Source organism: Mus caroli, unplaced genomic scaffold (genome assembly GCF_978045245.1).
Source record: "Mus caroli unplaced genomic scaffold, Mus_caroli_1 scaffold_2, whole genome shotgun sequence".
NCBI classification, from domain to species: domain Eukaryota; kingdom Metazoa; phylum Chordata; class Mammalia; order Rodentia; family Muridae; genus Mus; species Mus caroli.
The window spans coordinates 4,094,122-4,216,017 of NW_028227257.1; the positions used below are offsets into that span (position 1 = coordinate 4,094,122).

Sequence of the window (121,896 nt, forward strand, 5' to 3'; positions counted from 1 at the left end):
GGAGGGGCACTTCATACTCATCAAAGTTAAAATCTCCCAAGAGGATCTCTTAATTCTGAATATCTATGCTCCAAATACAAGGGCAGCCACATTCATTAAAGAAACTTTAGTAAAGCTCAAAGCACACATTGCACCTCACACAATAATAGTAGGAGACTTCAACACACCACTTTCACCAATGGACAGATCATGGAAACAGAAACTAAACAGGGACACAGTGAAACTAACAGAAGTGATGAAACAAATGCGTTTAACAGATATCTACAGAATATTTTATCCTAAAACAAAAGGATATACCTTCTTCTCAGCACCTCATGGTACTTTCTAATTGGTCACAAAAAAAGCCTCAACATATACAAAAATATTGAAATAGTCCCCTGCATCCTATCAGATCACCATGGACTAAGGCTGATCTTCAATAACAAAATAAATAATAGAAAGACAACATTCACGTGGAACCTGAACAACACTCTTCTCAATGATACCTCGGTCAAGGAAGGAATAAAGAAAGAAATTAAGGACTTTTTGGAGTTTGATGAAAATGAAGCCACAACATACCCAAACTTATGGGACACAATGAAAGCATTTCTAAGAGGAAAACTCATAGCTCTGAGTGCCTCCAAAAAGAAACTAGACAGAGTACACATTAGCAGCTTGACAACACACCTAAAAGATCTAGAACAAAAGGAAGCAAATTCACCCAAGAGGAGTAGAAGGCAGGAAATAATCAAACTCAGGGGTGAAATCAACCACGTGGAAACAAGAAGAACTATTCAAAGAATCAACCAAACGAGGAGCTGGTTCTTTGAGAAAATCAACAAGATAGATAAACCCTTAGCCAGACTCACTAGAGAACACAGAAAAAGCATCCAAATTAACTAAATCAGAAATGAAAAGGGAAGCATAACAACAGATCCTGAATTAATCCATAACACCATCAGATCCTTCTACAAAAGGCTATACTCGACAAAACTGGAAAATCTGAATGAAATGGACAAGTTTCTAGACAGACACCAGGTACCGAAGTTAAATCAAGATCAGGTTAATAATCTAAACAGTCCTATATCCCCTAAAGAAATAGAAGCAGTCATTAATAGTCTCCCAACCAAAAAAAGCCCAGGACCAGATGGGTTTAGTGCAGAGTTCTATAAGACCTTCAAAGAAGATCTAATCCCAGTTCTTCACAAACTACTCCACAAAATAGAAACAGAAGGTACTCTACCCAACTCATTCTATGAATCCACAATTACTCTGATACCTAAACCACAAAAAGACTCAACAAAGATAGAGAACTTCAGACCAATTTCCCTTATGAATATCGATGCAAAAATCCTCAATAAAGTTCTCACTAACCGAATCCAAGAACACATCAAAACAATCATCCATCCTGACCAAGTAGGTTTCATCCCAGGGATGCAGGGATGGTTCAATATACGGAAATCCATCAACGTAATTCAGTATATAAACAAACTCAAAGACAAAAACCACATGATCATCTCGTTAGATGCAGAAAAAGCATTTGACAAAATCCAACACCCATTCATGATAAAAGTCTTGGAAAGAGCAGGAATTCAAGGCCAATACCTAAACATGATAAAAGCAATCTACAGCAAACCAGTATCCAACATCAAAGTAAATGGTGAGAAGCTGGAAGCAATCCCACTAAAATCAGGGACTAGACAAGGCTGTCCACTCTCTCCCTACCTATTCAACATTGTACTTGAAGTCCTAGCCAGAGCAATTCGACAACAAAAGGAGATCAAGGGGATACAAATTGGAAAGGAAGAAGTCAAAATATCACTTTTTGCAGATGATATGATAGTATATATAAGTGACCCTAAAAATTCCACCAGAGAACTCCTAAGCCTGATAAACAGCTTCAATCAAGTAGCTGGATATAAAATTAACTCAAACAAGTCAATGGCCTTTCTGTACACAAAGGATAAACAGGCTGAGAAAGAAATTAGGGAAACAACACCCTTCTCAATAGTCAGAAATAATATAAAATACCTTGGCGTGACTCTAACTAAGGAAGTGAAAGATCTGTATGATAAGAACTTCAAGTCTCTGAAGAAAGAAATTAAAGAAGATCTCAGAAGATGGAAAGATCTCCCATGCTCATGGATTGGGAGGATCAATATAGTAAAAATGGCTATCTTGCCAAAAGCAATCTCCAGATTCAATGCAATCCCCATCAAAATTCCAACTCAATTCTTCAACGAATTAGAAAGGGCAATCGGCAGATTCATCTGGAATAACAAAAAACCTAGGATAGCAAAAACTCTTCTCAAGGATAAAAGAACCTCTGGTGGAATCACCATGCCTGACCTAAAGCTCTACTACAGAGCAATTGTGATAAAAGCTGCATGGTACTGGTATAGCGACAGACAAGTAGACCAATGGAACAGAATTGAAGACCCAGAGATGAACCCACACACCTATGGTCACATGATCATTGACAAGGGAGCTAAAATCATCCAGTGGAAAAAAGACAGCATTTTCAACAAATGGTGCTGGCACAACTGGCAGTTATCATGTAGAAGAATGAGAATTGATCCATTCCTATCTCCTTGTACTAAGGTCAAATCTAAGTGGATTAAGGAACTCCACATAAAACCAGAGACATTGAAACTTATAGAGGAGAAAGTAGGGAACAGCCTCGAAGATATGGGTACAGGGGAAAAAATGCTGAATAGAACAGCAATGGCTTGTGCTGTAAGATCGAGAATAAATGGGACCTCATAAAATTGCAAAGCTTCTGCAAGGCAAAAGACACCGTCAATAAGACAAAAAGACCACCAACAGATTGGGAAAGGATCTTTACCTATCCTAAATCAGATAGGGGACTAATATCCAATATATATAAAGAACTCAAGAAGGTGGGCTCCAGAAAATCAAATAACCCCATTAAAAAATGGGGCTCAGAGCTGAACAAAGAATTCTCACCTGAGGAATACTGAATGGCAGAGAAGCACCTGAAAAAATGTTCAACATCCTTAATCATCAGGGAAATGCAAATCAAATAACCCTGAGATTCCAGACCTCACACCAGTCAGAATGGCTAAGATCAAAAATTCAGGTGACAGCAGATGCTGGCAAGGATGTGGAGAAAGAGGAACACTCCTCCATTGTTGGTGGGATTGCAAGCTTGTACAACCACTCTGGAAATCAGTCTGGCAGTTCCTCAGAAAATTGGACAGAGTACTACCGGAGGATCCCGCAATACCTCTCCTGGGCATATATCCAGAAGATGTTCCAACTGGTAAGAAGGACACATGCTCCACTATGTTCATAGCAGCCCTATTTATAATAGCCAGAAGCTGGAAAGAACCCAGATGCCTCTCAACAGAGGAATGGATACAGAAAATGTGGTACATTTACACAATGGAGTACTACTCAGCTATTAAAAAGAATGAATTTATGAAATTCCTAGGCAAATGGATGGACCTGGAGGGCATCATCCTGAGTGAGGTAACCCAATCACAAAGGAACTCGCACAATATGTACTCACTGATAAGTGGATATTAGCCCAGAAACTTAGAATACACAAGATATAAGATACAATTTGCTAAACGCATGAAACTCAAGAAGAATGAAGACCAAAGTGTGGACACTTTGCCCCTTCCTAGAAATGGGAACAAAATACCCATGGAAGGAGTTACAGAGACAAAATTTGGAGCTGTGACGAAAGGATGGACCATCTAGTGATTGCCATATCCAGGATCCATCCCATAATCAGCTTCCAAACGCTGACACCATTGCATACACTAGCAAGATTTTGCTGTAAGGACCCAGATATAGCTGTCTCTTGTGAGACTATGCCGGGGGCCTAGCAAACACAGAAGTGGATGCTCACAGTCAGCTATTGGATGGGTCACACAGCCCCCAATGGAGGAGCTAGAAAAAGTACCCAAGGAGCTAAAGGGAACTGCAACCCTATAGGTGGAACAACAATATGAACTAACCAGTACCCCGGAGCTCTTGTCTCTAGCTGCATATGTATCAAAAGATGGCCTAGTCAGCCATCACTGGAAAGAGAGGCCCTTTGGACTTGCAAACTTTATATGCCCCAGTAGAGGGGAACACCAGGGCCAAAAAGGGGGAGTGGGTGGGTAGGGGATTGGGGGGGTGGTTGGGTATGGGGGACTTTTGTGATAGCATTGGAAATGTAAACTAGGAAAATACCTAATAAAAAATAAGTATATGAAAAAAAAATGTCACTGTACTGATTATGAAAAGATCAGGCCTTTCTTTGTAGAAGGAATGGCATTAATAAGATAGTGTTTGACCTTGCCCCTAAGTGCTTTGTTGACTACTGAGATCTATAATGTGACACACACAGAGACAGCTAATGGCGTTTGTTTTACATTTCTGAGCTAAATGAAATATGTCAACAAGGATTGCACAAATCTACATAATAGAGATACTAAAATGGGAATTCATTACCCACTGGCTCAAGCTAACCTGCCCAAATAAAACACCCAATAACCTAGCTTTACTAAATTATATCCATAAATGAATGCAGTCTGTGAAGTTACAAAATCATTCTCACTCCCTGAATCAGGTCCTTCTCCATAACCGTGACCCCTGCAGCACACTCCCTTTTCCTTTGGTCTGTGACCTAGCTCTTGTCAGCACTGTTTTACCTGACAGTGTACACAGTTAGCTGTTCCTCTGGTTCTCATCCTGCCACGTGTATTTCCACACACAAGCCCCTGACACAAAGGTTTTGTCCAGATGCTGCCAGTTAATAAATTTATTCAGAGGCTACAGCCTGGTCCAAGGAGAGACTAGGTCCACAAAGGAGCACACAGGTGGCCCCGTATGCCTGGCTGATGCTTACCATCCATGTGCTGGAAAGACCTACTACACAGGCATCCTTCGCTAAGAAGCTTGCTCCCCCGTCCTTATGGGAGATGACTTTGTACTTACCATGTCTGAAGTTCTGAGCTTGCCTGAGTTACCCTCGCAGCACTCACTGAAGACAGTAAGAACGCAACACATAGAAACACTCAGGTGACCTGAGATACAGAGAGGAACTCGAGGGCTTAGTACCAGGAAGAGCCACCTCCTGTTCTGACTGGCAGCTCCGTGTGGAGTTTTTGATTGGCTACTGAGTCTTGAATGACATGAGCACCACCCTTAGGGTTAGAGTGGGTTGAAGGGACACAGCTTAGTGGTTCCAGCCTCGGCCAATCCTTTTCTAGATCTGCAGCTTTGTTCTACAGTAGCTAGTGTGTCTCCTCCAATAGCCGACCTGTCTTTCCTCCCGCCAATTCCTTGGGAGGAGCTAAGATTCCAGAGCAATGCTGTTTACCTGCCTGCTTCTCCACTTTGTGGGCAGTGCCCCTTTATTCACTGCTGTGCAAATTTAGAACTTGCCTGATGTCAAAGCACTGCACTCAGGAGGCACTTCTTCTTCCTCCTAGAATCAAGCTGATTAGCTTGCATAGCCCATCAGTCAGCTTACATTGGAGTTAACAATTTGTCTCACAAGTGGACGGTTGGCCAGGATATTAGCAATTAAAGAAATTAAAGAGCGATTTTAGGAAACAAGATTTTGTTCTGTGGCTTTCGACTTGGTTCAGGTCCACTGCATGTATGGTCCACGTGAAGGTTATGAGCAAGCTTCAGAACAGAGCAGGAAGCACATAACAGACACGGTGGCTTTGCTGGCTTTCCTTGTCTTCGTGTGTATAAGGCATGGATGGAGAACCAAAATACAGAGGCAGAATAACCATACAAATTAAATTATTTGAGAGACAGAGAGGGGGGGAAGGGGAGGAAAGGAAGAAGGAGAATAAAGAGAGAGTAGAGATAAGAGAGAAGATAGAGAGGAAAAGAAAAACAAAATGAATAACTAAGATAATGAAAGCACTGAAGAATTGGGACAATGCAATAATTCTTACAGTCATTTCAGGTGTTTAGAATCAGTACCTTACAATCATGTTCAAAATAAATATTGCCAAGCATGGTAGTATGTGCTATCAATCCCAGAAGTTTGGAGGCAAATTCATATTCCTGAATTTCAGCCACACTGGTCTCCATAGTCACTTCCATAATATAACCCATTTCAAAAAGACCTAGTTTTTAAAAGGGTAGATATGTTTACACTGTCAAGAAGCAGGAAGAAATGACCAAAATGATGTGATGTTAAAATGTGTTTTATTTCAAGGTCAATCTTGCATTCTCCTCTGAATTAGGAGAGATATTCAGGCCAGAGTACAAACAGAGAAACTTTTTGTAGTCAAATTCAAGGGTAAGATGCATACTAATTATCACAAACTGGAATTGCTTTGCAGTTAGTAATACAATTAAAATCTGCAGTTTTAAAAACATACCATGAACAGTCAAAGCAATTTATACTGTGTAATTCTCAAGATTATAGAGGAAAAACAAGTCAAAATGACAATTTGGCCTTTAACTTGGGACATGATTAGAGAAAACACCATTATTAACAATATAGAATTAATCAAACTTTATCTTTAGGATTAATTTGGAACAGAAAATAAAAAATAGTTCTTCACAGGCCCTTAAAAATATAATTGTGATGTTTATCATTGTTGCTGTTTTTGAGAGAGGGCCTTATTTAGAATGCCATCCAAACTTGATTCACTAAATATACCATAATTTACAATATTTATTGAATGTGTAATAAAGAGTAGTATAATGCCCAAGTGTAAGTGAGTGCCAGGGCAGGGAGGCAGGAGTGAGTGGTTGGAGGAACACCCTCAAAGAAGCAGGGGTAAGGGTAAGGAATAGTGAATTCAGGGGAGAGAACTGAGAGAGGGGATAACATTTGAAATGTAAATAAAGAAAATATTCAATAAAAAAATAAGGAGCTGTCAAAAAAAGAAGTAGTAGTATGTATGTAATCCTATGCTTTTGGGCCTCAATTCTTTACATGAATCTTCAACACAAGATGGAGTTGAAATGTTATTTGGTATTGGTTGGGTTATAAGTAAAGGAGAATGTTCTTAAAATGATTGCTTTTTCAGAGAAATATATAATTGCCAATCTTGGAATCGCTGATAATTTCAACGGCATGGAACAGATCATAGTGCCCTAGAGATAGTTGGAATAGTGTTCCTCCCTGTTTTCTGAAGTTAGAAGTGATGGTTTCCTGTGTTCTGATTTTCCATGCAACTCTTTTGTATATTTATTTTCTATTGATATCATAAAACACACCATAGACAAAAGAAATTATAATTGAAGGGATCATTTTGGGCTTAGTTCCAAAGCATTAGAGTCAATAGTGGCAGCGTAAACACATGACATCCGGTAGAGCTGAGAGCTCATATTTTGAACCTAAGACAAGAGGTAGCTAGCAAAGTGAGCATGGTCAGAAGATATTAAAACCTGAATATGCACCCATATGACACATCTTTCCAAAAGGCCACACCTGTGCTCCTTTGAAAACAGTCCGACCAACTAAAAAAATAAGTATTGAAACATATAAGTCGATGGCAGCCATTCTCATTTAACTGTCACATGTTTTTTCAAAAGTCAAAACTACTTTTTATCTGTCCACACGGTACCATATGCTTAAGAGAGATTGTTATCTTTCATAAATCCAATGTCACAAAAGAAATGATCCTTAGCAGAAATAATCAGAACATAGGAAAAAATGAACTGACCAAATGAGACCAAAATTTAACAGTCAAAACAACAGAACATATAACTTCCAGTTCAGCATCTTGGGATTATGGTGAAATTGCCTTAACCACAAGGTTTTAGGTACTCCCACTTCTCCAGCTCTGTCACTTGCAGCACACATACCATCTTTTCAGCAAGCTCCATTAACTGTTTGTAGCTTTCCTTAAAGCTGGCCCTTGAAGATCTAATATCTCTTGTACAGACAGTACTATTTTATTTTATTTTATATTTTATTTTACTTTATTGAATGTGGGTTAGTTGGCATGCAGGGATCATTCAGTGGTTAAGAGCACTGTTCAAACCCATTACTTTTCCTAGGTCTCACATCGCTGATCAACATGGTCTTTAATTACACTTCCATAAGAACCATAAATCAAAATAGTTGGGTAGAAGCTAGTATTGGCATTGCTTTGGATGTTAACATAAATGAGACCTTTCCTATAAGTCCTGATATAGATTAAAAACTTAGTGGCATAAAAACATTCCTCTATTGCCAAGTTCCAATCCTGGGCTAGAAGGAGTGTTCTGAGAGAAGGGCTATCTGGGAGCATCGAAAATAAAGGGAAGGCAGTTGATTCATCAGTACAAGGTAACAACCTATGCTCTGCTGGAAACAGTTTACCACCCTTCGTTCATTCTGTTCTGTGCTCATTTTTATCTGATTTGCCTCTCTGGAGATCTTCAAGCAGCTCTCCATGAGAATATTCTACAAGAAATTCTCTCTTGCTATTCTAAAAAATTCTCTGGGTAGGTCATCTCTTGGAGATCAGAGTCCAGTCTTTTATTTTACATACCAATCCAGTCATTTACTCCAACTTTCCTTGTGATTATCTTAAAAATGTGAATACCTAACCACACACCTGATTCTTGGCAGAAAGCAAGTACACATTTTCTTTTAATATTGCAGAAGAATTTAGAGATCTGCCTGCCTCTGTTAAGCACAGATGCTAAACTAGCAGGGTGCGACCCAATCCTGAAATTACCATTTCCAAAACACCTGGGCTTAACCTTGATCTGTTCCAGGCTGATATTGAACTCAGGAATCTGTTTGGCTTTGAAAATATAAAAAACAGCTATAACAACAAAAAGTTATCTGGGTTGAATCTCTTGTGAGCACCACTCTCTAAGTCTCATTATCTTCTATATCCTTCCGTAGTATCTGTCTGATAAGTTGGCTCACAGCACACCTACTTTCTTTCCTTTAGATTTGTGAAGCCCCTCATAGTTCAATTTGCATCATTTTTTTTGAGGAATTACATATTTGGAACCTAAGATTTTAGAGGTCTTTTCCAGAGCCTTAAGGGCTGTCCTGAAGTTTGCAGCATTTACCATTTTACTGAGACTTTAGCCACCCCTTTGCCTCCTGGTCTTGTAGTCATAATGGAATCATCAATATTAACGGGGAAGACATTCTTTAAAGCAATATTGTAATGGTCTGTATATTCTTGGACCACAGAGTGGCACCATTTGGAGGTGTGGCCTTGTTGGAATAGGTATGACCTGTTTGGAATATGTGTGTCACGTTGGGTGTGGGCTTAATACTCTCTCGCTATGTGCCTGCAAGGCAGTCTTCCACTAGCAGCTGTTGGATGAAGACATAGAACTCTCAGCTCTGCCTGCACCATGACTGTCTGGATGCCACCATGCTCCCACCTTGATGATAATGGACTAAAGCTATGAACCCATAAGCCAGCCCCAATTAAATGTTTTTTTTTTTTTTAAATAAGACTTCCTTGGTCATGTTGTCTGTTCATAGCATTAAAACCCTGACTAAGACATCTTGTGTTCTCCTGAAGGGAAGTATTTACAGAGACAAAGTTTGGAGCAGAGGCTGAAAGGATGACCATCCAAGACTGCCCAATCTAGGGATCCATCCCATAAACAACCACCAAAACCAGACACTGCTGTACATGCCAACAAGAGTTTGCTGACAGGATCCTTCAGTCTCTGCTCCAAACTTTGTCTCTGTAAATCCTTCCACGGTTCTCCCTTCTAACAATTGAAGTATCCACACTTTGGTCTTCCTTCTTCTTGAGTTTTATGTGTTTTGCAAATAGTATCTTAGGTACTCTGAGATTCTGGGCTAATATCCACTTATCAGTGAGTGCATATCATGTGTGTTCTTTTGTGATTGGGTTACCTCACTCAGGATGATATCCTCCAGATCCATCCATTTGCCTAAGAATTTCATAAAGTCACTGTTTTTAATAGTTGAGTAGTACTCAGTTGTGTAAATGTACCACATTTTCTGTATCCATTCCTCTGTTGAGGAACATCTGGGTTCTTTCCAGCTCTGGCTATCATAAATAAGGCTGCTATGAACATAGTGGAGTATGTGTCCTTATTATGGATTGGAACATCTTCTGGGTATATGCCCAGGAGTAGTATTATTGGATCTTCTGGTAGTACTATGTCCACTTTTATGGGGAACCACCAAACTGATTTCCAGAGTGGTTGTAAAAGCTTGATACCCACCAGCAGTGGAGGAGTGTTCCTCTTTCTCAACATCCTCACCAACATATGCTATCTCCTGAATTTTTTATCTTAGCCATTTTGACCAGTGTGAGGTGGAATCTCAGGGTTGTTTTGATTTGCATTTCCCTGATGATTAAGGATGCTGAACATTTTTTCAGGTGCTTATCAGATATTCTGTATTCCTCAGTTGAGAATTCTTTGTTTAGCTTTGTACCCCATTTTTAATAGGGTTATTTAGTTTTCTGGAGTCCACCTTCTTGAGTTCTTTCAATATATTGGATATTAGTCCCCTATCTGATATAATATTGGTAAATATCTTTTCCCAATCTGTTGTTAGCCTTTCTGTCTTATTGACAGTGTCCTTTGCCTTACAGAAGCTTTGCAATTTTATGAGGTCCCATTTGTTGATTCTCAATCTTACAGCACAAGCCATTGATGATCTGTTCAGGAATTTTTCCCCTATGCCCATATCATTGAGGCTCTTGCACATGTTCCTTTCTATAAGTGTCAGTGTCTCTGGTTTATGTGGAGTTCCTTGATCCACTTCACTTACACCTGAGTTTTGTACAAGGAGATGAGAATGGATAATTTTGCATTCTTCTACATTCTACCCACCACTTGAGGTAGCACCATTTGTTAAAAATGTTTTCCTTTTTCCACTGGATGGTTTTTGCTCCTTTGTCAAAGATCAAGTGACTTCCTCCTTTCCAGTATGAATCCCCTTAATTTCCTTTTGTTACCTAATTGCTCTAGCTAGGATTTCACATACTATGTTGAATAGATTGGGAGAGAGTGGGCAGCCTTGTCTAGTCCCTGATTTCAGTGAGATTGCTTCAAGTTTCTCTCCATTTAGTTTGATGTTGGCTACTGGTTTGCTGTATATTGCTTTTATTATGTTTAGGTGTAGGCCTTGAATTCCTGATCTTTCCAACACTTTTCTCATGAATGGATGTTGGATTTTGTCAAATGCTTTTTCAGCATCTAATGAGATGATCATGTGGTTTTTGTCTTTGAGTTTGTTTATATAGTGTATTTTTTTATGGATTTCCATATATTAAACCATCCCTGCATCTCTGGTACGAAGCCTAATTGATTGTGAAGGATGATCATTTTGATGTTCTTGGATTCTGGCTAAGGGTTTGTCTATATTGATAATTTCCTCAAAGAACCAGCTCCTGGTTTGGTTGATTCTTTGTATAGTTCTCTTCATTTCCACTTGGTTGATTTCAGCCCTGAGTTTGATTATTTCCTGCCATCTACTCCTCTTGGGTGAATTTGTTTCCTTTTGTTCTAGAGCTTTTAGATGTGCCATCAAGCTGCTAGTGTGTGCTCTCTCTAGTTTCTTTTTGTTGGCACTCAGAACTATGAGTTTTCCTCTTAGGACTGCTTTCATTGTGCCTCATAAGTTTGGGTATGTGTTTCATTAAACTCTAAAATGTCTTTAATTTCTTTAATTCTTCCTTGACCAAGTTATTGAGTAAAGTGTTGTTCAGGTTCCACATGAATGTTGGCTTTCTATTATTTATGTTGTTACTGAAGATCAGCCTTCATCTGTGGTGTTCTGATAGGATGCATGGAATTATTTCAATATTTTTGTTCTCTTGAGGCCTGTTTTGTGACCAGGCCAGTCAGTTTTGTTCAGTTTATGGACAGTTTTGTAGACGGTACCATGAGGTGCTGAGAAGAAGATAAATCCTTTTGTTTTATGATGAAATGTTCTACAGACAATTTTTAAAATTGGTTCATAGCTTCTGTTAGTTTCACTGTTTCTCTGTTTAGTTTCCATTTCCAGGATCTGTTCATTGATGAGTGTAGGGTATTAAAGCCCCCCACTATTATTGTGTGAGGTGTGATGTGTACTTTGAGTTTTAGCAAAGTTTCTTTAATGAATGTGGATGCTCCTGCATTTGGAGCATAGATGTTCATAATTGAGAGTTCATCTTGGTAAATTTTACCTTTGATGAGTAAGAAGTGTCCCTCCTTATCATTTTTGAGAACTATAAGTTAAAAGTCAATTTTATTCAAATGGTCCCAGCTTGTTTCTTGGGACCATTTGCTTGGAAAATTGTTTTCCAGCCTTTTACTCTAAGGTAGTGTCTGTCTTTGTCCTGGAGGTGGGTTTCCTGTATGCAGCAATACGTTGGGTCCTGCTTATGTAACCTGTCTGTTAGATATTAAGAGATATTAAAGAAAAGTAATTGTTGTTTCCTGTTATTTTTGTTGTTAGAATTGGTATTCTGTCCTTGTGGCTATGTTCTTTTAGGTTTGTTGAAGGACTACTTTCTTACTTTTTCTAGGGTGTAGTTTCCGTCCTTGTGTTGGAGTTTTCTCTTTATTATCCTTTGAAGGGCTGAATTTGTGGAGAGATATTGTGTGAATTTGGTTTTGTCATGGAATACTTTGATTTCTCTATCTATGGTAATTGAGAGTTTTGCTGGGTATAGTAGCCTGGGCTGGCACATGTTCTCTTATGGTCTGTACAACATCTGTCCAGGATCTTGTTGCTTTCATAGTTTCTGGTGAGAACTCTGGTGTAATTCTAATAGGTCTGTCTTTATGTTACTTGACACTTTTCCGTTACTGCTTTTAATATTCTATCTTTATTTAGTGCATTTGTTGTTCTGATTATTACGTGTAGGGAGGAATTTCTTTTCCGTTCCAGTGTATTATGAGTTCTGTAGGCTTCTTGTATGTTCATGGGCATCTCTTTCTTTAGGTTAGGGATGTTTTCTTCTATAATTTTGTTGAAGATATTTACTGGCCCTTTAAGTTGAAAATCTTCATTTGCATCTATACCTATTATCCTTAGGTTTGGTCTTCTCATTGTGTCCTGGATTTCCTGGATGTTTTGGGTTAGGATCTTTTTGCATTTTACACATCCTTTTATTTTTGTGTCCATGTTTTCTAAGGAATCTTCTACACCTGAGATTCTCTCTTCCATCACTTGTTTTCTGTTGGTGATGCTCAAATCTATGACTCATGATTTCTTCCCTAGGATTTCTATCTCCAGAGCTGTCTCCCTTTGGGTTTTCTTTATTGTTTCTACTTCCATTTTTAGGTCTTGAATGTTTTTCTTCAATTCCTTTACCTGTTTATTTGCGTTTTCCTATATTTCCTTAAGGGATTTTTGTGTTTCCTATTTAAGGACTTCTAGCGGTTTAACTGTGTTGTCCTGTTTTTCTTTAAGGGAATTATTAATGTCCTTCTTAAAATCCTTTACCAGCATCACGAGATATGGTTGGTTGGGTTATCCAGGGTTTGCTGTGGTGGGATTACAGGTTTCTGATGATGCCAAGTGTTTTTGGTTTCTGTTGGTAAGATTCTTATGTTTGCCTTTTGCCATCTGATAATCTCTGGTGTTAGATGTTCTAGCTGTCTCTGACTGGAGCTTGTTCCTTCTGTGTGTCTGTTAGCCTCTGTCAGTACTCCTGGGAAACCAGTTCTCTCCTGAGTTCCTGGGTCAGAGCACTCCCTGTAGGCCAACTCTCCTCTGTCAGGAAAGGTGCACAGAGGACTGAGGATCAGCTCCACCTCTTTGCTGAGGATGAAGGACTGAAGGGATCCTGTCCAAGAACTTCTGTTCCTTCTCCAAACCATGTGCTCTCCTGTGTGGACCCGCCTCAAAGACACCCTGGATAGAAAATCAGCAATAGCATTTCTACAAACCAGGAGAAGCCTGGTAAAAAGAGAGCCCAAAAATCAATCCAGGCATATATAGTGAACAAAATTTTGTCCCCAAAGTACTCTTTGAGTCATCTCTTTAACCACTCTGGGCCCGTTTTTTTTTTTTCCATTTATTTTTAAAGGTTCTTAATGGTTAGACTTTCTTTTTAGTTCTTTGTATATTCTATCTATGATTCTCTTTCAGATGAGCATCTGGCAGAGATGCCTCTCCTGTCTTGTGAGCCTCTCCTCTTCACTCATCTGACACTTCAGTGTTCAGCTGCATAGGGTCCCCTTTGTCAGTAATTGCTCTCATCCTCTGTAGCACCAGGGTCCTGTTTACAAATTCCTCTCCTGTACTTCTATGTTGATGCAGATTTGTTGATGTTTCTGGTGCAGCCTTGGAGTACAAAGTCCTGTGTTGATGTCCTTGATCCAATTGGAATTAAGTTCTGTTGCAGGATGAAAAGATTGGCTTCTTTTTCCTGAATATTGATTGTCAGATGTAGGGGTGCATGTAGGAATGTGTATACTGTGGGGATGTGTCTTTGCATGTGTGTGTAGATGTATGTGATCCTGTTTGTGTTTGAGCATGTAGGTAGGGTCCATGTGTATGTGTGAGCACAGGGTTTGCACGTGCATATGCGTGTGTGTGTGTGTGTGTGTGTGTGTGTGCATGTGTGCATGTATGTGTGTCATCCGGTGTTTGTGCATGTGATTGTGAGCAAATGTGCTTGGGTTACATGTGTGAATGTGTATATCAGAATATGGGGCAGTGCATGTCTGAATGTCTGTCTGTGAAGTTGTTTTGGGGGTGCATTTGTGTTTGTGTGAGCATGTGGGGGAAAGAGTTTCTTGTGTGTATGTGTTTGTATGTGTGTGGAAGGGAGCATGTGTGCAAGTGAGGGTCAGGTATGTGGTTTGCATTTGTGTGTTAGCACGTTTATGTGTAAGTATGTGTGCATATGTGGGTGTGAGCTTGTGACCGAGAATGGGAGATGCATGTGTGTATGTTTCTGCATGTGACAGGTGCATAAGCATGTGCATGTATGTGTGTGTGAGAGCATGTGAGTGGGGTTCATGTATGAATGTGTGTGTGTATATGTGTATGTGTGTGTGGGGGTGTGGGTGTGTGTGTGTGTCTTTGTCAGAGATAATGTGACCTTATGCAGTTATATCTGGATCTTCTATTCCAGTAGTTCAATCTGTGTCTGGTTATGTGTCAGTACCATTATGACTTTTATTACTTCAGCTTTGTAGCATAATTTGAAATCAAGTATGGTGATGACCTGAAATACGTCCCGAACACAGGGGTATTTCAAACAAATGAAATCACTGGTAGATTTTCTTATTAATAAGTTAAATGAATTATTTGAAAACACAGAAACCTTTAAAATAGTTTTATTTCACACCTTGTTTCTAGCTGGTATCACCTGCATGACTCAACGAAAAAACATTGAGCAATATTTGAGGTCGCCACAAGAGGGCAACCAAAACCTTCCTTACTTGTGGGATTTTCAGGGAATGGGAGTGGGGGGGGGGTGAGGGGGGAATGGCAAGCTAGCTTTTTGAGAAGCCCCTGCCTTGTTTTTCTTTTTCTTTCTTTTTTTTTTTTTTTTTTTTTTTTGGTTTTTCGAGACAGGGTTTTTCTGTATAGCCCTGGCTGTCCTGGAACTCACTTTGTAGACCAGGCTGGCCTCGAACTCAGAAATCCGCCTGCCTCTGCCTCCCTAGTGCTGGGATTAAAGGCGTGTGCCACCATGCCCGGCTGCCTTGTTTTTCCTTGGACAAACTCTGTCACTTTTGCCCTTGTCCTTCCTGCATCCACTTTTCATCTTAGACAGGCACATCCTTGAAGTCTGTACATTAGCACCAGCTCTGATGTCCCAACACTGAGGTGGGATCCTGGCTCCATGGCAGTGACAGTTCACAAAATGTCACAGGAGCTTCTCATGTGTCAACTACCCAAGGCACTGACCCTGAACAATGATACCAGCAAGTTTTTAATGGGGTGTTTGTTGTTAAATGTATCCTGGGGAGATGGGAAGGAACTTCTTTTCCTTCCAGATAGAGCATGTTGAGAGATAGGAGATGGCTCCACCCAAATATTGCTTTGGAGCATCAGTGGGTTTTCTTGTTGCTGCGAATAAATACCCAACAAAAATATTTTAGGATTATGGGAAAGAAAGGTTTATCTTGGCCCATGTTTTGTTGGAAGTCCATCATGGTGAGAAAGGCAGTGTTGGAAGTGGGAGACAGGATGGGGAGGACAGTGAGATAGCTGGAGGGGGGGGCGACAAGTGATTAAGAAGGGAACTAGTGGGAAGAGGTTCAGCTGCATGAGTAAATTTACAGGAAATTCAAAAGTATGAATAGAGGCAAATTCTAACAACTTGCCTTTTGGATAACAATTATCAAATTTGCCTAAAATGTTTGCACATTCAATAGACTAAATATAAGCATTCTTCAGTAACCAATTTAATTGCTGTTTGAAATACGGAATAAATATTTCATCAGGTTCTTTTCCAAAATACTTTTGGGATTCTATCCTTCAATTCTGTATCAACATAGCAACAGTTTCATAGTAGGGTGTGCAAACTTTACTTGGAGATGAAGAAAGATGAATACATATTAATGGTCCCTTTTGCTAAAGTACTGCTGTGGAATAGTCAACAATTGATCTTAGTCTTTATATCTGTTGTTGGCTAATAGCTTCCTCTACTTTCAGCAAAGCTTTTCATTCCTCATCAGTTATTTTTCCAGGGGAATTAGGATTTGCACTTCCCTTGAGAAATAACAAACAGACATTTAAGTTCTTCTGTGGAAAGCTTAAGGTGAGGTCTTAGCCAACTATCATTTCTTAACAGCTTTTGAAAATCATTTAAAGTAAGTAAACTATCTTTTCTTATTTGAATTTTCTTTCTTTTTTTTTTAAAGATTTATTTATTTATTATTATATGTAAGTACATTGTAGATGTCTTCAGACACTCCAGAAGAGGGCGCCAGATTTTGTTACAGATGGTTGTGAGCCACCATGTGGTTGCTGGGATTTGAACTCTGGACCTTTGGAAGAGCAGTCGGGTGCTCTTACCCACTGAGCCATCTCACCAGCCCTTATTGAATTTTCTGGGCAACAATTTCTTTAGTGTATAACTGATGCCCCAAATCTTGAAAAGAATATTGTCTTTGAATCTTTTCTTCTCCAACATTTTAAAGCTTTTTGTACCATACCAAAGGCCTGTAGTAAAACTCTTTCAGAGGAATCATCTAATAAAATATCCATATCATGATAAATACACACAGTAGGATTCAAAGTCCTAAACTCTTGTATTGAAGGAGAAACATATTTTTGACAAAATGGAGGGCTACTGACCCATCCTTGAGCAATTCCATTGACGGGAGTCCAATGATATCGCTTCGTGGCTTATTTAAAATTTCAAGCAGATACATCAAATGCAAACCTTTTACAACCCTCAAGATGCAAAGGAATACTATAAAAATGATGATTTAAGTCTATAATAATCTTACACCTATTTTTTGAAGCAGCAGCTGGAGTAGGTAAGCCAGTTTTGAATGTCCTCTTAAGTCCCAGGTTCATTATCCTTTCATACATTTTAGGTTTTGAACTTTCTTTTGGGTCATTGGAATAACCAGTCCTTTGGAGGTGAGGGAGTACATCAGCTCCAGTGCCTACTAATCCTTCCAAACAGTTTCCTTCTATTAGTAATTTAAGGTTAGGTCTCTAAATAGCAACAGATTGGACGCAGTACACATTAGTGAAACCAAAGCCACCTTGTCCTCTCACACATTTAGCAGATGCAAGGGAACTAAATTAAGTTGAACAATTCTTTTGTTAGCAGGTACAGTTATAATGGGGCAGCAATAATTCTAATCTCTCCTGCATAATCATTGTTTATAATGTGTGAATAGATCTGCAGTATTTTTATAATACTGCTGCTTCAGTCCAGAAGTTATCTCTGGTCCCTAGAGGCAATGGGCCAAAAACTCCTGTAGGCAGTGTTTGGATCCCCATTTCTGAGGTCAGTACTGGCGATCCTAAAACTCAGTAATCTCCCTGCCTCTGTGCTCTGATTTGGTTCTCTGTCCATACCTGATGGCCACAAAGGCCAGGAAAGCCAGCAAGGCCACAATATCTGTCTTGTGTTTCCTGCTCTGTGCTGTAGTTTGCTCATAACCATACGTGGAACATACTTGTAGTTGACCTGAACACAGTCAGAAGCCACAGAACAAAATCTTGTTTCCTAAAATCTCTCTTTAATTTCTTTAACTGCTAATATCCTGGCCAACCGCCCACTTGCAGGACAAATTGGTGACTCCAATGTAAGCTGATTGATGGGCTATGCAAGCTTTTCAGCTTGATTCTAGGAGGAAGAAGTGCCTCCTGAGTGCAGTGCTTAGACATCAGGCAAGTTCTAAATTTGCACAGCAGTGAACAAAGGGCACCGCCCACAAAGGGGAGAAGCAGGCAGATAAGCAGCATTGATCTGGAATCTTAGCCCCTCCCAAGGGCCTGGCGGGAGAACAGACAGATCAGCTATTGGAGGAGACTCACTACTGCTACTGTCCTACAAAGCCACAGATCTGGAAAAGGAGTGGCCCAGGCTTGAACCATTAAGCTGTGTCCTTTCAACACACTCTAACCCTAAGGGTGGTGCTCATGTCACTCAAGACTCAGTAGCCAATCAGAACCCCCACACGGAGCTGCCAGTCAGAAGAGGAGGTGGCTCTTCCGGGAACTAAGCCCTCGAGTTCCTCTCTGTAACTCAGGTCACCTGAGTGTTTCTATGTGTTGTGTTCTTACTGTCTTCAGTGAGTGCTGCGACGGTAGCTCAGGCAAGCTCAGGACTTCAGACATGGTAAGTACAAAGTCATCTCCCATAAAGACGGGGGAGCAAGCTTCTTAGCGAAGGATGCCTGTGTAGTAGGTCTTTCCAGCGCATGGATGGTAAGCTCAGCCAGGAATATGGGGCCATATGTGCCCTCCTTTGTGGACCTAGTCTCTCCTTGGACCTGGCTGTAGCCTCTGAATAAATTTATTGTCTGGCAGCATCTGGACAAAACCTTTGTGTCAGGGGCTTGTGTGTGGAAATACACTTGGCAGGATGAGAACCAGAGGAACAGCTTACTGTGTACACTGTCAGGTAAAACAGTGCTGACAAGAGCTAGGTCACAGACCAAAGGAAAAGGGAGTGTGCTGCAGGGATCACTGTTATGGAGAAGGACCTGATTCAGGGAGTGAGAATGATTTTGTAATTTTACAGACTGTATTCATTTATGCATGTAATTTAGTAAAACTAGATTGGTGATTGTTTTATTTGGATAGGGTAGCTTGAGCCAGTGGGTAATGAATTCCCATTTTAGGATCTGTATTATGTAGATTTGTGCAATCCTTGTTGACATATTTAATTGAGCTCAGAAATGTAAAACACATGCCATTAGCTGTCTCTGTGTGTGTCAGATTATAGATCTCAGTAGTTAACAAAGCACTTAGGGGCAAGGTCAAACACTATCTCATTAATGCCATTCCGTCTACCAAGTAAGTCCTGATCATTTTCTAATCAGTACAGTGATATAATTTAAATTTTTTTTCTTTTTTAAAGATTTATTTATTTTTTATGTGTAAATACACTGTAGCTGTCTTCAGACACTCCAGAAGAGGGCATCAGATTTCGTTATGGGTGGTTGTGAGCCACCATGTGGTTGCTGGGATTTGAACTCTGGACCCTTTGGAAGAGGAGTCGTTGCTCTTAACATCTGAGCCATCTTGCCAGCCCCATATTTATCTTTTAAAAAGCCAGGTTTTGGTATTACTTTTTTTTTTTTTTAAGATTTGCTTATTATTATATCTAAGTACACTGTAGCTGTCTTCAGACACTCCAGAAGAGGGCATCAGATTTCATTATGAATGGTTGTGAGCCACCATGTGGTTGCTGGGATTTGACTCAGGACGTTTGCACGAGCAGTCGGTGCTCTTAACCACTGAGCCACCTCTCCAGCCCTTGGTATTACTTTTTAAATTTCATTTTCTTTATGCATAGGTGCCCTGATCTCTTACTTGTTTCTATTCTCCAATGTTTCCTAGAAATCAATAGTTTCATTCCTATTTGTAAAGAGATTACATATCTGTCTGTTTACAGCAATATCTGTAGTTCAGGCTTTCCTTATGCCATGTAGTTAATACTTGCTTTGAGCATCTGAGTCTAAATCCTTTCTTGCTCTTTCTGAGGGTGGAAGACTGATGGCTTCTGTGATTATCACCTGTAACCTAACAGCTGAGGATTAAGCAGTGTGGCCTTTGCTCTATCTCAGAAGGAACTGCTGGGCTCTAACTTTTAGCCTGCAAGTCAGAAGTCACAGGAAGAAAATGGGACACACAAAGGAGTGGTTATGGAGTTTATTACTAAGTTGTCACAGTTACCTATGAAGGCTATCTAAGAGGAAAAGCGAAAAGATCCTAAGTGGGGAAGGGCAAAAAACATCTCCTTTCTCTTTTCCTTATCTCTTTGTCCTCACTACTCATACATCTTTCAGTGTACATGATCACACGTCATTAGTTTCCTTTTTATGACCTTTGTTAAATGGTTTTACAACCTCTTGGAATGTGCTCTGAGTAGGAGAAAGCCTGATTATTATCTAAGAGCAATTAATTATGACGCTTGGGAGACTGGTGGAGTTTTCTTTGCAGTTTTGAGTATCAGAAATTTACCTAATAGCCATCCGACTATAAACAGTTTAATAATCACTGAAACAATTTTAGGAATTCTTATCGGATTGTCATTAAGACTTAAGTCATCTATTTGTCTATATAACATCACTAGAAAACAGTACATCTTTGTAGATCTGTAGATTTCTTCTCTAAAGGGGTGAGCTTCTACATAGTGATTGTTATATATCTTTAATAATAACAGGAAAAGCATATTCATAGCAGGAATATTTCATAAAAGGAATCCATTACAGGCATGCTTAATAAGGGCACAGATGTTGCAGATTATATAATAATTGTTCGAACATATGGAGGATGGAAAGGTGGCTCAGTGGTTAAGATCACTGACTGTTCTCCTGAAGGTCCTGAGTTCAATTCCTAGAAACCATATGGTGGCTCACAACCACCTGTATTGAGATTTAACTCCCTCTTATGATGTGTCTGAAGACAGCTACAGTGTACTTACATATAATAATTAAATAAATCTTTTAAAAAAAAGTATTTGAAATTTCTGGGTGATCACCTGCTAGATATTAGCTTGTTCCATTATGGCTCTGGACAACCCATTTCAATAAAATAAGAGAATACTGTACAGAAGGTATTAGAGTTGCAAGGGCCAGCTTTGAGGAAAGCCACAAGCAAAAAATGGAATTTACTGAAAAGAAGCTATGTGTGCTGCAGGTGACAGAGCTGGAGAAGTGAGAGTATGGAAAACCATGTGGCTAAGGCAATGCCATCATAATCTCACGATGCTGAACAAGAAGCTATAAGTTTTGTTGTTTTCACTGATAAATTTTGGTGTCTTTGGTCAGTTCCTTTTTCCAGATGATTTGATTATTTCTGCTAAGGATTGTTTCTTTTGTGACATTGGAGGTGCAAAAGATAACAATCTCTCTTAAGCATATGGTACAGTGTGGACAGATAAAAAGTAGTTTTCACTTTTGAAAAAAACATGTGGTAGTTAAATGATAATGGCTCCCATAGACTTATATGTTTGAATACTTTTTTTTAAAAAAAGATTTATTTAATTATTATATGTAAGTACACTAGCTGTCTTCAGACACTCCATAAGGGAGAGTCAAATCTCAGCACAGATGGTTGTAAGCCACCATATGTTTGCTAGGATTTGAACTCAGGACCTTCAGAAGAGCAGTCAGTGCTCTTAACCACTGAGCCACCTTTCCATCCTCCATATGTTCCAATACTTATTTTTTTACTTTATCGGACTGATTATGAAGGATTTAACATCTTCTGACCATGCCCTCTTTGCTAGCTACCTCTTGTCTAGGTTCAAAATATGAGCTCTCAGCTCTACCTGATGCCATGTGTTTATCCTGCCAGTATTGACTCTAAGGCTTTGGAACAGTAAGCCCAAAATGAGCCTTCAATTATAATTTCCTTTGTCTATGGTGTTCGTCATGAGATCAACAGAAAAGAAATATACAGAAGAGTTCCATGGAAAATCATAAATCATAATATCATCCCTTCCAACTATTGAAACCAAGGAGGAATATTTTCCAAACTATCTCTAGGTCAGTATGGTCTGTCTCATGCCTTTGAAATTAGGAGTGATCCCAAGATTGACAATTATCTACTTCCTTTAAAGCAATCCTTTTAAGAACAATCTCCTCTACTTATAACCCAACCAATTCCAAATAACATTCCTGCTCCATCTTGTTTTGAAGACTCGTGTAATGAATGGAGGCCCAAAAGCATGGGATTACCTAAAGGTAACATATGAGTAATTCTATATTATTATCTATGGATGTTTTTTCTAATGTCCCAAGTTAAAGGACAACTTGTCATTTTCACTTGTTTTTCGTCTATAGTCTTGAGATTTACATAGTATAACTTGTTTCCACTGTTCCACTGTTCATGGTATGTTTTATTTATTTATTTTGTTATTTTCGAAACAGGGTTTCTCTGTGTAGCCCTGGCTATCCTGGACTCACTTGGTAGACCAGGCTGGCCTTCAATTGGGAAATCTGCCTTCCTCTGCCTCCCGAGTGCTGGGACTAAAAGCATGCACCATCATTGCCCGGCATGGTAGGTTTTATGAACTGCAGATGTTAATTGTATTACCAACTGCAAGGCAAATCCAGTTTTGTAATGGTTACTATTCATCTTAGCTTTGAGTTTGCCTCCAAAGAGTTTGTCTGTTTTTACTCACAGCTCATTATCACTCTGAATTCAGAGGAGACTGCGAGATTGGCCTGGAATTAGAACAAATTTTTACTTCATATCATTTAGGTCATTGCTTCCTAGTTCTTGACAGTGTAACTGTATCTACCCTTTAAAAAACTAAGCCTATTTGATATAGTTTATATTATGGAAGAAACTATGTAGAGGAGTGTGGCCTCAAATTCAGGAATAAGAATTTGCCTACACACTTCTGGGATTGATAGCACATATTATCATGCTTGGCAATATCATTTTGAAAATGATTGTAAGGCACTGATTCTAAACACCTGAAATGACTGTAAGAGTTATTGTATTTTCCCAATTCTTCAGTGCTCTCTTTAAATGTTATTCTCTCTCTCTCTCTCAGAAATTAACCTGTTATTTTATTTGTATGGTTGGTTTGCCTCTGTATGTTTTGTTTCTGTCCGTGCCTGATCGCCACAAAGGCCAGGAAAGCCAGGAAGGCCACCATGTCTGTCATGTGTTTCCTGCTCTGTTCTGAAGCTTGTCTCATAACCATCATGTGGACTTGCAGGTGACCTAAACCCAGCCTGATCACAGAACAAAATCTTGTTCCCTAAAATGTCTCTTTAATTGCTAACATTCTTGTCACCTGTCCACTTGTGGGCACATTGGTAACTCCAATGTAAGCTGATTCATGGGCTATGTAAGATATTCAGCTTGATTCTAGGAGGAAGAAGGAGGCATGCATAGGGAGTGCTGTGGTTGGAGTTCAGATTGAGCTCCAAATTTGCAAAACAGTGAACACAGAGACACTGCCCACAAAGGGAAGAACAGACAATTGAGCAGCATGGATCTGGAATCTTAGTTACTGAGGATGCACAGGTACTCTATTGGAGCAAAGGCATGAGTGCTACTGAACCTTGGCCCAGGTTGGAACTGTGTCCATTCAGCACACCCTAACCCTAAGGGTAGTTAACATGTCACTCAAGACTCTTGAGCCAACCAGAATCTCCACACAGCTGCCAGTCAGAAAAGCTCTTCCTGGTTCCAATCCAGCAACTTCCTCCCTATAATTCATCTGATCTTTGCATTTCTGTTGAATGTGTTTTGAGCGCCTCTACTGAGTGATATGAGGGGATCTCACAAGCTCAGAACTCCAGACATGGTAAGTGCAAAGTCATCTCCCACAGAGAGGAGGAGCAAGCAGCTTAACAAAAATGCAGTTGTAGTACCACTTCCCAGTGCCTGGATGGTAAGAAAGAGGCATCTAGATGAGGCCACCTGTGAGGTCCTTTGTGGGCCTAGTGTCCTCTTGGACCCAGCTGTGGCCTCTGAATAACTTTATTATTGGGCTGCATCTGCACAAAACATTTCCAGGACAGGCTATGCTGGAGAAATGTACTTGGCAGGCTGACAAACTTAACAGCCCCTGTTTCTATATTATCTTCTCTACATTCTGCCCTTAGCATTTATCATGTAGGTGCAAGATCCATTTGGAGTTGTTTTAGTGGAGGTTGTAGAAGACATTTTATGTGCTGGGTAGCACTCCACTATTAAGCTCTGATGTACAAGAGTAGAGTTGATGATGTTATGGATTCATCAATGCTTATGTAATATTAAGTGACACTAAGTAGAATGTAGCTGAGGTAGGACTGCCTGTCAAACACCTGACAGGTATGTAGCATGCTAAGCAGTCCGGTTAAAGGTTATAGACATATGCATGTTTATTTACCACGGTTATCAGAAATTTGTCTCCAAACCATACCAAAAGGGACAAATCTGCTATACAGTCAGGCATTAGACCTATGCTGTTATCAAAGAACAGGCCCCTAACAAGCTACTCACAATGGCATTATCGGGTCACAACCAACCTTAAGGCCTGGTGTGCCATAAAAACCTGTTTTCCTTCATGGAAAAAGCATAGTTTTTCCTCCAGGGCAGGACTACAGCTGGTGACAGCTCTTTGAAAGGAAAAATACTATTGTGTTGAGGGCTGGTCCACTCAAATAAGGCTTGATCCTAATGTGTGGAGAATTGCAAATCTCAATCCTAAATTCCAGACCTTTAAGAGTCTGGAGCCTTAAGGCCTAGGAGCTTGACCTAAGGCCCTTGTGTATTGAGTACAAAATAGTGCACTTTACCTTAAGCCAGGATTAGCATTAGGAGAGGTGGCAATGGTCTGTGGCTAGGGCTTCTGGGGAGGAGAATGTTCAGATCCTGGATTCCAACTTTTTCCACAATGTGGCAATATGGTTCTCAATCCCAAGTCCATTGGGGGCTTGGTCAGTCATAGTTTTTTGATACTTGGCAGTTCCGTTTTACAGTGCTGTTTTATTAGACTTCTGAGATTGTCCCAGTGTATGCTAGTTTCTGTAGACTTCATAGAGGTCTCCATTTCTTTCCACTTATCCCTGTAAGTAGGATACAAGATGCTACTCTTAAAAAGTTTACTTGGCATAAGACATAGTTTTTGTAAGCTGTCCCCACTGCAGCTGTTGTAAATTCTACCTTCTCCTTTTGCTATTTTTCTCATCTCCTGGGACCTCTAACTCAGGAACCCATCACTGAGAAATGGCTTGCTATTTCAGGGCTCTGAGGCACTTAATAAATGATTCTGGGGGTCTTTGCTTTGTATATCTCCTAGCTGTCTTAATTAGGACTTGTAATCTCTAGTCTATATTTAAATTGTTCAAAATAACCTGGGGACTGAACTAGAAAGGAACTCATGGATGAGAGCATATGTGGAATCCAAAAAACCTGTTTTGGGCTGGCTGGTCTTTGAGCATTAGCCACAAGCTGAATCCATGCTGCCATTAAGAAATTTTACTAATTAATATTTTAGTTGTATATGCAGTGATTCCTTTCTGGGATGACATGTTAGTTCTGGGAGAGCTGTCTCTTCTTCCCCTTATAGAGATGTTTCTAAGACAAGCTGTGCTGACTCAGGAAGCCTTGATCCTGGTCTGCTGCTCCCCAGGACAATGACCTTGCTTTCCTCTTGATATAAATTCCTAAATTCTTGAGTTAAAGAATGTAGCAAAGTAGTGTTTTATAATTACTCATTTGAGTCATATAATGAACTGTTCATTTCTTCCACCTTCAGTAGAGAACAGGAGCAATGGTTTACTGTTATCTCTGTCAGGTGAAGTAGGGCAGGAGATAGCTAGATTATAGATGAAAGCTTAAGGGAATCTCTCTAGGTGGCACCATTCTAGAGAAGGATAAGAGTCGGGCAGGTGATTAATACATTTCACAAAATGTATTAAATAATACATGTGATTAAATAAAACTAGATTGGTGGGTGCTTAATTTGTGCAAGTTAGCTTGAGCCAGTGATAATGAATTTCTGGTTTAGGATCTGTACTATATAGATATTATGTATCAGAAATGTAAAACACATGCCATTAGCTGTAGCTGTGTGTGTCACATTATAGATCTCAGTAGTTAACAAAGCACATAGGGGCAAGGTCAAACACTATCTTATTAATATCATCCTTCAACCAAGAAAGGCCTGATCTTTTTCAAATCAGTACAGTGATATATTTTACCAATATAGGTGTGGGTTTGTTGTTGTTATGTTTGTTTTACCAAACCACTGAGGACAATGTGCTGATTAACAAGAGTGCTCCAACGTGTCTAACATGTGTCCTGCTTTGCTCTGAGCCTTCGCTCATAGCCATTAGGTGGAAAGTGCTTGCACTTTACCTGAACCCAGCCTGAAGCCACAACACAAAATCTTATGTCCTAAAATCTCTCTTCAGTTACTAATATTCTGGCACTGACCACCTGTGGACAGTTTGGTAACTCCAGTGTAAGCTGATTGATGGGGTATGCAAGCTATCCAGCTTGATTCCAGGAGGAAGAAGGGGAAATGCCTCTTGAGTGCTGGATTTGGAGCTCAAGCAAGCTCCAAACTTTCAAAGCAGTGAACCCAGGGGCACTGCCCAGAAAGGGGATAGGCAGGCACTTAGGCAGCAAGGATCAGGAATCTTAGCCTCTCCCAAGGGCTTGGTGAAGGAACAGACTGTTGGAGGAGACACACTGGTGCTACTGAACTGCAAATCTGCAGATCTGGAAAAGGATTGGCCCAGGCTGGAACCACTCTGCTGTGTCCCTTCAGCACACTCTAACCCTAAGGGTGGTGCTCATGTCAATAAGACTCAATAGCCATCAGAGCCTCCACCAGGAGTTGCCAGTCAGAAGAGGCAGTGACTCTTCCAGGGACTAAGCCTGCATGGTCCTCTGTTTTAACTCAGCTGATCTCAGTGTTTCTGTGTGACCTGTTCATAGTGTCTTGGCTGGATGCTGTGAGGTTAGCTCAAGCAAGCTCACAACTTCTGAGGTGCTAAGTGCAATGCCATCTCCCACAAAGAGGAGAAGCAAGCATCTTAGAAAAGGATGCTTGTGTAATAGGTCTTCCCAGAGGCAGGATGGTAAGCATCAGCCAGACAAATGGGGCCACGTGTGAGGTATTTTGTGGACCTAATCTCCTTTTGGACGAGACTGTGGCCTCTGAGTAACTTTATTATAAGCCTGCATCTGGACAAACATTTGTAGCTGGGGCTTGTGTGTGGAAATATACTTGGCAGGATGAGAACAAGAGAAAGAGTTTCCTGTTTACACTGTCAGGTAATGCAGTGCAGACAAGAGCTAGGTCACAGACTAAAGGAAAGGGGAGTATGCTGCATGGGTCATTGTTATGGAGAAGGACATGATACAGGCAGTGAGAATGATTTTGTAATTTCACAGATTGTATTAATTTATGGATATAATTTAGTAATATTAGATTGGTGGGAGTTTAATTTGGGCAGGTTAGCTTGAGCCAGTGGGGAATGAATTCCCATTTTGGATCTGTATTATGATGAGATGTGTCCAATTCTTGGTGACATATTTAAGTGAGCTCAGAAATATAAAACACATGCCATTAGCTGTAGCTGTGTGCGTCACATTATAGATCTCAGTAGTTAACAAAGCTCATAGGGGCAAGGCCAAACACTATCTTATTAAAGCCATTAGTTCTACCAGAAAGGGTATGATCTTTTTCAAATCAGTACGGTAATATATTTTTTCAATTATTTTTATCTTCTTAAAAAGTTATTTTTTGGTATTACTTTTTAAGTTTCATTTTCATTATGCATAGGTGACCTCTTATGTGTTTCCATTCTCCAATATTGCCCCCAAATTAAGAATTTCATTCCTATTTTTAAAGAGATTTCATATATGTCTGTTTAGAGAAACATCTCCTGTAGCTCTTACTTTATGTCATGTAGTTAAGATTTGCTTTGAACTCCTAATCCTCCCTCTGCTGCCCAGTGCTTAGAAAACAGTCCCACAACTCCTTTCAAACTGGGTTCTGACTGATCAGTAAGACAAAAGACACCAGGGAATGAGTGTTGTCTAACCTCCCTGGGTTACAGGGTTACAAATTAGGGGATTACAAATAAAGACGGACAGGTATAAGGTCGAGTTCACTGACCAACTTTGAAGCTGGTATACTTGCAGCACAGAAAAGGAGGAGGAATAAGGTAGGTGAGGCCTTTCTGCTTTGGCAGTAGTTGACATTCACCGTGAGGAGTCAAGTAATCAATTTTACACAATCAGTAGAATTCCATACTGGTCATCTTTGGGCATTTTCCAGATTAGGGCAATGAGAAATGAGATCACAGGCCCTCCCTGTGACAGCATATTACTGGCATACCTCACCATCTACCCCAGTAGTAGGGCTGCCAATCTCCCAGCTGCCATTCCTTATGAAATCCAATTATTTGGGAACTAGCCTTTTCATCTATCGTTAATCATCCTGATCTGGCTCTTGCTTCTCCCCTCCTTCCTCTCTCCACAAGGTCTCAGGTCATGTCTACTCTATATTATCCCAGGTATAACTGGGTCTGGCTATGTTCACTCTTTTGTGTATAATATACTTTCTCCTCCACCATACCTAGGATCAGTGATGTCGTTACATTTTATTTCTACTTTTTCTTCCTTTTTCTCGTCCAATAACTGCTTCTAGTTTTAAAAATCATAGTCACTTTCACTTTTAAATTATTGTTAATGTATGAATTTGATTGCAGATTGGCTGCAGGACTTCCCCAGTAAGAAGTAGAGATGGCTATAGTGGGTATTTCATGCATAATTTAATAAACAAAGAAAGAACCCTGGACTTTTAAAATGGAAAATACTTGGTCTGCAGGAATAGAACATTCTTTTAAATGTAAATTTTCCAGACTAGGGCTTTGTCTGCTTGTAGGGTGTAACAGCAGAGCTTGGAAGGTTTCAGCTGTCTGAGTCATTTGCTCTGTGATCCCACAGTGGAGGAGCTGCTGTTGCCCTGAGGCCCAGCTGGATTTTCCATGCTAATGAAGGACTATAGACAGGCCTAACAATCAGGAACACTAGTGGAAGGTAGCTTACAGGTTCTTTACAGGATCCTCCTCAGATGCATGTGTTACAAGCTGCCTGGAAGACCACAAGCCATCCCCTGGTTATTATAGTAATCTCCATTGACAGTACAGGAGGAGCAAGTCTGCAGAGCTATTTGAGTCTGATCTGCTGGTTCTAAATGGACTGTGGGTCAGAGTGTGGTTCTGTTGGTCCATGTGGTGATCATAACAGAGGCCCTTGTCCTTTGACTCTTCCTGAGTGTGGATTTACAGGGTTGGGGGTGTCTTGGTAGCCCTGTGAGTGTCAAGATATGGAAATTAAATGTCCCTATGCAGTGTGTATATACAGGCATTGCCTTTGGTGTGCAGTAGGACAACATTGGAAAAGTAATGGTTTGATTTCTAGAATTCCTGACCCTTCTGTATTCAGTTTTGTGTGACTAATTTTATAAATAGTTTGGAAGGTAGTAGTAAAGAGCTGATAGCGATCATCCTTCAGAAATATTTGATTAGATTCCTTTTACCTTTCTATTCCCTATTGTCAAAATGGCATGATTCACAGAGATTCAATTCTTGGTTACAAAAGGAGTTTCTCACATGCAGAAGTTTCTCATGTGTTGATGGTGCTGGGAGTGTGGATAGGATAGATTGGAACATAATGCATATGGCAGGAAGCAGACATTAAATTATCATTCAGCATTGTTTTGTATATGGTCTCTTGTGGGGCTGGTTTAGCCTGAAATCGCTAAGGGTCATGAACAGCTATAGAACAATAGCCCAACTTTCTGATCATCTACAATGACAGAGAGAGCTCTGGAGCATGGGGCCTCTCTGTTTGGAAGACAGATCAGTACTAACTGTAGGGTCAGATTTATAACAGTTTAGGGGTCACTTTGAGTTATTTTTATTGGAGTCAGGAAATATGATTTTATTTTATTACTATACATACACTAGAGGAGGTAACATTGATCAAGGTCACATTGTTCCTGGTGTAGTTGCCTTAGTTATTGAAGAAAAGTTGAAAATTGCTCACATGGAAATGGGCAGAGGAAGCTTTCCCTGATATTGTGTTGCAGTTCTGTGGGCTACTCTGAGAATCCTGTCTAGGATAACAGATAGAGGGCTTGTTCTTTAGACAGACTGCTTGGTCTTGAGGAGAAATGTCTATGGTTGAGAAGGGGATGTCTGTCCATACTTGGGGGCTAAGAAGGGAAGGGAACATGTGGCAAGAAGTGAAGGGGAGATGGAAATGGTCTTTTGTATCTACAGGTGACATGGGCAGGTGAGAGGAAACTGCAGTCTTAAGCACACTCTTGCATATTTGGTCTCAAGGAATAAAAATGTGGAAGGTCTAACAGCATTCTACATGGTTCCATACACAACATCTTAATACTGAGGCATCAGGTTCCCAGAAATAATTTATTTACTTAAGTTTTTGTTGTCCAACTGTGAAAGACTGGATAAAAAGTACTATGTGGGTAGGCAGGGCAGTCAGCAAATATTCATTTTGAAGTACACCTCTACACTGTTGTCTGCATCATATTTTTTTTTTTTTATGTACGCACATTTGGGATCTTGTAGGATTTAGTCACCTATGATGACGTGCATGTGAACTTCACTCAGGAAGAGTGGGCTTTGCTGGATCCTTCTCAGAAGAGTCTCTACAAAGGTGTGATGCTAGAGACCTATAGGAATCTCTCAGCTATAGGTAATATTGTTATATTTTTTATTTGCTTTGTAAAATATCTTTGCTATTGTTATTTGTTTTTATAATGTCAATTGAGAGTGAGGAAGAATATGGTGAATAAATCACTCATGGTTTTAAAGTTCAATGGAGTTAGTAACTTAAATACTGTTTAATTGCCAATAATGTAACATACTTTCTCTGGTACTGGGTTTAGGTTACATTTGGGAAGAACATACAATTGAAGACCATTTCCAAACTTCTAGAAGTCATGGAAGGTAATTTTCCTCTGCAAGCTGATGAGAAAATGCCTATGAAGAAAGTTTGACGTGTGCTACAAGTTGTAAAGAAAACCACTAGGGTACAATAAGCACTGCTTTCAGTGATGGATGTTTACTGAATTTCATAAAATCATATATGTCTGTGGCAGATATGTAATTGTTGTTTGCAAGACATTCCATTAGTTCAAAGACAGAGAAATAATGGCTTAACAGGTATGTTACTGTTTAAATCAAGCCTAGTAGAGCCATGCTGTACAAGTGTGAGTGTCTTCAGTCTCATATCGCTTAGCTATTGCAAAAGGAACACACAGTGATTAGGTGACAAGTATATGTCTAAAACCTAGTAATGAGCAAATAATCCATAGTATATCTGAGCTCAATGATATACTTGTAATAACATTGCTAAATTTAGTGAGATGAACAGTTCATAAGATTCAAAAATGGTTTTGTGGAAAAACCTTAATCTCTGTACCACATCTCTGTGACAAAAAAACGTCAGCTGTGAATGTAACGTGGAATTTCACTTGTTATTCTTCTTCTGGTGTGGATGTCATAGATTAGGATGGATACAAGCCTTGTGAGCATTGGGGCATTGAAAAGCCATATACCTTTCCCTTTTCCATAACAATTAGAGGATATGCAGGTTAATATACTTTGAGCAACGTTCTAAATGTGTTGTATAAGTATATAAATAATTTGTTTCTGCACATTGCTGGGGACATTTACCAACTCAAACTGCTGAAAATAATATTGAGAATTAAAGCAGTAGAATTTTTTCTTTTGCATTTGTTCATATTCCAAATGTAGTATTACTCTCCTGATAACAAAATTTGTGAATGCAATCATTGTGCAAACACTGAGTTCTTCCTGTTTTTTTTCAAATATGTGAGTAACCTTTTATAGAAAAAGTATGTTATAAATGTGAGTCAGATAATCAGTACTGTTCCCATTTCATGTACCCTCGAAGATGTAAAACAATCCATAAATTAGTAGAACTCCTTTGAATGTAAACAAAGTAATATTATGTTAAGATTAGATTGCCTTTTTCAATGAAACCAAATTTTAAAAGAATTCATACAGATAAAAAGACTCATCAGTATAATCAATGTGAGAAAGATTTCACATGTGCCAATTGTATTTGCAGGCATGAAAGAAGTTGTTCTGCAGATCAACCCTCTGAGTTTATTCAGTGTGGTAAAGTCTATGCATATGAGAGTCATAGTCAAAGGCATGAAATAAAACATACTGGAGAGAAACCCTATAACTGTAACCAATGTGGTAAAGCCTTTGCAAGAAGCAGTCATCTCCGAATACATAAGCGAACACATACAGGAGAGAAACCCTATGAATGTAAACAGTGTGGCAAAGCCTTTGCACATAGCAGTACTCTCCAAGACCATAAGCGAACACATACAGGAGAGAAACCCTATGAATGTAACCAATGTGGTAAAGCCTTTGCAAGAATTAGTGACCTCCAAAAACATAAAATAACACATACAGGAGAGAAACCCTATGAATGTAAACAATGTGGTAAAGCCTTTGCAGTAATCTATAATCTCCAAATCCATCAGCAAACACATACAGGAGAGAAACCCTACAAATGTAACCAATGTGGTAAAGCCTTTGCAAGAAGCAGTACTCTCCAAATCCATAAGCGAACACATACAGGAGAGAAACCCTATGAATGTAAACAGTGTGGCAAAGCCTTTGCAAGAAGCAGTACTCTCCAAATCCATAAGCGAACACATACAGGAGAGAAACCCTATGAATGTAAACAGTGTGGCAAAGCCTTTGCCGTAAGCAGTAATCTCCAAATCCATAAGCGAACACATACAGGAGAGAAACCCTATGAATGTAAACAGTGTGGCAAAGCCTTTGCCGTAAGCAGTAATCTCCAAATCCATAAGCGAACACATACAGGAGAGAAACCATATGAATGTAACCAATGTGGTAAAGCCTTTGCACAAAGCAGTCATCACCGAAAACATAACCGAACACATGTAGGAAAGAAACCCTATGAATGTAACTAGTGTGGTAAAGCCTTTGCAGGAAGCAGTGGTCTCCAATGCCATAAAAGATCACATACAGAAGAGACACCATATGAATGTAACCAAGGTGGTAAACGCTTTGAAGGAAGCAGTGGTCTTGAATATCATAATGGAGCAGAGAAACCTGAAAAACCCTATGGATGTAACCAATGTGGTAAAGCCTTTGCAGGAAGGAGTGACCTTTAAAGAAAAAAGACCATACAGGAGAGAAACTCTATGAAGTTATCTAATCTTATAAAGCCTTTGCAGGAAGCATTGATCTCCAAGTATGTAAATGAACATATACCAGAGAGGAACCTTTTAAAGGTAACCAATGTTGTAAAGGCTTTTTGAAAACCAATAGTCTTTAGACACATAAAAGCACATATAGTTGAGAGAAATGCTTTGATTTTAACCAATGTGGTTAAACTTTTTCAAAACGCAGTCATCAACAAAATCATAAAAGAACTCATATGGGAGAGAGATTTTTGAATGTTAGCAATGATGCTTTTACACCTTTTTCACAAAGCAGTGGCCTCCAAATATATAAAGGAACAAGTACAGGAGAGAAACCCTATGAATATCGGCAACGTTTTAAAGCCCTTCACATCACAATCATCTTGAAATCCATAAAGAACATGAGGTGGAGAGAAATCCTCTGAATAACACTAATTAGGTAAAACAATTGTACAAAAGAGTCATCTCCCAACACAAAAGTATACACACTGGATAGAAACCCTATGAATATAAGCAGGGTGGTAAACATTTTATAAGTCACAGTAGTCCCTAAGTAAATAAAAGGAGACACAGTTGAGAGAAACCCTATGAAAGTTATCAAATAAACAAAGCCTTGAAGATTAAAATCTTCAAATACATAAAAGAAGACATAGAGGTGAGAAACCCTATGTCTGCAACCGGTGTGGTATTGCCTTCACTTGTCAGTCATATTCAAAGATACAAAAGAAAATATAATGTAGACAAAATGCTGAGTGTATTTAATATGGTGAAGATTTTTGAATATCTCTAGAGTCTTCACAATGAAACAATCCATACTGCAAAGAAATTTAGGAATATAATATGGTGAAGCCTTTTCAGATTTCCCAAATCTTCATCATTATGAAAGAGAAACCCCATGAATGCATTCAATATGGGGAAGCCTTTAAACATTTCTAATTCTTCATCATCATGAAAATAATCATACAAAGGAGATCAAGGGGATACAAGGCATGTTTCTTATTGTCTTGCTTGAGTTACAGTCCTGACATCCTTTGGAGATAAATATCAATGTGGAAATTGTGAGCTGGATTAAACTCTTTCCTCCACAACTGTTTCTTCGTTATGATGTTTATGCAGGAATAGAAACCCTGACTAAGACATATTGGTATGGGGAGTGGGGTATTCCTGTGAGAACCTGACCATGTTTTAGGAGGACTGTGGAAGGACTTTGTAACTTTGGGCCAGAAGATCCATTCTGTGTTAAGAACTCTGTGGGATGTTGTGTAGGAGCTTGGAAGATAATGTTGAGAACAGTGCAGAAGATGAAGGCCTCGCTTGTGAAATTTCACAGGAAAAATTAAAGACTCTTTTGAGGTCCATTGCTATTTTGGATTGTGAAGATTCTGTGGTTCTGCTTAGCTAGGGCTGAAGAATCAGCTGTGATGAACAAGATACCAGAATTTCTAGAGTGAAAACTTTGCATTACTGGGACTATTGATGCTGGTTAGCTGGAGCTAAGAAATTAGCAGTGATTAAGAAGAAACCAGTATCATTGAGGTGGCATCATCTGGGAAGTGTTTTCTGAGAGCACAGAGACAGTGTTCTAGAGATAGTCAAGGTTGTACCTTGTGCTGTGCCTGGACTTGGTAATGTGTTAGAGTTACCCACATGGTACTGGTTTTGAAGGCATGAAGGGATAATGCAGAGCACCTGATTCCCTGCCCTGTTAGAGGCCATGGAAGGCCATTGGTGAAGGTGCAAACTCAGGTGAAATTGATGTCCCAGTACTGAGGAGATCATGCAGTGTTTTGGAGTTGCTAGTTCCATGAGTGACCAAGAACATCAGCAACAGTAAAGTACAGTCATCTGGAGCCTAGAGGACAAGCTGTGTGCTACAAAGGACAGGGCTGGAGAATTGACCCAAGCCCTTGGAGGAGCCCAAAAGATGGTGAGTTGGATCCCAGACATTGGACAGTTGGAGTTTAATTTTTGCTTTTGATTGTGACTGTGCGCTAATATTTTTCCCTCTTGAAGGGAGAAAATATTTTAGTGGATTCCATAGTTAATAGACTTTTAATTGTAAAAGGCTTTGGATTTTAAAGGATATTGGATATTTTAAAAGGATTGAACTTTTACTATCTAAAGACTGTGGGACTTTCAAAGTTGCTTAGATCTTAGGGATGAATAAGAAACTAAGGGTTGAGGCTTAGTTGTGATGTGTTTGTGTGTCAAGTTGACAAGGGGGTCAATTGTACTGGCTAGTTTTGTGTCAACCTGACACAAGCTGGAGTTACCACAGAGAAAGGAGCTTCAGTTGGGGAAATTTCTCCATGAGATCCAGCTGTAAGACATTCTCTCAATTTGTGATCAAGGGGAAAGGCCCCTTGTGGGTGGGACCATCTCTCTGGGCTGGTAGTCTTCGGTTCTATGAGAGAGCAATCTGAGCAAGACAGGGGAAGCAAGCCAGTAAAGAAACATCCTTCCATGGCCTCTGCATCAGCTCTTGCTTCTTGACCTGCTTGAGTTCCAGTCCTGACTTCCTTGGTGATGAACAGCAAGCAGTATGAAAGTATAAGCCGAATAAACCCTTTCCTCCCCAACTTGCCACTTGGTCATGATGTTTGTGCAGGAATAGAAACCCTGAATAAGACAAGGGGTATAAAGTGTGGATTGTAAAAAAAGAGATTAAACAGTAAAGAAATGAAGAAATAAAAATATTTTAGAAAAATGAGGGACAGACAGAAACATTCCTTCCAAATTATAGCTTCATTTTCACACCAATCAGGATTTAGGGATAGGGGCTTATGTAGTTTACAGTGTCAACTGTTATATAATATGGGTGTTATAGTTTAACCAATCATATGGATTTGTTCTTTGGTGGTAAAGTACAGGTCTTATGTTTTGAGGAGCACAATGAAAAGCAGAAAGCATTGTTACAGACAGTCATTATGATTTCAAGAAGAATATATGAGTAAAGTGAGGTTGGATCTCCACAAGACCGCATGCCTGGAAACTTGAACTTAGTTTCACCATATGGGTAAATGCAGGGTAATAACAAAAAGGCAATACTTAGGGCCTGGTGTTTGGGTTTGTTTGTTTTTTCTGCTTATTCCCAATTGTGTATTGGTTCTCATGCTACTCCTGTTAAATTGTTCCCAAATTGCATGATAATCCCGTATTGGGACACTGAGATTCCCTGCCCCAAGCTGATTGTAAATGGGAAACAGAAGTGCCAGTAGACAATGGCTAGGAAGGAGACAAAGGCAGGACTTTTGGATTCATGGCAAGGGGATCAAACACGATCTCCATACCAGTAAAGGAATTGGATGCCAGCTTGAGAGCAGGGAAAGACAGAATACCAGCCACATAATAGATGGGGAAGAGTAACCCCAGGGTTCCCTCCTGTGATTGATTCTGGGGTATCAAAGATGGGCTACAGATTTAGGAAATTAGGTGTATCACAGGAGAGCCAATAGCAACGTGGATGTTTGGGAGTGTCCCAGCCAATGAGCTAATTTGGCATATTAAATAATGCTGTTTGTCTTTCATTTCAGTCTGCAAAGCACTTGCAAGCTGAGCTAGGAACTTGCACAGGTGACATCCTATAGTAGAGCAGAGTAACCAACTGAGTCTACAGAAGGCATCACACCTATAGGCTGGAATGCAGTATTACAAACTAATTGGACATTCTCAAATGAAAAACAACTGCTAAGATTTGAAATTAAGTGATGGGGAAAATTGGATTCTTAGCAGAGTCACTGGTTTTGCTGAGCCATTTGATTCCTCACCAAGCTGGGCAGGTGAACAACTAAAACAAAAGTTGAGTTGAATGGGTATGCTTAATTCTAGGGTTTCTGGAATGACCTGAGTCTCAGCAAAATCCCCCAAGCTGATCCAGACATCCTTGTTAGTCTGGATTTACCAGGAACTCTTCTTAAAGATTTCTGTCTGTCTCAGATAGTTTGAGCTTGGAGGTGCAGTACAAAGAGACAGGCTGCCCAGAAAGCAGAGACAGAGGTAGATAATAGAGGCTGCCCAGAGCTATAATCAGAAAAAAGAATAGAGAGAAATCGATGAGATTTGTTTAATTTCTTTTAAGGATAAATGAGCAGGCAGTGATTGTTTACGAGTGTTTGAGGCGACTCTGCTGAGGGTTCTAATGTTTCCAGAGGACTCTCCACATGGCTGGCACACTAGCACACCCAGGTCCTTGAGATCACTGGTGAGTGGAGCACAACATAAGTTCCAAAAAATCCAGAGGGTCTTGTGCTAGGAGGAACAGGGACAAAGGACAGCAGCCCAACCAACAGCTGGGTTTAACTTCTGGTCAGCGCCTTCCTCCCCCAACCCCATGCTATATTCAGCATGATCTCGGCAGAGGGCCCAAAGGTCCTCAGAGGACTCTCCATGCTGCAGGCCCACTAGCATACCGGGTCCTTGAAAACAATGGTGAGTGGAATGCAACATCACTTCCAAAAACTCCAGAGGGTCTTGTGCTACCAGCAACAGGGTCAAAGGACAAAGGCAGGCCCTAGCACATTCAGAATCTTGGGATCACTGAGACCAGTTTATGCAGGAGAGTAAGTGGGCAGCAGAAGCAACCAAGCTTCTTGCACAGGGTCCCTTCAGGTCTTCATCCTCATCCAGAAGACAGACCTAACATCAAGACCCCTGGACACCTTCTCTGCCAGAGGGGAGTTGGCCACCAGGGAGGGCTCTGACCCCAGGAATCAGGAAGTGGATATGAGCTCCAGACTTCTGTGTACATACTCTGCAACAGGAAAGCTTGCCTGCAGAGAATGTTCTGTCCACTGGGACATAGGAGAGAGTTGGTCTCCCAAGAGTCCTGACAGAGGCTAAAGAATCACAGGAGAAATAAGCTCCAACCAGAGACAGCTAGAATATCTAACACAAGAGACTACCAAATGGCGAAAGGCAAAGGAAAGAATCTTACTAACAGAAACCAGGACCACTGGGAATCATCAGAACCCAGTATGCCCACCACAGCGAGTCCTGAATATGCCAACACACCTGAAAAGCAAGATTGAGATTTAAAAATCATATCTCTTGTTGCTGGTAAAGGATTTTCAGAAGTGCATTAATAACTCACTTAAAGAAATTCAGGAAAACACTGCTAAACAGGTCGAAGCCCTTAAATAGGAAGCACAAAAATCCCTCAAGGAATTACAGGAAATCACTTCTAAACAGGTAGCAGTCCTTAAAAAGGAAACATAAATATCCCTTATAGAACTACAGGAAAACAAAACCAAAGGGGTGATGAAATTGAACAAAACCATGCAAGATCTAAAAATGGAAGTAGAAACAATTTTAAAAACCCAGAGGTAGACAACTCTGTAGATAGAAACCTAGGAAAGAAATCAGGAACCTTAGCTGCAAGCATCAGCAACAGAATACAAGAGATGGAAGGGAGAATCTCAGGTACAGAAGATTCCATAGAGAACATGGTCACAACAATCAAAGAAAATGCAAGGAAATCCTAACTCAAAACATGCAGGAAATCCAGCATGCAATGAGAAGACCAAACTTACAAATTATAGATAGATGACAATGGAAAATTTCAAATCAAAGGTCCAGTAAATATCTTCAACAAAATTATAGAAGAAAACTTCCCTAACCTAAAGAAAGAGATGGCCATGAACATACAAAGAAACTACAGAACTACAAATAGACTGGACCAGAAAAGAAATTCCTCCCGACACATAATAATCAGAGCAACAAATGCACTAAATAAAGATAGAATATTGAAAGCAGTTAGGGAAATAGGTCAAGTAACATATAGAGGCAGGCCTATTAGAATTATATCAGACTTCTCACCAGAGACTTTGAAAGCCAGAAGATCCTGGACAGATGTTATACAGACCCTAAGAGAACACAAATGCCAGCCCAGGGTACTGTACCCAGCAAAACTCTCCATTACCACAGATGGAGAACCGTAAGTATTCCACAAGAAAACCAAGTTCACACAATACCTTTCCATGAACCCAGCCCTTCAGAGGATAATAATTGGAAAACACCAACACAAGGACAGAAACTAAGCCCTAGAAAAAGCAAGAAAGTAAGCCTTCAACAAACCTAAAGGAAGACAGCCACAAGAACAGAATCTGAACTCTAACAACAAAAATAACAGGAAGCAACAAGTACTTTTTCTCATTATATCTTAATATCAATGGCTCAATTCCCTAATAAAAAGACATAGACTAACAGACTGGCTACATAAACAGGACCCAACTTTTTGCTGCTAACAGGAAACCCATCTCAGGGTAAAAGGCTGGAAAACAATTTTCCAAGAAAATAGTCTGAAGGAACAAACTGGAGTAGCCATTCTAATATGGAATAAAATCAACTTCCAACCTAAAGTTATCAAAAAAGACAAGGAGGTGCATACATGCCCCAAAGCTGAGGACAGGTAGAGAAGATAAATAGAATCATTAAAGAGACCCTTAACAAATTGACAGCAGAGACTAGCACTAATGATTAGGTAGCTCTCCTACCCTTTGTGCTCTTCAGGGTTAGAAACACCCCTGGACAGTTTGGACTGACCCTGAAAGACTCTGAGAGGAGCCCCTCACTCAGGCGTCGGGATAATAGCAGACCCCCAAGAACTCACGAGAGACCAAGCTTAATGCAAATCACATGAGGCTTTTTCGGGGAAAGCCACAGCTATGGGGACGACTCGTATCCCACGTAGGGTTAGAGGAGTTGACCCTGAGGTAAAAGGGGTTTCAGTTTTTATAGGTCCTTAAGGGGGAAAGAAGAAGGGGGTAGTAGGGGATTTTCAGATCTAAACAATGTCTATTCTAAAATGATTGATTCCTCTTGAAATGGGTATGGGAGGGAAACATGGAAGGATTCTAATGAAGGTGTAACAAACAACTCCAGATTGGCCCCTACTGTGGTTGCTGGGGAGTTTTTCCGACTCTTTCCCAGCAAAATAATATCACAGACGCCTGGCAGTGAGGTGCAGCAATGGGCACACACCTTGTCAGAACTTTGACAGATACACAGGTTTGAGGAGCAGCCAGAACATTGTGCACCCCTATTTTCTTAATCAGTGAAGCTAGTTCTACTAACAATGAAATCTACTTTGCCAATTTCAGGGCTTCTGTGGCCTTTTACATTCTGTCAGGATCTTTCAACCCCCTCTAAATCACTCTTTGGGGGGTGGGGTGGGGCTCCACTGGTAGAAATAGCCTCTATACATAGTGCTGACATGCTGCTTTCCCAGCCTTTGTTCTCTAGGCTCAAGGAGCTCAAGTGGGTGAGACAGGGAGCAAAGAAGCAGCTCCAGAAGGCCTACTCAAGAGAAGGAGACTTGCAAGCCCCACATCGCTTCCAAGTTAGAGATTTGGTCTACATTAGACACCACCATGCAGAAAACCTTATCTTGTAGTCTTGACCACCCTACTTTCTACCCTTATGGGACCACTTTAGATTTTGCTTCTGCTTTTAATTATAGGTCCATGTGTGTTATCGACTTTATTAGAACAAGAATTAGTGCAGTGCAGCTTTTAGTTTTGAGACAACAGTACCATGCCCTAAAGGATCAAGTGTGTCAGACAGAAGATAGTGTCTAGTTCTAAGATTAAAACTATTAACAAGTAGAAGTCGGGAATGAAAAAGTGAAACCCACCCTTTGATTTACCCCATTCTCCCCTTCCTTTCCCCAGTTCAGCCTTTCTTTTTCTAATTAAAAATTATTTTATTATTCTATGTGTTTGAGTGTTTTACCTGTTTGTATGTGTACTGCATGCATGCCTGGTTCCCTCATAGGTCAGTAGTGGGCAGTGAATCATTTGTACTGGGGTTTTAGACAGTTCTGTGCCACTGTGTTGGCACTGAGAATTGAATCCAGGTCCTCTGCAAAAGTATTCTTTGAGCCATCTCTTTAGCCTCTCTCTCTCTCTCTCTCTCCCTCCCTCCCTCCCTCCCTCCCTCCCTCCCTCCCCCCCCCTTCTCTCTTTTTGTTTTTCGAGACAAGGTTTCTCTGTGTAGCCCTGGTTGTCCTGGAACTCACTCTGTAGTCAAGGCTGGCCTCAAAATCAGAAATGTGCCTGCCTCTGCCTTCCAAGTGCTGAGATTAAAGTTGTGTGCCACCACTGCCCGGCGTTCCTTAGCTTCGCAATGCCTGTTTTTTTTTTTTTTCCTTTGTTTTTCTAAGTTTTTAATGGTTAGACTTCCTTTAAGTTCTTTGTATATTCTATCCACTGATCTTCCAGATGAGCATCTGGCAGAGATACCTCTCCTGTTTTTTTAGGCCTCTCCTCTTCACTCACCTGACAGGTCACTCTACAGAAGTTCTAGCTGCATGTGGTTCCCTTTGAAAGTAATTGCTTTCATCCTCTGCACCACCAGGGTCCTGTTTAGAAATCCCACTCCCATACTTCTATGTTGATGCAGATTCTTTGCTGGTTCTGGTGCAGTTTTGGAGTGTGGGGTCATGTGGTGATGGTTTTGAAGCGACTGGGATTAAGTTCTGTGCAGGATGAGAAGATGTGGCTTTATTTTCCTAAATATTGATTGTTGGCTTTAGGGGAACATGTAGGCATGTGTATTAGTGTGGGGGTACATGTATGTGTGTGTGTTAGTATGTGTATGGAGATGTGTGTGTTTATGTGTATCTATGAGCATATGGGCGGGAGGGCATGTGTATGTGTGTGTGGAGGGATTGCACATGCATGTGGGGCTGTATGTTTGCATTTATGTGTGTCATCACCTGTGTGTATACATGTGTTTGGGTTACATGTGTGCATGTGTGTATGAGCATATGGGGCAGTGCATATGTGCATGTCTGTGTTTGAGTTCATTTGGGGGGTTGCATGTGTGTGTGTGAGCATGTGGGGGTTTCATGTGTGTTTGTGTGCGTTTGTGTGTGGTGTTCTACATGTGTATAAGCAGGGATCAGGTATATGGTGTGCCTTTGTGTGTGAGCATGTTTATGTGGGTGTATGTGTGCCTGTGTGGCTGTGACCATGTGGCTGAAGTACAGGCGTGTGTGTGTGTGTGTGTGTGTGTGTGTGTGTATGTATGTATGTATGTGTGTGTGTATGTGTGTGTTTCAGCATGTGGCGGTACATGTGCATGTGTGGTGTGTTTGAGAGCATGTAAGTAGGGGTTCATGTGTAAAATTGTGTGTGTGTTTGTCATAGATAATATGACTTCATGCAGTTATATGTGGATCGTCTATTCCAGTGCTTCAAACTGTGTCTGTTTATGTGTTAGTACCATGCTGATTTCTATTGCTACAGCCTTATCATATAATTTGATATAAGGTAAGATGATGACCCTGTCATACCACAGAACACAGTGGTATTTTATTCAAATACAATCACAGGTATATTTTTTATTAATAAGCTGCACTGAAATGAAGTTTATGAAAGCAAAGAAACCTTTCAAATTGTTTTATTTCACTCCTGTTGTTTTCTGGCACCACCTGCTCAACACACCTTCAAAATATTGAGCAATACCTAAAGTCCCCACAAGAGGGCAAAAAGAACCTTCTTGACCCATGGTTACTCAGGGAGTGTGAGAGGGGGTAATTGGAGAAGCCCCTGCCTTGGTTTTCTTTGTACAAACACTGTCACATTTGTCCTTGTACTCTTTGAAGCCATTTTTCATCTTTTATAGACATTTCCCTGTAGTCTGCCCACTTAGTACCAGCTCTGATGTCCCAACACTGAGGTGGGATCCTGGCTCCATGGCAGTGACAGTTCATAGGATGTCCCGGGATCTTCTCACTTGTCAACTAAGAAATTGGCTTTAGGTCAGGCGCTCATCCTGGATGATGATACAAACAAGTGACTAGTGAGGCATTTGTGATTCTATGTTTCCCAGGGAGATGTGAAGGAACTTCTGTTACTCACAGATAGGGGATGTTGAGAGACAGGAGATGGCTCCATTCAAATATTGCTTGGTGCATCAGTGATATTTCTCGTTGCTTTGAATAAGTATCCAACAAAAATATCTTAGAAGCATGGAAAGGAAAGTTTTATCTTGTTTTGTTGGAGTCTATCATGGTGAGAAAGGCAGGGTAGAAAGCGAGATTCAGGTTGAGGAGGGCTGGGGGGCATTTGTGGATGAGTGGGAGACAGGTGGGAATGGGATGCAGATGGGGAGAGGGAGGCAGGCTTGGAAGTTGAAAGTAGCCTGTCGTATTCCATCTGTGGTCCAAATAGATGAAGATGAAAGGTTTTCCTCTCACTTTCTCCTTAAGCTGGGCCACCAGTTGGAGGCATTCCATTTTGGGTGGCTCTTCACTGTTTTTGGAAGCTTTTGTCAAAACAACCAAACACATGCAGAACTGTGTCTCTTGCCCAGAAAGGGGAGGAATATTTTCATTGTTCTTGTAGGAACATGGTTGACATAGTCAGCTACCTGCATCACTAACAAAGCCATCCAACATGAGTGATGCCTTGGGGGAGCTGAATCCCTGGGGTTTGCTACACTGATTGCAGGCTTCTCTACCAGAGAGTTTTCTCTCCCTCAGCAATTATTTCTTCCTTATACAACTCCATTGAGACCCCTGAGTCCCATAACCTCCTTCTGAGTTATTTTCAGATTGGAGGTAATGCCTGCTCATCAACACTGCTTTGAGCCACACCAGGGTCAGTAGAGTAGGAATCTGCAGTTTCCTCGCTGGAGAAACGAAGAGTTCCTGAAAGAGGCTGAGAATGAGGGAGGGTGTCCTCAAAAGAACTATACCAGTGAGGAGATGTGTGCACATGGCATTCTTTGGACAACACCTTTCATGCCATATATATTTAAGTTTCATTTTTAAAAATCCTCAAAACAGAAACAAAATGCTTAAATGTAAGGATAAGCCTCTTCACTATAGTCAAAATATCCTAATAAAAGCAACTTTGTAGCGTAAAAGTGATGTTAGCTCACATTTTCCGGGTGTGGGCCAGTATTGGATGATGTGATGGTATCAAGAGCCTGAGACAAGAGTTCACACATATCCAAAGTCAAGGGCAGAGAGTGCTCAGAGCATGTGTGCTAGTGCACAATTCACTTTCTTCATTCTTAAAGAACCCGGATCCCTGCCTAGACAATGGAGTCACTCATGGTGGTGAGTCTCTTCTTAGTTAACATAATTGTGACAGTATCACACAAATATAGTCAGAGGCTAAACTGATTCAGATGAGGACTCCTTGAGACTTTCCTCCCAGGTGGATCTAGGTTGTGCCAGTTGACAATTAAAAGGATACATCATACCCTCATCTTTTTTTATGGTAGTGAATACAAACAAAAAACAACAAGTGTTCTGTTCTATGGAGAAACTGGAGCCCGTGTGCATTGTTGGGGGATCATGAGAGGATCTGATATCTATAGAAAATGGTATGGTGACTTCCAAAGGGCCACTAACAACTGAATTAACATGGTAGCCCACAGTTCTGTTTAAAAGAACTGAAAACCAAGTGTCATATAGCTTTCCACACCCAGGCTCATCACAACTGTATTCTCAAGACTTTGAAGTAGAAGCAGCCAGAGTTCCTTTAGATAGGTGAAGAAGTAAGCAAAACATGATCTATGCAGACAACATAATATCTGTCATGACACTGGCCATAAAGTGGATGAACTCTGAATTCTCTCCATTTTTTTTTTATTGCTGTGAAAAAACACCAAACAAAAGCAACATAAAGAAGATTTGGGGGGGGGACTTACACTTTCAAGGTAAATGCAATAAGAGTTTGTGGCCATTGTTGGAGGATATTCAATCACATGATGAACCTCAAGATTGTGAAAAAAACTTGTTCCTTGTTGTGCTGTGGCTCAGCTCTAGCATACAACTTTAATACTAAGTAGGAGCTTTCTGTAAACAGGAGTAAATAAAGTTGACCATAGGTTAATATGCGAGCAAGTTGCCAGTTGAGAGGCAATGAACACAGGATGTGGAAATAAGGCCATTAGTTGAAGAGTATTTAGAACAGCTTGGAGGAGGGGAAAGGGCCCTTTCCCTCTGGGAAGTCAGTTGAGGAAGTTAAGCTGGGTTCTTTCTCTGCCTCTGGTCGAAGGCATTCACAACTTCATCAGCCTCCTCAGTCTTCACTGGTAAAACTGAATGTCTGGAAGTTGTTTTTTTTTTTTTTTAACAAAACAAAACCAAAGAATCACAATGGCAGGAAATGTGGCATTCAGTAGGTTGCATGGAGTTGCCTTAGTAGGTAGACATTACATCTTGATCTAGTATCAAAGTAGAAAAGAAGGACAAGGTAGGAAAAAAAAACACTCAGATTGGCTGGGTTTAGGAAAACCTCAAAGTCTGCCTGCCACCACTGACACACCTCCTCTAACAGGGTCACATCCCCAATCCTTCTTAAAATTTCCACCATCTAGGGGCCAAGTATTCAAACATATAAGTGTATTGCAATGATTCTCATTCAAAACCCCTGGAGGTCCTTATGCTAAGTGAAATGAGCCAGCCACAAAATGAACAACAAACACTTCTTGATCCTTAGAGCTAGCAAATACACAGATTTGGAATCAAGAATAGGAGACAAAAAATTGGGTGAGTAATGTAAATTTAATGTTTCCATAAACACAAAGGATGAGTTTGAAAGATCAATGATGCTCTGTAGATGGCCTGTGGGGTTTGTACATCATTTTCTTAACACTACTGAACTGGATACTTAATGTGGTAAGATGGTGTCTTAGTTAGGGTTTTACTGCTGTGAACAGACACCATGACCAAGGCAAGTCTTATAAAAAAACAACATTTAATTGGGGCTGGCTTACAGGTTCAGAGGTTCAGTCCATTATCATCAAGGTGGGAGCATGGCAGTATCAAGGCAGGCATGGCACAGGAGGAGCTGAGAGTTCTATGTCTTCATCCAAAGGCTGTTAGTGGAAGACTGACTTCCAGGCAACTAGGGTGAGGATCTTATACCCACACCCACAGTGACACACCCATTCCAACCAGGTCACACCTATTCCAACAAGGCCACACCTTCAGATGGTGCCACTCCCTGATCCAAGGATATACAAACCATCACAGATGGTAAAACACAGATAGCCTCTAAATCACAAATAGAATCATGCTGAGTGAGGAGACCAGACTTTGCTCCACACAGAGAGGGCACACACCCTGAAGAGCACACAGCTTTGGGTGAGTCCCTGGACCTGTCTCTTTGAGAAAGATGTTGTGTAGAATGATGTTTTGCCCATAGAGATGCAAGTGGACCAGGCTGTAAATAGCTCAGATGGTAAAGAACATACTTTGTGTGATGGTTTGAAAATGCTTCATCCAGGGTGTAGAATTATTAGAAAGTATGGCCCTGTTGAAGTACAGGTTGCCTTATTGGAATAGATGTATCACTATAGGTATGGGCAGTAAGATCACCATCCTCACTGCCTGGAAGCCAGTATTCCACTATCAGCATTCAGATGAAGATGTAGAACTTTCATCTCCTCTGGTAGCATACCAGCCTGGATGCTCCCATGTTCCTCTTTTGAAGATAATGGACTCAAACTCAGAATCTTTAAGTCAACTCCAATTCATTGATGTCCTTTATAGGATTTTCCTTGATCATGGTGTCCATTCGCATCATTAAAACCATAAGATACATTGTAATCATGAAGACTTGAGTTGACCCCAAGCATCATTTAGAATAGTGAGACCCCAGACAAATATCTCAGTCTCCAAGTTGGTTTAGGTCAACTTGTGTCCAGATAAAATACCGGTTGAATAACAGAAGCTGTTGTGAATTAGAAGTTGTGAGAAATATATATTCTGTTGCCTATAAATGATCCTAGAGAATTCAATAATATATAAAGAGGTGCACCATTTCTCTGCTTCCCCTGTGTCCTGATTGCTGCAACCCTACCAAGGGACCCTAGCACACTAGATAATGACAGAGGTGAGGAGGTAGGGGGCATCTCCAGAAGGAATAAGAGACCTGGGGTAACAGACACACCCAAGAATCAATCGGGGTGACCATATCTGTGACTCACTTCATTGGGGATATATAATCTGAAGTGGCCACCTATATCCAGACAGGAACCCCAGTGGAATGGTAGAGACACCACCCTACCCACTAAACTTTCAACACAGAATTTATCCTCTGTACAGGAAATCCAGGCAGAAGGGATGGACAGAGTCTGGGGAAATGGCAATCCAGTTAATGGCTGAGTTTGAGACTCATCCAATGGGCAATTACCAATCTCTAACATTATTAATGATACTCCATTGTGCTTTGAGACAGAAGCATAATGCCCTCTTAGAGGCTCTACCTAGCAGCTGACTCATACAGATACAGAAACTCACATCTAAACACTAGATGGAGCTTGAGTACTCTTATGAAAAAATAGGCAAAAGAATTGTGGTCTCCATAATGGATAGGAACTCCACAGAAAAACCAATAGCATCAACTAACCTTGACCCCTGGGGCTCCCAGAGTCTGAACTAGCATCCAAAGAAAATACACATGCTGGACCTAGTTCTCTCTGCTCATATATGCCAAACTTTGAGCTTGGTCTTTATGTGGGCACAGAACAACTGGAACAGAGGTTATCCCAAAAGCTGTTGCCTGTACTTGGCATATATGTACTAGCTGAGTTGCCTTGTCTGGCCTTACTGGGAAAGGAAGTGGATATCCTGGAAGAGAGTAGAATTGTCAGGGTGGGGAAGGGATACCCACAAACATGTTTAGCATAGATGTAGCTTGGAGCCTGTTATTTAGAAAGGTTCTTCAACAACAGGAACAGAGACAGTCCATGAGTCTGTTGCTTGCTTGTAGAGTCTGTTCTCCTAACTCTGCAGCTTATTCTTATGAAAATGGCAATAGCAAAAACAAACAAACAAAATAAACAAAAAGACATCCTGTTTTACTATCTGGAAAGAAGTCAATATTTTACTAACATAATATTTCAGCTAATTTTATTTGCACATCTATGAAATGGTACACTAGGAAAGGTCTACAGTATGCAATGCTGGCAACCTAACCTTGATCACTCTATGACGAAGGCCAAGTAGACCCTATAAACTTGTCACTCAGTCTCCACATATCTTTCTTGGCTTAAAAACGCACACTGAAACACACACAGACACACCAGAAATTCTTATTAAAACTTCAACTCATTGAAGTTACATTATTTAGCAATTTTAGATAATTCCCATTCAAGGCATGCTTCAAGAGGAAGTGCCAAATAGTAACTAATGCGAACATAAAGAAGAATGGAATGTCAAAGGATATGGGCATATTTATAACTATCAAGACAGGCTGTGAGATATAGTTTATTACTGATTATCCAGTTTAATGACATCTCTAATACATACATGAAAATACTGTTTTGGATACATATGAAGTATTTCATGATTATTATATGCTATTCTATTAAGCATTTTAACGTTAATATTGTTAAAATGTGTTGACAAAACAGGACACATTGGGGTGCATCTTCTATGCAATAACTTGTATTCTATAGGCTGACACATGAAAAATAAGAGGTAAACATAGCCTTGACTAATAACTGACATCCACATCAGGCAACATAACGAATCACCACATCAGAAGGGTATTTGTAACACTTGTGTTGCCACATCCCATGTGACCCCATACCCCACTAAAGCCATAAGCCAAATTAAATGATTTTAGAAGTTGCATTAGACATTGCATATTATCACAGCAACAGAAAAGCATTAATATACAGCCATAAAGTTTGACACATTTTTGAGAAATCTTATGTAACTAGAGAGTAATATGATTACAATTTTAAACAATATATAGAAGAACATCAAATTATAGAGCTTGAATTGATTGTTGATACTTAATTTTTTTGCATGAAAAATAATCTTGGGTGTTGGCTATAGATCTTACCAAATCCTTTATAGTCATACATCCCCTTCAGTTTGGTTCCTTATATCCTCAGAGATTACTGTGACATGAAAAGAACTTAAGATTGATTATACACTGAACACATTACTCTTGTATATAGGAACCTTAAAGTGCAACATGTTACCACAATAACTACAAATATGGGTTCTTCAGCAATCTGACTTTTTCTCATGGTATTTGAGGATATGGCTACATGCAAATTAATTACCATTTGTTTATTCATAAGATTCCTATCCAGAATGTGTTATGTATTTGTGGGTAATTGTGTTGTAAAAAGGGCTTATCACATTGGTAGGGTTTCTCTCCAATGTGGTTATTTTCTTATTTATTGAAAAGGGATTGATAAGTAAATATTGGGTGTAATGTTAATTGGTTAATTCCCTCTACTCGGGGACAGTGGAGTGCAGGTTTATCAAATAGGACCACCTGAGGATAGGAATCCACAGCATCTCAAATGTGTGATCCTCATGCAATTTGGGAACTGATTTAACACAAGTAGCATTAGACCCAGTCCACAATATGTCATCCATTTTGTCTATTAAAAAGGCCTTTCCTCTCAGATATACATTAAATATAGTTATAATAGTTATTTAAACTATAAGTTATGTTATATACTAACAACATCCAGTCTGTGATGGTTTGTATATCCTTGGACCAGGGAGTGGCACCATCTGAAGGTGTGGCCTTGTTGGAATAGGTGTGACCTGGTTGGAATGGGTGTGTCACTGTGGGTGTGGGTATAAGATCCTCACCCTAGTTGCCTGGAAGTCAGTCTTCCACTAGCAGCCTTTGGATGAAGACATAGAACTCTCAGCTCCTCCTGTGCCATGCCTGCCTGGATACTGCCATGCTCCCACCTTGATGATAATGGACTGAACCTGTAAGCCAGCCCCAATTAAATGTTGTTTTTTATAAGACTTGCCTTGGTCATGGTGTCTGTTCACAGCAGTAAAACCCTAACTAATACAGAAGTTGGTACCAGGAGTGGGGTATTGCTGTGATAGGCCTGACCATGCTTTTATTTGAAAGAATGTGGATTTTGGGACTTTGGATTTGGAAAGCAGTGGAATGCTTTAAATGGGGCTTAATAGGTTATCCTAGTAGGAATATAGAAGACTTTGTTGCTGGGAGTGATTTGAACTGTGTTGACCTGGCCCAAAAGATTTCAAAGGAAAAGAAATTCAGAATGTAGCATAAAGACTGATTTTGTGGTATTTTGGTGAAGAATGTGGCTACCTTTTGCTCTTGTCTGAAAAGTTTGCCTGTGGCTAAAGTGAAGAGACTTGCATTAGTTGCATTGACAAAAGAAGTTTCAAAAAAGCCCAGCAGAGACTTTGTTCTCTGGTTAAGTCTTATGAAGAGAAGTTTGAACAAGCATAGCAAGCTTAGAAAGGCAAAATATAAAATATATGGTTTGAGTATTAAAGGAGTACCAGGAAGTGAAATGGAGCAAAATCGTGTGTTCTAGGAGATAAAAGATTAAGGGAGTGGGAACTTGGGGCAAGATTCTACCCAGCTTAATTAGATCCAGGCATGGTGGTACACACCTTTAATCCCATGAGACAAGCATGCTGATCTCTGCATTCAAGGTCAATCTACAGAGCAAGAACCAGAATAGCCAAGCTTAGGCAGTGAAGGATTTAGAAAGCATAAAGCTAGTGATAATGTAATAGTACAAGGGGATCATATTCTAGTTCCTGTAAGCAGCAGAACTTGGCAGCTTCAGCCATGTGGCTCTGGCTCTAGATTTAAGAATGGAAGGAACTACTGGGAAAATTGATGCTGGTTAGCTGGAGCTAAGGAATTAGCGGTGATTAAGAAGAGACCAGCATCATTGAGGTGAAATCTTATGGGAAGTGTTTTCTGGGAGCACAAAGAAGCTGTGTTCCAGAGATAGCCAAGGTTGTATCTCGTGCTGCAGCTGGACTTGGTAATGTGTAAGAGTCACTCAGGTGGTACTGCTTGTGAAGGAATGAAGGGATCATGGAGAGAAGCTGAGGCTTAGCACTGTGAGAGGCCAAGGAAGGCCATTGGAGAAGGTGAAGCCTCAGCTGTAGTTGATGGCCCAGGACTGAAGGGGTCATGCAAAGGATTTGAGGCTTGGCACCCTGAAGAGAGCCTATGAGAGGCTATTGGTGAAGCCTAGTTGGAGTGGAATATCCCAGTGTATTGGAGATGTCAGTATCATGGAGTGATCACCAAGAACTGCAGCCATAGTGGAGTGGATCAACCTGAGCTTAGAGTGCTACAGAGGGCAGAGCTGGAAAAGTGATGCCAGCCCTTAGGAGGAGTCCAAAAGATCAAGTGGAACCCCAGACACTGAAAGAAGAAGCTGTAACATTGAAATTGCCTTGGAGACTCAAAGATGTTAAAGATGCCAGAGCCATGGGATGCATGCTGAGGAAAGCTGCTAACAGGGAGTGGAACCAGCCCAGGAGGAAGCAGTTTGTTGCAGTCAACAAAGATGAAAAAGGAGTGGAGATCTGAAGACCGCTTTGACATCAGCCATGGAGATGCAGAGTTTGGAGTTTGCCCAGCTGGTTTCCTGCCTTGCTTTGGAGATTACAGTTAATTAAGTTGGATGAATCTCAGAAGAGACCTTGAACTTTGGACTTTTAACATTGTTGTGACTGCTATAGACTATGAAAACTTTGAAAGTTGGACTAAATGCATTTTGCATTATGCTATGTTTAAGTGTGGCCCCCATAGACTCATGTTTTTGAACAAGTCTATGGGGACCAGGGAGTAGAATGTGATGGTTTGTATATCCTTGGACCAGGGAGTGGCACCATCTGAAGGTGTGGCCTTGTTGGAATAGGTGTGACCTGTTTGAAATGGGTGTGTCACTGTGGGTGTGGGTATAAGATCCTCACCCTGGTTGCCTGGAAGTCAGTCTTCCACTAGCAGCCTTTGGATGAAGACATAGAACTCCCAGCTCCTCCTGTGCCATGCCTGCCTGGATACTGCCATGCTCCCACCTTGATGATAATGGACTGAACCTGTAAGCCAGCCCCAATTAAATGTTGTTTTTTATAAGACTTGCCTTGGTCATGGTGTCTGTTCACAGCAGTAAAACCCTAACTAATACACAGTCCATCAATTTTTCCCAACATATGTACATTACTCTAGCATCTATCCTAGCTTAAAGAGTTTACAATTCTATACCAGAAATATGTTTTGATTTTGATTTTGATTACCATCTGAAAACCATCCTTTCAAATCTACATCATCCTCCTCAATGCTAAACAACCTTAAGTTTAACCTTGAGACTATAACAAGTCTTCAACCACATCAGACTTCCAAGAAAGACTTCATTTATAGGAAGCAGAAAAACACAGCACACAAAACTTGCAGAGACAGCCTACTACATGTACAGCCCCCTTTTCCTCAAAATATTGGATCAACTGTCTTCAGCCTCCTGGCACACAATCATCTGACAAAAATATTATGAAGGACTAGTTTACTCTGTCTTAACAGAGCGAAGCTATTGACTATTCTGTATCTTGTGTCCTTTCCTTGACAGTATTTTTTGTCTGTAGATGAATTAGGGCAATTCTTGCCCAGTGGCTATCTTCCAAAACTGGAGCAACTCCATATAGAGGTTATAATAGTCAGTATCTTCTTTGAACCATGACTGGGATGTTTCAGGTGCTAACATGACTATTACTCAAATTTCCAATAATAACAAAATGATTACAAATGCCAAATTTTGTGGATTTCTGATATATATATATATATTGGTTTTTTGAGACAGGGTTTCTCTGTGTAGACCAGGCTGTCCTGGAACTTACTTTGTAGACCAGGCTGGCCTCAAACTCACAAATCCGCCGGCCTCTGCCTCCCGAGTGCTGGTATTAAAGGCGTGCGCCACCACCACCCGGCCGATTTCTGATATTTTTGAAGAAAATCTATAATAACATATATCTGAGCTGCTAAGCCTTGTCTAAGCTTAGCCATTTCTCTTTGAATAATATTAAAACACTTTCTTATAATTAAATCAGAATCAAATATAACCATGTGTTTACTATAAGACCCTCCAATTGCATAACTCAATGATATGGGTATAGACAGACTGGGTCAGAGGCTGCTTTTCTTAAATGAATTGCAGAGGCACAATCCATATCTAAGAGTAACCATATTTATTACAAATTTTGTACCAATATGCGTAGATTTATACCAATGAGAATCTCAAATCTGTAACAATATATAAATTCTCTATCAATGCAAGAAATTATAACTTCAAATTTGCAAAAAATACAAAGATTCCTACTAATGTAATTTCATTGCTACACAATGTTTTGTTCAACAATTTTAGTAACCCATCTCTTATCTTTCTTCTGTGCTTAAAATAAAGACCATTTCCAAATTATGCCTTAAAATGACAATCTAACCATAATTTCTAAAATAGCCATAACCAGACACCCAAATGTAAGGGATCAGCATGACAACTCTCCACAATGTCCTCCTGCTGAATTGGGACAATGCAATCTTTAAAGGGGTGGGGATGGGTAGCAAAATTAGAAAAAATGGTAAGACTATAGAAACCCAGCCTTAGCATTTGTTTTCCAGTCCCTGCATTCTTAGAAGACTCAGCGTTGGACTGAAGTTCAATTATCTGTCTGGAAGTCAGGAGGAACTGAGTCCACATTGAAACTCAGCAGCAATTTCTGAAACTGTTCTAGAAGTAAGTCTCTGGAAAGCATCAGGAGGCAGGTAGCTGGAACAACAATGAATCTTCTCAGAGGGGCACACTCTGCAGAATATGAATCTTACAACCAAGATTTCAGTTCTATTAAGATATTCGCAAGGTGCATAGATCAGTGAAGGACTGATTTTAGCTCCATGTTTGAGCAGGTGATAGACAACTGTCATTATACAAGTTAATTTGATGAATAACCAGTTGTAATAATTCTTTAATAATGCTATAGGAAGGATGAGACAGTGAATCTTAAGTGTTCCATAACCTACTATATAGATTGTATAATTTTAGCTGATGTTTTGGCTAGAGACTTTTATATCTAGATGTGGAAAGCCTTCTGGAGTACCACTTGGCAGAAGTCTGACATTGGCCAAGGACAAGGAAATGGGCTCTGCCTCAAGAGTGCTGGGATTAAAGGAGTGTGCCACCATGCCCGGCTTTATATGATTACTTTCATGATGATGATGACTATAAAAGTGTGCAAAGGCTTCTCCATATTGAATTCATTCATATGGTTTCTCTTTCATGATGATGAAGACTTTGGAAATTTGAAGAGGCTTTACCATATCAAATATATTCATACAGTTTCTCTTCATGATGATGAAGACTATAGAAATGTGGGAAACCTTCACCATATTAAACACATCCACAGGATTTCTCTACATTATGATTTATTTCTTGCCTTTGAAAATGACTGACATGCGAATGCTTTACCACACTGCTTACAGTCTTAGGGTTTCTCACCTGTATGGCTTCTTGTATGTAATTGAAGATGATTGCAACCTACAAAGGGTTTATCCCATTGATGACATTAATTGGGTTTCTCTGGAATATGTTTTCTTTTATTTCCTTTGGAGAGTACTGCAACTTGCCAAAAGTTTACCACATTGCTTATATTCATAGGTTTCTACCAGAGTGTGTTCTTTTGTGTTAAGAGATGACTGTTTTCTACAAAGGCTTTACCATGTTAGTTACATTCAGAGGATTTCTCTCCAGTACATGTTCTTTTATGTATTTGAAGATAATTGTTATGTAGAATGACTGCAGAACATTGCCGATATTCATAGGGTTTCTCTCCTGTATGTGTTCCTTTATATATTTGGAGGTCACAGCTTTGTGAAAAAGGAATAAAACCACATTGCTAACATTTTAAAATTTCTCTCCTGTATGTGTTCTTTTATGATTTTGGTGACCACTGGTTTGTGAAAAACCTGAATTGCACTGGTTACCGTCAAATGGTTTCTCTGATCTCTGTGTTATTTTATGTATGTGAAGACTACTGATTTTTGAAAAAGCTTTGCCACACTGGTTAAAAGGTTTCTCTATTCTGTGTGTTCATTTATGTATTTGGAGATCACTGCTTCCTGCGAAGGCTTTTACCACATCGGTTGTCTTCATAGTGTTTCTCTCCTGTATGAGTCCATTTATGATATCCAAGAGTACTTCTTTTTGGAAAGGCTTTACCACATTGGTTACATTCATAGGGTTTCTCTCCTGTATGTCTTCTCTTATGTATTTGGAGATGATTGCTTTGTACAAAGCCTTTACCACATTGATCACATTCATAGGGTTACTCTCCTGCATGTATTCTTTCATGACGTTGAAGAGCACTGCTGTAGCCAAAGGCTTTACCACATTGGTTACATTCATACGATTTCTCTCCTGTATGTGTTCTTTCATGCCTTTGACCATGACTCTGACATGCAAAGACTTTACCACACTGAATAAACTCAAAGGGTTGCTCTGCAGTACAACTTCTTTCATGCCTGAAAATACAATTGGCACACATGGAACCTTGCTCACATTGTTTACACTGATGAGTCTTTTTATGTGTATGAATTCTTTCAAAATTTGGTTTCCTTGAAAATGGCAATCTAATATTGCCGTAATATGACTTTGTTTTCATCCAAATGTGTTCTCCTTCATTATGGATTGTTTTACATGTTTGAGGATATATGAAATGGGAACAGTACTGATTATCTGGCTCACATTTATAGCATACCTTTTCCATAAGAGGTTATTCACATATTTGAAAAAAAGAAAAACAGAAAGAACTCAGAGCTTTTGCACACTGCATTCACAAATTTTGTTATCGTGAGAGTAATACTAAATTTGGAAGGTGAACAAATGCAAACAGAATAAAATTTCTAGTACCCTAATTCTCAATAGGATATTCAGCAGTTTAAGTCATAATTGTCCCCAATAATGTTGGCAAACTAATTATGTATAAACTTATAGCACATTTAGAATGTCTACTCAAAGTGTAGTATACTACATATCCTCTAATAGTTCTGGAAAAGAGAAAGATAAGAGGTTTCTTTCAATGCCCCTATACTAGCATGGCTTATATCCACCGTAAAATATGATATCAATATCAAAACAAGAATAACAAGTGAAAAGGTTCCACATTACATTCACAGCTGACTTTTTTTCCTCACAGAGATGTGGTACAGGGATTAAAGTTTTTCCACAAAACCATTCTTGAATCTTATGAACTGTCCATGTCACTAATTTTAGCAATGCTATTATGAGTAAATCATTGAGCTCAGATATACTATGGATTATTTGCTCATTACTAGGTTTTAGACATATACTTGTCACCTAATCACTGTGTGTTCCTTTTGCAATAGCTAAGCAGTATGAGACTGAAGAGACTCGCACTTGTACAGCATGGTTCTACTAGCCTTGATTTAAACAGTAACATACCTGTTAAGCCATTATTTCTCTGTCTCTGAACTAATGGAGTGTGTTACAAACAATAATTACATACCTGATATAGACATATATGATTTTATGAAATTCAGTAAACATCCATGACTGAAAGCAGTGCTTTACAACTTGCAGCACATATTAAATTTCCTTCATAGGCATTTTCTCATCAACTTGAATAGGAAAATTACCTTCCATGACTTTTAGAAAATTGAAAATGGTGTTCAGTTGTATGTTCTTCCCAAATGTACCCTAAAACACAGTACCAAAGAAAGTATGTTACATTATTGGAAATTAGGCAATATTTAAGTTACTAACTCCCTTGAACTTTAGAACCATGAGTGGTTTATTCACCTTATTCTTCCTCATTCTCGATTGAAATTACAAAAACAAATAACAATCACAAAGAAAATGTTGTGCATACATGTTACAAAGTATATTAAAAAAATCACTGTATTACCTATAGCTGTGAGATTCCTATTGGTCTCTAGCATAAAACCTATGTAGAGACTCCTCTAGGAATCATCCAGCAAAGCCCACTCCTAGCGACTAAGTTTCCGTGAACTTCTCGCCTCAGGATAGCACACAAGTTTTTGGGGCCTGTCGCGATTGTCACTACAGGACTGGATGTAGCACATATGTACATTCTTTAACATTTTTTAAATTTGGATATATAAGTAACGTCTATTTGCCATAACGGAGTAGGTACGAGTCCTCGAGGATTAACAACATTATGTGGTACAGGAAGAAATTGAGGATGCTGATGAAAGTCTTTACAATTTGACATGCACGTTCTCTAGAAATACCAAACTGTTGTCTCAACCTATTGCTTTTTAATGATGTAAACAATGAAAGTGTTTGGCTAAACTTTTCCTGTGTAATACCTATATTCTGCCTAATATGCAAACCTGCTGCGGCATTGCCCTCATTAAGTGGTCTGGGCAATCCACTATGAGCTTTTAAATGACCTATAACCTAAGGAACAGTACATGCTCTTAAATTAAGTTGCATTTGCATAAATAATTCCAAAATTTGAGAACTAGCTGCAACTAAAAATGGAACAAAGTCAAGGAATTGTAAGCCATCAGGTATATACTGGCCATCAGTATCTTCTACAAGAAATTCTCTCTTGCTATTCTAAAAGATTCTCTGGGTAGTTCATCTCCTGGAGATCAGAGTCCAGTCTTTCATTTTACATATCAATCCAGGCATTGACTCCAAGTTTCCTTTTGATTATCTTAAGAATGAGCATCCCTGACCACACACCTGATTCTTAGCAGAAAACAAGTACACATTTTCTATTAATATTGCAGAAGAATTTAGAGATCTGCCTGCCTCTGTTAAGCATAGATGGTGAACTAGCTGAGTTCGACCCAGTCCTGAAATTACCATTTCCAAAACACCTGGGCTTAACCTTGATCTGTTCCAGGCTGATCATGAACTCAGGAATCTGTTTGGCTTTGTAAACATAAATAACATCTACAACAACAAAAAGTTATCTGGGTTGAATCTCTTGTGATCACCACTCCTTAAGTCTCATTATCTTCTATCTCCTTCCTTAGTATCTGTCTGACAAGTTGGCTCACAGAGCACCTGCTTTCTTTCTTTAGATTTGTGAAGCCCCTCATAATTCAATTTGCATCACTATTTTTTGAGGAGTTACATATTTGGAATCCATTTTTTTAGAGGTCTTTTTCACAGCCTTAAGGGCTGTCCTGAAGGTTGTAGCATTTACCATTTTACTGAAACATTAGCCACCCCTTTGCCTCCTGGACTTGTGGCCATAAAGGGGTCATTAATGTTAACAGGGAAGATATTCTTTAAAGCCATATGTACATTGTTATACAAACAAGTCTATTTTCATAGTGCTTATTGACATGCCTGGAGGCCCACGTCCACTGGCCCTGTCTCAAAGGGAGGAACCATGTCATCTGGTCTCCACTAAGGCCATAAGGACCTGTTACTCTGTCCTATAAGGGAACATGAACAGGTTGCTGTCTTCTGACAGTAACTGGCAATGTGTGAGCTAGAGATGAAAGTTGTATTCTAGCAAAATATATGTGCAGGAGAAATATTTAATTGTGTTAGAAACATTTGAAGATAATATTGTGAATCTAGTGTGATATATGGGTGTGAGGGCAAGAAGTAGAGATCTCTTAGAAAAATCCAATGGCTTTGAAATTAGTAATGACAGCAGTCCATTAGTCAAAGGAGGGTCCTTCCTTATATGTCACACAACTGCAAAACAGCACTGTCAGATTGGGATCCACGATCCTTGAAACACGGGAACTTTGGAGGATATTTTACATTCAAATCAAAAAATCTAATTCTGGTAGCAAATATCAGTAACAAGTTCCTAGTAAAACAGAGTAGATTACCACACTTCATGCTATTATATAGTAAGAGTGTCATGGTTTTTTTTTTCTTTTTACACAGTAATAGAACAAAGGAAGTTTTGAATAGAAGCATTCAAAATGTATTAATGGAAGCATGACATAGGTGTGTTATATCAAACAGGGAAATTCCTCTTGTAGAATTCAGACTGGACATCATGACAATCTCTCCATGGGTGAACACTAAAGTAGAATGGCCATGGGGACTATGATCTTCTTACAAGTTATAGAGATCTCAGAAATAGATAACACAGATATAGCTGTCTCCTGAGAGGCTCTGCCAGTGCCTGACTAAAACAGAAGTGGATGCTCACAACCATCCATTGGATGAAACATAGGGTCTCCAATGAAGGAGCTAGAGAAAGTACCCAAGGAGCTGAAGTGGTTTGCAGCCCCTTAGGAGGAACAACAATATGAACTAACCAGTACCCCCAGAGCTCCCTGGGACTAAACAAAGAAAACATATGCTGGGACTTATGGCTCTAGCTGCATATAGAGCAGAGGATGGTGTAGTCACTTATCAATGGAAGGAGATGCCCTTGGTTCTGTGTTATATGCTCCAGTACAGCAGAATGTCAGGACCAAGAAGAAGGAGTGGGTTGGTGAGCAGGGGGAGAGGGTAAGGATAGTGGATTTTTTGGATGGGAAATTAGGGAAGGGGATAACATTTAAAATGCAAATAAAGAAAATATCTAATAAAAAAGAAAGAACAAAAGAATTAGTGTGCGTGTGCGTGTGTGTGTGCGTGTGTGTCTGTGTGTGTGTGCATGTGTGTGTACAAGTGGAACTGCATGCACGGACCATTGCATATACGGGTCAACATTGGGTGCCTTCTTCAGTCACACCCCACCTTCTGTATCCCGGCAGTTCTCTCTCTAACCCTATCTAGACCAGCTTGCAGGAAGGCCCAGAGTCCTCCTGTTTCCTCTTCTCCAGTGTTGGGATTACTACAAGGGCTGCCATCCTCAGTTTTTATGTTAGTAGTTGGGATTTGAACTTGGGTACCCATATTTATGCTTGCAGTGTAAGAGCTATACCTACTCAGACATCTCTCCAACTCCACAATATTTTGTTCTGCTCAGAGAATGCATAATCTCTGAGAAGAATTCAAGAACAAATAAAGCAAAATTCTAGAAATTATGTAAATACATAAGCAGGGAATTGATAGACAAGAGTTGCAAGTGGTTCCTCAACACACAAAAAATGATCATCTTTGTTTACTATGTAAGCAGCCCATGTTCATTAATTATGCTGCAATGTGTGGATGCAGGGACAGCCAGGATTGTTTGCAGGGGTAAATGTGTTTGAGAAGAAGAAAGGAATTATGGACTACAATGATTGTGGATTGCCCGAAAAATGATGATGGCTTCTGTGGTGTTTGAAAATGCTTGGCTCAGTAAGTGGCACTGTTAGGAAGCATGGCCTTGTTGGAGGAAGTTTGTCACGCTGGGTGGGCCTGTGCTTTGAGATCATCCTCCTAGCTGCCTGAGAGACAACCTCCTCCTGATTACCTTCAAAATGAGATGGAGAGATCTCAGGGCCTTCTCTAGCACCATGTGTGCCAGTGGCTGCCATCCTTACTGCGATGATGACAGTGGATTGAACCTCTGAACATGTAATCCCCACCCCCCAATTAGATGTGGACCACTATAAAACTTGTCTTGGTCATGAAGCCTCTTCACAGAAATGGACGCCCTAACCAGGAGAGTCTTTATACTAAATCCTTGGAACTATCACATCAGTTACTGAGGAGGAGGCTTAGCAACAAATGCAGAATAAGCCTTTGACAAAATGAAGCACAAGTTCACACCTGAAAAGAACCATGGAACACACTATGAATAAATGAATAAAAGCTAAAATACAATTTCGCATTACTTTGTAAATAAATGTGAGGCCCCTAAGTTAATAGAAAACAGAGACAAACCACACTGCAGGGGCCTCTGAGCCTCAATAGGAAATTCAGGTTACTACTCAGCTGCTGACAGAGATGACAGGCTGAGTACATGCAGGGTGAGGGAGGTAACATGTGTGCCTAATTAAAACAAAGAATTACAACCAATCCCCAACACACTTCTCAAGAAGAGGTGGATATACAATGAATAAATTACATCAGTTTACCTTAAGTGGGAGTGATGTTGGGATTCCACTGGAAGAAAGATGCGACTCTTTTGTGCTATGGAGGTGTCTCAGTGCCAGAGCATTAGATGCAGGAGCGTGGGAACCTGACTCTGAGCTCTCAGGACGCAAGAAATTATCAGGGGTGCTTTTATCCATACCTGTAATCTCAGTATTGGGAGAGGCAGACACAAGAGGATCTCTGGGGCTTGCTGGCTACTTCCAAGCACACTGAGAGACTCTCTCACAAGGATACAAGGAGAGAGAGAAGGAAAAGGACACCAGATGTCTGCCTATTGAACATAAACAGTTGGAAGCACACTAGTACATACAAAACACATGCATGTATTGGTGAGTTGTTAATCTGCTTAAGATTCTGGGTTGTTGTATGTGTGCTGAACCTGCCTAATAGCTCTGGACTCATGAATGAAAACACACAGGTCAGCTCAGTTTTTAATTTTCCTATCAGTGGCTGAGCACTCGTAACCATCCCTGCACCTAGCAAACACTCCTCCTCTAATATTCCTGAGTTATCATTTTCCAAATCTAGTTTTCTTTGGTTCCCTTGAACCAAAGGTGAGAGTGGACCTTGGGAATGCTACCCCAGATGCTTACATGTTGGCAGGCCTTTAATTCTGATCTCTCTGTTCCCCTGTCTTGGGAATCCTGTCTGTCCTCATCCCCTTCAGTCTCTTGAATGTGCAATTCAACAGTACCACTTCCATCTCCCTGCCCAGTCGGTGGCTATATGACAATTCTTTATTACTAAGCAAAGCCAGTCAAGGCAGTGGCCCTCAGCATCAGGAAGCCTTTGGGAGCCAAAGTTAGATGAAGAATTGGAATCAATCCCCAATATCTCACTCTTCCTGTCCAACAATAAAGGCTCTTTTCTCAAACATAATTTGAGCATAACCATAGCAAATATGTAAATTACAAATTTAGATACATAATTAACATCCAATTCATCATACTGTCAATCAGATAAAGTATTCTACCAGTCACCATGACTTACAGTGTTTAAACATCTACACATAGATTATGTTCTAACTTTAAGTTGTATTGCCATCTGAAAACCAAATCTTCCTCAATGGTAAACAACTTAAGTCTTATTAGGAGACTATAACTAGTCTTCAACACCAATAGAAATCTGAGAATGTATTAAATATTACCTGAATACACAGGAAACACAAAATCCCAGCCTTCAAATCTTAATCAAATTGCAGAGACATATGACTACCTGGATCTTCTCGTATTTCTCAAAACATTGGAGCACCTGTGTTCATACTTCTGGCTCAGAATCATCCCTCACCTATTAGAGGAAGCAGGAATAATGATTGACTATTTTATTCTGTCTTGTTACAGCTGAACTGACAACTATCCTGCATCGTATGTCTCTCATGAACAGTATTTTTCTTTCTGTAAATGAGTATGTCAATTTTTGTGCAGTGGCTACATTGGATAGCTGGAGCAATTCCATGTGGTGGTTTTTGTGTTTAGTGTTTTTGAACTGTGAAGGAATAACATTCAGAGGCAAATGTGTCTGTAGTAAAATGATCTTTATCAATGAAAGAACATTAAATGCCATATTCCATGGATTTCTAATGTTTTTGAAGATTAGCTACCCATATAAAGTTTATCTGAACTGTTAAACCTTGACTATTCCCAGTTGTTTCTATTTGAATACTATTAAAACAGTTGATTATAATTAAATCAGAATCTAATATAACCATGAAGTTATTGTCTGGTCATTAAGTTCTATTAATTAATCAATGTAAACTGCTTGTGATAGCAAATAAAGGAGGACAGGGTCTGACTTGCATTCTTAACTGAGTTGTATAGGCAAAATGGGTACCTAAGAGTAGCAATATTAATTCAAACTTTGTGAAAAGATAAGAAATCTATACCAATGAAAACCATAGATCTGCATCAATCAATAAATTCTTTATGAATGTAATGTTATAACTTTATTTTGTATCAATTATAAAGATATCTAGCCATGTAAAATTGTGGTTATATAATGTTTTGCTTAAGAATAAATTTAGTAATCCATGTAATCTAATTCCCCCTAGTTCAAAATTATGACCATTTCCAAATCCTTTAAAATGACAACCTATCTACAGTTTATAAAATAACCATAACCTGATACCCAAGCTCAAGGGATCAGGATGACGATTCTCCACAAGTTCTTCCTGCTGAATAGAGGCAAATCAAAATTCTTTAAAGGGGTGAGGGAAGGGTCGAATAATTAGAAAATTTGTCTTTGTAGGTTCAGAAGGCTCAGGATTTGACTGAAGTGCTGACTGGATCCATCTGAAAGGTTGGGTGAAGTGAGGTCATCTGGAGACACCAACTATTCCTGAAGCTGTTTTGGAAGCAATATTTTGGAAACAGGGGAAGACAGGGGACTGAAAGAGGAGGTCATTTCAGGGTCTTGTTTTGTCTGATTTTCTTGAAATTTTCTTTTCTTGTAGCCAAGATCTTCAGTGGATCTTCCCCTGTCAAGTCAGATTGATAATACTCTGGAAGACGTTCAAAGCCTTTTCTCCTTTCCAGTCAACGGAAATATAGAGCCTGTCTCCTAAAATAGCATGTTCTTGGTCCAATAACTGGAAATCATTGAAGGTACAGATTGGATTAATTTAATAGCTTGTCCTCTCTCCCAGAAGAATTTTAATAGAATTATGAAACTCATATCCAAATGCAGTTTTGATAGTTAAAACAATTCAAAGCAATCAATACAATCTAAATAAATATTATTATCTGCCTAACTTATCTCATGCTCTTTGACCTACATGAGATCAAGGTCTATATTAATTCACCTATGTATTTAACTTTAATTTAGTTTCCAGAAATTCCATGCAGATCACATTCAAAGATCCTGATCATTTTCTCTGGCAGAGACTTTTTGAATTTTCTTTAAAACCTTTTTCTCATTCAATCACCCTTCTATCTGTATATCTTTTTTTCTATATTTGAAATCAATGGATTGAAATTTATGTAATTCCACGTGTATTTAAAATCATTTAAACAATTCCCATTATGCTCTCCTTTAACCTTAGAAACAATTAAGTCAAAATTAATTAATTTCTGTTCTTTGATTATCTGCTTCTTGGAGGCCAGTAGCCGGTATTGTCTGCCCCTCTTTGCCTTCCTCTGAGCAGCATGTCTCTTGGAATATCAGTGACTCCCAGCACCTCTAAGCCCCAACTCTTTGTATACTTCTGGACCCATGGAAGAAATCTACACATAGCTTGGGCTAAATCTGTAGCTTGCTAAAAAGCAAATTCACCCCTCCATCTAATCTTTTGTTTTAACTTTTTAAACTTAATTTTATTTTTAATTCATTTTTTACACTGCATATTCCATTCCCCACACCCCCACCTACCATCCGACTGCTCCACATCCAATACCTCCTCTCCACCACACTCTGTCTCCAAGTGTCTCCAGTCTCTTGCGGGTTAAGCACATCATCTCTGAGTGAACACAGACCCAGAAGTCCTCTACTGTATGTGTGTTGGGGGCCTCTTATCAGCTGGTGGATGCTGTCTGTTTGGTGGTCCAGTGTTTGAAAGATCACAGGGATCCAGATTCACTGAGACTGCTTGTCCTCCTACAGGATCACTCTTCTCGTCTACTTCTTTCAGCATTTCCTAATTCAACAACAGGGGTCAGCTGCTTCTGTCAACTGGTTGAGTGCACATATTTGCACCTGACTCTTTCAGCTGCTTGTTGGATCTTTTGGAGGGCTGTCATGGTAGATCCCTTTTTGTGAGCGCTCCATAGCCTCAGTAACAGTGTCAGGCCTTGGGACCTCCCCTTGAGTTGGATCCCACTTTTGGTCTGTTGCTGGACCTTTTTTTGCCCAGGCTCCTCTCCATTTCCAACCCTGTAATTCTTTGAGACTGGAACAATTATGGGTCAGTAGTGTGATATTGTTTAGCAACTTTGTTTGCTTGTTTGTTTAGAGACAGGGTTTCTCTGTGTAGCCCTGGCTGTCCTGGAATTCACTTTGTAGACCAGGCTGGCCTTGAACTCAGAAATCCACCTGTCTCTGCCTCCCAAGTGCTGGCATTGAAGGCGTGTGCATGGCAACCCCATCTATTACTTGACATCCTGTCTTTCTGCTGGAGGTGGGCTCTATAATTTACCTGTCCCTACTGTCAGCCATTTCCCCCAATCTCCTATTTCCTGAGGTTGGCTGTTTATGTTCTTTCTGATGGCCCTCAATGCTTCACTCCTTTTCCCTCATCTAATACGAGATCAGGTTCCCCTTTCTCCCCCGGCCACTCCACCCCAGCCCGTCCAAATTCCCCTCCCAGATCCCTCCCTCCCTCCCCACTTGTGATTGCTTTCTTCTCTCTCCCAAGTGGGACTGAGGTGTTCTCACTTGTGCACTTCAGCTTGTTGAGCTTTTTGAGTCCTGTGGACTATATTCTGTATGGATTTTTTGGGTCTTGTTTGTTTGTTTGTTTGTTTTTGGTTAATATCTACTTATTAGTGCGTACATACCATGCATGAACATTTTGGTCTGAGTTACCTCACTCAGCATGATATTTTCTACTTCCATCCATTTGCCTGAAAACTCAGGATGCCCTAGTTCTCAATAACTGAGTAGTACTCCATTGTGTAAATGAACCACATTTTCTGTATCCATTCTTCTGTCCTGGGACATCTACATTGATTCCAGCATTTGGCTATCACAAATAAGGCCATTATGAACATAGTGAAACATGTGCCATTGCGGCATGCTGGGGCATCTTTTGGGTACATTTCCAAGAGTGGTATAGCCGGGTCTTCAGGTAGATCTATTTCCAGTTTTCTGAGGAACCTCCAGATTGATTTCCAGAGTAGTTGTACCAGTTTGCAATCCCACCAGCAATGGAGGAGTGTTCCTCTTTCTCCACATCCTCTCCAACATGTGTTGTCACCTCAGGTTTTGATCTTAGCCATTCTGATTGGTGTAAGATGGAATTTCAGGGTCATTTTGATTTGCAATTCTCTGATCACTAAGAACTTTAAACATTTCTTTCGGTGCTTCTCAGATATTCGAGATTCCTCAGTTGTGAATTCTCAGTTTAGTTCTATACCCCATTTCTTGACTGTTTTTTTTTTGTGATTAACTTATTGAGTTCTATATATATTTTGGATATTAGCCTTCTATTGGATGTAGGGTTAGTGAAGATTTTTTCCCAATCTGTAGGTTGCTGATTTGTCTTATTGACTATGTCCTTTGCCTTACAGAAGCTTTCCAATTTCATGAGGTCCCATTTATCAATTCTTGATCTTAGAGCATGAGCCATTGGAGTTCTGTTTAGGACATTTCCCCCTGTACCAAGAAGTTCAAGGCTCTTTCCCACTTTCTGTTCTATTAGATTCAGTGTATCAGGTTTTATGTTGAGGTCCTTGATACACATGGACTTGAGGTTTGTACAAGGTGACAAATATGGGTCTATTTTCATTCTTCAAATACAGACAGCCAGTTAGACCAGAACCATTTGTTGAAAACATTTTCTTTTTTCCATTGTATATTTTTGGCATCTTTGTCAAAAATTAAGTGAAGAAGTGTGTGGTTTTACTTCTGGGTCTTCAATACCATCCCATTGATCAACATGTCTGTCTTTGTACCAATACCATGCAGTTTTTAACACAATTGATCTGTAGTGGAGCTTGAGGTCAGGGATGGTGATTCTCCCAGTTGTTCTTTTGTTGTTGAGAATATTATTTCCTACCCTGGGTTTTTGTTATTCTAAATGAGTTTGTAAATTGCTCTTTCTAACTCTATGAATAATTGAGTTGGAATTTTGATGGTGATTGCATTGAATCTGCATATTAATTTTGGCAAGATGGCCATTTTTAGTATATTAATCCTGCCAAAGCACGGGCATGAGAGATCTTCCTATCCTCGGAGGTCTTCTTCAATGTCTTCTTCAGACACTTGAAGTTCTTGTCATTCAGGCCGTTCACTTGTTTGGTTAGAGTCACACCAAGATATCTTATATGGTTTGTGGCTATTGTAAATGGTGTCCTTTTTCTAACTTCTTTCTCAGCCTGTTTATCTTTTGAGTATAGGGAGACTACTGATTTGTTTGAGTTAATTTTATATCTGGCCCTTTGCTGAAGTTTTTATCAGCTGTAGGAGTTCTCTGGGGGAGTTTTTGGGATTGCTCATGTATACTATCATATCACCTGCACATAGTGATTGTTTAACATCTTCCTTTCCAATTTGTATCCCTTTGTTCTCCTTTTATTGTCTAATTGCTCTATCTAGAACTTTAAGGACTTTATCCTTATATTGAATCATTCCTGCATCCCTGGGATGAGGCCTACTTGGTAGTGGAGAAACATTGTTTTAATGTGTTCTAGGATTTGGTTTTCTAGAATTTAATTGAGTATTTTTGCATCAATAGTCATAGGGAAATTGATCTGAAGTTTTCTTTCTTTGTTGGGTCTTTGTGAGGTTTTGGTGTTAGTGTAACTGTGGCGTCCTAGAATGAATTGGGTTGTATTCCTACTATTTCTATTTTGTGGAATAGTTTGAAGAGTATTGGTATTAGGTCTTCTTCGAAGGTCTGATAGAATTCTGCATAAACCCATGTGATCCTGGGCTTTTTACATTGGGAGACTTTTAGTGACTGCTTCTATTTCTTCAGGGGTTATGGTTTTGAATGGATTATCTTATCCTCATTTAACTTTGGTATTTGGTATCTGTTTAGAAAATTGTCCATTTCATCCAGATTTTCCAGTTCTGTTGACTACAGGCTTTTGTAGTAGGATCTGATGAGTTTTTGAATTTCCTCAATTTCTGTTGTTATATTTCCTTTTTCATTTCTGATTTTGTTAATTTGGATACTCTCTCTGTACTGTCTGGTTAATCTGTCTCTGAGTTTATCTATCTTGTTGACTCTCTCAAAGAACTAATAACTCCTGGTTTTGTTGATTCTTTGTAGGGTTCTTCTTGTTTATCCTTGGTTGATTTCAGTCCTGAGTTTGATTATTTCCTTCTGTCTACTACTCTTAGGTGTATTTGCTTCTTTTTGATTTAGAGCTTTCAGGTGTGCTGTTAAGCTGCTATTGTATGCTCTCTCCAGTTTCTTTTTAAAGGCACTCAGAACTATTAGTTTTCCTCTTAGCACTGCTTTCATTGTGTCCAATAATTTTGGCTATATTGTGCCTTCATTTTCATTAATTTCTAAAGTCTTTAATTTCTGTCTTTATTTCTTCCTTGACCAAATTATCATTGAGTTAGGCATAGTCCAGTTTCCAAGTATATGTGGGCGTTCTGTTGTTTTTGTTGCTATAGAAGACCAGCCGTAATCCAAAGTGATCTCTTAGGAGGCATGGGATAATTTTAATCTTCTCATATCTGTGAGTACATGTTCAATTTTGGAGAAGGTAACTTGAGGTCCTGAGAAGAAGGTATATTCTTTTGATATAGAATGAAATATTCTATAAGTATCTGTTAAATCCATTTGGTCCATAACTTCTGTTAGTTTCAGTTTGTCTATGTTTAGTTTGTGTTTCCATGATCTGTCCATTGATGAGTTTGGGGTGTTGAAGTATCCCACTATTATTGTGTGAGGTGCAATTTGTGCTTTAGTAAAGTATCTTTTATGAATGTGGGTGCCCTTGTATTTGGAGAATAGACATTGAGAATTGAGAGTTCTTACTAGATTTTTCCTTTGATGAGTATGAAGTGTCCTTCCTTATCTTTTTGGATGGCTTTTAGTTGAAAGTTGACATTATCGGATATTAGAAGCTTGTGTCTTGCGACCTTTATTTTATTTTTTTGAAAATTGTTTTCTAAGCATGGCATGGTGGCACACGCCTTTAATTCCAGCACTTGGGAGGCAGAGGCAGGCGGATTTCTGAGTTCGAGGCCAGCCTGGTCTACAAAGTGAGTTTCAGGACAACCAGGGCTATACAGAGAAACCCTGTTTCAAAAAACCAAAAAAAAAAAAAAAAAAAAAATTGTTTTTCAGCACTCTACTCCGAGGTAGTATCTGTCTTTGACACTGATGTGTTTCCTGTATGCCGCAAAATGCTGCATCTTGTTTATGAATTCATGTCTTTTTATTGGGGAATTGAGTTATTGTTGAGTTATTAGGGAATAGTGATTTTTACAACCTGTTACTTTTGATGTTATTTTTGCTTGTGTTGCTATCTTCTTTTGGGGTTGTTGAAAAACAGAATATTTTCTTGCTTTTTCTAGGGTGTAGTTTCCCTCCATGTGTTGGCATTTTCCACCTATTTTCCTTTGTAGAGCTGGATTTGTGAAAAGTTGTTGTGTAAATTTGGTTTTGTCATGGAATATAATGGTTTCTCCATCTATGGTAATTGAGTTCTGCTGGGGACTGTAGACTGGGCTGGCATTTGTGTTCTCTGAGGATCTGTATGAGATTTCTAGGATCTTCTAGCTTTCATAGTCTCTGGTGAGAAGTCTAGTGAATTCTGATAGGTCTGCCTTCATATGTTACTTGACCTTTTTCCCCTGACTGCTTTTATTATTATTTCTTGGTTTAGTGCATTTGGTGTTTTGATTACTATATTACAGGAGGAATTTCTTTTCTGGTCCAATCTCTTTGAAGTTCTGTAGGCTTTTTGTATGTTTATGGGCATCTCTTTCTTTAGGATAGGGGAGTTTTCTTCTATAATTTTGTTGATATTTACTGGCCCTTTAAGTTGGGAATCTTCACTCGCTTCTATACCTATTATCCTTAGATTTGTTTTTTTGTTTTTTTTTTTTTCCATTGTGTCCTAGATTTTCTGGATGTTTTGTGTTAGGAGCTTTTCGAATTTTGCATTTTCTTTGATTGTTCTATCCATGTTTTCTGTCGTATCTTCTGCACATGATATTCTCTCTATCTCTTGTATTCTGTTGGTGATGCTTGCATCCATGACTCCTGATCTCTTTCCTAGGTTTTCTATCTCCAGGGTTGTCTATCTTTGTGATTTATTGTTTCTATTTCCAGTTTTAGATTCTGGATGCTTTTGTTCCTTTCCTTCACCTGTTTGGTTGTGTTTTCCTGTAATTCTTTAAGGGATTTTTTTTCTCTTTAAGGGCTTCTACCTGTTTAACTGTGTACACTTGTATTTCCTTAAGAAAGTTACTTATGTCCTTCTTAAAGTCTTCTATCATCATCATGAGGTATGTTTTTAAATCAGTCTTGCTCTTCTGGTGGGTTCACTCTGGTGATAGAACTGGGTGCTGATGATGCCAAGTAGCCTGGGTTTTTGTCACTCATGTTCTTGCCCTTGCCTTTAGTCATATGGTTATCTCTGGTGTTAGCTGGTCTTGCTGTCACTGACTGTTGCTTGTCCCTCCTGCAAGCTTCTGTGCAAGTACTCCTGGGAGACCAGTTCTCTCCAGAAGGAATTTGGGTATGGAGAGCTGTGGTAAAGGATTATCTCTGGGATGCAGACAAAAACCAGAAGGTCCTGTCCCCAGATGTTCCTTGGTACCTGTGTCATGATGGCTCTGACAATGTCCCTCTTGGGACATTGGGAATTTGAACAGAAATGTTGTGTTGGCTCTCCTGGGAGATTAGCTCTCTCCTTGTGGTATTTGTGTATGTAGAGTTGTGGCACAGGATCAGCTCTGAGTGCGGACAGGCTGCTTCTATGTTCCTGTGTCCAGAGGGTCCCTCTGACCAGTAGTAGTGGTTTTACCTGTGCTCACAGGCTTTTCAGTATACCTGGGAGTCTATCTCTCTCCTGTCACTATTTTCGTAAGGATCCCTATCTACATGTGGATCTTAAAACAGCCAGACTCTCTTCTGCAGGTAGCCAGAAGGTGATGGTCTTCTATTCTGGGAAGAGCCTGAGCATAAGACTTGATTTTTTTCTTAATTACAAATATAGTGAGTTAATAATCTTGAGCTTGTGATCAAATTGTATACTGTAGCTAATGGATCATTGGCGTGAATATCTATTGCTAAGCTTGTTTTGTAATATTAGAGCATAACCATAATTTTGGAAAGCAAAACCCAGCTTTTATCAGTGTAAGTAATCCATTCTCTTTAAAATAAATACCAAGAGCATTACTTTCACATTAAAACGTTTGGTAGCCAGTTCATATATATGAATGCATAGCAGTGCACCTTTAATTTATTTGTTGTTGTTGGGGGGTTTTTTGTTTTTGGTTTTTTTTTTGTTTTTGTTTTTTGTTTTGTTGTTGTTGTTGTTTTTAGACAAGGTTTCTGTGTAGTCCTGGCTCTCCTAGATCTCACTCTGTAGGCCAGGCTGGTCTTAAACTCAGAAATCTACCTGCCTCTGCCTCCCAAGTGCTGGGATTAAAGGTGTCCACCACCACTGCCCGGCTACAATGCAGCTTTAATATTTCAAAAGAGAGACATTGTTTTAAATCCTATTTTTTATAAGTTTAGTTCTGGGATAAGATTTACATAATATATTATTTGAAATTAGAAGTATCTTTAGAGACCTGCTTTCCTGGGTTCTCATGCCATGAGCTATTACTTAGAATGACTCCAACCCTGAGTTACCAGTTTTTAAGGTAACTTTATGTTACCAACGTTACTAATTTTTAATCATACCCAGTAACTTATAAGCCAATACTCCATAACGAAGACATGGGGTAAATATTTTACTATTAAAACCAGTAAGTTACAAAAATAAAGTGGCTACACACATCTCATATATCTAGAACAGAAAAAAATTATTAATTTATCCCTTAAAATGACAACCTAACCATAATTTATAAAATCACCACACCCAAAAGTAAGGGATCAGCATGACAAGACTGCACAATGTTGTCCTGCTAAATTTAAAGGGGTGAGTAGGGGTGCAAAAATTAGAAAACCTGGTTAGAATTAAGAAAGGTAGCTTAGCATTTGTTTTCCAGTCTCTGCATGCTTAGAACACTCGGGTTTTGACTGAAGTTCAGTTATCTGTCTGAAAGGCTGTATGAACCAAGTCCATTTTGAGTCAGCAGCAATTTCTGAAACTATTCTAGAAGCAAGTCTCTGGAAACAGAATAAAGAGGCAGGTACCTGGAAAAAAAGGTCATCTCAACATCCCCACTAATGAATCTAGTTGGCGGGACACATTCTGCAATATGTTAATCTTACAACCAAGATTTCAGTTCTATTAAGACATTCGTATGGATTGTGCAAGGTGCACAGATCAGGTAAGAATTAATTTTTGCTACTTGTTAGAGCAGGTGAAAGACAACTACTCTTTTAGGAGTTAATTTACTCAATAATAAATCCCCATTCATTTTATAGGAAGGATGACAGGATGAATATAAAGTGTTCCATAACCAATAATATATATGGTCTAATTTTAGGTGAAGTTTTGGCTAGAGACTTTATATGTCTAGGCTAGTTATATGGCTGTTCCCATGTGGAGGAATCAGCAAATCATGTTTCCTGCCTGTTTCATTTTCTCAAACATTATTATTTTTTTTTGGTAGCCAATATCTTCAGGGGTCTTTCCCTGTCCATATCACTCTGGAAGGTGTCCAAGTCTATTTCTTCTTTCTTATTAACACAAATATAGATCATCTTCCATAATAGCATAGACTTTTAAATTTTTCTTTAGTTTTTTCCATTCATTCTCCATTGTGTAGAAATTAATACCTCTAATTATCTGTAGTATTATCTTCATGCCTTTGTTTCCTACATTTGAGATCAAAGCTGGGATTACCTTATTCCATGTATACTCAAACACATTTAAACAATTACCACTGTCTCATTTATCCTTGAAAGCAATTAAATAAATCTCATCTATATCTCTTTATTTTTTATCTGATTATAGCTCTGGGCAGCCTCTGTCTATGTTTTCTGAGCAACCTATTTTACAGTGCTTCCAAGCTCAAACAATCTGAGACAGCCAGAAATCTTTGAGAAGGGCATGTGGTAAATCATGACTAACAAAGATATCTGTGTCAGCTTGGGGGGTTTTGCTGAGTCCCAGCTCATGCCATGAACCCAAGAATTATGCATACCAACTCAGCTCACTTTTTGTTCTAGATGTGAACCTGTGCAACTTGGTGAGGAACCACATGGCTCCAGCAAAACCAGCAACTCTGCTAAGAATCCAATTTTCCCCATCTATTAATATCACATCTTGGCACATGTTTTCTATTTGAGAATCTCCAATTAATTTTTAATACTGAGTTCAAGCCTATATGTGAAATGCATTCTGTAAAGTTAGTTGGTTACTATGTTCTAAGACACCACCTGTGTAAGTTCCTAGCTCAGCTTGCAGATGCTTTGGCGTCTGAAATGAAAGACAAACATCTTTACTTAATATGCCAAATCAGCTCATTGACTGGGACACTCCCAACCTTGATATTTCTAATGCCTCCCCTGTGATATTTCTGAATTATTACATACTAAAATCTATATTCCATCTTTGCTACCCCAGATACAGTAAGAGGAGGGAACACTGGAGCCACTCTTCCTCAACTTTTACATGGCTGATACTCTGTCTATCACATTTCTCAAGTCTGCATCCAATTCCTTTACTGGCATGGGGATTCTCTTTGTTCCCCTTGCCACAAATCCAAAATGCTTGCCTATGTGACCTGCTTAGCCATTGACTGCTGGCAATTTTGTTTACCAGTTACAATCAGCTTGGGACAGGGAATCTCAGTGTCTCAAATGCAGGATTAGCAACCAGTTTGGGAACCAATTTAACACAAGTTGCATGAGAACCAATACACAATTGGGAAAGCAGAAAAAGAAAACAAAACCAAACACCAGGCCCTAAGTATTGCCTTTTTGTTATTATCCTGCATTTACTTATATGGTGAAACTAAGTTCAAGTCTCCTGGCATGGAGTATTGTGGAGATCCAATCTACCTTTACTCATACTGTATTCTTGAAAACATGACTGTCTCTAACAATGCCTTCTGCTACACATCTTGTGCTCCTCAAAACATAACACCTGTTCTTTACCACAAAAGAACAAATCTATACGATTGGTTAAACTATAACACACATATTCTATAACAGTTGACACTGTAAACTACATAAGCCCCTATCCCTGAATCCTGATTGGTGTGAAAATAAAGCTATAATTTGAAAGCAATGTTTCAGTTGTCACTTTTTAAAAAATAAATTTCTTTTTTTCTTTATTGTTTAATCTTTTTTTTTTTTTTTTACAATCCAGACTTTATATGTTGCTACCCCGAACAGCAGAAAAGAAGCGACAAAACCAATGTCCTTCTCAAGGCAGTTTATTCAGGAACTTAATGTGCAGGAAAAAGATGCCCCCACCTCTTTCAGCCATCCCCCTTTTATACCCTCCCCATCACCCCAGTCCACATAGGCACAGTTCATTGGCTCAGAACTACATTCGTCACATCATCCAATCTTATGTTGTGGTGCATCTGAGCAATGCAGCTCAAGATACATGGCTATCTTGAGGGATATGAGGAAGTCAGATGCCAGTCATAAGACTTGGCAGCAGTCCCGGGTGCCATCTTGGGGCCGTGGCCACACCCACTCCTCACATCTCCCCCTTATTCTTTAAATTGGCAGAAAGAATGCCTGTCTTAGGTTACCCCCTGTAACAATGCTCCTTACCCCTCATTGGGAGACAGAAGTGGTCTGATCCCTGTCTTAGGTTGGTAACACGTACAGGGAGTCTTACTTGTCATTGACTACTTCTCTAGCATGCCAAGCCACACTTGAGGAGATTGTCCCATCTCCACAGCTGCAAAGGCTTGTATCAACAGAGCTTGAGCCCTGCGATGACGATGTTTCATGTGGCAGATGCACCAAAAGGCTGAGACACTGATGAGTAGATAGCACAGTGCCAATCCACAAATACTGGCCCATTCCTTTAGGTGTGACATAGCAGTGACAATCCATTTTGCAAGTCCTTCAGCCATGGATACTTCCTCCCGAGTGGAATTGATATGGACTATCCCAAAATCTCTTTTGGGTCTAAACAAGGTCATAACCGAAGGGGCCTGCATGGGCCATGGTAACAATCTAGGCATTCTGGTCACAATAGCTAAAGAAAACATAGAAGCATTCCAACACATACTATAAAAACAACTCCTTACATTCTACAACATCATCAAAATAACTACCATTATAAACTAAAAATATAAAAGGAGGCCAAATGCATACAGGTGTGGCTTTAAAGAATACATTCTTCCCATAAGCAAATTGAATTGAATAACAGAAGACTCAAATAATACAGATCCATTCCAATAAAAGCTAGCATTTCCCCATGCCCCACCCATCAACATACTCAAAGGAGAAAGATCTGTACAACTCCCAATTTATCCCACACAACAGCCAAACATTAAAGGGATTGCTTGCCGCTCTCTGGGCTGGATTTTGATACGTCCAATTAAACCCTGAAAACGTTTGATTATGACTGGTACTAATATAATGGGAAAAGGTAAAATATTTTTTCATGGCCCACGCAGCTTTCCTGGACTGGCAGCCAGTCCATGGGGGTAGCGAATCTCGAATACCCCTATAAAAGGGGGCTCATCGTGCCTGAGGAGGAATAGAATCATTACCTCTGGGGATACTAGCAGGCTAGTCAGTTTAAAACCCATCTTTTTCATCAAATCATGCCCCCATAATGAAATAGGGATGGGCAGCATATAGGGCTGGAAATGCCCTGAATGCCCTCCTCGTCACGCCAACTTAGATGGCAACAACTCATTTCTGGCATCTAAGCATATCCAGTCCTCTCAGGGTTTGCTCTGATCGCTGACGTCCAGGGCCAATCCTTGACGCTGATGATACTGCGATCTGTACCAGTGTCCAACAGCCCAGAAATAGATTTTTTATTATAAGCTGCAATAAAGGTCTTTCATCTAAATCTAGGGAGCAAAAACCGGCAGAAGTGCCAGTAGAGCCAAATCCCTTGTCCCCTCTTTCTTCCTCCTTAGCTGGGAACTGAGAATGACAGCTAGGTAATAAAAGCAACTGAGCTATGCGATCTCCGGGGCAGATGGCTACTATGCCCCTAGGTGAAGAGACCATGATCTTGACTTGTCCTGTATAATCTGAATCTATGACTCCAGGATGGACTATCAGGCCCTGCATTGTTACAGAGCTCCTTCCTAAGATCAACCTTACTGTATCTGCTGGTAAAGGGCCTTTGAAATCTGAATCCACCAGCTGGACCCCCATATAGGGAGTTAATACGAGTTGGGTGGCAGAACTGAGGTCAAGCCCTGTGCTTCCTCTCGTGGCCCTCCTGGGTTGTTCCACTGCATTGGCTTTCTCAAATTGGGCCATCCCTCTGTGACTGCCCCATATATTTGAGGGCCCTGAGGTCGGGGGCCCCCGTCTCCCATTTTTTTTGGCCGAGCGCTGCCATGCTCAATTGGCTGCCCATGAATATCCTTCACTGAGCAACACTCATGGGCCCAATGATTTCCCTTTTTACATTTTGGACAAAGTCCAGGTACCCGAGGCCACTGGCCTCCCGTTCCAGTCTGTTGTGGGCATTGTCACCTCATATGACCAGGTTGCCCGCATTTGAAACAGCCTGTATTCCTGGACCCATTCTTTCCTTGGGAGACCTGCACAACTGCAACAGCCAGCTCTGTGTTAGTTAATGGACCTCCTAGTTCTCTACAGATCTTCATCCATACCTCAAGCCCCTTATGGGTTATATGGGTTAATGGCTTGTCTATATTCCTTGTACATTGTTCAAAACTCAGCTGTTTCACTAATGGCATCGCCATATCAGGATCTCCAAACACCCTCCCTACCGCTTCTACCACCCTGTCCACAAAGTCTGCAAATGGCTCTGTGGGTCCTTGAAGGGTTTTTGTTAAATTAACACTATCCTCTCCTGTTAGGGAGGGACTTCCAAGCCTTAGTTCCAATTTTATTAATTTGTTCATAAACTTGTATAGGGTAGTTAATCTGTGCAGAGTCAAATCTTCCTTGACCTAATAACATATCCTGATCCCAAGCCGCTTGTCCTGCACTCACGTTCTGAGCAGCCTGTTCACCTCAATATTCTATAAAGAATGCTTTCCAGTCATGATACTGTCCAGGGGAAAGACAGGCTCATGCCAGATTCTGCCAATCGCTTGGAGTTAGACAATAGAGATGCAGAAATTCAAGTTGAGCAATAATGAAAGCGGTACTGACATAGGCTGGTACCTCTCCCGCCAGTCTTTGAATTACCTTCTAATCTAGGGGCTCATGGAATTGAGCTCTTTGAGCATCCAGGAAAACTGGGAAGCAGTAAGCACTTAGCTCTCGCCATGCTTCGGGATGCAAACTATGCCCTGTGGCACATTTGGGAGCATAAGGTGGCAGCCGCGGTGGCCCCGGAGCCAATGGCTGCACTTTTACTTTCACTTTTTCTAAACTGTCTGCTATGCTTTCCAAGTCATCTTCGGACATGTCCCCTTCGCTAGAACTGCTTTCGGCATCGGACTTCTGTGATCTCTCCTATCTTACTTGGTTCAAAGCCTCTTTCCCCTTCTGCAGTTCAGCTCCACATCTTTCCTTGTCCTCTATACAGTTGTGAACTAATTTCCATACCGGTAGAATCCCTTTTGTGAGGATTCCCTGTTCCTCTGCAAACTTCAAATCTTTTCCTAACTTCTCCCAGCTCGGTCCCGTAAGGTGACCAGATCTATTTATCTATCTATTGTCTTGCCAGCAAGAACACACGAGTGAGAAACCAGATCTTTCTGCAGCAACTTTATTACACCAGCTTCAACATGAAGAGGAAGACCCCAAGCACTAAAAAGGCGCTGCTTATATGCAGCTTAGTGTGGCGAGTCCACACCTGATTGGCTGCTCTCCCACAGCCTCATCACCACACCCCGGGATGGGCCGTGACTTGGTGCGAAGAAAACACTCTCACACATGCGCACATTGCTTGTTTACCAATTAGGCCACGCAGGCACAGCAGAAATCGCTTCCCACAACCAGAGACTGGGAACCATGGGGCCACCTGATCTACCACTTTCAGAAATTTTTCTAGGGTTTCCTTTTTCAGCCCAATTCCTTTCACCTTTAGGAGGGCTTTCAATGCCTGACGAACAGAATGTCCTGATATTGTGTTTCCCATAGTGCTTGGTGTAACTTTAATTGTCTCACTCCAAGAACCTCAATAGTCCCTAATCCGGGAACTTAATAGTCTCTAACCGAGAACTTGAATCTTCCCACTTACCTGGGAGCTTACCAGCTGGCTACCCTGAGTTCTGGACTCGTCAGGTCCCCATAAGGGCCACCACTTATCGCTACCGTCTCCAACCAGCAGAAAAGAAGCGACAAAATCAATGTCCTTCTCACAGCAGTTTATTCAGGAACTTAAGAATGTGCAGGAAAAAGATGCCCCCACCTCTCTCGGCCATCCCCCTTTTATACCCTCTAGTTCACTCCCCATCACCCCAGTCCATGTAGGCACAGTTCATTGGCTCAGGACTATATTCATCACATCATTCGATCTTACGTGCAGCTCAAGGTATGTGGCTATCTTGAGGGATATGAGGAAGTCAGGTGCCAGTCATAAGACTTGGCAGCAGTCCCGGGCATCATCTTGGGGCTGCGGCCACACCCGATCCTCACACTTATACCCCTGTAGGTCCACCCACCAACTGTTCCACATCTCTTACACCAATCTCCAAGATTTTCCCATGCATACCATCCATCCCACCAGAACTCCCCACTCTGAGGGCCCCACATTTCTTGAGCGTTGGGTGCATCTTCTCTTGATTCCAGACTCAACAGTCTTCTGCTATATATTAGGTGGTTTATGCTACCTGGTTGTTTGATCTGTGTCTGAGAGATCCCAGGTGTCCAGGTTAGTTGAGACTGCTGGTCTTCCTATAGTTACCCTCCACCTCAACTTCTTCCAGCTTTTCCCTAATTTAAACACAGGGGTCACCAGTGGTCCATTGGTTGGGTGTAATTATCTGCATCTGTCTCTTTCAGCTACTTATTGGAACTTTTGGAGGGCAGTCATGATAAGCACTTGTTTGTAAGCATACCATAGCATCCGTAACAGTGTCAAACCTTGGTGCCACCACTGAGCTGGATCTTAATTTGGGAATGGCACAGGGCCTTCTTTTGCTCAGGCTCTTCTCCATTTTCGTTCCTGCAGTTCTTTCAGACCAGAACAATTCTGGGTAACAGTTTCTGACAGTTTGATAGCAGCTACATAACATTCTGTCTCACAGTGGACAGGTGTGTGTGTTACAGGTGACACATCAGGTTCTGAGTATACTCTTGAGTCAAGATCCAGCAAGAGATTCATAACAATAAACCACTGTCATTTGTGTTACCTGAGTTTGAATTATGTAGGTTTTGAGAGGATCTCATACCAGAAAGGCTCTACCACTTTGTTTACAATCTTAGACTATTTCTCCTGTATGGATTATTTTCATGATGATGAAGACTGTATAAATGTTTAAAGGCTTCCACATATGAATGCATGCATAGGTTTTATCTTTCATAATGATGAAGATTTGGAAAACTTGAAAAGGCTTCACTATATTAAATATATTCATAAATTTCTATGCAGTATGGATTGTTTCATTGTGAAGACTACAGATATATTCGAAAAGCTTTACCATATTAAATACAATCACAGGACTACACATTATAATTTCTTTTGTGCCTTTGAATATTACTGACAAGAGAAGGCAATACTACATGGCTTACATACAGATGGTTTCTCACCTATATGTCTTATTTTATGTATTTGAAGATTGTAATGTACAACGGCTTTATCCAGTTGAATACTTTCATAGGGTTTCTCTCAAGTGTGTCTTCTTTTCTTTACGTAGAGAGTATTGTGACTTATAGAGTTTGCCACATTGTTTATATTCATAGGGTTTCTATCCAGTGTGTATACACTTGTGTTATGAGATGACTTTTTGTACAACTGCTTTACCTAATTAGTGATATTGAGAGGATTTCACTCCACTACCTGTTCTTTATGGATTTGAAGAGGATTGTAATGTAAAAGGGCTTCAGACATTGCCAATATCCATAGGGTTTCTCTCCTGTATGGGTTCATTTATGTTTTTGGAGGTCACTCCTTCTTGCAAAGGCTTTATCATATTGTTTATATTCATAGGGTTTCTCCCCTGTATGTGTTCGTTTATGTATTTGGAGAGAACTGCTTTCTGCAAAGGCTTTACCACATTGATTACATTCATGGGGTTTCTCTCCTGTATGTGCTCTTTTATGTATTCGGAGGTAACTCCTACTTCCAAAGGCTTTACCACATTGCTTGCATTCATATGATTTCTCACCTGTATGTGTTCGTTTATGTATTTGGAGAGAAATGCTTTCTGCAAAGGCTTTACCACATTGTTTACATTCATAGGGTTTCTCTCCTGTATGTGTTTGCTGATGTTTTTTGAGATTACTGCTTTCTGCAAAGGCTTTACCACATTGTTTACATTCATAGGGTTTCTGTCCTGTATGTGTTCGCTTATGTATTTGGAGGTAACTCCTACTTCCAAAGGCTTTACCACATTGGTTACATTCATAGGGTTTCTCTCCGGTATGTGTTCGATTATGTATTCGGAGGTAACACTTTCTTCCGAAGGCTTTACCACATTGGTTACATCTATAGAGATTCTCTCCAGTATGTGTTCGTTTATGTCTTTGGAGGTAACTCTTTCTTGCAAAGGCTTTACCACATTGTTTACACTCATAGGGTTTCTCTCCTGAATGTGTTAGTTTATGTATTTGGAAATGACTGGTTTGTACAAAGGCTTTACCACATTGGTTATGGTCATGGTGTTTCTCTCCATTATGTATTTTTTTCATGCCTTTGACTATGACTCTGATATGCAAAGGCTTTACCGAATTGAATAAACTCAGAGGGTTGCTCTGCAGTACAACTTCTTTCATGCCTGCAAATACAATTGGCACACATGAAATCTTTCTCACATTGATTATACTAATGGGTATTTTTATCTCTATGAATTCTTTTAAAACTTGGTTTCATTGAAAAGAGAACTCTAATAACATAATATGACTTTGTTTTCATGCAAAGGTGTTCTCCTACATTATGGATTGTTTTACAATGTTGTGGATACATGAAATGGGAATAGTATTGATTATCTGGCTCACATTTATAGCATACTTTTTCCATAAAAGGTTATTCACATATTTGACAAAAACAGGAAGAACTCAGAGCACTTGCACACTGATTGCATTCACAAATTTTGTTATCATGAGAGTAATACTACATTTGGAACATGAATAAATGCAAACAAAAAAATTTCTATTACACTAATTCTCATTATGATTTTCAGCAGTTTGAATTGGTATTTGTCCCCAATAATGTTGGGAAACTAATTATTTATAAACTTATAGCACATTTAGAATGTCTACTCAAAGTGTATTATACTGCATATCTTCTAATTGTTCTTGAAAAGTGAAAGGTATGTGGTTTTCTTTCAATGCCCCTATGCTCACAAGGCTTATATTCATCATAACCTATGACATTCATATCAAAAGAAGAGGAACAAGTGAATAGGTTCCATATTATATTCACACAGCTGATTTTTTTTTCTTCACAGAGATATGGTACAGGTATTAAGGTTTTTCCACAAACCAATCTTGAATCTTTTGAACTGGCCATCTCACTAAATTTAGCAATGATATTACAAGTATATCATTTAGCTCAGATTTACTATGGATTATTTGCTTATTACTAGGTTTTAGACATATACTTTTCACCTAATCACTGTTTGTTCCTTTTATATTAGATAAGGGGTATGAGACTGAAGAGACTCACTTGCACTTGTACAGCATGGCTCTACTAGGCTTGATTTAAACAGTAACATACCTGTTAAGCCATTATTTCTCTGTCTTTGAACTTAATGGAATGCCATGCAAAGTATAATTACATACCTGCTATAGACATATATGATTTTATGAAATTCAGTAAACATCCATCACTGAAAGCAGTGCTTATTGTACACTATTGGTTTTCTTTAAAACCTGTAGCACACGTCAAACTTTTTTATAGGCATTTTGTCATCAGCTTGCAGAGGAAAATTACCTTCCATGACTTCTAGAAGTTTGAAAATGGCCTTCAATTGTATGTTCTTCCCAAATGTACCCTAAAACACAGCACCAGAGAAAGTATGTTACATTTTGGAAATTAGGCAATATTTAAGTTACTAACTCCATTGAACTTTAGAGCCATGAGTGATTTATTCACCATATTCTTCCTCATTCTCAATTGAAATTATAAAAACAAATAACAATCACAAAGAAACAGTTGTGCCTACATTTTAAAAAGTAAATAAAAAAAATCACAATATTACCTATAGCTGTGAGATTCCTATAGGTCTCTAGCATCACACCCCTGTAGAGACTCTTCTGAGAAGGATCCAGCAAAGCCCACTCTTCCTGAGTGAAGTTCACCTTCACGTCATCATAGGTGACTAAATCCTAAAAGATCCCACATGAGTGTACATAAAAAAAAAAAAAACATGATACAGAAAACAGAGTAAATCTGTACATCAAAAAGAATATTTGCTGACTGCCCTGCCCACCCACATAGTACTTTTTATCCAGTCTTTCACAGTTGGACAACAAAAACTTAAGTAAATAACTGATCTCTGGGAACCTGATGCCCTAGTATTAAGATGTTAATACATGGAACCATGTAGAATGCTGCTAGACCTTCCCCATTTTTGCTGCCTGAGACACAATATGCAAGAGTGCCCTTAGGACTGCAGTTTCCTCTCACCTGTCCATGCCACCTGTAGATACAAAAGACCATTTCAATCTCCCCTTCCATTCTAGCCACATGTCTGTGTCTTAGACCTCAAGAAAGGGCAGACATACCCTTCTCAACCATAGCCAGTCCTCCTGAAGACTAAGCAGTCTGCCAAAGACCAAGCCCACTATCTGTTACCCTCGACAGAATGCTCATAGTAGCTCATAGAACTAAAAGACATTATCAGGGAAAGCTTCCTCTGCCCATTTCCATGTGGCCAATTTTCCACTTTTCTTCAATAACTAAGGCAAATACATGAGGAACAATGTGATCTTGACCAATGTTACCTGTGCTAGTGTGTGTATAGAAATAAAATAAAATCATATTTCCTGTCTCCAATAAAAATAACTCAAAGTGACCCCTAAACTTTTATAAATCTGACCCTACAGTTAGTACTGATCTGTCTTCCAAACTGAGAGATCCCATGCTCTAGAGCTCTCTCTGTCATTGGAGATGATCAGAAAGTTGGGCTATGGTTCTATAGCTGTTCATGACCCTTAGTAATTTCAGGCTAAACCAGGCCCACAGGAGCCCATATACAAAACAATGCTGAATGATAATTTAATGTCTGCTTCCTTCCATATGCATCATGTTCCAATCTGTCCTATCCACACACCCAGCACCATCAACACCTGAGAAACTTCTGCATGTCAGAAGCTCCTTTTGTAACAAAAATTGAAGTTCTGTGAATCATGCCATTTTAACAATAGGGAATAGAAAGGTAAAAGGAATCTAATCAAATATTTCTGAAGGATGATCACTATCAGCTCTTTACTACTACCTTCTAAACTATTTATAAAATTAGTCACACAAAACTGAATACAGAAGGGTCACAAATTCTAGAAAGCAAACCATCGCTTTTCCCATGATGTGCTACTGCACACCAAAGGCAATGCCTGTATATACACAATGCATAGTCACATTTAAATTCCACACCTTGCCACTCACTGAGCTACGGAGCCTTCCCCACACACCCCTGTATATCTACACTCAGCAAGGGTCAAAGGAAAAGGACCTCTGCTATGATCACCACATGGACCAACAGAACCACACTCTGACCCACAGTCCATCTTAGTACCAGGAGATTGGACACAAATAGCTTGGCAGACTTGCTCCTCCTGTACTGTCAATGGACATTAACTGGGGATGGCTGTGGTCTTCCAGATAGCTTATAACACATATATCTGAGGAGAATCCTGGAAATAACCTGCAAGCTACCTTCCCCTAGTGTTCCTGATTGTTAGGCCTGCCCATAGTCCCTCATTAGCTTGGAAAACCCAGCTGGGCCTCAGGGCAACAGCAGCTCCTTCACTATTGGATCACAGAGCAAATGACTCAGACAGCTGAAACCTTCCAAGCTCTACTGCTCCAATGTACAGGCAGACACAGACCTAGTCTGGAAAATTTACATTTAAAAGAAGGTTCTAGCCCTGCAGACCAAGTATTTTCCACTTTAAAGGCCCAGGTCCTTTTTTTGTATATTCAATTATACATGCAATACCCAGTGCAGTCATCTCTACTTCTTACTGGGGAAGTCCTGCAGCCAAACTGCAATCAAATTCATACATTAACAATAATTTAAAAGTAAAAGTGTCTATGACTTTTAAAACTAGAAGCCTTTAATGGGCGAGAAAAAGGAAGAAGAAGTAGAAATAAAATGTAACGACATCACTGCTTCTAGGTATGGTGGAGGAGAAAGTATACACAAAAGTGAGAACGTAGCCAGGCCCAGTTATACCTGGGATAATATAGAGTAGACATGACCTGAGACCTTGTGGAGAGAGGAAGGAGGGGAGAAGCAAGAGCCAGATCAGGATGATTAAGGATAGATGAAAAGGCTAGTTCCCAAATAATTGGATTGCATAAGGAATGGCAGCTGGGAGATTGGCAGCCCTACTACTGGGGTAGATGGTGAGGTATGCCAGCAATATGCTGTCACAGGGAGGGCCTGTGATCTCATTTCTCATTGCCCTAATCTGGAAAATGCCCAAAGATGACCAGTATGGAATTCTACTGATTGTGTAAAATTGATTCCTTGACTCCTCACGGTGAATGTCAACTACTGCCAAAGCAGAAAGGCCTCACCCACCTTATTCCTCCTCCTTTTCTGTGCTACAAGTATACCAGCTTCAAAGTTGGTCAGTGAACTCAACCTTATACTTGTCCCTCTTTATTTGTAATCCCCTAATTTGTAACCCTGTAACTCAGGGAGGTCAAACAACACTCATTCCCTGGTGTCTTTTGTCTCACTGATCAGTCAGAATCCAGCTTGAAAGGAGCTGTAGGACTGTTTTCCAAGCCCTGGGCAGCAGAGGCAGGATTAGGAGTTCAAAGTCAGTCTGATGACATGGCATAAAGAAAGTAGGAACTACAGGAGATGTTTCTCTAAACAGACATATATAAAATCTATTTAGAAATAGGAATGAAATTCTTAATTTTGTGGCAATATTGGAAAATAGAAACAAGTAAGAGATTAAAGAAACTATGCATAAAAGAAATAAAATTTAAAAAGTAATACCAAAAAATTGGCTTGTTAAAAAGATAAATATCATTGAAAAAATGTCACTGTACTGATTTGAAAAAGATCAGGCCCTTCCTGGTAAAAAAAATCAGCAATAGCATTTCTACAAACCAGGAGAAGCCTGGTAAAAAGAGCCCAAAAATCAATCCAGGCATATATAGTCAACAAAATTTTGTCCCCAAAGTACTCTTTGAGTCATCTCTTTAACCACTCTGGGCCCGTTTTTTTTTTTTTTTTTTTTTTTTCATTTATTTTTAAAGGTTCTTAATGGTTAGACTTTCTTTTTAGTTCTTTGTATATTCTATCTATGATTCTCTTTCAGATGAGCATCTGGCAGAGATGCCTCTCCTGTCTTGTGAGCCTCTCATCTTCACTCATCTGACACTTCAGTGTTCAGCTGCATATGGTCCCCTTTGTCAGTAATTGCTCTCATCCTCTGTAGCACCAGGGTCCTGTTTACAAATTCCTCTCCTGTACTTCTATGTTGATGCAGATTTGTTGATGTTTCTGGTGCAGCCTTGGAGTACAAAGTCCTGTGTTGATGTCCTTGATCCAATTGGAATTAAGTTCTGTTGCAGGATGAAAAGATTGGCTTCTTTTTCCTGAATATTGATTGTCAGATGTAGGGGTGCATGTAGGAATGTGTATACTGTGGGGATGTGTCTTTGCATGTGTGTGTAGATGTATGTGATCCTGTTTGTGTTTGAGCATGTAGGTAGGGTCCATGTGTATGTGAGAGCACAGGGTTTGCACGTGCATATGCGTGTGTGTGTGTGTGTGTGTGTGTGCATGTGTGCATGTATGTGTGTCATCCGGTGTTTGTGCATGTGATTATGAGCAAATGTGCTTGGGTTACATGTGTGAATGTGTATATCAGAATATGGGGCAGTGCATGTCTGAATGTCTGTCTGTGAAGTTGTTTTGGGGGTGCATTTGTGTTTGTGTGAGCATGTGGGGGAAAGAGTTTCTTGTGTGTATGTGTTTGTATGTGTGTGGAAGGGAGCATGTGTGCAAGTGAGGGTCAGGTATGTGGTTTGCATTTGTGTGTTAGCACGTTTATGTGTAAGTATGTGTGCATATGTGGGTGTGAGCTTGTGACCCAGAATGGGAGATGCATGTGTGTATGTTTCTGCATGTGACAGGTGCATAAGCATGTGCATGTATGTGTGTGTGAGGGCATGTGAGTGGGGTTCATGTATGAATGTGTGTGTGTGTATATGTGTATGTGTGTGTGTGTGTGTGTGTGTGTGTGTGTGTGTGTCTTTGTCAGAGATAATGTGACCTTATGCCGTTATATCTGGATCTTCTATTCCAGTAGTTCAATCTGTGTCTGGTTATGTGTCAGTACCATTCTGACTTTTATTACTACAGCTTTGTAGCATAATTTGAAATCAAGTATGGTGATGACCTGAAATACGTCCCTTAACACAGGGGTATTTTAAACAAATAAAATCACTGGTAGATTTTCTTATTAATAAGTTAAATGAATTATTTGAAAACACAGAAACCTTTAAAATAGTTTTATTTCACACCTTGTTTCTAGCTGGTATCACCTGCATGACTCAACGAAAAAACATTGAGCAATATTTGAGGTCGCCACAAGAGGGCAACCAAAACCTTCCTTACTTGTGGGATTTTCAGGGAATGGGAGTGGGGGGGGGGGGTGAGGGGGGAATGGCAAGCTAGCTTTTTGAGAAGCCCCTGCCTTGTTTTTCTTTGGACAAACTCTGTCACTTTTGCCCTTGTCCTTCCTGCATCCACTTTTCATCTTAGACAGGCACATCCTTGAAGTCTGTACATTAGCACCAGCTCTGATGTCCCAACACTGAGGTGGGATCCTGGCTCCATGGCAGTGACAGTTCACAAGATGTCACAGGAGCTTCTCATGTGTCAACTACCCAAGGCACTGACCCTGAACAATGATACCAGCAAGTTTTTAATGGGGTGTTTGTTGTTAAATGTATCCTGGGGAGATGTGAAGGAACTTCTTCTCCTTCCAGATAGAGCATCTTGAGAGATAGGAGATGGCTCCACCCAAGTATTGCTTTGGAGCATCAGTGGGTTTTCTTGTTGCTGCAAATAAATACCCCCCCCAAAAAAATTTAGGTTATGGGAAGGAAAGGTTTATCTTGGCCCATGATTGTTGGAAGTCCATCATGGTGTGAAAGGCAGTGTTGGAAGTGGGAGACAGGATGGGGAGGACAGTGAGATAGCTGGGAGGAGTGGGGGCAAGTGATTAAGAAGGGAACTAGTGGGAAGAGGGAGGCAGGAGGGGAGAGGGAGCTAGGTAGGAGTGGAATGCAGGGTTTGGAGTTGAATGTAGCCTGTCACATTTCATCTTTTGTCCCGACATAGGGAGATTAAAAAGTGTTCCTCTCATTTTCCACCTTAGCTGGGCCAACATTTGGAGCCATTTCATTCTGGGTGCTTTGATCTTTTTTTTTTTTTTTTTTTTGCTTCTCTCAAACTCCCAAAAACAACCAAAACTTTGTCTCTGAAGTGATTTCAAGCCCAGTGAATGGGAGAGAAATTATTATTGAGCTTTTTAGATTATGGTTGATATAGTCAGCTAGCTGAGTCACTAACAAAGCAACCCAACATGGGTGATGCCTTGGAGGAGCTGAATCCCTGGAGTTTGCTATACTGTTTGCAGGTAATGCTACCAGGGAGTCATCTCTCCCTCAGGAACTAGTTCATCTTTATACAACCCCATTGGGAGCACTGTGAGTCCCATAACCTCCTTCTGAGTTAGTTTCAGATTGGAGGTAATATACAGCTGTAGGTCAAGCCAGGGTTAGCATAGTAGGAATCTGCTGTTTCCTGGCTGGAGAAATGAATGATGCCTGACAGAGAGTGAGACTGAGGGAGGCTCTCCATCAAGAGATAGACTAGTGAGATGTGTGCACTTGGCATTCTTTGGACAATGCCTTTCATGCCATATATACTTTATGTTTCATTTTTTAAAAATCCTCAAAAGAGAAACAAAATGTTTAAATGTATTGGTACGTCTCAATGCTATTCTTACAATAAAATAACCCAGGAAAAGCAAATGGGAAGGAAAGGGTCATCTTAGCTCATAGTTCCGTGGTATGGTCCATGGTGGTTTAATGTTGCAGTGTCAAGAGCCTGCGACCAGAGTGCACACCTATGGACAGTCAAGAGCAGAGAGCGCTCAGAGCATCTGTGCTAGTGCAGAGTTCACTGTCCCCATTCTTTTACAACCAGGGTCCCTGCCTAGGAAATGGAGCCACTTACTGTGCTAAGTCTCTTCATCTTAATTAATATAACTATGACAGTATCCCACAGCTACTGTGAAAGGCTAACCTGATTCAGATGATGCCTCCTTGAGACTTTCCCACCAGATGATTGAAGATTGTGCTAAATTGAGAATTGTTTTAAAGTTCCATGGGCGTGCTCCACTGCCGCAGACCCTCTGGGTCCCTGTGTCTGCGTGGAATGGGGTCTCTCGACACGGGTGGGCAAAGCGTGGATGAATGACAGACAGATGCACACAGGAGAGGTTGTGTGTAGAATCTGAATGTAATTTACAATTCAAGCTTCAGACTTTTATACAGAAGACAATAAAAAAAGTTGGGTGACATAGCTGCAAGGTACAAATGAGGTAACCGGATGCTTAATGATTCTTACACAGAACAGAGGAATGAAAGCGCAAAGATCGGAAGGAACTGGGCAATAAAATAATTGAGACAAAGTCAGCCCTATCTAAGGTCAGCTATAGTGTTAGAAGCCAGGTGTGAGAACTTTTCACTCCTAGGGCAAGGGCTTTCACACCCAAGTCATGGTTCTAACTAGGGAGTTCCGTTCTAGCTAACCATCTCATGAATAATGCAATACTCTAAAACCACAGCCCGATCTGCTTCCTAAACCATAGTAAATTCCTGTAAATAGGTGTAACTCAGCTATAATTCTAAGCATCTATTCTGGTTTCCCCTACGGGCAGAAACTCCTTTCTTCCTAGGTGATGGTAGATTCCTGTGAAGGGCAGTGACCTAACTTTTACTCAAAGAGATAGTGTAATACCAGGGGCAGTACTGAATTCCAAACCCAAGGTCTTGCTAAGGACGGACTAGGATTGTTGGAACACTGGCAGACTGCTTTAGCTATGTCAGAATTCAATCTTAAAAGGCACTTATGATAGGAAAATATTGAAAGAGAGCATGTGGATCCATACACTAGACTAACGCGGGAATGGAACTCGGGAATGAAAAATTACTGTATGGGTAGGGAACGCTAGACTCCAGGAGGAGAGCTTCCTTGAAGCTCTTTTGCCTCATGAGTGACTTTTAAGCCTTTCGGCCTATCCAGTTGACTCGACTGGAGAGAGTAGCACTCCACAATACCTATTCTTTGAGAATAATAAGGAATCCCAATAATATGACAAATATTAAATTGTTAACAAAACATCACAAATGCCTGACTGTAATGGCCAGTAACTTTATCTGTCTTCATGTCATTTTAAACATTCAGTATAGAAAAACAATGTAGGCAATGACTAGTTTCATATTTAGTTGCTTATCCTGTTAAAGCGGTTGCAAATAGAAAGCCTGAGAAGGTATCAATAGTCATATGTACATTGTTTAGCATTTTTAAAATTCAGATACATAAGAAACATCCATTTGCCATACTTGATTAGGTATGTGTTCTCAAGGATTAACACCATTATGTGGTACAGGAAGAAATTGAGGACACTGAAGACAAGTTTTTATAAATTGACATGCACATTTTCTAGAAATATCAAATTGTTGTCTCAACCTATTAGTATTTTAATGATGTAAAGAATGAGAGTGTTTGGCTGAACTGTTCCAGTGTAATGCCTATACTCTGCCTGATATGCAAACCTGCTGTGGTATTGCCCTCATTAAGGGGTCTGGGCAACCCAGTATGAGCTTTTAAATGTCGTATAACCTAAGGAACAGTAAAGCTCTTAAATTAAGTTGCATTTGCATAAATAATTCCAAAATTTGAGTATTAGCAGTAACTAAAAATGGAACAAAGTCACGCAATTGTAAGCCATGAGGTATATACTGGCCATCAGTATATAAACTCAAAGCTTGATTTTTCAACGTTTCAAAAACAGTGGCTATAGTACATTATTCAAATATTTGTGAAGCAGTGGGGAAACTCAAGAAAATAAACATATGATCTAATAACGCATGCTACCTTCCCTTGAGATGAGCTGTCTATAAACACAATAAATGCATTCTCTATCAGCTGCATGAGTAAATTTACAGGAAATTCAAAAGTATGCCTAGAGGCAAATTCTAACAACTTGCCTTTTGGATGATAATTATCAAATTTGCCTAAAATGTTTGCACATTCAATAGACTAAATATAAGCATTCTTCAGTAACCAGTTTCAAAGCTGAAATAAGAAATAAATATTTCATCACGTTCTTTTCCAAAATACTTTTGTGATTCTATCCTACAATTCTGTATCAACATAGCTACAGTTTCATAGTAGGGTGTGCAAACTTTACTTGGACATGAAGAAAGATGAATACACATTAATGGTCCCTTTTGCTAAAAAGACTGCTGTGAAATAGTCAACAATTGATCTTAGTCTATATATCTGTTGTTGGCTAATAGCTTCCTCTACTTTCAGCAAAGCTTTTCATTCCTCATCAGTTATTTTTCCAGGGGAATTAGGATTTGCATTTCCCTTGAGAAATAACAAACAGACATTTAAGTGGCAAGCTTAAGGTGAGGTCTTAGCTAACTAACATTTCCTAACAGCTTTTGAAAATCATTTAAAGTAAGTAAACTATCTTTTCTTATTTGAATTTTCTGGGCAATGATTTCTTTAGTGTATAACAGATGCCCCAAATCTTGAAAAGGATATTGTCTTTAAATCTTTTCTTCTCCAAGATTTTAAAGCTTTTTGTATCATAACAAAGGCCTGTAGTAAAACTCTTTAAGAGGGATCGTCTAATAAAATATCCATATCATGATCAATACACACAGTAGGATTCAAAGTCCTAACCTCTTATATTGAAGCAGAAACAAATTTTTGACAAAATGCAGGGCTACTTATCCTTCCTTGAGCAATTCCATTGAAGGGAGTCCAATGATATCACTTCGTGGCTTATTTAAAAATTACAAGCAGATGAATCAAATGCAAACCTTATACAACCCTCAAGATGTAAAGGAATACTATAAAACTCATATTTTAAGTCAATAATAATCTTACACCTATTTTTTGAAATGTCAGCTAAATTAGGTAAGCCAGTTTTGAATGTCCTCTTAAGTCCTAGGTTCATTATCCTTTCATACATCTTAAGTTTTGAACTTTATTTTGAGTCATTGGAATAACCAGTCCTCTGGAGGTGAGAGAGTACATCAGCTCCAGTGCCTACTAATTCTTCCAAACAGTTTCCTTCTATTAGTAATTTAAGGTTAGGTCTCTAAATAGCAACAGATTGGACCCAGTACACATTAGTGAAACCAAAGCCACCTTGTCCTCTCACACATTTAGCAGATACAAGGAAACTAAATTAAGTTGAACAATTCTTTTGTTAGCAGGTACAGTTATAATGGGGCAGCGATAATTCTAATCTCTCCTGCATAATCATTGTCTATAATATGTGAATAGATCTGCAGTATTTTTATAATACTGCTGCTTCAGTCCAGAAGTTATCTCTGGTCCCTGGAGGCAATGGGCCAAAAACTCCTGTAGGCAGTGTTTGGACCCCCATTTCTGAGGTCAGTACTGGCGATCCTAAAACTCAGTAATCTCCCTGCCTCTGTGCTCTGATTTGGTTCTCTGTCCATACCTGATGGCCACAAAGGCCAGGAAAGCCAGCAAGGCCACAATATCTGTCTTGTGTTTCCTGCTCTGTGCTGTAGTTTGCTCATAACCATACGTGGAACATACTTGCAGTTGACCTGAACACAGTCAGAAGTAACAGAACGAACTCTTGTTTCCTAAAATCTCTAATTTCTTTAATTGCTAATATCCTGGCCAACCGCCCACTTGCAGGACAAATTGGTGACTCCAATGTAAGCTGATTGATGGGCTATGCAAGCTATTCAGCTTGATTCTAGGAGGAAGAAGGAGAAGTGCCTCCTGAGTGCAGTGCTTAGACATCAGGCAAGTTCTAAATTTGCACAGCAGTGAACAAAGGGCACTGCCCACAAAGGAGAGAAGAAGGCAGATAAGCAGCATTGATCCCGAATCTTAGCCCCTCCCTGCTACTGTCCTACAAAGCCACAGATCTGGAAAAGGAGTGGCCCAGGCTGGAACCACTAAGCTGTGTCCTTTCAACACACTCTAACCCTAAGGGTGGTGCTCATGTCATTCAAGACTCAGTAGCCAATCAGAACCCCCACACGGAGCTGCCAGTCAGAAGAGGAGGTGGCTCTTCCTGGTACTAAACCCTCGAGTTCCTCTCTGTAACTCAGGTCACCTGAGTGTTTCTATGTGTTGTGTTCTTACTGTCTTCAGTGAGTGCTGCGACGGTAGCTCAGGCAAGCTCAGGACTTCAGACATGGTAAGTACAAAGTCATCTCCCATAAAGACGGGGGAGCAAGCTTCTTAGCGAAGGATGCCTGTGTAGTAGGTCTTTCCAGCGCATGGATGGTAAGCTCAGCCAGGAATATGGGGCCATATGTGCCCTCCTTTGTGGACCTAGTCTCTCCTTGGACCTGGCTGTAGCCTCTGAATAAATTTATTGTCTGGCAGCATCTGGACAAAACCTTTGTGTCAGGGGCTTGTGTGTGGAAATACACTTGGCAGGATGAGAACCAGAGGAACAGCTTACTGTGTACACTGTCAGGTAAAACAGTGCTGACAAGAGCTAGGTCACAGACCAAAGGAAAAGGGAGTGTGCTGCAGGGATCACTGTTATGGAGAAGGACCTGATTCAGGGAGTGAGAATGATTTTGTAATTTTACAGACTGTATTCATTTATGCATGTAATTTAGTAAAACTAGATTGGTGATTGTTTTATTTGGATAGGGTAGCTTGAGCCAGTGGGTAATGAATTCCCATTTTAGGATCTGTATTATGTAGATTTGTGCAATCCTTGTTGACATATTTAATTGAGCTCAGAAATGTAAAACACATGCCATTAGCTGTCTCTGTGTGTGTCAGATTATAGATCTCAGTAGTTAACAAAGCACTTAGGGGCAAGGTCAAACACTATCTCATTAATGCCATTCCGTCTACCAAGTAAGTCCTGATCATTTTCTAATCAGTACAGTGATATAATTTAAATTTTTTTCTCTTTTAAAGATTTATTTATTTTTTATATGTAAATACACTGTAGCTGTCTTCAGACACTCCAGAAGAGGGCATCAGATTTCGTTATGGGTGGTTGTGAGCCACCATGTGGTTGCTGGGATTTGAACTCTGGACCCTTTGGAAGAGGAGTCGTTGCTCTTAACATCTGAGCCATCTTGCCAGCCCCATATTTATCTTTTAAAAAGCCAGGTTTTGGTATTACTTTTTTTTTTTTTAAGATTTGCTTATTATTATATCTAAGTACACTGTAGCTGTCTTCAGACACTCCAGAAGAGGGCATCAGATTTCGTTATGGGTGGTTGTGAGCCACCATGTGGTTGCTGGGATTTGACTCAGGACGTTTGCACGAGCAGTCGGTGCTCTTAACCACTGAGCCATCTCTCCAGCCCTTGGTATTACTTTTTAAATTTCATTTTCTTTATGCATAGGTGCCCTGATCTCTTACTTGTTTCTATTCTCCAATGTTTCCTAGAAATCAATAGTTTCATTCCTATTTGTAAAGAGATTACATATCTGTCTGTTTACAGCAACATCTGTAGTTCAGGCTTTCCTTATGCCATGTAGTTAATACTTGCTTTGAGCATCTGAGTCTAAAAACTTTCTTGCTCTTTCTGAGGGTGGAAGACTGATGGCTTCTGTGATTATCACCTGTAACCTAACAGCTGAGGATTAAGCAGTGTGGCCTTTGCTCTATCTCAGAAGGAACTGCTGGGCTCTAACTTTTAGCCTGCAAGTCAGAAGTCACAGGAAGAAAATGGGACACACAAAGGAGTGGTTATGGAGTTTATTACTAAGTTGTCACAGTTACCTATGAAGGCTATCTAAGAGGAAAAGCGAAAAGATCCTAAGTGGGGAAGGGCAAAAAACATCTCCTTTCTCTTTTCCTTATCTCTTTGTCCTCACTACTCATACATCTTTCAGTGTACATGATCACACGTCATTAGTTTCCTTTTTATGACCTTTGGTAAATGGTTTTACAACCTCTTGGAATGTGCTCTGAGTAGGAGAAAGCCTGATTATTATCTAAGAGCAATTAATTATGACGCTTGGGAGACTGGTGGAGTTTTCTTTGCAGTTTTGAGTATCAGAAATTTACCTAATAGCCATCCGACTATACACAGTTTAATAATCACTGAAACAATTTTAGGAATTCTTATCGGATTGTCATTAAGACTTAAGTCATCTATTTGTCTATATAACATCACTAGAAAACAGTACAATTTTGTAGATCTGTAGAGTTCTTCTCTAAAGGGGTGAGCTTCTACATAGTGATTGTTATATATCTTTAATAATAACAGGAAAAGCATATTCATAGCAGGAATATTTCATAAAAGGAATCCATTACAGGCATGCTTAATAAGGGCACAGATGTTGCAGATTATATAATAATTGTTCGAACATATGGAGGATGGAAAGGTGGCTCAGTGGTTAAGATCACTGACTGTTCTCCTGAAGGTCCTGAGTTCAATTCCTAGAAACCATATGGTGGCTCACAACCACCTGTATTGAGATTTAACTCCCTCTTATGATGTGTCTGAAGACAGCTACAGTGTACTTACATATAATAATTAAATAAATCTTTTAAAAAAAAGTATTTGAAATTTCTGGGTGATCACCTGCTAGATATTAGCTTGTTCCATTATGGCTCTGGACAACCCATTTCAATAAAATAAGAGAATACTGTACAGAAGGTATTAGAGTTACAAGGGCCAGCTTTGAGGAAAGCCACAAGCAAAAAATGGAATTTATTGAAAAGAAGCTATGTGTGCTGCAGGTGACAGAGCTGGAGAAGTGAGAGTATGGAAAACCATGTGGCTAAGGCAATGCCATCATAATCTCACAATGCTGAACAAGAAGCTATAAGCTTTGTTGTTTTCACTGATAAATTTTGGTGTCTTTGGTCAGTTCCTTTTTCCAGATGATTTGATTATTTCTGCTAAGGATTGTTTCTTTTGTGACATTGGAGGTGCAAAAGATAACAATCTCTCTTAAGCATATGGTACAGTGTGGACAGATAAAAAGTAGTTTTCACTTTTGAAAAAAAATGTGGTAGTTAAATGATAATGGCTCCCATAGACTTATATGTTTGAATACTTTTTTTTAAAAAAAGATTTATTTAATTATTATATGTAAGTACACTAGCTGTCTTCAGACACTCCATAAGGGAGAGTCAAATCTCAGCACAGATGGTTGTAAGCCACCATATGTTTGCTAGGATTTGAACTCAGGACCTTCAGAAGAGCAGTCAGTGCTCTTAACCACTGAGCTACCTTTCCATCCTCCATATGTTCCAATACTTATTTTTTTACTTTATCGGACTGATTATGAAGGATTTAACATCTTCTGACCATGCCCTCTTTGCTAGCTACCTCTTGTCTAGGTTCAAAATATGAGCTCTCAGCTCTACCTGATGCCATGTGTTTATCCTGCCAGTATTGACTCTAAGGCTTTGGAACAGTAAGCCCAAAATGAGCCTTCAATTATAATTTCCTTTGTCTATGGTGTTCTTCATGAGATCAATAGAAAAGAAATATACAGAAGAGTTCCATGGAAAATCAGAAATCAGAATATCATCCCTTCCAACTATTGAAACCAAGGAGGAATATTTTCCAAACTATCTCTAGGTCAGTATGGTCTGTCTCATGCCTTTGAAATTAGGAGTGATCCCAAGATTGACAATTATCTACTTCCTTTAAAGCAATCCTTTTAAGAACAATCTCCTCTACTTATAACCCAACCAATTCCAAATAACATTCCTGCTCCATCTTGTTTTGAAGACTCGTGTAATGAATGGAGGCCCAAAAGCATGGGATTACCTAAAGGTAACATATGAGTAATTCTATATTGTTATCTATGGATGTTTTTTCTAATGTCCCAAGTTAAAGGACAACTTGTCATTTTCACTTGTTTTTCATCTATAGTCTTGAGATTTACATAGTATAACTTGTTTCCACTGTTCCACTGTTCATGGTATGTTTTATTTATTTATTTTGTTATTTTCGAGACAGGGTTTCTCTGTGTAGCCCTGGCTATCCTGGACTCACTTGGTAGACCAGGCTGGCCTTCAATTGGGAAATCTGCCTTCCTCTGCCTCCCGAGTGCTGGGACTAAAAGCATGCACCATCATTGCCCGGCATGGTAGGTTTTATGAACTGCAGATGTTAATTGTATTACCAACTGCAAGGCAAATCCAGTTTTGTAATGGTTACTATTCATCTTAGCTTTGAGTTTGCCTCCAAAGAGTTTGTCTGTTTTTACTCACAGCTCATTATCACTCTGAATTCAGAGGAGACTGCGAGATTGGCCTGGAATTAGAACAAATTTTTACTTCATATCATTTAGGTCATTGCTTCCTAGTTCTTGACAGTGTAACTGTATCTACCCTTTAAAAAACTAAGCCTATTTGATATAGTTTATATTATGGAAGAAACTATGTAGAGGAGTGTGGCCTCAAATTCAGGAATAAGAATTTGCCTACACACTTCTGGGATTGATAGCACATATTATCATGCTTGGCAATATCATTTTGAAAATGATTGTAAGGCACTGATTCTAAACACCTGAAATGACTGTAAGAGTTATTGTATTTTCCCAATTCTTCAGTGCTCTCTTTAAATGTTATTCTCTCTCTCTCTCTCTCTCTCTCTCTCTCTCTCTCTCTCTCTCTCTCTCTCAGAAATTAACCTGTTATTTTATTTGTATGGTTGGTTTGCCTCTGTATGTTTTGTTTCTGTCCGTGCCTGATGGCCACAAAGGCCAGGAAAGCCAGGAAGGCCACCATGTCTGTCATGTGTTTCCTGCTCTGTTCTGAAGCTTGTCTCATAACCATCATGTGGACTTGCAGGTGACCTAAACCCAGCCTGATCACAGAACAAAATCTTGTTCCCTAAAATGTCTCTTTAGGGGCTGGCGAGATGGCTCAGTGGGTAAGAGCACCGGACTGCTCTTCCAAAGGTCCGAAGTTCAAATCCCAGCAACCACATGGTGGCTCACAACCACCCGTAATGAGATCTGATGCCCTCTTCTGGTGCATCTGAAGACAGACAGCTACAATGTACTTACATATAATAAAAAAAAAAAAAAAATGTCTCTTTAATTGCTAACATTCTAGTCACCTGTCCACTTGTGGGCACATTGGTAACTCCAATGTAAGCTGATTCATGGGCTATGTAAGATATCCAGCTTGATTCTAGGAGGAAGAAGGAGGCATGCATAGGGAGTGCTGTGGTTGGAGTTCAGATTGAGCTCCAAATTTGCAAAACAGTGAACACAGAGACACTGCCTACAAAGGGAAGAACAGACAATTGAACAGCCTAGATCTGGAATCTTAGTTACTCCCAGGGGCTTTTAGGAGGATGCACAGGTAGGTTATTGGAGCAGAGGCACTAGTGCTACTGAACTGCAAATCTCTAGATTTGGAAAACAATTGGCCCAAGTTGGAACTGTGTCCCTTCAGCACACCTTAACCCTAAGGGTAGTTAACATGTCACTCAAGACTCTTGAGCCAACCAGAATCTCTACACAGCTGCCAGTCAGAAAAGGAGGCAGCCCTTCCTGGTTCCAAGCCAGCAACTTCCTCCCTGTAATTCATCTGATCTTTGTGTTGCTGTGGAATGTGTTTTGAGCGCCTCTACTGAGTGATGTGAGGGGACCTCACAAGCTCAGAACTCTAGACATGGTAAGCGCAATGTCATCTGCCACAGAGAGGAGGAGCAAGCAGCTTAGCAAGAAATGTACTTGTAGTACAACTTCCCAGCTCCTGGATGGTATTAGAAGCAGGCAGCTAGATGAGGCCACCTGTGAGGTCCTTTGTGGGCCTAGTCTCCTCTTGGACCCGGCTGTGGCCTCTAAATAACTTTATTATTGGGCTGCATCTGCACAAAACATTTGCAGGAGGGGCTACTCTGGAGAAATGTACTTGGCAGGATGACAAACTTGACAGGCCTTGTTTCTATATTATCTTCTCTAAGTTCTGCCTTTAGCAGTTAACATGTAGGTGCAAGATCCATTTGGAGTTGTTTTTGTGGAGGTTGTAGAAGACATTTTATGTGCTGGGTAGCACTCCACTATTAAGCTCTGATGTACAAGAGTAGAGTTGATGATGTTATGGATTCATCAATGCTTATGTAATATTAAGTGACACTAAGTAGAATGTAGCTGAGGTAGGGCTGCCTGTCAAACACCTGACAGGTATGTAGCATGCTAAGCAGTCCGGTTAAAGTTTATTATAGCCATATGCATGTTTATTTACCACGGTTATCAGAAATTTGTCTCCAAACCATACCAAAAGGGACAAATCTGCTATACAGTCAGGCATTAGACCTATGCTGATATCAAAGAACAGCTTCCGAACAAGCTACTCACAATGGCATTATAGGGTCACAACTAACCTTAAGTCCTGGTGTGCCATAAAGATCCATTTTCCTTCATGGAAAAAGCATAGTTTTTCCTCAAGGGCAGGACTACAGCTGGTGACAGGTCTTTGAAAGGAAAAATACTATTGTGTTGAGGGCTGGTCCACTCAAGTAAAGCTTGATCCTAATGTGTGGAGAATTGCATATCTCAATCCTAAATTCCAGACCTTTAAAAGCCTGGAGCCTTAAGCTTTAGGAGCTTGACTTAAGGCCCTTGTGTGTTGAATACAAAACAGTGCTCTTTCTCTTAAGCCAGTATTAGCTTTAGGAGAGGTGGCAATGGTCTGTGGCTAGGGCTTCTGGGAGGAGGAGATTCAGATCCTGAGATTCCAACTTTTTCCACAATGTGGCAATATGATTCTCAGCCCCAAGTTCACTGGGGCTTGGTTAGTCGTGGTTTTTTGATACTTGGCAGTTATGTTTTGCAGTGCTGTTTTATTAGACTTCTGAGTTTGTCCCAGTGTATGCTATTTTCTGCAGACTTCATAGAGGTCTCCATTTCTTTCCACTTATCCCTGTAAGTAGGATACAAGATGCTACTCTTAAAAAGTTTACTTGGCATAAGACATAGCTTGTGTAAGCTCTCCCCACTGCAGCTGTTGTAAATTCTACCTTCTCCTTTTGCTATTTTTCTCATCTCCTGGGACCTCCAACTCAGGAACCCATCACTGAGAAATGGCTTGCTATTTCAGGGCTCTGAGGCACTTAATAAATGATTCTGGGGGTCTTTGCTTTGTATATCTCCTAGCTGTCTTAATTAGGACTTGTAATCTCTAGTCCATATTTAAATTGTTCAAAATAACCTGGGGACTGAACTGGAAAGATCCTTATGGATGAGTGTTGCGGCCCGCCCGCGGTCCACAACACGAACGGTTCAACTGAGAACGGCAGTTCCCTGCAAAGAGAGGTAACTAGATAGGGCGGAAGAAAAGAATGAAGCCAGGACAACAAGTTCTGATCGAGGCTCAATTTAATATTTCCAGACACTCAGTTTATAAAGGAAGGGGGAGGGAACCCAATTTCCCGCCAAGTAACTCAGGGTCCAGTAGCAGGACGAACACGTGTGTGCCTCCAGGCAGCAGAGTCAGGTTCCAGCAGTGGGCGTGGCAGGACGAATGAGCCGGTAGCTCCACCCTAGTGCAGGCAGGTTCCAAGCTGGGGGGAAGGGAGACCACATTTCCCCCCGTTAGATAACAAAAATAAAAATAAAAAAGGGGTGGCCTGTGGCAGAAAGATTATCTATGTTCAATAGTTCTGCCTAAGTTCCTAGGGCTAAAGAAAAAACCTATTTCCGTGGGATTTCTTAACTATTCTAATGGTAAACTGTATCTGGCTAAGGCTGTAGGCTCTGACTTTATAATGCTAATTAGTGCTGAATAGGTAGCTACCTGTTTGCCTTTTAAGTAGGGCGTTGGAACCCTGGCTGAGTTTAGCTAAACAATTTTAGAATAACACTGAACTGATAATTATCCACAATTTTGGGTGACAGGCAGGGGAAACAGTGAGAAGCGATTAAGACTGGCTGGCTCCTAGTACAAGGCCAATTGGCTTTTTTATTTTTTGGGTGGGAGGCAGTGAAGGGCTTGCCCTTACAACAGCAAGGTCTCCAATCTCTCTCCCCCCTATTAATTAAGTTTAAATAGGCAATGCTTAACAGAGGTGATCAAATGATTTTCTCATCCGTAGATGAGTGGGCCTTTAACCTTGACTTGGGTGGACATTAACCTGATCCTCCCGTGAGTATTGTAACAACTCACATCTGTGGCTCTTGGTATCTTTTGGGGAGGGGAGGCAGAGCCGTAAGTATTTTTAGTGTTTAGCTGGAGTCGGATACCAACCTCTTTCAAATCAGGTGTGTCGCACAGGGAACTCAGAAACGGTCAAACTGGACCTTCCCTCCGCAGTGATCTCCTGCGCCAAGCGGTACCCATACCGTATTCATATGATTATGAATCAGTATCGCAATTCTGAGTTATTGCGAGGCCTCTATGTGAGACTTGTCAACCTCAGATTTAGCAAGGCCTAGACAAGAATTATGTCAGTATTAACACCATTAATTTTGGTTAAACTAGGAGCTGAAGGTCTTTTCTCTTCATCTCTGTTATTCCCAGTAGCCTGAGGAACTAAGGACACCTTGCAGTAACAGCAAAGGTGAAAAGCCAGAGGCCAGTTAAGGGACTAAGCCTATATCTATCAAAATAAGAACTAATCTTTGTAAATATATATGAAATTTCTACTTCCCTAGCTCTCCTGGTAAATCTAAATCTTATCTTAGACTGAAAGGCCACATGCTGAGATTAGCAGAACCACCTGTTTGCTCTTAGGGGCTGGGCGGAGAACCGGAGAATGTAGATTGACCTGCTTGAGAGAAGGAAGAATACTAAACAATTAGAGTGTAGTAATGTAAATTTTCTGTTTGGAGAAGTCAAGGTACTTTATTTAGATGCAAATTGTAAAGCTAAAGTTTATCTCCGGCCTTTTGTAGGGGAATTGGCTCAGAGGAAACAGTGTTTTTTGAGAGCTTCCACTCCCAGCTCAAGAGGAATTTTAGTCCTCAAGGTGATACTTACGAGGAGAGACAGAATCCGTGTTTACCTGACGAATTAATCTCTCTGGTAGCCACCGTGCTTCATCTTCATCTCGTGAAAAAACACAAACCGACCCTCTTCCCCAAATTAGGACTGGATCTGGACCCTTCCATTTATTAGTCAGGGGGTCCTTCCATTTTGCCAATGCATAAGAATTAGAAGTAACTGGGTGCCAGTGGCGTTCCGCTGCAGACTGACCTTTAATGTCAGTTTGCAAAAAGTTTAGGACAAATAAGGTAAAGGCAAGATGAGCCTTTGGTGACCTTGGGGCAAATGCTCTGAATTAACTTTGCTAGGTAATTTAGAATATAGGAATCTCTAATAATTGAACTGAATATTAGACCAGTCTAAGATTGAGTTAGAATGGCTGGTCACACTGAAGAAGAGTGAAAAATCATTATGACTCTATTAAATGACTAATTTTACTAAGTCTGAATATACAGTCTCTGATGTACTATTGCCATAAAGTTAAAAGGCTAGAAGCTAGTCTAAACTGGAAAAATGACAAGCAAGGATGGATCTAAAACATGAATTTAATCTTTTAGTCCTTTTAATCAGGACACTGAGTTAACTTACCTGTCAGCTCAGCACACGAATTACCAATATGCTTCTGTAGAGTTCTGTGGAGAGAACCTGTTTTTTTCTTTCCTAATAAGGTAGCTGTTTTAGGATCAATCTATAAGCCAATAAGTAGACCCTTTTAAGATACTAAAAAGCATTTATTAAATTTGACATTTTAATCTCAAATTTTGAAAATAAAGGTATGTTTTAAATAGTGTGCATGGAAATGCACTAAATAGTATATATGGGGATACAATTTCTCTCTTTTGTCTTTTAAGAGGTTAAAGTTTAAAATTTTACAATATCTAACCTTTTGAATTAATAACTTTTTGGACAAAACATTTTAAATATTTGGCTGTAAAGGGGCAGTGACTGATTGCACTTTCAATCATTTTTCTTAAGGAACGGTTGTAACTAGAAGGCTAGAAAAGTTATTAAGAGTCACACGTGCATAATTTATTTATTTATTAACTAAAAATATGTATAAGCAATTGTAAATTTGAGAATTAATAGTATCTGAGGGACGAACAATTTTAAGTAATTATGAGCTCAGAGATATAGCATTGACTATCAATATAAATTAAGGTTTGATTGTTCAGCATTTTAAAACACCATCTACAGCACACATCCAGATTATTTGTGCTGGAATAGGGGCAACTGTGTGTCTTAAGACTCCGCTCCACAGCAGCTAGTTGGGCCCACGTGGGCTAACGATTGGCTGGGAGGATGAGAAAAATGACTTTACAATAATGTTTTTTCTGGCCAAAGAATTGTCTCGGGCACAACTAATTTTTAATTACCAATTAACAACAATTATAAAAGCTTTTTTTATTTCCTGCAAAACCCCTTGCAGCAAACCAAAACACCAAATAACAAAAGGATACTGTCTCTGAATCTTTTGGGTGAGAGCAAGGATTTAAGGTAAACTTCCCTTGAGAAGCATTAGTTAATAAAATATTTTCCACGTAGGAAACAATATATACTGAAAGATTAAAACTTTTGGCTTCTCGTAAAGAAGCAGAAACAATAAACATTTTTCTTACATAATGTAAAGCTATATTAGCCATACATAGAGGCAAAATTATTTTGTGATTACCAGTTTACTAGAAGCAAAAATCTTTGAATTTAAGCATTATTTTAAACATCTGAATAGATCTGTAACACTGTTAAAAAGAAACTTTCTTGAACACAGGGAAAAACTTTTTTAGGCATTGTTTGCAAAACAAAAGAAAAGGCCACAAGCCGCTCTGGGACTGCCCAGAGCCCTGTATTGACTCAAAGGTAGAATACTTTTTAATCTGAGCATTAATCTTAAATTTGCAATCAAACTGCAAGCTGCAGTCAATGGAACAATGGCAGTTTTAACCATAATTTTTAAGTTTTTGTGCAAGGTTAGGATAATATCTACAACTTTGGGAAAGCAAAACCTATGTTTAAAACAATTTATCACTGTTAAAATCAATATTAGAAGCATTACTATCATATTACAAAGTTTGGATATCAATTAATACCTATGAATACCTATTAAAGCAAGCTTTAACGCTTTAATAAAGAGGCATTGCTTTATATCTTATCTTAAATTTTACTATTTAGGATAGGAACCACATTTATCATTATCTAAACTAGAAATATCTTAAGAGACTCAGCCTCTAGGGCTGCCTTAGGCCACGTGTCGGAAGGACTCTAAACTTGAGTTATCAAATTTAACATTAACCATCTGTAGCAATGTAACAATTATTAATTTTAACCAACAACTTATGAGCTGAATGCGAAAACATGCAGAGCACATTTTTAATAAAGAACCAAATGAAGCAGTTAATTTTAGACCAATCAGAGAATATTAATCTTTGTAGCTACAATCATAGAATAAAAAAGCACTTTACCATTGTCAAACACATTAATCATGAACCATTTATCAGATTCGAAACTAAGAGGCTGTGTACTCGCTGCTTTTTCTTAAAACGAACATTTTTTCCAATCAGGGGCCCTCCTGCCACGTGTCTGGTTTTTGGCTGAAACACGTGGCAGCTCTCGGCCTTGCAGATAAAGATTTTTATACCATTTTTATTATCCAACATAAAACATAGAACATTCATTCATACAGACTGGACACGAACATACATGAATTGAACACGAGAACAGATTGGTGCACCAGACATAAACAAGACACAAAATGGGGCAGAGTACTCCTGCTATTTGGGACAATTTCCTCCCTCATGATGCAGTTTTTATAACTGCGGCAATCTGCCTGTATTAATTTCCTTTTAATAAACCCTTTCCTTTCTCACACCTAACAATGTAGCTTTTTTCTAGCCACGGCCTACCGCCTGTGCCTAGCTCCTCTTAAGCTTCACTGCTGAACCTAAGTGAACCAGCGCTCGGGCTTAACGCTGTCTCAGCTTAGCCCATACCTTCTCCGGTATGAATTTCCTTTATCCTTAAGCAACTCCTGAAAACTAAACACAACGGCCTGATCATGATTTTGAACCCTTCTTTCTTCCACCTAAGCAGTTTTTTCTAAAAAAAACTGCGGCACACCGCCTGTCTCCGTATCTAGTTCCGATTTACGAACTGCTGACCCCAAGTAGAATCAGTGTTGGGTTAGCACTGCTTCAAACTTGCTTCGTATCCTACTGCATCCCCGCAACACTTTCAAAACTGAAATTTTTTTGGGCTAGCGCTAGCATGTGTACCTGTCCGATGCTCCGATGCTCCTCCTCCGATACGAAGATTCTTTCCTTTCTTGTGGAGCTCCACACAGCAATCGTTTCTCTTAGCATCTCTCTGCCATTCTTCAGGTCCCAGTTCTGGCGCCAACTGTTGCGGCCCGCCCGCGGTCCACAACACGAACGGTTCAACTGAGAACGGCAGTTCCCTGCAAAGAGAGGTAACTAGATAGGGCGGAAGAAAAGAATGAAGCCAGGACAACAAGTTCTGATCGAGGCTCAATTTAATATTTCCAGACACTCAGTTTATAAAGGAAGGGGGAGGGAACCCAATTTCCCGCCAAGTAACTCAGGGTCCAGTAGCAGGACGAACACGTGTGTGCCTCCAGGCAGCAGAGTCAGGTTCCAGCAGTGGGCGTGGCAGGGCGAATGAGCCGGTAGCTCCACCCTAGAGCAGGCAGGTTCCAAGCTGGGGGGAAGGGAGACCACAGATGAGAGCATGTGTGGAATCCAAAAAACCTGTTTTGGGCTGTCTTTGAGCATTAGCCGCAGCTGAATTCATGATGTCATTAACAATTCTTACTAATTAATATTTTAGTTGTATATGCAGTGATTATTTTCTGGGATGGCATGTTAATTCTGGGAGAGCTGTCTCTTCTTCTCCTTATAGAGATGTTTCTAAGAGAAGCTATATTGACTCAGGTAGCCTTGATCCTGGCCTGCTGCTCCGCAGGGCAATGACCTTGCTTTCCTCTTGATATAAATTCTAAATTCTTGAGTTAAAGAATGTAGCAAAGTAGTGTTTTATAATTGCTCATTTGAGTCATATAATGAACTGTTCATTTCTTCTACCTTCAGTAGAGAACAGGAGCAATGGTTTACTGTTATCTCTGTCTGGTGAAGTAGGGCAGGAGATAGCTAGATTATAGATGAAAGCTTAAGGGAATCTCTCTAGGTGTCACCATTCTAGAGATACGAGTCAGGCAGGGTGAATACTTTTGTAATTTCACTAAATGTATTAAATAATGCATGTTATTAAATAAAACTAGATTGGTGGGTGCTTAATTTGTGCAAGTTAGCTTGAGCCAATGATAATGAATTTCTGTTTTAGGATCTGTACTATATAGATGTTATGTATCAGAAATGTAAAACACATGCCATTAGCTGTAGCTGTGTGTGTCACGTTATAGATCTCAGTAGTTAACAAAGCACATGGGGCAAGGTCAAACACTATCTTATTAATATCATTCCTTCTTCTAAGAAAGGCCTGATCTTTTTCAAATCAGTACAGTGATATATTTTACCAATATAGGTGTGGGTTTGTTGTTCTTATGTTTGTTTTACCAAACCACTGAGGACAATGTGCTGATTAACAAGAGTGCTCCAACGTGTCTAACATGTGTCCTGCATTGCTCTGAGCCTTGTCTCAAAGCCATTGGGTGGAAAGCACTTGCAGTTTACCTGAACCCAGCCTGAAGCCACAACACAAAATCTTATGTCCTAAAATCTCTCTTCAGTTACTAATATTCTGGCACTGACCACCTGTGGACAGTTTGGTAACTCCAGTGTAAGCTGATTGATGGGGAATGTAAGGTATCCAGCTTGATTCCAGGAGGAAGAAGGGGAAATGCCTCCTGAGTGCTGGATTTTGAGCTCAGGCAAGCTCCAAACTTTCAAAGCAGTGAACCCAGGGGCACTGCCCAGAAAGGGGAGAGGCAGGCAGGTAAGCAGCAGGGATCGGGATCTTAGCCTCTCCCAAGGGCTTGGGGAGAGAACAGACTATTGGAGGAGACACACTAAACTGCAAATCTGCAGATCTGGAAAAGGATTGGCCCAGGCTGGAACCACTCTGTGGTGTCCCTTCAGCACACTCTAACCCTAAGGGTGGTGCTCATGTCAATAAGACTCAATAGCCATCAGAACCTCCACAAGGAGTTGCCAGTCCGAAGAGACAGTGACACTTCCAGGTACTAAGCCTGCATGTTCCTCTGTGTAAATCAGCTGATCTCAGTATTTCTGTGTGACCTGTTCTTAGTGTCTTCGCTGGATGCTGTGAGGTTAGTTCAAGCAAGCTCATAACTTCAGACATGGTAAGTGCAATGTCATCTCCCACAAAGGGGAGGACCTAGCATCTTAGAAAAGGATACATGTGTAATATGTCTTCCCAGAGGCAGGATGGTAAGCATCAGCCAGACAGATGGGGCCACCTGTGAGGTATTTTGTGGACCTAATCTCCTTTTGGACGAGACTGTGGCCTCTGAGTAACTTTATTATAAGACTGCGTCTGGACAAACATTTGTAGCTGCGGCTTGTGTGTGGCAATATAGTGGGCAAGATGAGAATGAGAGAAAAAGTTTCCTGTGTACACTCTCAGGTAATGCAGTGCAGACAAGAGCTAGGTCACAGATAAAAGGAATGGGGAGTATGCTGCAGGGCTCATCGTTATGGAGAAGGACATGATACAGGCAGTGAGAATGATTTTGTAATTTCACAGATTGTATTAATTTATGAATATAATTTAGTAATACTAGATTGGTGGGTGTTTAATTTGGGCAGGTTAGCTTGAGCCAGTGGGGAATGAATTCCCATTTTGGATCTGTATTATGAGATATGTGCAATTATTGGTGACATATTTGAGTGAGCTCAGAAATGTAAAACAAATGCCATTAGCTGTAGCTGTGTGTATCACATTATAGATCTCAGTAGTTAACAAAGCACATAGGGGCAAGGTCAAACAGTATCTTATTAGTGCCATTTGTTCTACCAGAAATGTAGAACAAATCAGTATGGTAATATATTTTTTTCAATTATTTTTATCTTTTTTAAGTTATTTTTCGGTTTTACTTTTTAAATTTCATTTTCAGTATCCATAGGTGACCTCTTATGTGTTTCTATTCTCCAATATTACCCCAAAATTAAGAATTCCTTTTTTTTTTTTTTTTTTTTTTTTTTTTTTTTTGCGACAGGGTGTCTCTGTGTAGTCCTGGCTGTCCTGGAACTCACTCTGTAGACCAGGCTGGCCTCAAGCTCAGAAATCTGCCTGCTTCTGTGCTTCTGCCTCCCAAGTGCTGGGATTAAAGGCGTGTGCCACCAAGCCCAGCTCCATTCCTATTTTTAAAGAGATAACATATATTTCTGTCATAGTCACTTTCACTTTTAAATTATTGTTAATGTATGAATTTGATTGCAGGTTGGCTGCAGGACTTCCCCAGTAAGAAGTAGAGATGGCTATAGTGGGTATTGCATGTATAATTGAATATACAAAGAAAGGATGCTGGACCTTTAAAATGGAAAATACTTGGTCTCCAGGACTAGAATATTCTTTTAAATGTAAATTTTCCAGACTTGGGCTTTGTCTGCTTGTAGGGTGTAACAGCAGAGCTTGGAAGGTTTCAGCTGTCTGAGTCATTTGCTCTGTGATCCCACAGTGGAGGAGCTGCTGTTGCCCTGAGGCCCAGCTGGGTTTTCCATGCTAATGAGGGACTCTGGGCAGGCCTAACAATCAGGAACACTAGGGGAAGGTAGCTTGCAGGTTCTTTGCAGGATTCTCCTCAGATGCATGTGTTACAAGCTGCCTGGAAGACCACAAGCCATCCTCTGGTTATTATAGTAATCTCCATTGACAGTACAGGAGGAGCAAGTCTGCAGAGCTATTTGAGTCTGATCTGCTGGTTCTAAATGGACTGTGGGTCAGAGTGTGGTTCTCTTGGTCCATGTGGTGATCATAACAGAGGCCCTTGTCCTTTGATTCTTCCTGAGTGTGGATTTACAGGGGTGGGGGTGGCCCTCTAGGCCTTGGAGTGGGAATGTATGGAACTTAAATGTCACTATGCAGGGCTGAAAGACCCACAACGTGAGGACTCTCCCATGTTCTGACTCAGGAGAGGCGACAACCCAAATCACACAAGAAACGGTCTTGCTGCAACTGCAAGAGGATTTTTATTCAAGAGTGCTCTCGGGCCCATGGTCATACACCACAGAGGGGTAGAGGACCATGGTGCCCCAAGTAGCTGAGTAAGGGGGTATTTAAAGGAAGAAACCACAACTCAAGGAGGTGGGGAGGGCGTTGTTGGAAAATACCAAAAATACCAGTTAAGAGTCACAAGGAAGTATAAAGTCACAAATGTCACAAGGAATACCTGGTAATTGTGAGAGTTATTTCTCAAGACAGTTTCTAAGAGCCCCTAAAGATAGCACACTTGCATTACAGGTTCCAGCAATGGTCAGGGTGGGTCAGGGTGACTTTCTTTGAATGAACACTCTTTGAACCCAGGAAGCAGGTGGGTGGAGGAAGGAATGTCACTATCTGTTTTATGACCAGCACACCTCGGAGCACTGAGCCACAGAGGCCACATTCCCAAACTTGGGCCTAAAGGCCTAGAATATTTTACTTCTTTCAGGGCTTATATACAGGCATGGCCTTTAGTGTGCCATAGGACAACATTGGAAAAGTAATGGTTTGCTTCTAGAATTCCTGACCCTTCTGGATTCAGTTTTGTGTGACTAATTTTATAAAATAGTTTGGAAGTTAGTTGTAAAGATCTGACAGCGATCGTCCTTCAGAAATATTTGATTAGATTCCTTTTACCTTTCTATTCCCTATTGTCAAAATGGCATGATTCATAGAACTTCAATTCTTGGTTACAAAAGGAGCTTCTGACATGCAGAAGTTTCTCAGGTGTTGATGGTGCTGGGGGGGGGGTGGATAGGACAGATTGGAACATAATGCATATGGCAGGAAGCAGACATTAAATTATCATTCAGCATTGTTTTGTATATGGGCTCCTGTGGGACTGGTTTAGCCTGAAATTACTAAGGGTCATGAACAGCTATAGAACCATAGCCCAACTTTCTGATCATCTACAATGACAAAGAGAGCTCTAGAGCATGGGGCCTCTCTGTTCAGAAGACAGATCAGTACTAACTGTAGGGTCAGATTTATAAAAGTTTAGGGGTCACTTTGAGTTATTTTTATTGGAGTCATGAAACATGATTTTATTTTATTTCTATACACACACTAGCACAGGTAACATTGGTCAAGTTCACATTTTCCTGGTGTAGTTGCCTTAGTAATTGAAGAAAAGTGGAAAATTGGCCACATGGAAATGGGCAGAGGAAGCTTTCCCTGATATTGTGTTGCAGTTCTGTGGGCTACTATGAAAATCGTGTCTAGGATAACGGATAGAGGGCTTGTTCTTTAGACAGACTGCTTGGTCTTGGGGAAAACTGTCTATGGTTGATAAGGGGGTGTCTGTCCATACTTGGGGGCTAAGAAGGGAAGGGGACATGTGGCAAGAAGGTAAGGGGAGATGGAAATGGTCTTTTGTATCTACAGGTGACATGGGCAGGTGAGAGGACACTGCAGTCTTAAGAGAACTCTTGCATATTTGGTCTCAAGGAACAAAAATGTGGAAGGTCTACCAGCATTCTACATGGTTCCATACACAACATCTTAATACTAAGGCATCAGGTTCCCAGAGATCATTTATTTAAGTTTTTGTTGTCCAACTGTAAAAGACTGGATAAAAAGTACTATGTGGGTGGGCAGGGCAGTCAGCAAATATTTATTTTGAAGTACACATTTACACTCTTGTCTCTATCATATTTTTATTATTTATGTACACACGTTTGGGATCTTGTAGGATTTAGTCACCTATGATGACGTGCATGTGAACTTCACTCGGGATGAGTGGGCTTTGCTGGATCCTTCTCAGAAAAATCTCTACAAAGATGTGATGGTAGAGACCTATAGGAATCTCACAGCTATAGGTAATATTGTGATTTTATTTTAATTTGCTTTTTAAAATGTCTATGTTATTGTTATTTGTTTTTATAATTTCAATTGAGAGTGAGGAAGAATATGGTGAATAAATCACTCATGGTTTTAAAGTTCAATGGTGTTAGTAACTTAAATGTTGCCTCATTTCCAATAATGTAACATACTTTCTCTGGTACTGGGTTTAGGTTACATTTGGGAAGAACATACAAGTGAAGACCATTTTCAAACTTCTAGAAGTCATGGAAGGTAATTTTCCTCTGCAAGTTGATGAGAAAATGCCTATGAAGAAAGTTTAATGTGTGCTACAGGCTGTAAAGAAAACCACTAGGGTACAATAAGCACTGCTTTCAGTGATGTATGTTTACTGAATTACATAAAATCATATATGTCTATGGCATGTATGTAATTATTGTCTGCAAGGCATTCCATTAGTTCAAAGGCAGAGAAATAATGGCTTAACAGATATGTTACTGTTTAAATCAAGCCTAGTAGAGTCATGCTGTACAAGTGCGAGTGTCTTCAGTCTCATATCGCTTAGCTATTGCAAAAGGAACACACAGTGATTAGGTGACAAGTATATGTCTAAAACCTAGTAATGAGCAGATAATCTATAGTATATCTGAACTTAATGATATACTTGTAATAACATTGCTAAATTTAGCGAGATGAACAGTTCATAAGATTCAAAAATTGTTTGTGGAAAAACCTTAATCTCTGTACCACATCTCTGTTACGAAAAAAAGTCAGCTGTGAATGTAACATGGAATTTTCACTTGTTATTCTTCTTTTGATGTGGATGTCATAGGTTAGGTTGGATACAAGCCTTGTGAACATTGGGGCATTGAAAGAAGCCACATACCTTTCTCTTTTCCAGAACAATTAGAGGACATGCAGTATAACATACTTTGAGCAACATTCTTAATGTGCTATAAGTTTATAAATAATTTGTTTCTGAACATTGCTAGGGACATTTACAAATGAAAACTGCTGAAAATAGTAATGAGAATCAAGGCAGTAGAAGTTTTTTTTCTTTTGCATTTGTTCATATTCCAAATGTAGTATTACTCTCATGATAACAAAATTTGTGAATGCAATCATTGTGCAAACACTGTGAGTTCTTCCTGTTTTTTTCAAATATGTGAGTAACCTTTTATAGAAAAAGTATGTTATAAATGTGAGCCAGATAATCAGTACTGTTCCCATTTCATGTATCCTCAAGATGTAAAACAATCCATAATTTAGTAGAACTCCTTTGAATGTAAACAAAGTAATATTATGTTAACATTAGATTGCTCTTTTCAATGAAAGCAAATTTTAAAAGAATTCATACAGATAAAAAGACTCATCAGTATAATCAATGTAAGAAAGATTTCACGTGTGCCAATTATATTTGCAGGCATGAAAGAAGTTGTTCTGCAGAGCAACCCTCTGAGTTTATTCAATGTGGTAAAGCCTTTGCATATGAGAGTCATAGTCAAAGGCATGAAATAAAACATACTGGAGAGAAACACCATGATTGTAACCAATGTGCTAAAGCTTTTAAAAGAAGAGGTGACCTCCAAATACATAAGCGAACACATACAGGAGAGAAACCCTATGAATGTAACCTATGTGGTAGAGCCTTTGCACAAAGCAGTCATCTCCAAATCCATAAGCGAACACATACAGGAGAGAAACCATATGAATGTAACCAATGTGGTAAAGCCTTTGCAAGAAAGAGTGTCCTCCAAGAACATAAACGAACACATACAGGAGAGAAACCCTATGAATGTAAACAATGTGGTAAAGCCTTTTCACAAAGGAGTAATCTCCAAAACCATAAGCAAACACATACAGGAGAGAAACCCTATGAATGTAAACAATGTGGTAAAGCCTTTGCACAGAGCAGTACTCTCCAAATACATAAGCGAACACATACAGGAGAGAAACCATATGAATGTAACCAATGTGGTAAAGCCTTTGCACAAAGCAGTCATCTCCGAATACATAAGCGAATGCATACAGGAGAGAGACAATATGAATGTAACTAGTGTGGTAAAGCCTTTGCAGGAAGCAGTGGTCTCCAATGCCATAAAAGACCACATCCAGGAGAGACATCATATGAATGTAACCAAGGTGGTAAACCCTTTGAAGGAAGCAGTGGTCTTGAATATAATAATCGAACACAAACAGCTGAAAAACCCTATGAATGTAACCAATGTGGTAAAGCCTTTGCAGGAAGGAGTGACCTTTAAAGAGAAAGGACCATACAGGAGAGAAACTCTATGAAAGTATCTGATGTTATAAAGCCTTTGTAGCAAGCATTGATCTCCAAGTACATAAATGAACATATACCAGAGAGGAACCTTTTAAATGTAACCAATGTGGTAAAGCTTTTTTGAAGGGTAAAAGGCTGGAAAACAATTTTCCAAGCAAATGGTCTGAAGAAACAAGCTGGAGTAGCCATTCTAATATCGAATAATATCAACTTCCAACCTAAAGTTATCAAAAAAAGACAAGGAGTGGCACTTCATACACATCAAAGGTAAAATCTTCAAAGATGAACTCTCAATTCTGAATATCTATGCTCCAGATGCAAGAGCATCCACATCTATTAAAGATACTATAGTAATGGTCAAAGCACATATTGCACCTCACACAATAATAGTGCGAGACTTCAACACATGGCTCTCATCAAGGAACAGATCCTGGAAACAGAAACTAAACAGGGACACATTGAAAGTAACAGAAGTTATGAAACAAATGGATTTAACAGATGTCTACAGAACATTTTATCCTAAAACAAAAGGATATACCTTCTTCTCAGCACCTCATGGTACCTCCTCCAAAATCGACCATATAATTGTTCACAAAACAGGCCTCAGCAGATACAAAAATATTGAAATTATCCCACGCATCCCATCAGATCACCACGGACTAAGGGTGATCTTTAATAACAACAGAAATAATAGCCAATGTTCACGTGGAAGCTGAACACTCTACTCAAGGAAGAAATATAGAAAGAAATTGAAGACTTTTTAGAGTTAAATGAAAATGAAGCCACAACATACCCAAACTTTTGGGACACAATGAAAGCAGTCCTAAGAGGAATACTCATAACTCTGGGTATCTCCAAAAAGAAACTAGAGAGAGCACATATGAATGAATTCAATATGGAGAAGCCTTTGCACAATTTTATAGTCATCATTATCATGAAAGTAATCATATGCAAAGAAAGTCTATGAGTGTAAACAAAGTGGTAGAGCCTTTCTTGTATGAGGTCCTCTCTGATCCCACACAACTGAAACTCGGGGAACGCAAATGACAGGAGTTTATTGTAATAAAGCTGCTGCTGAATCATGATGAGAGAGCATACTCAGAACCCACTGTGTAACTCATAACACACACACATCCCCACTGTGAGTCAGAATGTTATAGAGCTGCCATCCCACAGTCAAAAACTCTTACCCAGAATACTTCCCGTCTGAAAGAACTGCAGGAATAAAAATGGAGAAGAGTCTGAGGAAAAGAAGGTCCAGTGACATTCTCAAATTAAGATCCAGCTCAGTGGGCGGCACCAAGATTTGACACTGTTACTGAAGCTATGGTATGCTTACAAAAAGGAGCCTATCATGACGGCCCTGTGAAATGTCCAGTAAGTAGCTTAAACAGTCAGATTCACATAAGTCCACCCAACCAATGGACAGAAACTTGTGACCCTTGTGACTGAATTAGGGAAAACCTGGAAGAAGGTGAGGAGGGTGACTCTATAGGAAGACCAGCAGTCTCAACTAACATGGACCCCCTTGATCTTTCAGACACTGAGCCAAAGACGACCTAGCATAAACCACTTGATATACAGCAGAATGCTGCCAGTTCTGGACTCAGTCAGAAGAAGATATACATAACCCTCGAAAGACTCGAGGTCCTAGGTAGTCGGGAGGATGGGTGGGGTGGGGATTTTTGGGGACGTCTTCTTTGAAACTTTGGTAGCAGGTGTGGGATTTGGACCAGTTGAAGGGTGGACTGGGAGTGGTAGAAAGTTTGAAGTGTAAAAAAAAAAAAATTGAACAATGAATTAAAGGAAAAAAAGTATATTAAAAAAAAAAAAGCCGGGCATGGTGGCGCACGCCTTTAATCCCAGCACTCAGGAGGCAGAGGCAGGCAGATTTCTGAGCTCGAGGCCAGCCTGGTCTACAGAGTGAGTTCCAGGACAGCCAGGGCTACACAGAGAAACCCTGTTTCAAAAAGCGAGAGAGAGAGAGACAGAGACACACACACACACACACACACACACACACACACACACAGAGAGAGAGAGAGAGAGAGAGAGAGAGAGAGAGAGAGAATGTGGGTGTTACAGTTTAACAAATCATTGATTTGTTCTTTGGTGGTAAAGAACAGGTGTTATATTTTGAGGAGCACAAGATGAATAGCAGAAGGCATTGTTAGAGACAGTCATTATGTTTTCAAGAACAAAATATGAATAAAGTAAGGTTGGATCTCCACAATACCCCAGGCCTGGGAACTTGAACTTAATTTCTCCATATGATTAAATGTAGGTGATAACAAAAAGGCAAACTTAGGGCATGTTTTTTCTTACTTCTGATAATTCCCAATTGTTGTTTATTGGTTCTAATGCTACTTGTGTTAAATTGTTTCCCAAATTTCATGAGAATCCTGCATTTGGGACACTGAGATTCTCTGCCCCAAGATGGTTCTAATTGGTAAATAAAATTGCCAGAAGCCAATGGCTAGGCAGGGAGACTGAGGCAAGACTTTTGGATTCATTGGCCAGGGGACCAAAGAGGATTGCCATGCTAGTAAACGAAGTGGATGCAGGCTTGAGAGCTGGGAATGGCAGAATACCAGCCATGTAAGAGCCAGTAGCCCTTCCTGTGATTGATTCTGGGGTAGCAAAGATGGCATAGAGACTTTAGTAAGTAATAATTCAGGAGTATCACAGAGAAGAATTAGCAATGTGGAAGTTTGAGAGTGTGCCAAACAATTAGCTGATTTAAGCATAGTAAATAAAGCTGTGTGTCTTTATTTGAGGATCTAAAGCATTTGCATGGTCAGCAAGGAACTTGCAGAGGAGGCATCCTATAGTAGATCAGAGTAACCAACCAACTTTGCAGAATGCACCTCACCTATAGGCTTGAACATAGTATTAAAAATTAATTGTAGATTCTCAAGTGGACAAACATGTCATGACGTGAGAATAAGAGATATGGAAAATTTGATTCTTAGCAGAGTTGCTGGTTTTGCTGTAGACATGTGGTGTGTCATAAAGCTGTGCAGGTTCACAACTAGAACAAAAAGTGAGCCAGACTGGTATGCATAATTCTTGGGTCCATGTCATTAGCTGGGATGTAGCAAAATCCCCCTAGCTGACCCAGACATCCTGGGTGGTAAGGATTTACCATGGGCTCTTCTCAAAGGCTTCTGGCTGTCTCAGATAGTTTGCGCTCAGAGGCAGACTTCTTAGCTAGACGAGACAGAGGTAGATGGTTGAGGCTCCCTACTAGCTATGATCAATTCAAGAAAGGACACAGATAAATGACATTTGTTTAACTGCTTTTCAGGATAAAAGAGATATAGTGGTAATTGTTTGTTAGTCTACAAGGAATAAAGTAATCCAGGACTTTGATCTCAAATGTAGGAAATGAAGGCATATAGATAGAGAGATATCCTGTCTCAACATATAATAATAAGAAGTATTAATCGGTACACAATGTAGAATGAATGCTTAAAAGAAAAATTAAAAATTCTATGTCAGGGCAGGCATTGGGGTTGACTCTGGGTAACACAGGAATGCTGGTATTATGTGGACAAGTATGACAATTAAGAGCCTGGAAATAAGCCAGGTGTGGTGGCGCATGCCTTTAATCCCAGCACTCGGGAGGCGGAGGCAGGCAGATTTCTGAGTTTGAGGCCAGCCTGGTCTACAAAGAGAGTGCCAGGACAGCCAGGGCTACACAGAGAAACCCTGTCTCGAAAAAAAAAAAAAAAAACAACAAAAAAAACCCAAAAACCAAAACCAAAACCAAACAAAAAACAAAAAAAAAGAGCCTGGAAATAGGCTTATACAGTAAGTAGAAGGGAATTTAATTGAAGTTAAATACATAGGAAAGGATGTTTGTTCACATTATATAATGTGAAAGGAGATATATATATATATATATATATATATATATATATATATATATATATATATATATATATATATATATCTCCATAGCAATATTACTCTCTGTAGAAGGAAGAATTAACTGTGCATTCATAAATAAATTGAGTCTATCTTAAAATGTAGGTGAAGAGCATGGGATAGTCAGAATAACCTTGTCTTAGACAGATAGTATAAACTTAGACCTGATCTTGTGTAAGAACAAGGCAGGAATAGTGAAGAAGCACTGTTTCAAAGGATAACAATTGTGTAGATTGTTTTGATTGTCTTAAATATCAAAATGTATGTGATTTTAAGTTTGGTGGTTTTGTGATATTAAAAATCCTTTCGGAGAGATGTCCAAAAAGGCTAGCCTGAAGAGAAAGGAGGCTGCTAATTGAATCAATCTATACCATTGATGATTTTGTGTTACTGGAACAAGGACATGCAATTGTGGGAGAAGCTCTATATTTGTGCTAATAGGAAAGAGGAAAAGGCTTTGGACCCCTTCCAGGGTGATACAGATCAGGTATGACAGGGGAAGACCCCCTGAAGATAGATCTTGGCTACCAGAAAGAAAAAAGTTTAAGAAAATCCAGCAGGCTGGCATCATGATTTGCTGATTCCTCCCTGTGGGAACAGCCCTGTAACTGGCCTAGATGACCAAGCCTACTCAGTCCATGGATTCTCCAGCACAGGAGTGAGGATAAAAAGGAAAAAGGCAGTTAAACAACATTGCAGAACGACTGCAGTCAATTCTGAGACTGAAGGCAAATTTAATTTTTCAATTCACATTTTATACCATTTTAATTACATGCCAGTATTTTAGGCAAGCAGGACAATACGGAATTAGCAAAGCAGTAAGTGAAGTCCTGTGATTACTCCCGGGACAGTTGTTTCAAAGGGCTTGTCATAATGACCAAATTGCTTCATCCCACTTCCTTGTCCAAGCCCAAAATCTTGCTTGAAGCCTAGTCCTTCTGTACCACCCTAAGACTAAAATTCCTGCCTTACCCGACTTCCCTATTACAGCCTAAAGTTAGATTCTTGCCGAAACTTACTTCCTCATTATGCCCTAATGTCAGATTCCTGCCTGAAGCCCATTTCCTTGTCCTTGGCCAATGTCAGACTTCTGCCAAGTGGTACTCCAGAAGGCTTTCCACATCTAGATATAAAAGTCTCTAGCCAAACCATCAGCTAAAATTATACAATCCATATAGTAGGTTATGGAACACTTAAGATTCACTGTCTCATCCTTCCTATAGCATTATTAAAGAATTATTACAACTGGTTATCGATCAAATTAACTTGTATAATGACAGTTGTCTTTCACCTGCTCAAACATGGAGCTAAAAATCAGTCCTTCACTGATCTGTGCACCTTGCACAATCCATACGAATATCTTAATAGAACTGAAATCTTGGTTGTAAGATTCGTATTCTGTAGTCTGCCCCTCTGAGAAGATTCATTGTCAGGGACACTGAGATGACCTGTTGTTCCATTTACCTGCCTCCTGATGCTGTTTCCAGAGACTGACTTCTAGAACAGTTTCAGAAATTGCTGCTGAGTTTCAATGTGGACTCAGTTCCTCCTGACTTCCAGACAGATAATTGAACTTCAGTCCAACGCTGAGTCTTCTAAGAATGCAGGGACTGGAAAACAAATGCTAAGGCTGGGTTTCTATAGTCTTACCATTTTTTTCTAATTTTCCTACCCATCCCCACCCCTTTAAAGAAGCATTGTCCCAATTCAGCAGGAGGACATTGTGGAGAGTTGTCATGCTGATCCCTTACATTTTGGGTGTCTGGTTATGGCTATTTTAGAAATTATGGTTAGGTTGTCATTTTAAGGCATAATTTGGAAATGGTCTTTATTTTAAACACAGAAGAAAGATAAGAGATGGGTTACTAAAAGTGTTGAACAAAACATTGTGTGTAGCAATAAAATTACATTACTAGGAATCTTTGTTTTTTTTTTTTACAAATTTGAAGTTAAAATTTCTTGCATTGATAGAGAATTTATATATTGTTACAGATTTGAGTTTCTCATTGGTATAAATCTATGCATATTGGTACATAATTTGAAATAAATATGGTTACTCTTAGATACGCATTGTGCCTCTGCAATTCATTTAAGAAAAGCAGCCTCTGACCCAGTCAATCTATACCTGCTACTACAAACTGTTTAATATCATTAAGTTATGCAATTGGAGGGCCATATAGTAAACACATGGTTATATTTGATTCTGATTTAATCATAAAAAAGTGTTTTTAATATTATTCAAAGAGAAAAGACAAAGCTTAGACAAGGCTTAGCAGCTTGGATATATGTTATTATAGATTTTCTTAAAAAAATATCAGAAATCCACAAAATTTGTCACTTGTAATCATTTCGTTATTATTGGAAATTTGAGTAATAGACATGTTAGTGCCTGAAACACCCCAGTCATGATTCAAAGGAGATATTGACCATCATAACCTGTATATGGAGTTGTTCCAGTTTTGGAACATAGGCACTGGGCAAGAATTGCCCTAATTCATCTACAGACAAAAAATACTGTCAAGGAAAGGACACAAGATACAGAATAGTCAACAGCTTTGCTCTGTCAAGACAGAGTAAACTAGTCCTTCATAATATTTATGTCAGATGATTGTGTGCCAGGATGCTGAAGACAGTTGATCCAATATTTTGAGGAAAAGGGGGCTGTACATGTAGTAGGCTGTCTCTGCAAGTTTTGTGTGCTGTATTTTTCTGCTTCCTATAAATGAAGTCTTTCTTGGAAGTCGGATGTGGTTGAAGACTTGTTATAGTCTCAAGGTCAAACTTAAGGTTGTTTAGCATTGAGGAGGATGATGTAGATTTGAAAGGATGGCTTTCAGATGGTAATGAAAATCAAAATCAAAACATATTTCTGGTATAGAATTATAAATTCTTTTTTTAAAGATTTATTTATTATTATAATACATAAGTACACTGTAGCTGTCTTCAGATGCACCAGAAGAGGGTGTCAGATCTCATTTACTGATGGTTGTGAGCCACCATGTGGTTGCTGGGATTTGAACTCAGGACCTTCAGAAGAGCAGTCGGTGCTCTTAACCACTGAGCCATCTCTCCAGCCCGAATTGTAAATTCTTTAAGCTAGGATAGATGCTAGAGTAATGTACCTATGTTGGGAAAAATTGATGGACTGGATGTTGTTAGTGTATATCATAAATTATAGTTTACATAACTGTTATAACTATATTCAATGTATATCTGAGAGAAAAGGACTTTTTAATAGACAAAATGGATGGCATGTTGTGGCCCATGTTGTGGCTGGGTCTAATGCTACTTGTGTTAAATCTGTTCCCAAATTACATGAGGATCACACATTTGAGAGGCTGTGGATTCCTATCCTCAGCTGGTCCTATTTGATAAACCTGCACTCCACTGTCTGCGAGTTGAGGGAATTAACCAATTAACATTACACCCAATATTTACTTATCAATCCCTTCTCAATAAATAAGAAAATAACTGCATTGGAGAGGAAACCTACCAATGTGATAAGGTGTTACCTCCTTCCAGCCTAGCAAGGCTGGCTATGAACATTCGATGCTGTGTATTAATGCTTTTCTGTTGCTGTGATAATATGCAATGTCTAATGCAACTTATAAAATCATTTAAATTGCCTTATGGCTTTAGTGGGGTATGGGGTCACATGTGATGTGGTAACACGAGTGATACAAATACCCTTCTGATATGGTGATTTGTTATGTTGGTGTGATTGTCAGTCATTAGTCAAGGCTATGTTTACCTCTTGATTTTCATGTGTCAGCCTACTGAATACAAGTTATTGCATAGAAGATGCACCCCAATGTGTCCTGTTTTGTCAACACATTTTAACAATATCAATGTTAAAATGCTTAATAGAATAGCATATACAATCATGAAATACTTCATATGTATCCAAAACAGTATTTTCATGTATCTGTTAGAGATGTAATTAAATTGGATAATCAGTAACAAACTGTATCTCACAGCCTGTCTTGATTGCTATAAATATACCCATATCCTTTGACATTCCATTCTCCTTTATGTTCCCATTGGTTACTATTTGGCACTTCCTGTTGAAGCATGCCTTGAATGGGAATTACGTAAAATTGCTAAATAATGTAACGTCAATGAGTTTTAGTTTTAATAAGAATTTCTGGTGTGTCTGTGTGTGTTTCAGTGTGCATTTTTAAGCCAAGAAAGATATGTGGAGACTGAGTGACAAATTAGTAGGATCTACTTGGCCTTCTTCATAGAATGATCAAGGTCAGGTTGCCAGCATTGCATAGTGTAGACCTTTCCTACTGTACCATTTCATAGATGTGCAAATAAAATTAGCTGAAATATTATGTTAGTAAAATATTGACCTCTTTCCAGATAGTAAAACATGATGTCTTCTTGTTTCTTTTTTTGTTTTGTTTTGTTATTATTTTTGCTATTGCCATTTTCAAAGAATAAGCTGCAGAGTTAGGAGAACAGACTCTACAAGCAAGCAACAGACTCATGGACTGTCTCTGTTCCTGTTGTTGGAGAACCTTCGTAAATTATAGGCTCCAAGTTACATCTATGCTACACAAGTTTGTGGGTATTCCTTCCCCACCCTGACAATTCTACTCTCGGCCAGGCTATTCACTTCCTTTCCCAGAAAGACCAGACAAGGCAACCCAGCTAGTACAATATATGCCAAGTACAGGCAACAGGTTTTGGGATAACCCCTATTCCAGTTGTTCTGTACCCACATAAAGACCAAGCTGCAAGTTTGGCATATATGAGCAGAGAGAACTAGGTCCAGCATGTGTATTTTCTTTGGATGCTAGTTCAGACTCTGGGAGCCCCAGGGGTTAAGGTTAGTTGATGCTATTGGTTTTTCTGTGGAGTTAGTATCCATTATGGTGACACCAACCCTTTTACCTATTTTTTCATAAGAGTACTCAGGCTCCATCTAGTGTTTAGATGTGAGTTTCTGCATCTGCATGAGTCAGCTGCTAGGTAGAGCCTCTAAGAGGGCATTATGCTTCTGTCTCAAAGCACAACAGAGTATCAATAATGTTAGAGATTGGTACTTGCCCATTGGATGAGTCTCAAACTCAGCCATTAACTGGTTTACCATTTCCCCAGTCTCTGTCCATCCCTTCTGCCTGGATTTCCTGTACAGAGGATAAACTGTGTGTTGAAAGTTTAGTGGGTAGGGTGGTGTCTCT

At 39.8% G+C, this 121,896-nt stretch overlaps 1 protein-coding gene and 3 pseudogenes across 4 annotated transcripts; 2 read left to right on the forward strand and 2 right to left on the reverse strand.

Moving 5' to 3' along the window:
• Window positions 1-18,550: 18,550 nt before the first annotated feature.
• LOC147005706 (uncharacterized) lies at window positions 18,551-74,060 on the forward strand. 4 transcript variants are annotated; one of them, XM_085831817.1, is made up of 5 exons: window positions 18,551-18,671; window positions 22,204-22,248; window positions 30,625-30,751; window positions 30,945-31,005; window positions 32,153-36,676. In XM_085831817.1, the coding sequence occupies exons 1-5, from the start codon at window positions 18,600-18,602 to the stop codon at window positions 33,036-33,038; spliced, it is 1,191 nt and encodes a 396-aa protein (XP_085687943.1). In that variant the 5' UTR covers window positions 18,551-18,599; the 3' UTR covers window positions 33,039-36,676. The 4 variants fall into 4 exon arrangements, 1 of the variants encoding a protein (XP_085687943.1); XR_015045608.1 differs by lacking the exons at window positions 30,625-30,751; window positions 30,945-31,005; window positions 32,153-36,676 and adding exons at window positions 21,792-22,050; window positions 63,490-63,640; window positions 73,006-74,060 and having other exon boundaries at window positions 18,594-18,671; XR_015045611.1 differs by lacking the exons at window positions 30,625-30,751; window positions 30,945-31,005; window positions 32,153-36,676 and adding exons at window positions 63,490-63,640; window positions 73,006-74,060 and having other exon boundaries at window positions 18,642-18,671.
• On the reverse strand, window positions 54,305-57,019 carry LOC147005707 (uncharacterized; annotated as a pseudogene).
• A 5,938-nt stretch (window positions 74,061-79,998) lies between the features above and the next one.
• On the reverse strand, window positions 79,999-82,753 carry LOC147005708 (uncharacterized; annotated as a pseudogene).
• Window positions 82,754-110,476: 27,723 nt separating this feature from the next.
• Window positions 110,477-112,788, forward strand: LOC147005709 (uncharacterized; annotated as a pseudogene).
• Window positions 112,789-121,896: the final 9,108 nt, after the last annotated feature.

Bases quoted from the DNA above. Each gene is read 5' to 3' on its own strand.
- LOC147005706 (XM_085831817.1), top strand. From the start codon at position 18,600: ATGTGTTGTGTTCTTACTGTCTTCAGTGAGTGCTGCGACGGTAGCTCA. The intron at 18,672-22,203 runs GTAAGTACAAAG...CTTGTTTTGAAG, and splicing joins AGCTCAGGACTTCAGACATG to ACTCGTGTAATGAATGGAGG. The intron at 30,752-30,944 runs GTAATATTGTTA...TACTGGGTTTAG, and splicing joins TAGGAATCTCTCAGCTATAG to GTTACATTTGGGAAGAACAT.